General features: G+C 36.7%; 9 protein-coding genes, 3 long non-coding RNA genes and 1 pseudogene across 13 annotated transcripts; 5 read left to right on the top strand and 8 right to left on the bottom strand.

Annotated features, from left to right (window-relative positions):
- The first annotated feature begins 12,300 nt into the window (after nt 1-12,300).
- LOC113292804 lies at nt 12,301-16,516 on the top strand. 2 transcript variants are annotated; one of them, XR_003331879.1, is made up of 3 exons: nt 12,301-12,759; nt 13,957-14,015; nt 14,581-16,516. It is a non-coding gene; the product is annotated as an uncharacterized LOC113292804 (long non-coding RNA). The 2 variants fall into 2 exon arrangements; XR_003331883.1 differs by having other exon boundaries at nt 14,575-16,516.
- Nucleotides 16,517-20,000: 3,484 nt separating this feature from the next.
- LOC113330788 lies at nt 20,001-23,277 on the top strand. The gene is made up of 3 exons (XR_003350503.1): nt 20,001-20,269; nt 21,466-21,524; nt 23,224-23,277. It is a non-coding gene; the product is annotated as an uncharacterized LOC113330788 (long non-coding RNA).
- A 6,486-nt stretch (nt 23,278-29,763) lies between these two features.
- On the top strand, nt 29,764-32,262 carry LOC113292796. Its single transcript, XM_026541652.1, has 3 exons — nt 29,764-30,070; nt 30,207-30,588; nt 31,811-32,262. The coding sequence occupies exons 1-2, from the start codon at nt 29,903-29,905 to the stop codon at nt 30,576-30,578; spliced, it is 540 nt and encodes a 179-aa protein (XP_026397437.1). The 5' UTR covers nt 29,764-29,902; the 3' UTR covers nt 30,579-30,588; nt 31,811-32,262.
- A 2,610-nt stretch (nt 32,263-34,872) lies between these two features.
- Nucleotides 34,873-36,202, top strand: LOC113346645 (annotated as a pseudogene).
- Nucleotides 36,203-52,112: 15,910 nt separating this feature from the next.
- LOC113292787 lies at nt 52,113-54,034 on the bottom strand. Its single transcript, XR_003331870.1, has 2 exons — nt 53,157-54,034; nt 52,113-53,077 (listed from the first exon to the last, which is right to left on the bottom strand). It is a non-coding gene; the product is annotated as an uncharacterized LOC113292787 (long non-coding RNA).
- Nucleotides 54,035-71,532: 17,498 nt separating this feature from the next.
- On the bottom strand, nt 71,533-79,787 carry LOC113292777 (kinesin-like protein KIN-4A). The gene is made up of 23 exons (XM_026541641.1): nt 79,466-79,787; nt 78,952-79,098; nt 78,695-78,844; nt 78,135-78,337; nt 77,671-77,840; nt 77,462-77,586; nt 76,895-76,931; nt 76,697-76,788; nt 76,449-76,562; nt 76,218-76,331; nt 76,023-76,116; nt 75,691-75,806; nt 75,508-75,579; nt 75,321-75,401; nt 74,796-74,867; nt 74,012-74,105; nt 73,906-73,937; nt 73,737-73,810; nt 73,543-73,638; nt 73,199-73,420; nt 72,954-73,113; nt 72,488-72,640; nt 71,533-72,403 (listed from the first exon to the last, which is right to left on the bottom strand). Exons 1-23 carry the CDS (start codon nt 79,580-79,582, stop codon nt 72,143-72,145), a joined length of 2,796 nt encoding a protein of 931 aa, XP_026397426.1. The 5' UTR covers nt 79,583-79,787; the 3' UTR covers nt 71,533-72,142.
- Nucleotides 79,788-112,330: 32,543 nt separating this feature from the next.
- On the top strand, nt 112,331-114,945 carry LOC113292767 (SUMO-conjugating enzyme SCE1-like). Its single transcript, XM_026541632.1, has 5 exons — nt 112,331-112,528; nt 112,644-112,727; nt 114,097-114,249; nt 114,357-114,470; nt 114,563-114,945. The coding sequence occupies exons 1-5, from the start codon at nt 112,460-112,462 to the stop codon at nt 114,626-114,628; spliced, it is 486 nt and encodes a 161-aa protein (XP_026397417.1). The 5' UTR covers nt 112,331-112,459; the 3' UTR covers nt 114,629-114,945.
- Nucleotides 114,946-115,757: 812 nt separating this feature from the next.
- LOC113292745 (scopoletin glucosyltransferase-like) lies at nt 115,758-117,504 on the bottom strand. Its single transcript, XM_026541617.1, has one exon. It carries the CDS (start codon nt 117,371-117,373, stop codon nt 115,898-115,900), a length of 1,476 nt encoding a protein of 491 aa, XP_026397402.1. The 5' UTR covers nt 117,374-117,504; the 3' UTR covers nt 115,758-115,897.
- Nucleotides 117,505-117,551: 47 nt separating this feature from the next.
- LOC113292756 (scopoletin glucosyltransferase-like) lies at nt 117,552-119,247 on the bottom strand. The gene has a single exon (XM_026541626.1). It carries the CDS (start codon nt 119,053-119,055, stop codon nt 117,589-117,591), a length of 1,467 nt encoding a protein of 488 aa, XP_026397411.1. The 5' UTR covers nt 119,056-119,247; the 3' UTR covers nt 117,552-117,588.
- A 1,116-nt stretch (nt 119,248-120,363) lies between these two features.
- Nucleotides 120,364-120,949, bottom strand: LOC113330781 (UDP-glycosyltransferase 73C1-like). Its single transcript, XM_026577592.1, has one exon. It carries the CDS (start codon nt 120,934-120,936, stop codon nt 120,397-120,399), a length of 540 nt encoding a protein of 179 aa, XP_026433377.1. The 5' UTR covers nt 120,937-120,949; the 3' UTR covers nt 120,364-120,396.
- A 9,071-nt stretch (nt 120,950-130,020) lies between these two features.
- LOC113346637 (scopoletin glucosyltransferase-like) lies at nt 130,021-131,628 on the bottom strand. The gene is made up of 2 exons (XM_026590113.1): nt 131,035-131,628; nt 130,021-130,989 (listed from the first exon to the last, which is right to left on the bottom strand). The coding sequence occupies exons 1-2, from the start codon at nt 131,389-131,391 to the stop codon at nt 130,027-130,029; spliced, it is 1,320 nt and encodes a 439-aa protein (XP_026445898.1). The 5' UTR covers nt 131,392-131,628; the 3' UTR covers nt 130,021-130,026.
- Nucleotides 131,629-131,824: 196 nt separating this feature from the next.
- Nucleotides 131,825-133,622, bottom strand: LOC113292736 (scopoletin glucosyltransferase-like). The gene has a single exon (XM_026541608.1). It carries the CDS (start codon nt 133,427-133,429, stop codon nt 131,960-131,962), a length of 1,470 nt encoding a protein of 489 aa, XP_026397393.1. The 5' UTR covers nt 133,430-133,622; the 3' UTR covers nt 131,825-131,959.
- A 427-nt stretch (nt 133,623-134,049) lies between these two features.
- Nucleotides 134,050-135,507, bottom strand: LOC113346631 (scopoletin glucosyltransferase-like). Its single transcript, XM_026590100.1, has one exon. It carries the CDS (start codon nt 135,505-135,507, stop codon nt 134,050-134,052), a length of 1,458 nt encoding a protein of 485 aa, XP_026445885.1.
- Between the last annotated feature and the right edge of the window lie 8,672 nt (nt 135,508-144,179).

Below are 144,179 nucleotides of genomic sequence, written 5' to 3'. Positions count from 1 at the left end.
TTGTTGAGCTGATGAATGGTGCAATGAAGAGAGATATCTGAAGGCACAAGAACACAGAACTTGAAAAGAAAAGTGATGAAGAATGGTTTAAGATAATGTCTGATTAGTTTATTTTATATTTGAAGTCCTTTTTATTAGGTACGATGGAACTGTTTTTACTTCTAGGTTGTCCTAGTTATGGCTATATAATTTTCATTGTTTTAATAAGAAAAGTAAATGAAAATTAGCACGTTTAAAAGAGTGCATCACCTAGATACCAATCACTAAAACAACATGGTAGTAAATGATTTTTGATTCTTGTAATCAGTTCACATGAAACATGCCAGTAGAACTTACAATTAATAAACATAAGAAAACTAAGGAATTCCTTTTCAAAGGGTAATTCCCAAATTCAATTACAGAAGACCTACTTTCCGAAATTTAAGGTTTAATATCATGTCTGAGAAAAACTAATTTACCCTGAGGATGAAAATATGACTAAAACCAATCTACTAATGATGCCGCCTAAACTATTTCAAACAAGCATAACAAGGTAAGCAATGTCAGCGACCAAAATCACTCCAATTCTAAGCCTTGGGACAATGTTTGCTGTTAGCATAATGCCCTGTCTGGTGACACCTTGAACAAGCTCTTTTCTTTCTAGGTTTTTCAATGACAGGCTTTTTCCTCTTGATGCTCCGACGACCAACTTCCGGTGTAGTTTTTGGAGGAAGCACCACCCGTTCTGCCACCTCCGCTGGGACATCCCAAGTTTCTGGGCTCAGCACACCATAGATTTTAGGTTCATACATATATCTCCAAACCGATGTTTTATAATATTCCCCACAAAGGCCTTCTTCTTTTATCTTATATGTCTCACACACTGCAAGTACGTGGGGACACAGAAGATACTGATAATCAAACACTTCGCACGTGCAAGACCTTCGGTCAAGATAGACGGTGTGCTGCTTTTCATAGTCACCCTCGTCCACTTCATATTCGTCCCCATCGACATGGCAAGCCACAAACCTTTTTTACACAACCCACCGTTCTTTGATTATATCCCGTGCATGTTGACTCAAAGGATCTTGCCGATCACGAGCTAGTTGTCTACGTTCGCAGAACCATTCCATAAGGAACCTGCGAATGTAATCGACTAAATGGTAGATTGGAAGACCTTTAACATCAACTATTCTTGAATTGAAAGTTTCACAGGCGTTTGTAGTCATGAGAGTAAAACGACCTATTCTAGCCTCACCCTGGCCCACATTTCCGGTCCAAGATCCACTACAGATTTTAAAGCAGCGGGGCTCACTAAACCTAGGTCTCTCATAGAAAGTTCATACTCATCATTGCTAAACGATTTTGCAGCTCTTGTAAATGCCACCGAAGCCGCGGCGCTGTGGTAGGTCTGTTTGATATTTTCTGCAAGGTCAAACATTACAGGACTGACCTATAAGTACAACATGAAGCATGCATATATATATATATATATATGTCTGAAATGTATCATACAACAGGGTGGACAACAAAACTTGTTTGGACTGTACATATATATGTGGCCGCTATTGGACATATTTCTAAGAGATTAAGGGGCATGATGCAAATAGAGAATAGATTTTAGTGGTTCACGATAAATATTTAGTAACTAGCAAAAAAAGAAGACAAAAACTCAAAAATATTTCATACATCGTTTTATCCCAAGGACACTCTTTCTTCCTTCCTGTTCTTGAGCACTCAACAACTCCCAATCTAATTTGATGGTGATTGAAATCACTCTAAAAATATCATATATTATCATCATTTATATAGCATATAGGTAATTAAAATCATGAACTATTTTCTATTAGTTGTTAATACTCTCAATTTTTATCAATTTGTTATACTACTTTTGATAGATTTGTTGCTTGCTGCTGATGCTGTCTCATGCTACTTTAGAAAACCAATTCTGAAATCCTAATGATGTCGTCATTTTGAGTCTACCAATCATGCAGTTAAACATATACTTTTTGTGTGAATCCTTTTAAAATTTAATGTCCATGGTAACTATCTTCAAGTGTCCTATCATGGTTTACTTGATGAACAATTAAAACTAGTTGAACTTCAAGTACGCAAAAATATTTTACTTGATGCAAATATAACACTTCTTTCTCAGATGGAAGAGTTGCATTTGCAGGTAATGTACAAGGGATTTAGTTTAGTTTCCCATGTAGTATCTGATAGGTTGGGATTAGTGAACTATATGGCATGTCAGTGCTTTGAAAATATAGAATTTTGAAGTGTTAAATCATCCCTATTTGATGTCAAATTACGCTGTGGATATGCAATACAAAGCCCCATCAGACTAAACGATCAATGAGAACGAGACACTCTAATGGGGAAACAATTTTTCTCAGGCTTCGGGGCAGCAAAAACTCAGGGTCGGCCCTGGTACTACTGTCATGGACCTGAATGTTGTACCAAGTACATTATATGCAGTATGATGCTATTGTCATTGACTTCATAACTCTATCTAGATACGCACATATAAAGACCTACAGTCTGATAAGTTACACTAAACACAAATCAAGTTTAACGTTGTATCCATTCAGATAACTAACATCAAATTTATTTAAACACAAAACTCGTGTGTTTATAGTATATAAACTCTTGTTAAATACCTGAAATATGGTGGATGCAGTATACTTGATTAGCACAAGGAAATGCCAACCTTATGGCTCTACCGATCGATGGGTGCCTGTCTGTTGCCACAACAACATCTTCATTCATAGAATACTTATCGCCAAGTAATCCGACTAACTTTCTCATAAACCATGCCCAAGATTCATTATTCTCTGAATCAACAACAGCAAAAGCAATAGGATAGATCGACTCGTCGGGATCCATTCCAACGGCTGACAATAGAACTCCTTGGCGTGGCCCTGTAAGATGTGTACCATCAACCGCAAATGCGGGTCTGAAACAGTTTTTGAATCCTTCAATACATACTCCAAAAGCAAAGAAATAATATAGAAAAGAATCATCCGAATCAGTTACAATCTCGCTAACAGTACCCTTGTTACGAGCACCAAGCATGTGACTATAACCGAAGAGGTGTTGGTACGATTCATCGGGGATACCTTTGATCAGCTCAATACCATGCTTGCAAGCGCTGTATCCCTGCTGGTAATTGATAACCACTCCATAATCCATTTTTATGTCCTTAACCAGTTGTTTGGGCATAAAGGACGCATCTAGTTCTTTGAATTTGTGCTTGAAAAGCTCTGCAATTCCAGTAGCGGCCTCTTTGGTTCTTAATTCAGGGTCAGTCCTTTTGTTGCTTTCACAAGTATGCACATCGTTTGCAACTGTGAGTTTCCACCACCCACAAGAATCTAAGGGAACTGCTCGCAGACGCCACTCGCATGTCTTGTCTTTGTATTTGGCAATAAACCTCTGGATGTCGGATTTAAAAGTTATGTCCTTAAAGTTTCTTTCTACTTTGGCTATTGCAAGTATAATTAAGTTTCAGCTCCCCCTTGCTTTTGAAAGTGTTACCCACACGTAGATCATTGTACTTCATATCCTTTGGGGGTTTAGGAATATCCAGAACCGGCGCTGGAGTTGTTGGCGCATCATGAAGACAGCGGAGTTTCTTGGCTGATGGAGTCATTACTGGTTCAAGACATCTCCTAGCCTTTGGACCACTAGTACTCGCTGAAAAATAAAACATTCAACATTAGTGTGACTATTTGGACAGGAAAAACATAATACAAAAGTACAATAATAAGAGGGACAAATAAACGTACCTTTAACACCACCATCTCCCTTGATGGTTTCATTCTTGGACTGATAATCCTCACTGGAACTCGACGTGAGATTGTTAAGAGGGGTCAAGGGAGTGTGGGGAAGCATCTTGGATCCGCTGTAATCTCCAGTAGTTGTTTTGGGAGTTGCGGGAGGAATATCTACTTTTACTTCTTCTCCATATTTGATTGTGTAAAAGCTTGGGACTCCACATGTCTGGCCAACATAAAAATTCAACATTTCTTCACTAACAATCTTAATCCTTTGCTTAAATGAGGTTCCCGGGACATCTATGAGGCCATACACATCAAAACAAGGTTTGTGCACGCAACCTAAACACATCCATTGCTCTCTTCTTCACATCCTCAAAAGTGTACTTATAAAGTACCCCCGCAAGATGTGTCATACCTTTGTAGTCATCATTACCTTCTTTGTGCACCCATTCACCATTGTAGTGGATGAGAACAACTTTGCTTCTCATTATAGTGACGACAATTTAGGATTCTAAAAGCAACTGCATTTCACAAAACATACTATCAGTTATATACAATATAAACTTCTTAAGCAAATATTAAATTACCAACCAATTCCTAAATTAACATTGAAATCACACAACTTAACCCTTGATTACAAATGTTGATGATCTACTAGATCGCATGCCTATTTCAACCAACTATTTTCCTATATCCTAACCATAAAAAAATTTATCCGCAGTTAACACATCCTAAATAAATAGAGGCCAAAATTAAGATCATCATGTATCATAAACCCTACATAAATTAAGTAACCAAACCACAAAATTAAAGATAACCCATACCTTATTTCACTGTAAACTATATAAATAAACATGGATTTAAATCCCCAATGTACATATTTAAAAACCCTAACTTTGAGTTTGTAATTGAAATTAAACAAAATTTAATATCAAATTTTAAAGAGCTAGAAGTTAAGCTCACCTATTGAACACCGTATATAGCTCCTTCCTTCTCTATCTCAGTTGGATGGTTAGTAAAATATAAAACCCTAGCTTTCATGGTGTAGCAGCTGCCATAATATGAACACCATAAAAAGGACAAGAAATATATAAGATGGTGAAAGAAGAACAAAAATAGAATAATAAGAAGAGGTGTCCCTAATAGAGCAGTAGAACCTCAAGAAGATGAAAGAGCAGGAAGAAGAAGAACTGTGAGCAAATGAGGGTAAAGAATTATTAAAAGGTGCCGCACAAATTAACCAATAGAAAGTTGCCGCCCAAGTTAACCAATAGAAAAGCACCGCTTATATTGACCAATGACAGAAGGCTTTTATAATATTATACTTAAAAGAATTATATTTAAATAAAACACATCTGACAACGGAGGTGTTTAGGTGGTCGAGTTGAGAAAGGTCCTTAGCGTAGGGTCCCGACATAGAAGGCAAAGGTCCAGACCCTGGTAAAAAGGTTCCCACTTCCTTCATCCTACCTGTCACCTACATGGCGCCTAGGTGGTCAAGTTAGAAAGGTCCTTAGTCTGAAGCGACATGGTCCAGGCCCTAAACGCCGAGGGTCTGGACCCATGAAATCTTATTTAATTCCATTAACAAGATTATTTTATTATTAAACCCAAGATCCAGTAAAGGGTCTAGTAACGGGTCCTGGACCATGACAATAAAATATTAACAAAAATTATCTTATTTTAATATTTTTATTTCTATTAGAAGACTAAAGTGGGGTCCAAAAAGGTGTAGTTCAGATTCCAGACCCTCTTTAAAGGACCCCTAATACTTAAATACCATTAAAAAAAATTATTTCTAAATTTTCAATTCAAAGAATAAGATTTTTTTTATTTATGTAAAGGGTCCGGTAAAGGGTCCTGACCCTTTTTTCAGGACCTTTGCACTGAAAACGACACAAAAAAAACACTTATTTTAAGTTTTGAAAGTTGGAAGTAATATTAAACAACTAAAGATCTTCTACTATCAGGGGCATAAATGTCATATAGTGGCATTTTTGGTAAGTTTGGGGTTAGGGTGACACTTTTGGAAACTCAATTCCAAGAGTGGCATTTTCACCAATTCAGCCGTTAGTTTTCACAAGCCTGCTTTGAGAACGCCTTTGTGTACGCCGGCGTCGACGACCAATTAGTCGTGAACCCTGTAAGTTTACAAAGATGATACAAAGATTAAGAACCGAAAACAAATACAAAACATAAATTTTTATGTTTTTCTTAGCTCAAACGAAATCTCAGGGGGGAAACTAAACAGTAAAAAACTTGTTTTGAATTTTGCGTTATTTCTCAGAGGAGTAACAAATCATTTACAAAACGCCCAATATTGTCATAAACATTGTGCTGCAAAGAAAAGGAATTCACACACAGGATTGAGATTACTTACCAAACCAAGTGGAGAAAGAAACACCATTCTTCTTTTCTACAACTACTTCAGATCTTGATCCTACTGTTAAACTACAAAATTAAATATGAGAATGATCTAGATCCTACTGTGAAATTATAAAATTAAGTGTGATTCGCGGGTATACAGAGGAGCTAGGGTTTGACTCGGCTGCTGACAGGGGTACCAAGCTGCCTGGGGGTATCACTCCACGGAATGGCCCACGGAAAAAGAAAAAAAAAAACCGAAAATTACATAGATAGGAAAGGTCGGGAATGGACCACGACACCCCTCTCACACTATGCACTCTTTTGGATTTTTTTTTCCGGTCAATCAATCATTTTCTTCCCATCATTCAAAGGTAATTGCTTTGTCTTATCCTCCTTCCGCTCCAAATTGATTATTTTGTTTTAAATTTTGTTCGACAAATAAATGAACTATCTCACTAATTAAGGGGATATTTCTAAAACTACCATTTTAATTGGTTATTATTACTAAAAAAAATATGTATAATTTGTTGTAGAGAGTCGGGAAGGAAAAGAGGAAAGTGATTTTCCTAATGTAGCCACGACACCCCTTCGGATAGTATTTTCCACGCGCATGTGACATCGGTGGATGATCCACCTAGTTTGACTCGGCTGCTGAAAGGGGTACCAAACTGCTTGGGAGAGTATCATTCCACGGAATTGTTAGAACCACGGAAAAAAAGAACGCAAAATTACACCGAGAGAGATTGAACAAACCCAATACTGCGTTCTCAGCATTGAGATAGGGAAGGTCAGGAATGGGCCCCGCCATCCTCTCACACGGTGCATTCTTGGATTTTTTTTCCGGTCAATCAATCATTTTCATCCCATCATTCAAAGGAAATTGCTTTGTCTTATACTCCTTCCATCCCAAATTAATTGAGCTATTTGGTTTTAAATTTTGTCCCACAAATAAATGAGCTATCCCACTAATCAAGGGGATATTCTAAAACTACCCTTTTAATTGATTATTGTTACTATAAGAAATATGTATAATTTGATATTCATATTTATATTCGTTATGTGGGTGTTTTAAAATGCTTTTAAATGGTATAAAGTTTACGAAAAGTCGTGGTATAGTTTAAGAGATAAATCATTTTTAAGTTTTACGAGTTATTATCCATAAGGGTATTTATAATTGTAAAAATACTTAAACATACTCCCATTTTCTTCTTGCCTTAATAATTGTGCAAATTACAAACAGCTCAATTAATTTGGGACAAAGGGAGTATAAAATTTGTTACACCCCGAATAAACTGGTATCCCCTGTTAATGTTAGGCATAATCTAGATTAGCCTTAGCCTTTAAGGACACTATGGTTACTCTTTTCCCATCCCTATCCGTTAGATGTGGAGAAAAATCTAAAAAATCATCTACAACGATCTCTTGTATCTCTACTTAGAAGGATATCTATTCCCTATATTTAAAAGCGGATCAGAACTGATCCACTTTGTAAGGAAGAGAAATGGCACGGATACTCAGTTTCCGTTTAAAAACCGCTTTACGGAAACTCAGTTTCCGTGTGATTTTCAACGGATACTGAGTATCCATTTGGGAACTTTTAGTTTTACTCTTGTTTTTCACTTTTAGCTCTTTTATTTCTACTAAAACTCTTTATTTTCTATTATATCTCCATTTTTTTCTCTTCAATTTTTTTTACCCATAAATAATAATTATCTAAACTCGTGAAAATAAGATTTAGGGAAAAAAACGAAAACTTACTATTCAACAGAAACTGAGGTATGAAAACAGACCACAGTGAGGTTGCCTTGTGACCCATACTCCTCCCCCATATCTAAGATATAGGGAAGGAATAACCCCTACCCAGGGGCGGAACTACAGCCAGGTGAAGCCTGGCTTGAGCCATCCCCAAAATCCCAAATAACCATTTTTTTTCACTACCTATTTCGGTTGAGGTGTTGAATTAGGTCTAATCTAATACGCTTGAGCCAGGTGTCTACAAATGGCCCAGCCACAAAGCCACCCCTACACCAAATTTCCAGTTCCGCCACTGCCCCTACCATAGTGCTTGGCCTAAGGAGGCATGTTAATCGAGTACGAGAAAAAAGTAATTTTTGCATGTTGCTGGTGGTGATGTGTACGAGACAACAGAAGATGTAGAACTCAATGGAAAAAGAAAGTATTTGCAGACTAAAATTGTTAAATTAAGTATACAACTTCAAGAATATTGATTCAGAATGCCGATTACCGAATTAGGATCAAATTGACTTTGATGGAAGAAAATAATTTTCCCTCTGCGTGAGACAAATTGTGAAGAGCTTGTGAACAGAAAAATATATGCCTCGAATCTAGAGGTATACATGTGTTAAATCAAGATTAACGAGTAACATTAATTATAGATCGATGACTAGAAGTAATTTGAATGATCGTTCTGTTTTGTGTAGGGGTCAGTCGATATGACCGCGTAGCACCGAAAATAGATTGGTTTATTAAATACCTCTATCGTCCAGAACTGTTGGATAACTCAGGTTCGGTTTGGTTCGATTTTTTTAATCTCGGTTCGGGTGGTTTGGTCGGGTGGATCGGGTTCATGTGCAGCGCTATTCAAAAATACAGGCCAGTTCAGTTCAGGGTTGATACTTTTTTCCCTAATTAAATTGATCAAATTTGTACTCTTAATTACCTGGCATTGATTACAGTTTTGATACATTATAGCATATATGTTTGCAGCAAATAAATTGTCTTTGCCTATAAATTAATAGACATTTCCTTAAAGTTAACCAGTCGATATATGTAGTTGTAGTTGTTAAATTGAGTTGTGTTCTTGAATCTCTATTCTCTTACTTTGGTATACATTTAAGTTAGCAATTTTAGGATGGGCTTCTTATCACTTTGAAATTCAATATGGTGTCCGCTAAGTTCCATTGCCCGCTGGAAAGCTGCCTCGGCTCCGTTCTACTGTAAGAGCTTTATGCAATTTCATTCTGAGGATTCTCCCCCCAGGCTTTTATACATGTTCTTGTGTCATCAATAAAAGTCATTCCTAAAACTGAGTCACAAATATTAGGTAAAATGGAAAATGATATATTAATTCTTAGCCTCATGAACCCATGATATATGTTATAAGAAAGATTTGTTATTTTAAGATTGATATCATTAAGAGAATCACAATAAGAAGTTTGAGACAAATCATAGTTGATATTGTTCGCATGAACTAGATGACTGCTTCAGGAGTGAAGGGACGACCAAAGTAGGGGGCTAGTTTTTGTGACGCAATTTGTAACATCTTTTGCAACAATTTTTGTGGCAGTTATTTATTAACATTTATAAGCATAATATTTGTGTAATACTTATATTGTAACACTTTTGTAACATTATTTTATAACAGTTTATGTAATACCAACATCAGCTTTCGATCGGGTGGCTGAACTTTGTTCGTAATTAACGGCCAGGATTAAAATTGGAATCGTAGGTGACGTTTTTTTTTGCCATTTTTGGGACGACATTCCCGTCAATCGATTCGACTTTCGATCGTTTGATTGTGCCTAACTGTGGTCGAGGATTATGGCCTTCCAATTGTCGACCCAATTTCGGGGAAAACACCAATTGCCTTCTAATTTTGGTGATGAAAATCTTTAAAAAAAAACGTTGAAAAGGACTACATTTTGGCTCCCCTAGTGAATATATGTATTTCATTACTCTATTAGCAGTGACCCAACTGTTTTGGTCTTTGATGCTAATTGCTTTATTACATCGGGTTTTCCAAATATATCATGAGATGGTGCTACACAGTCATGTCCATGCCATATGTTCCCCATCTCTGAATTTTGACTTGTCGAGACTTTTTAACCATTCATGACAGGTCGTAACATTTTGCTTCATATAATTCATATTAAAATTTAGATGATTCCAAACCTGAGCTGCAAAGTTATAATCTGGAAATATGTGAGTTAGAGATTCATTATGAGAGTGACACTTTACATGTTTTGTTTATGTTTGATAGAATCGTGCCATTTTTTTCGCTGTTATGAAGAGTGGTATGTGCCATTTTCCACATGAAAATCTTGATTGAGGGCGAGACTCTTATTTTCCAGATTGAGGTCAACATGGTTGTAGTATTGGCGTTATTGTGTAACTTGTTATAAAGGGATTTCACAGTGAGTTTCCCATCATGAGAGAGGTTCTGTATGGCTTTATCCTCCTTGTCCTTTTAGGGAGTCTGAATTTGTTTGATAGTCTATGATTGTGGTATGAAAGCATAAGACAAGCTTAGACAGATTCCATTTTTTTCCCTTAATTATAAGGCCACTTATCTTATTTAGGTATTATGTTCCCATATTTGGTTTTAGATGAGGTGGTTTCTTATCTTTGATCCGATAATCATACTAAATATCTATTTTGTCTCCTTTTCTTATAATCCATAAATAATTTTCCCGAACTTGTCCTATTCCATTTTTGATTTTTTCCAAATCCAATTATTAGTTTTCTTAGGTTTGGTATTGTTAGAGCATTGCTCGGTCGAACTCGCATGCGCTGCTATCTCAAGCATGTGTTGTCAATGTTAGTGATCAAAATTGTAAGTCTTGATTTCTAGCCTACATAGCTAAAGGTATCGGACTAGGATAGAAAGTGTAGTTGAGCTCAAGAACTCCATGGAAATCATCATACAAGACGAAGGACTATTCAAGGAACTGGTGGATCTTCATCGACTAAAAGGGATGTGAAGACTTGAACTTATCTGTCACTCAAAATTCTATCTATTCTATCTCATACTTTTTGAGACAAAGTCGTTTTGATATATAGACTTTCATTATGCACATTTGTTATTTCGAGCCGAGTTTATCTTGCTTATTTATTTCTCGAAATATTTGTTGGTAAGCTTTCGCTTTACCCGAATTCATCTTTTCCTAGTGACGAAAGTCATGTTATGTTTCAATCACTTTGAAAATTTCTCTGACGAAAAATGGTCTGTGAATAACGGCTATATCCGTCCTCTGAGAATGTTTCAATGATTGAAATGAGAGTTTAGATTACATTATCATTGGTAGATATAAGCATTGTTGTGAAAACACATATATGTATAAGTCCTTATTCCTTGAACCAAAGTTTGCGAACTTTGTTGATCAAGAGAAATGGAAGTGGCGTGAGCCAAGTCCGCGAATTGGCGGAAGTTCTCGACCCGAGAATTTCTGCTGGAGTTTGTGAACTTCTTCCATGAGCTTAAGTCCGCGAACTTGAGCAGGTTATATCTAAAACCGGTTGTTCTTGAACTCATGTTTATTTAAACTAAGGAATGCTTTTGCAAACCGTGGCTATAAAGTTCATGAACCGATTCGAGTGAATCAAACCGTTTTTTGCTTCGACTGTGTCTTGTATAATTACATAAGATCTAAGAAATTGAACAACTCTCTAACTAGTTCATTTGAGTCATTCGAACTAGTTATGGTGAAGAAGAATATGGTTGATATGAAAGTAATCATATAGCTAACCATTTGGTTAACTATTGTTGAACCAACAAATGTTAATGTTTGGGAACGGTTCGTAAACCCAAAATTGGACATTTCATTTTGTGTGTAACAAGCTAAGTTTTCGATCCAACGGTTGAGAAATATTAGCTTGAATCTAATCAGGTTTTCATCTAACGGTGAATATTGAATGCTTTGTTACCAAGCTAACATTGATTGCAAACCCTGATTTGAAAACTATATAAGGGAGAACTCTAACAACTGGGAAACCTAATCCCCACACCTTACGTGTGATACTAGTTGCATAGCTAGAGTCGATTCTCCTTTAACCTTTGGTTTCTTCTTCTAAACCAGGTTAACGACTTAAAGACTTCATTGGGATTGTGAAGCCAGACCGATACTACTTTTCTTGTAGTTGTGTAATCTGATCTTACATCTTCTATCGTTACGAGTACGAGTGTAATAATTGGCTCGAGATTTTATATCTCCGATAGGCAAGATATAAAAGTAATCACAAACACTTCGTCTCATCATTTGTGATTCCACGATATCTTTTTCCGCTGCATCGATTAAGATTATTGTGAGGTGATCAATAATACTGTAGCGATCCTGTGATTTGTCCTTCTTTTATTAATTATTTAGGCTTGATTAGTGTTAATCGTGATGCTGTTATTTTAATTCCAGAGACCAACCATGCGGTTGGATATGCTTTGTTTGGTAATAATATGTTTTTTTTAGGATGTTAAAGGTCTGTTCTGGTGTGCTTGTATTTGATTGTGCAAATCTAGCTTAGTGACGTGTTAGAACTTCTGTTTTTCTGAATTTCCTTAGCTTAGTCGACACTAGTTAATGGATACGTGACGATCTCTCTTCTTGACACAGTGTTCATTTGTATTTCGTTGGGGGTATGTTTGGAAATGAATTTTGGTGAAATTCTTAAGGCTTATCCGTTTGAGAGTTTAGTATTTGGACACTGTAAGAGAACACAGACGGGAATCGACAGGAGCTTCTAGTAAAAAGAAATTCAACTAAAGGTCTAGAAAAATTCGTACCCAATTCTGATTCATCTTGAGTGTTTGAAGGTGATGAGTTTCATGTTCTAATATGCTATTTCCGTGGAGATTTTGAAGTAAATGAAAAGGGTTTCCTTTGTTCTTGAGTTTTGATTGAAGGTATGATTTCAACCTTAATTCTTCCTGCAACGATAAATTGATCATACTTTATTTTAACTCCAGTGAACCAATCACCCTACTGTTATAAATCTTGTTGTCTAATCGAGCATGAAGAACTTAGGGTTTCATTAGGTTTTGATCTCAACTATGCCTGTTATTAAAGCATGATAGGAACTCGAAATAGAGGAGATTAGTGAATTTTAAGAATCTGTGTAATGCCAGAATCATAGGGTTTTCTTTTGAAAATATTTTTGTGTTACTTTGCTTCTTAATCTCGGTCTGTGGATTCATGTTAGGGACAGAACTATGTTGGAACCTAGAATTAGGTATGTTTTGGCCTTGAATCACTGTAAATGTCAGATTTCACAAGAAAAGTATGTGAATTGAAACAAACCACATCATATCAGAAAGTTCATATTTTGTCCCATGACTTCGGCCTGATTCTAGGGTACTCTAGGGATTGAACTGAATTAGGGTTCTTCTCATGAAATTCAGTACTTTGAAAGACGAATCTATTGTGATGATTAAGTGTTCTGCCCTGACTTATTTAATGCAAGTTACGCCTAGTTCGGTATTTGTTGTTTAACATTCTTGGCCAACTCTATTTCAGTGATCTTGACAATTATTCCTCTTAAACTAGCCTAAGATTCTACTGATAAGAATTAGCTCATCTTTTGGAACAAGAAATCCAGCATGACAATCGATATTTCTGATAGAACTTTACATTTTGAAGTATATCAACGTGTATAGCAATTGTCCGCCACTCCTGACAGTTCTTTTTCTCAAGAATTTTGACAACTTACGACTTGAACTAGTAACTACTATTCTGCAGAGACTTATTTTGCTTGAATTGGAGTTGAGTTGATTAAGTTATGATGATTTTAGTGTTTTTTATGAAATCTGGATTATCCTTGTGGCTGCGGTGAGTAGGAAACTTCATGAACGTTTATAGATATGTTAGAGATCGTTTTAGTTCATGACGTTTTAACGAAAATTATAGAGGAGATTGTTATCTTTCCGAAGAGCTTTTGGGTGTTTATTGTGGATCAAAGATGAGTGTTTTATGCTTTCCGAAACTTAGACCCTCGTGCTGTTTACAAGGGTTTTCTGTATGGCTAGGTCAGTTATGTTTTTGTCATGTGAGTCAAGTTTAGTGAGGTTGTTCTACTTTTCTAACTTAACTTCTGTTCGATCAAGGTGTCCCTGGATTCTGTACGCGGATTACGAAGATTGAGGTTTGAGTAGCTGGAGTTGAGGTGGGAATTTACATTGCTCTTTTGTAACCATTAATGCCTTTTACAAAACTATGTTTATGTGCTTAATCAAACTCATGCACTGTTAGACTTTTGATTCTTTAAAATTTTGTTGATTCTTTTAACCTTTTCGTTACTTGGAAAGGACCTGAAATGTACTTGCTTGCCTTTTGAGTGTTATGGGAAATAAGAATTTCCTTCTATGGTATTTAGGATACTGCTCCTTCTGTTATACCTAGCTTTTATGCATATATTGGTCGGCAGTTTGCGAGTTCGGAATTGTCGACATCCATACGTACGATTAGGTGTGGATTTGCGAGTTCGGAATTGCATAACCATATTATACATTGTTTGAGGAAGGAGTAGGTCCGTATACATGATTGTTTTGTGTGCTTTTGCCTTCTTGTAATGTTTGAAGTATATGTTGTCTATTTTCAGTGAGTTAAATGTGCTTTCAACATTTGGTAAATTTGCATTGTTTTGAAATTCAACTTTAATGATTCCATTTGAGAAGTGTAAATATCCATTGAGCTGTTGGGCTCACTCTTTCAATCTCTTTTAGTGGCAGGTAACTGTGATGTAAGTGGTGTCGATTTGGGCGAAGGAGAATTTAACGTTTGGGTCGATTAGTTGTCTTAACTTATGTCCTTGAGAGATCATTGCGGGTCTCAGTAGTACTGTGCAGTCTAATATCTTTCTGAAGGTGTATTTTCTTGAGTTTTTTTGATTGTAAGTAAGGCTCTACTTTCTGTATGTATATATTGTATATCACCAGAACAACACACTTATATATTAGATGGTTATGTATATTATGAATACCCTAGTTTGTATCCTTGTTTTGACTTGGAAGTTTTATTCTCAGTTGAGATAGTTTTGATTTTGGAATCCCAAGTACTGATTTAGGAAAAGGGGCGCTACAAAGTTGGTATCAGAGCCCATTAGTAGATCTTATATGGGCGCTTCGTAAAAGCTAGAATTAAAAGACATCAAGAATAAAATTCTTACTAAATGTGGTAATTGATATTTGTTGTGGTTTGTGAGTAGTGTGCTTATAATATGTCTTGTAAAGTTTAGATATTAAGATTTATATTCTTGTTGCGGCGGCAGAGAATGGCAGATAATAATGAAAATCAGAGTTTGGAGGGCGGAAATGGTCAGCATATTGAGAGTAGTAATCTGGATATATTAATGAAGTCTATGGCAGAGATGAGGCAACATCAACTGTTATTGGAAGAAAGGCTTGGGATTTTGCATCCACGACACAACTCAGGGAGTGCAGGTCAGACTTCGAACCAAGGGGATCTGATTACGCCAGCACGGAATCAAAATCAACTAGGACAGTTACTTCCACAGTATGTAAAGCTCGCTCTAGAGGAATTCAATGGCAGCCCACCAAATCCCGGGAAGGCGGAAGAATGGTTGCAACATGCAGAACATGTTTTAGAACATGTAACCGATGATAGACATATGTGGGTCAAGTTGGCTACCTACAGATTTCGAGGACCAGCACGAGATTGGAGAAAGGCAGTAATGAAAGCGGATGGGGAAGTAATGACCTGGAATAGGTTCAAAGATTTGTTCACGGACAAGTATGTACCTGATGCGGCAAGAGATAGAAAATTTCGTAAGTTTATGTTTTTAACGAAGGGGGTATGTCTGTTAGCGCTTATAATGATAAATTTATAAGGTTGTCGCGTTATGGAGAAGAGTTAATAGCCACTGATGAGGCTAAAGCGAAGAAATTTATTAGAGGATTGGATCCCGAGATGCGGAAACAACTTTCATGTTTACGAATCAGGACTTATGAGGATGCTTTGAATCGATCTCTAGATTATGAAAAAGAGATGGAAGATCAACTTGCAACACGAGTTAGAGAAAGGCCGTAACAATTTTCAGCAAGACAAGGTCCAGCTAAACGGCCAATGTTTTCTGCTCCTAATCAGACTTTTGGAAGACCACCAGTAAGACCATGGACAACAGGATCAACATCAGCACCACCTGCAACACGTCCACCTTCAGTTAGACCTCAAGGGAGATGGATACGTTTCCAGCAAGTACGTCCGGACGCACCAACAAGTTCTGGTACGAATTCCTTTCAGTGTCATGGCGGTGAATGTGGTCATTTTAAGAGGGATTACCAAAAGAACCCACCAACAGGGTTAACTCAACAAGGAGAAATTTATGCAATGGAGCCAGTAATGACTACTAATCAAGAAGAATCAGAAGAGAGTCAAGTATTGTATACATTGGTGGAAGGGGTTGACTCGGCGACCGATCAGGTGGTTGAAAGTAAGATGTTATTATTCAATCACTTAGTGCATGTGCTGATTGACACTGGTTCTACTCAATCATTTATTAACCTAAGCATAGCAACTGAATTGGGGTTAGACATGTTATGTAATAATAATACTTTAGCTTTAGCTACGCCATTAGGGAGAAAAACTTTTCCTTTTCGGGTTTGCAAGAATTGTTTGATGATGGTTAATGATCAGGAATTAACTGCAGACTTGATAGTGTTAGAAATGTGTGGTTTTGATGTCATACTAGGTATGGATTGGTTAGCTAAATATCATGCTAGTGTGGATTGTTTTACAAAAGTAATTACATTTCTTTTGCCTGGTAAATCTCCGTTTGTGTTTGAGGGTTCCATAAAGCCACAGAGTTTGTTTCAGAAACTGAAAAAGGCTAGTGGTGAAAATGGGTTTGGTTTGCTTGCTTGTGTCACTGAGGATACGGTGACATTAGAGTCAATACCTGTAGTACGTGAATTTAAAGATGTGTTTCCGGATGTTTTGCCTGGGTTACCACAAAAAAAAGTTATAGATTTTAGTATTGATCTACTGCCTGGAACATCTCCAATCTCGAAAAATCCTTATTGTATGGCTCCTTATGAAAAGAATGAGTTAAAGGCACAGATAGAAGAGTTATTGAGCTTAGGATTTATTCAACCTAGTTTTTCTCCATGGGGTGCTCCTGTTTTGTTTGTGAAAAAGAAAGATAATACATTTAGGCTATGTGTTGATTATAGAGAGTTGAATAAAGTCACCATTAAGAATAAGTATCCACTTCCAAGGATAGATAATTTGTTTGATTAGTTGAAAGATGCCAATTTTTTTACTAAGATTGACCTTAGAACAGTGTATCATCAGATGAGAATCAAGGAAGGTGATATTCCAAAAACAACATTTAGGACAGCGTTAGGGCACTATGAATATCTTGTCATGCCTTTTGGGTTGTCTAGCGCACCAGCTGCTTTCATGGATTTGATGCATAGGATACTCTGGCCATATTTGAATGTATGTGTGATTGTATTCATAGATGATATTCTGATTTATTCAAAGACTCGTGAAGATCATGAATTACACTTACGGAATGTTCTTCAAACTTTGCGTTAAAAGCAGCTTTATGCGAAGTTCAGTAAATGTGAGTTTTGGTTGAATGAAGTTAAGTTTCTTGGTCACGTGGTAGGGGGGGGGGGGGGGGGGGGGGGGGGGGGGATTGCAATAGATCCTTCAAAGGTTGATAGTGTTTTGAATTGAAGCAACCAAGGACAGTTTCAGAAGTCCGAAGTTTCTTGGGGTTGGCAGGTTATTATCGTCGGTTTGTGCAGGGATTCTCCAAGATTGCATCACCGTTGAGTCGATTAACACATAAAGGGGTTAGATTCGAATGGTCAACCGAGTGTGAATCTGCATTTCAAGAACTGAAGAATCGTTTAACTTCATCGCCAGTATTAACAGTACCAACTCCAGGGGTAGTTTACGATGTGTACACAGATGCTTCTACTATCGGGCTTGGGTGTGTGTTAATGCAGAACAGAAAGGTTATCGCTTATGCTTCCAGGAAATTAAAGGTCCATGAAAAGAATTACCCAACGCACGATTTAGAGTTGGCAGCGGTTGTGTTTGCTTTGAAGATATGGAGATACTAATTATGGGGGAAAATTCAACTTATATTCAGATCATAAGAGTTTACACTACCTGTTTTCTCAGAAGGAGTTGAACATGAGGCAAAGACGCTGGACAGAGTACATGAAAGACTATGAATATACTTTATTGTATCATCCGGGTAAGGCAAATGTGGTGGTTGACGCTCTTAGTCGTAAGAAAGAGGGGATTCTAGCACAACTGATGATTAAGGAATGGTTGTTGTTGGAGGAAGTTGCGGATTATACATTCCAAGAATCAGAAAATGATAGTATTCGCGAAGGGTTCTTAGCTCAAATGTCTGTGCAGCCTACTTTGATTCAAGGATATCCACGGCTCAAGTTGAGAGCCAAGACTTTGTTAGATACCTAGACATGGCTAATGACAAAGACAACACGGATTGGAAGCTGCATTCTGATGAGACTCTTCTTTCCAGGGATCGTTTATGGGTGCCTAAGAAGACAGGGTTAGAACTGAGGAGTGAAATTTTGAATGAAGCGCATCGATCTCATTACACTATTCACCCAGGTGGCACTAAAATGTACAGAAACCTACAAAGAAATTTTTGGTGGCCCGGAATGAAGAAGTCTATCGCTGAGTTTGTGAAGAAATGTTTGACCTGTCAACAAGTAAAAGCTGAAAACAAGTTACCAGGGGGTCTTCTTCAACCCTTAGCTATTCCAGAATGGAAGTGGGAACATGTTACGATGGATTTTGTTACTGGGTTTCCTAGAACTAGTGATGGAATGGATTCTTATGGGTTGTGGTGGACAGATTAACGAAGACGGCTCATTTTGTACCGGTCAAGACTACTTACTCAGTAGACAAGCTAGCACAGACATATGTTTCCGAGATTGTTCGTTTGCACGGTGTTCCGCTATCCATCATATCAGACAGAGGTGCTCAATTTACATCTGATTTGTGGAAGAGTCTTCATAAAGCATTTGGTACTAATGTTACTCTCAGTTCAGCTTTTCATCCACAGTCAGATGGGCAGTCGGAACTGGTCATTAGAATACTTGAGGATATGCTCAGGGCATGCGTATTGGAGTTTCAAGGTAGCTGGAAGGGTCATTTGCCGTTAGCTGAGTTTGCATGCAACAATAGTTATCAGGCCGGTATTGGTATGGCACCGTTTGAGGCATTCTATGGGCGACCGTGTAGATCACCAATTTGTTGGACAGAGGTTGGAGACAGTTTATTGACTGGGCCAACAATAATTGCGGAGACCACAGAGAATATTAGAATCATTAAAGAACATCTTCGGGCAGCTCAGAGTAGACAGAAAAGTTGTGCAGACCATAGACAACGTCCACTACAATTTGAAGTTGGGAAATTTGTACTGTTACGAGTATCTCCAAAGAAGGGTGTTACTAGATTTGGTTTAAAAGGAAAACTCACACCAAGGTTTATTGGTCCATTTCAGATTGTTGAGAAGATTGGCGAAGTAGCATAAAGACTTGCATTACCAGCGAACATGGGGTACGAGTCCGATTCCTCTCATGTTTTGGATTGGAAATATCTGCCATTAGAGGATAATGGTTCATATAAGGAAGGGCCGATAGAGATTCTGGACCATCAGGAGAAGGTTTTGAGAAACAAAATCATTTCATTGGTGAAAGTGCGTTGGATTCATCACAATATAGAAGAGTCTACTTGGGAAAAAGAATCTGATATGCGATTTCAATATCCAGAATTATTCGCTTGAGGTATGTGAAGCTCTTTTCGAGGACGAAAAGTTCTGTTAGGTGGGGTGATTGTAGCGATCATGTGATTTGTCCTTCTTTTATTAATTATTTAGGCTTGATTAGTGTCAATCGTGATGCTGTTATTTTAATTCCAGAGACCAACCATGCGGTTGGATATGCTTTGTTTGGTAATAGTATGCTTTTTTTAGGATGTTAAAGGTCTGTTCTGGTGTGCTTGTATTTGATTGTGCATATCTAGCTTAGTGACGTGTTAGAACTTCTGTTTTTCTGAATTTCCTTAGCTTAGTCAACACTAGTTAATGGATACGTGGCGAACTCTCTTCTTGACACAGTGTTTATTTGTATTTCGTTGGGGGTATGTTTGGAAATGAATTTTGGTGAAACTCTTAAGGCTTATCTGTTTGAGAGTTTAGTATTTGGACACTGTAAGAGAACACAGACGGGAATCGACGAGAGCTTATAGTAAAAAGAAATTCAACTAAAGGTCTAGAAAAATTCTTACCCAATTATGATTCATCTTGAGTGTTTGAAGGTGATGAGTTTCATGTTCTAATCTGTTATTTCCGTGGAGATTTTGAAGTAAATGAAAGGGGTTTCCTTTGTTCTTGAGTTTTGATTGAAGGTATGATTTCAACCTTAATTCTTCCTGCAACGATAAATTGATCATACTTTATTTTATCTCCAGTGAACCAATAACCCTACTGTTATAAATCTTGTTGTCTAATCGAGCATGAAGAACTTAGGGTTTCATTAGGTTTTGGTCTCAACTATGCCTGTTATTGAAGCATGATAGGAATTCGAAATAGAAGAGATTAGTGAATTTTAAGAATCTGTGTAACGCCAGAATCATAGGGTTTTCTTTTGAAAATATTTTTGTATTACTTTGCTTCTTAATCTCGGTCTGTGGATTCATGTTAGGGACAGAACTCTGCTGGAACCTAGAACTAGGTATTTTTTGGCCTTGAATCACTATAAATGTCAGATTTCACAAGAAAAGTATGTGAATTGAAACAAACCACATCATATCAGAAAGTTCATATTTTGTCCTATGACTTCGGCCTGATTCTAGGGTACTCCAGGGATTGAACTGAATTAGGGTTCTTCTCATGAAATTCAGTACTTTGAAAGACGAATCTATTGTGATGATTAAGTGTTCTTCCCTGACTTACGTAATGCAAGTTACGCCTAGTTCGGTATTTGCTGTTTAACATTCTTGGTCAACTCTATTTCAGTGATCTTGACAATAATTCCTCTTAAACTAGCCTAAGATTCTACTGATAAGAATTAGCTCATCTTTTGGAACAAGAACTCCAGCATGAAAATCGATATTGCTGATAGAACTTTACATTTTGAAGTATATCAACTTGTATAGCAATTGTCTGCCACTCCTGACAGTTCTTTTTCTCAACAATTTTGGCAACTTACGACTTGAACTATTAACTACTATTCTACAGAGACTTATTTTGCTTGAATTGGAGTTGAATTGATTAAGTTATGATGATTTTAGTGTTTTTTATGAAATCTGGATTATCCTTGTGGCTGTGGTGAGTAGGCAACTTCATGAACGTTTATAGATATGTTAGAGATCGTTTTAGTTCATGACTTTTAACGAAAATTATATAGGAGATTGTTATCTTTCTGAAGAGATTTTGAGTGTTTATTATGGATCAAAGATGAGTGTTTTATGCTTTCCGAAACTTAGACCCTCGTGCTGTTTACAAGGGTTTTCTGTATGGCTAGGTCAGTTATGTTTTTGTCATGTGAGTCAAGTTCAGTGAGGTTGTTCTACTTTTCTAACTTAACTTATGTTCGATCAAGGTGTCCCTGGATTCTGTAGGCGGATTACGAAGATTGAGGTTTGAGTAGCTGGAGTTGAGGTGGGAATTTATATTGCTCTTTTGTAACCATTAGTGCCTTTTACAAAACTATGTTTATGTGTTTAATCAAACTCATGCATTGTTAGACTTTAGATTCTTTACAATTTTGTTGATTCTTTTAACCTTTTTGTTACTTGGAAAGGACCTGAAATGTACTTGCTTGCCTTATGAGTGTTATGGGAAATACGAATTTCCTTCTATGGTATTTAGGATTGTGCTCCTTCTGTTATACCTAGCTTTTATGCATATATTGGTCGGCAGTTTGCGAGTTCAGAATTTTCGACATCCATACGTACGATTAGGCGTGGATTTGCGATTTCGGAATTGCATAACCATATTATACATTATTTGAGTAAGGAGTAGGTCCGTATACATGATTGTTTTGTGTGCTTTTGCCTTCTTGTAATGTTTGAAGTATATGCTGTCTATTTTCAGTGAGTTAAATGTGCTTTCAACATTTGGTAAATTTGCATTGTTTTGAATATCAACTTTATTGATTCCATTTGAGAAGTGTAAGTATCCACTGAGCTGTTGAGCTCACTCTTTCCATCTCTTTTAGTGGAAGGTAACTGTGATATAAGTGGTGTCGATTTGGGCGAAGGAGAATTTAACGTTTGGGTCTATTAGTTGTCTTAACTTATGTCCTTGAGAGATCATTGCGGATCTCAGTAGTACTGTGCAGTCTAATATCTTTCTGAAGGTGTATTTTCTTGAGTTTTTTTGATTGTAAGTAAGGCTCTACTTTCTGTATGTATATATTGTGTATCACCAGAACAACACACTTGTAAATTAGATGGTTATGTATATTATGAATAGCCTAGTTTGTATCCTTGTTTTGACTTGGAAGTTTTATTCTCAGATGAGATAGTTTTGATTTTGGAATCCTAAGTACTGATTTAGGAAAAGGGGCGCTACAAATACTAGGCTGTTCTTCGGGAATATAAGACCGGTTTATTGATTGGTTCCTGTTCACCTTGATTTATCAAAATACAGAACAAAACTCGTAGTTATATTCGTGGGAGACGGATTTATCTATTACCGTAGACTTTTCTGTGTGATACAGATTTGTTTATTAAAGTCTTCGACTTTGGGTCGTAGCAACTCTTAGTTGTGGGTGAGATCAGCTAAGGGAATCAAGTACGTAGAATCCTGCTGGGATCGGAGGCGTAGGAGCATAACCGTACCTTGGATCAGTGTGAGATTGATTGGGGCTCAACTACAGTCCAGGCCGAAGTTAATTTGGAGTAGGCTAGTGTCTGTAGCGGCTTAATACAGTGTGTGTTCAATCTAGACTAGGTCCCGGGTTTTTCTGCATTTGCGGTTTCCTCGTTAACAAAATTCTGGTGTCTGTGTTATTTCTTTTCCGCATTATATTTTGTTATATAATTGAAATATCACAGGTTGTGCGTTGTTCAATCAATTAGAATATTCGACCTTTTGGTTGTTGATTTAAAATGATCGACACTTGGATATTGGTCTTTGGTACCATCCAAGTTATCTCTCTTTGATAAAGACTCGCAGATTTATATTTGCTTGAGTAAAGATCAAATCGAGAGATTGATATATAAACTCTTTGATATACTTTTATCTAGATTGAGTGTAACTGTCTAGTTGATTTTCTAGAAAGTATATTGGTGTTTGTCTATACAGATTGCTAATTGAATTGTTGGGTGTGGTTGTTGTACCCCCGCTTTTTCAGGTATCTAAGTACACTATATCTTTGTTTGGGCAGTATTATCTTTTAAGATTGAGGTACGTACATAAATTGTTTGGTTTCTCTTCCAGTCTCCAACCTAGTTTAGTGACCAACTTGATCTATAGACTTACATCTTTTCACCACCAAAAGTCACAATGTCCTATGTTTATTTCTTTATAAACTTTTTTTGAAAGTCTAAAACGGTTCATTTGGTATACTCATGGTTGAAGTTACCGTTTTTTTATCAAAGATGTTATTATAGTCATGCTTAGGTTTTTCTTCTGTCATCTTACGAGTCTGTTTTTCATGCTTTTAACTATTGGTTCAAAAATTTGAACTTTGGACCTGTTGGTGAAAAGTGGTGAACATAGATATTTATCATCAAGAGGAATGGCTTTAATTTGAAGAATATATTGGATTTCTTTCTTAATGACAGGATCCAATTTTTTACTAAAAAAGACACCTAATTTGATAAAATTTCTTAATTGACCCGAGGATTTACCTAAGTCATTGAACATGAGTATCAAATTGTGGCGCGTATGGGTATTAGCTTCACAAAAGAGAAGACAACCATCTGCAAAAAGCAGATGTGCCACATAGGGGGTATGTTTGGTTATCTTATAGTTTTTTATCGTGATAATATTTTTGGAATGAATGATGGTACAAGATATAGTTTACATACATAGGGGACAAGGTATCCTTTGTCTAAGTCTTATAGTAGGTTTAAAGAATCCACAAGGATAACCATTCAACATGATAGCTATGTTGGTGTTAGATATACATTGGTGTATGGTGTTACACCAATTTTCCGAGAAGCCCATTTGTTTCATTATTTTAAGAAAAAATATCAATTCTACTCTATCAAAAGCTTAAGATATGTCTACTTCGATTCCCATAAGTCTTTCTTTCTCATGTTATGAATTATCTCATGTGCTACTACAATATTTTCATATATTTGCCTTCCTGGATTGAAGGCAGATTGGTATGGAGTGACTATTTTTCTCAATAATGGTTTCATCTTATTAGTTATTATCTTGGATATCACCTTATAAGAAGTGTTGCGGGGGGCAATGGGTCGAAATTCAACAACAGTAGTAGTGGGGTTCAAAGTCTTAGGTATAAGAGATATAACGCTATAATTCATACTATCTTTTAGCATGTAGCCAGTCCTAAAAAAAGTTTGTATCATGTTTAGAAAGTCCCCACTTATATTTTTTCAGTTTTTTTGAAGGAAGTTTGGTGGAAAACTATCAGGGCCTGGGCTTTTGTTCATAGCAAACATGGTATTTTTGATTTCATTGTATAGTTTCTAGGAATTTGTTTTCTACATCAGTAATGCATATTGGTATAAGTTTTATTAAGTTTTCATAAATTATTGGTTGGAAAATAATTGCTATGTGTTTGAAATATTGGGTTAGGGAGTTAGATATTTTTGTCTCCGTACCAACCCATCTGTCACTAGCATCCTTAATAGAGCCTATTTTATTACTCTTGTATCTTCGTTTGGTATTATCATGAAAGTATCGAGTATTTCTGTCTCATAGAACTATATGTTGTTATTTACTTTTTATCTCCCATAAATCCTCATTTACTCTATACGATTCAGCTAGCATCCTAGTGAGTTTAATGGTTTCTCTAGCTCTGATGTGAGATGCAAGGTTTCTGCTGGCTTCATCAAGTTCCATCTTTGTGTTTTTAATGTTGGTATTGGTGTTTCCGTATACTTCGAGTATACTTAACATCAACTAATCTCTTAGTAAAACAGAAAGCTGGAGATTCTGAAATATTAATGTTCTATGAGTTTTCTATTATGTGTTTGCGTTGGGATGGTCTGTTAGGGACCAAACAACTTGAAAGGTTTAGCACCGTCCTTCCGTTGAGTATGGTTATTTGGACTAACAGGGACATGATCAGAAAGTAAAGGGGGAAGATGAGTTAAGTTGCAGCAAGGAAAGATGTTTAACTACTCATTATTAGCTAGTGTTCTGTATAGACGTTGCGCGGAAAAATCATGATCCCTTCTTTTGTTATTCCAGTTGAAATGATATCGTGTGAATCCCATATCGTGTAAACCTAAGTTGTTAATCATATCCGGGAAGGTGTCTATTTCAGCTTGATTAAATAAGAATCTACTTTATTTTTCATATTCATGAAGAACTATGTTGCAATCAGCAATAACTATCCATGACTCATTAATATTATGGGCTATATCTCTAATCATTTTTCAAGAATCGTACTTACGATGTCTATATGGGTTCCCATAGAAATATGAGATGGTTCAATGCGAATTGATAGTATGGTCAAATATTTTAGCATTTGTTTGGTTATGATTGTAATTTAGGATTTTCAGGTCTACATTTTATTTCCAGACTAGGATAAGTTCTCATATACCTCTAGGGGGAACGATCAAATAATTCTGGAGATTTATTTTCTTTAAAAAGAATTCCACATTTGTGTTTGTTGATTAGTTTCTGATATGATAATTATGTTAAGGTTTTCCACATTTAACAAGTCATTTAAACGAATGTAAGTTTCTGGCTTATTTTGGCTTCCTAGCCCCCTGGCAATTCCTAGAAATAGTCTTAATAAATTGTAGAAAATAAGAAGCTTATGCGTAAGAAGGTTTTTTTTTTTTTTTGCTCGATAATAAAATTTCATTGATAACAAAAAGAATTCCAACTTACAAAAGAGGATATCATAAATGATCATAAACCAAATAAAAGAAACGAAACTACATCTTTTTTATGTGCTAACTAAATCTATAATAAACCTGGTTCTCATTTTCCTATTGTACTAAGAAAAATGGTCTGGAATTGTATATAAGATGCTCCCTCTTTGCTAGGCTTGATCTTTTCTTGGCCAGTGTATCAGCTGAGAAGTTGACTTCCCTATAACTGTGACAAAAACTCAACCCATCAACACTTCTACAAATTTTGTGCCATCTAGTTGCAGCAAACCATGGGACTTTAAGAGATTTAAAAGCCTCGATAGAAGAGTTTGAGTTTGATCTGAAAATCAGGTAAGTGAATCCTCTGTTTATGGCATATATTCTCATGCACACATTATAGCCAGAACTTCAGCATAATAATTTGTTATTCCCAATCCTCTAGCTATCACACATTCTCCATTGTTATATCTGGCAATAAAACCATATCCAACATCACATGGATTTCTCTGTGGCAGTTTGAAGAAGATTTCTTGAATTTTAGATGTCTAATATTTCTGCACTTTAACCCAAAGTGTTTTAAAATTTGCAAATCATATGCAGTGTTCCACATTTGAGTTTCCATTCAGACTTCAAAGTTTGTTGTAAACTTCTGTATTCTCTCTTGGGTAAGAAGGTTCTTCTATGTTGTCTCTTTTATGTATGAATGGTTTGTAAAAAAAATAAATTCTGAATAGTAGTAGCAATATTTAACCAAGTTACTCAATAGTATGAAATCATCCGAATTGATGTCTTTGTATATCGGCTTAATTATTAAATACTCGACATATTAGAATAAGTCCATAATTGAGCAATCTCATCGGACGCTCGTCGATCCAAATTATCAGAACATCATTATATATTGCCTCAACTGGTAAAATGAAACACCACAATTCATCAGACTCGACTTCTGTGCATTATCATGTCCCAGCAGACACCTTATGCTCAATTCATGTGAGTCTCAGAGCACACCACATTCATCTATTATGCTCGACTCATCAAGGCTAAGACTCATGGTCTAGCCAAGTCAACAGCTGACCAACTAAATACACATCTGCCTTGCAGACTCCACATTCTTGAGACATCAATCATGTCACATGGGGGGATATTCACTAGGGTTTTGGTATGGCGGCCTACAGCTAGTGTGCACATCCACGATGAGAAATGTGAGTAAGTTGTGCGAGCAATTGAAGGGTTTAGCAAAATAGTGGATGGACAATCAACCAATTCTCCCACGCACATGGAACTGGTTTAACCACGATTTCCCACTTTTTCACTCCTCTGAACCGTCACATGGATCAATGTGTTTACTATTTTTGCAATATAAATAAGTTCATCAATCCATGATTGAAAAACATAACTCAATCTATCAGAACTTATCTTATCTGAACTCAACAGTTCACAAAATTTGCAGAAGTCCCCAACACATCCACAATCCTTCAATCATGATTGATCTCACACACTTCTCAGCTTCCCTCCTACATATCGACCCTCATTCCTCTTTGTGACCGAGTTGACTCTGGAACGACCATTATCTTGGTTTAGGACGGAGTCTTACAGATTGATCTCTCGAACTCAAAGCACTCCCGTGCAGTGCATATATTAAAGGTTTAAGCAATTTTCTCAATTGAGGATCCTCATGTTGCACAACCCTCCACTTTCCTCAAAAACCAGCAAATCGTTTTCACCCGTCAACAGATTGGCGACCATAGTGGGAGATAAATCTCTCAGTTGCAATCCCAATTCGTCAAAGATGGTCGATCTTAGGTCAAGCTGAGTCATAAATCTTAACCCTAACTCGAACAATGCTAACAGAAGCAACAATGATGGTACTCCAATCACTCTATTGATAAGCACCTAAATGCTACATTTTATACCCATATTTATCTTAACCCTAACTCGATAGTTTGGCTAGTAACACTATTATAGTGCTTTTGTAGAAAGTACAAGTAAATTCAATCATTCGGAAAAATAATAGCTAAATGGAGGCACTTGCAACACAAAACACTGCAGTTGGGAGAAAGAATTTAACATGGGCAGCATGTCTTTGTTAATACCAACTTGAGCCATCTCAGGCCCAAGAGTTGCTTCATTTTGCCAAGGGCGTCGAACCCATTAAAGAGCTAAGAGAATAGTGGGCGACGTGGCAACTGTCACACCACGTTTCACTGTGGTACGCTTTAAGAACATTATATCATGTTCTATGTCAAGGAAGACGAAATTTCATTTCGTATCAAACCAAGGAGTGTTCTGAGCAGCTGATCCTATTCTTCATGATTCTGATGGGGAATGCTTGCAGACACCAATCAGGTCATGTTAGATAGAAGAGGTGGTGGTGTTGATGCCGTGAACACATGAAGTGGAGATGCGGGAAGTGGTTGTCTCGATTCCTGACGAGTTTATGTATGATTACGAATGCAGGGAAGGAGATGTGTTTGGGTCAGAAGAACACATCAAACTCACTTACACCAACACAAATTTACACCCAATAGCTGTTTGAATAAAGTATCGAAAGAGTTCTCATCTACATCACCGTGACATTCTCCAGAGATAAAGTTGGTGTTGGTTTGATGTGAAGGAGAAGACGAATCTGAGAAGGTGGTATGGCAGTGATAGATGGAGTCAGTGATGTTGATTGAATGAACTTTTTTTTTTATACTTAATGAAAAATTAAATTAGATTAAGGGTTAGGTTTGGTGGAGAGATAGAATAGAGAGATTTTTTTTTTATAAATTTATTTTGAAAACCTAGATTTTGAATTTCTCAAACAAAATGAATGATTTCAGTGGCAAATGGTAGAGAAACCATATTTTACAGATAACCCATGATGGAGATCCTGTTATGGTTGATCTATTAATTAGCTCCAATGTCAATTTCAGGGCAATTTACGGTTGAAATTAACCAAAGGAACCAACCAACCATAAAAGACATAAAAGCCAACCGTAAACGCCAACCGTAGATGCCATTTACGGTTGGAATTAACCATAAAAGCCAACCGTAGATGCCATTTACGGTTAGTATCTGATGAACATCCAACCGTAACTAGTTAAAATTGGGAAACCCAATCATAAACTAGTTACGGTTGGATTGTTCTCTTACGAGACGAACCGTAAATAGGTTACGGTTCGTTTTCCGATGGCTAGTATCCAACCGTAGCTACTTACAGCTGGTAACATTCAAGTCAAAGCCAACCGTAATCAAACTCAAAAACTTAACTTATTTTTACTCAGGAATTTTTACGGTTGGTACTGTTAAAATCGAAACCAACCGTAAATAATTTTACGGTTACAAAAATGAACCGCAACTGGATATTCCAAATATATTATAGGATTTACGGTCGGTAGTTCTTCAGTAACCAACTGTAACACCTTCAGAAATCAAGTTTACGGTTGGTAATGGAAGAATAACCAACCGTAACTTAAAGAACACTGATTTTGATTTCGTTTTTTTAATGATTAGGTTTGAATAGATATGAAGGTAATTTAGTCCTTTTGAAAATGGAAGGATAATCTAAACCTTTAACATGACATTAGGACACCCCATAATCAATTTGGTAGACATTATTATCATGGTTCAGCCCCTTCAATGGAATCATCGACCCTTCACAAAAACCATCAAGAAACTTTATTGCTTCAAAAAAAAAAAAAAATGAAGATACTTTATTCAAAATAAAGTGGGTACATTTATTCAATCTCCACTGGTGGTTACTTTTGGAAGAAAAAAATTTAAAAATTAGTGGGTTGAACTTGGATCAAACAAGACATATCTCACGTCCATGGGCTCTTAAAATCCAGGTTTGCCAATTCGGGTCTCCATCCATCACTTCTCCAAGGAATGTCCTAGAAAAATCTAGGGTTGCAGGTAATAATAACAACTCAAGGAAATGCAGACACAAAACAAAAACAGATACACCAAAGAAGAAAAAGAAGTGACTGAAAAACAAATTTTCTAGGGTTCGAGAATCTTGATTTACACAACATGGAAACATCATCTTGTGATATGGAGATGGACACGGCAATGGAAATGGAGAATTCATCAAACACAACAAAAATGACCAATCAGAACAACATTCAAGATAGTAGAACCTTACTATCAATGGCTCGACAGCTTATTTCTGAAGGCAGAGCTTCTCTTGCTCTTCAAGCGGTAATTTTTGGTTATTAACTCATGATTTTTTTTTATTTTTTTTTATGAGTGTAGATTTTGATTAAAAGTTGTTTTAGGGTTTGTCTTGTTTTAGGATTTCGATTGTTGGTATTTAAAGATTGCTTCATTGAATTAGGTGGTTACAGCAGTGAAGTCAGAAGGAGGTGATCAAGCTGTATTCAATACATTGCATCGTGCTCGTGAGTTGTACAGAAACAAGTTGCAAGCAAATTCTGCCGCAGATCAACTGGCTTCATTGTTTGCTGAGTGTGTAATTGCTGAAGCAAATCCGTTGGGAGCTGCATCACCAGCGTCTTACACTGGGCAAAGAGCTCTGATTATTACACCAGATGCTAATGGGGACTCCATACTTGCAAAAAGTGGCAGAAAGCAAATTATGTTGGATGCATTTTCTGATGGAAGCAGCTTTATCTGTTTACAGTGTGGGGGGCTTGTGAGTAACAATCGCAAGGATGAACACCTTGCGTACTGGTGTTGCAAAATTTGACTGCCTTCAGGTACATTGTTTTAAGTGCTTGCTCTTCATATAATGTAAATGTTACTAGTAGTCAGTCTAAGATGACAAGAGTGAAGTTTGTATCTTTTGAGCAAAAATGATAAGTGTCCTGCTTCAAATGTAGAACTGTATCCCAAGTGTTGTTTGGCGGAGGTTTTGATAAACCTTGCATTTTGCAGATACATTAATGTCGGGTAAGAAGAGTAGAGTCATAGTCCCTAATGTGTCACTGGTTATTTACAGTTTGTTACATATGTCAGGAGGCCTGTGTTCTAAATATGGTATTTTATATATAAAGATCAGATATTATAACAATGTTTCAGCATCTGTTCGACTCATGCGTATTATGTAGTATTTTGAATGGCATTTTGTTGCTTAAATGAGTATGCACATGGTGATAACTAGAAATCTGAGTCGAATCAATATGAAGTTGGTCAGGGCACTTTGTGTTCCCTGCAAAACATTTTGTGTTAGACGAATCACAGAAATTGGTGACTCCAAGATGGTTGTAAAGATACCTTTCTGGGAGTATTTGAATTAGCTACCTCTCAATCTCTAATTCAGATTATTTTTAGGCATAGTTATAGGGAAATTAACTTTGCATCTGATTTTGGCTAGCAAGGAAGTTTGTTTTGCGGAGAGGAATTTGGTTCGAGGCCTAGCTTTTTTGCATAGATTAGAATCTCCTGACATTTCTTACTTTAGATTTGCCTAAGTTGCAATGGGACCTTTCTGGTTCGTTGCCTTGGGGCTTGTTTTGGCTGTTTGTAGTTCCTTTTTGTCTAATAAAATTCGTTTTGCCAAGAAGAAAAAAAGTTAGCTTGAGAGATAATACCTATCAGAGAATTCGTTCATCACTACTAAACTTAGTGTTTCCATAGATAAATTTTGTTCTTCAGTTTGAGGAATAGTTTTCACTGTTAGAGTTTATTAGTGGAAAATTCTTACATTTTGATGAAACAGCTGAATAACAGACCCTTCAGGGTTGAGCTATGCCATGGCCAAACACCACAGAAACGTTATTAGTAGAAATTTACCAACTAGATTCCTTTTCTTTTTAATGGGCAATTTCATTCATTGTATGCCATTAAGTTGTATGTGTTTGTAACTGCTAAGTGCTACTTACAATTTTTGGTGTAATTTATCAACGGTGTTTATTATATCACTTGTACTTGAGAACTTAGGTAACAAATTTTGATAAAAGCTTCTTCTTGATGAAACAGAAGAAACAATTGAAGCCTCATAGTAAGCAAAGGGCTATACGGATCAGCAACGAGCTCGTATTACACAGACAAGTAATATCTACTGCTAGCTTCGTCGCTAATCCATATACGCTCTTTGGTTACTTACCCTACCAGTGCTGATAACAAAAAAGACCAATAGTACCATAAAGATTAAAGATTTAAATAGGTGAGTGGGAGTTGGAGGAAAGAATTCCCAGCAATTGAGCTAGCACACGCAATTCTGGGCGGATATGAAATTCCCACCAGGCAATAAAACTCTTCCACATAAGTAAGGCGAAGTTGACGATTGGGATTGAGAAGGAGAAGCCTCACACAAGGCAACACTGACCTCTCTGAGAAGAAATTTAATTGTATGGTGTTTTATTTGATAATTTTTGACTCTTAATGTCACCCATGAATAGTTCTTTTCAATTGACACTATTATTACTCTACTCTTGCCTAGTATGTAGTATTTCAAATGGCATTTTCCCATAGTCTGAGTGGAATCAATATGAATTTGGTCAGGCCATCTTGTGTTAGATGGATCACAGAAATTGATGACAGGATGGTTAAAAAGAATCCATTCTGGAAATGTTTGAGTTAGCTTGAGAGTAATACCCAATTACAGTATGCTGACTTTGGTTGAACGCACTTTATTATTTGGTTTTTTTAAGATGAACTGAACGAAAATTGCTAGTTGATTTTCGCCGTGTTTATCAAAATATATCTGGGTGGAACATGCGACTTCAGTGTAAATCACTTATATTTGTGAGTCTATGTATATGGTAGTGTTTTGTATCAGGCTCCTACTGCGGGAAGCAGTCTGGTTTAATGTCTTTTGTTCTGGTTGTAGTTAGTGGTTCAGTATCCTTCGTTTCTATTGATTGTACCCCAAGATTTTGTGCAACTATTTGATGATTGTAATCCAGAAGTTCAGTGAAACCTAGTATTTTAATGAACATGCAGGCATGAGACATGATCTATGCCATGCCGTTGCCAAGCTTGGTGGGCGTGGACTTGTAAGTTGCAATTCCGTAGGGAGACAAAGTGGTTTATTGACTTGTCAACGTGATCCCGGGAAAACTCTCATAAGATTATGTAGTGAGATCAGGATTGGACTAACAACCCAAGTCGTTGTAGTATAGTGGTAAGTATTCCCGCCTGTCACCCGGGTTCGATCCCCGGCAACGGCGTTTTTTCATTTTTGATTTTCATGCAGTTCAGAAGTAAGTGATTTTAGTCCCTCATCGCCCAAAATCAAGCAAGTGTAGCTGATCATATACCTTAAGAAACGCAGCATATATCCCATTACTATTCTTCCTTCCTTCTATACCAAATTTTGTTGTCCACACCACAGTGGTAAGTGGAAGAATGACTGAGGAGATCACTTTTGTGTTTCCATGGAACAAATCACTTTCGTACAAGTACGCCACTTCGACTATAATCATCAACATCTTTGGAATTGTTTTGCTTTTGACAAGTACTAGTCCCAAAGAAACACAAACCAAATGGGAGTTACATGAGCATCCAAGATATCAAGTTTTTCGACAAAGAATAAACTGTACCGTACTGTTAATTACTGAAATAGTTTGGACGAGATGTGTCATTTTTTTTTTCAAAGGCTCTGGTGCTGCTAAGATTCTTTATCTCTGATTAATCTTTGAAGGAATCATGAATCATGCAGTTAACATATTAGGCTTTTGTTGTCTTTAGTTTAGCTCCCATTTGACATATTTTGTGTTCAGGGTTTAAAAATGACTAGCTTTGCGTTTGGGTCCAAGTCGAACAATTAACGGATATTAATCCGTTGATCGTTATTTATTTATCAAAACTAGTGACAAAACCCCTAGGTGAACAAACTAGTGATAAGAAAAAACCGGTCATATTATTTCTACCAAATAAAAACCGTTTCAAATAAAATTGGGACAAAAACCCCAAGCCAAATAATAATGTGTAAATTTAGTTTTTGTTACTTTTAAAAAAGCCAAACATACCCTTCGACCTTTTCTTCTTCTTCTCTGATTTCTTCTTTCTTCCGTCTCCTTCTCCCACCATCATCATCACCAGCAGCAACAATGGAACTGCACGAGAAGAACAACGCTGATTCAAGAGGTGAAGAATTCGAGAGACGTTACCACCACCCTCCTCCGCCTCCTTCAATTCCTTAACCATCGACACCATTACCACCACCACCCCAACCTTAATTAAAACCCTAACCATAGTTTCATTTTCAAATTCAGAAGAAAACACAGGTGGATCTGGTGATGTTTTGATATTTCTGTAAGATTAGATGAATAAATTGTTGAAATTAGGGTTGCGATTGTAACTTCAATTGAAGAACAAGAAGAACAGGGATGGGTTGGTGACGAATTGATGATTGAGATCGATTTTCAAGGAAGAGATGACGGAGTGGTGATGTCAAATTTGATAACCTAATTTGTCTCATCGGCGATAGCGGTAAGAAATCACAAATTTCTTGTAATTTTTTGTTAAATTTTTTTCAAATTTGTTGGTGGAATTAGTCTGTGAGGAATCTAATTTGATGATCTTTTTTTGGTCGAAGACTTTATGATTTTTGAACTAATTTTTCATTTGAAGTTTGACAAGGATCTGTATATTATTGAATGTGTACATGGATCTGTACATGGATCTGTACTGAAATTTTTCTGAATCAAATTTGGTTGGTTACATTTAATCCAAGGATTAGATGTGGATACAGAGGAGAATGAAAATTTTAAGGTGGAAGCATTTATTTGAAATGGTAGATAACATTATAATCAAGGAACCAAATGTGAAATTGAAATGGAAATGCTAATTTTACAAAACTAGGATGAGTCTTTTGGTTGTTGTTTGATGGTGGTAGTGATTGGTTGAGATGATTCTGCGGTGGATTGAGTTGTCGATCGACAAGAAGAGATGTTGAAATGAAATGGGTTTTGTGGTGTTGGGTTTTAATAGATTTGATTGTTTGTTTTCTTCTTAGGTTATGACTGAGATGGATTTGTTGATGGCAGTGGTGACTGTAAGCTAAACTGAACTGCAGGTGATGGATTAGGATGCATATGGAACTGGGTAATAAGTCTGTTCATAATCATGGCGGCAGTGGCGACGGAGGTGGTGGTGAGATAGCAAATATGAAATTGGTGGTAAGACATAAAGATCTTGCTCAAATTGTTGCTTGTATCAAATACTATCTTGAGAAAGCTGTTGTTGCTGGTGAGCCTGTCTCTAATCTGCTTGAAATTAGTCGTGCCCATCTAAATGAAAAGTTTGTAGTTTTGTTTTTGAATGAAAATTAAGTTTATTTGGGTTTAGGATTGATTGGGGTTTCACATTTTGACTGACCAGAAACTGTCTTTTGACAAATTTGAGTTCAAGCTAGATATCAAAACCTCTTTTGGATATTTAGTATCAATTGGATACCGGCGCGCTTGTGGAACAAGGTCCTAAGAGTCACTTTTCCACATTGGAGCAACTCTTGGCATGGGAGAAGAAGCTACACCATGAAGTTAAGGTATGCAGAATTGTACTGCTTGTTTGTGACACAAAATTGAGAACCACTAGACTAGGATATTGAACATTGAATTCATTATAAATTGGAAATTTGACCTTTGATAATTCAGATTTTAATTTGCTTGTGAAGCCATTAGGTGTCTTGTTGAGTTTCAATGTAACGTGGAGCATTAGTCTTAGTCTTAATGATTGCTTATATGTGTTATATGTTGCTTGATTTTTAGGCTCTTGAAGGGGAAAATATTGAGCATGAGAAGAAGTTATCAACATTGCAATCTTTGGAATATAGGGGAATTGGAGAAGCTAAATTGGACAAGACAAAAAGCATCTGTAAAGAAGCTGCAGTCAATGATTTTGGTAACATCACAGCTGTGTCCACTACTTCATATGTTATCGTCCAAGTTAGGGACACTGAGCTTATTCAACTAGTTGAATATGCCACGGGTAACTCAATTCTCCTTGTTCAATTTTTTCTTTAATCTACATGCTGCCAGTGTCAGGAAGTGCTTGCATCTTAATTGTTTAGTGTTTGTAGCCTATCCAACCTTGAAATTAAATAAATCTCATGCTTAAGAATTTCATTTGTCACAATATGCATGACTTTCGCCCGATTATACTCTCCTAGGTGTCCTGATATCTTTGTTCTTGTTTGGTTATCAACTCTGTATATGTTGACCTACGTTCGTAGCTAGTAAAATGCGATGTAATCAACAATGGATGTTTGATTTGTGTTGATAGTCACAAAACTCATATCAGAGACTTCGAACTTGTCTACAGCTTGTTCATTAACCATGTGCTAAGTAATAAGAAATTGCTTATTTATGTCATAAAAGTATGAAATGCAGGTTCATGTACATGTGGAGGTCAATGAATCAATAACATGCAGGTTCATGTACATGTGCAGTTGAATTATGACGAAACCAATTATGGTTTCATCTTATTTATGATGAACCAATTTGGTTTCATCATTTATGATGAAACCAAAATTGGTTCCATCTATCAATGAACATGTATAATATCTCTTATAATTTTTCTTACAGTTGAAATGGGAAGCAATTGCAGGTGGTGAATTGGATTGTGGAGCTGAGTAGAGTCAGCTAGGAGATGTTGCTGCTGCGCTGCTTTCAGATTGGCAGTGTGCAAGTGTAGTTGCTGGTATTGTTGATATGGTTATTGCAGTGATGGGTTTGATATGGTTATTGCAGTGACAGGGTCTTGTGACGAGTTTCATTTGATGCTGCTAGTAAGCTCCGGTTGCAGCTGAAGTTAATATTATAGAGAAGGTGGTACTGGTGTTGGCTTTGAGTTGGTTCTCTATGAAGAATGGTTTGAGCTGATGCTTGAGAATGGTTTTTAAGTACAGTTGCAGGTTGAGAGTGTAGAGAAGAACTGAGATGCCTATGTTGGTGGTGATTATGAACTGCAGCTGGTGATAATCAGAATCCATGGAGGAACTGGTGTTGCTCTGGTTGAATTAATATGATATTGCAGGTCCAGTTGAAGATCAAACTGAGCCTGAGATGGAGCATTTGTGGTGTTCAGGTATGAGCTTGAACTGAAATGGAAGGCAGTAATGCAGTGGGTATGGGATTTGAAGTGAATTTGTAGTTGCAGGTGCAATGAAGTGCTGCAATACAATGAGGAATTTCCTGTAAACCTAGATGGAAAGATATACCAGGTGAAGCTGAGTAATGGGTCTTGAGACATAACTGGTGGTATTGTGTTGAAGCGCAGAAACCAATTATGGTTTCATCTTATTTATGATGAAACCAAAATCGGTTTCATCGTATTTCAACAATGTATTTCTATCCATGAAGATGTATAATACCTCTTAAAAAATTTCTTGCCGGTGATTTCTCACGAAACCAAGATGAAACCAAAATCGGTTTCATCGTATTTATGATGAAACCAAAATCGGTTTCATCTATTTATGATGAAACCAAAATGGTTTCATCGTATTTTTGGGAGGTGGTGGTGGGCGGTCGTGGTGCTGGTTTTGGTCGGCGGTGGTCGACAGTGGTGGTGCTGGATGGTAGGGTGGCTGGTATTGGTGGTGCAATTACGTAGTATCGGTGGTGGTGGTGGTCGGAGGTGGTGGCGGTGGTGGTCGACAATGGTGGTGCTGGATGGTAGGGTGGCTGGCAGTGGTGGTGCAATTGCGCAGTATCGGTGGCGGCGGCGGCGGCGGAGCGGGAGCGTGGTGGTCGGTGGCGGAGGTGGTGGTCGGTGCGGCGGCGGTGGTCGGTGGTGGCGGCGAGTGGTCGGTGGTGGCGGCGGTGGTCGTGGGCGGTGGTGGTCAGTGGTGGCGTGCGGCGGCGGTCGGCGGCGGTGGTGGTCAGTGGCGGCGGCGGAGGTGGCGGCGGTGGTCGGTGGCGGTGGTCGGAGGTGGTGGCGGTGGTCGGAAGTGGTGGCGGTGGTTATCGGTGGCGGCGGTGCTTATTGGTGGTTGTTTATTTCTTGTTGTGGGTGATAATATAATAAGAATTAAAGTGCGGTTGATTTTTGTTTTTGTTGGGGTGATTTAAAGTAGAAGAGTAATATAGACAGTTTATATTAAATGGGGTTTTTGTGAACAATTTGTTTTGTTGGAGTTTTTGTATATGGATAGTGAAACCTTTGGGGTTATAACTCGCGGACCGTTTATTTATTTATTCATTTTATTAACTCATAACTGAACCGGATAGTGTTTGGGCCCCTGTCGTGAGAGATAAATATTTCCCAGGCCATAACCCGTTACATTATGCTGATGAGAACCAAAGATCATGGGCTTGGAAAGGAATATGTAGAGGTCTGGGACATGTGAGACATCACTATTATTGGGAGATTGGTGATGGGAGTAAAATCTCGTTTTGGGGAGATATTTGAATTCCAGGTTGGAGTCATTCCCCTGCATCTAGACTTGTATCCATTTAGATGAAGATTGTTGATGAAGATTGGAAACGTTGGAATATAGATATCTTGAATGCTTTGTTTCACAGTTCAGCTGCAGATGATATTTGCAGAATTAGAATACCAGGATAGGGTGGGGATACTCTGAGATGGCAACCTCCTAAAAATGAATTATTCTATGTAAAGACTGCCAATAGAGCTTTAGATAATGCTAATCATGTGAAAGGCAATAACGTCAATGGTGTAGTTTTTACTTGGAAACTTTCGGGTGAAAAACTTAGAGCGTAAAATTGAGTTAATTAATATTTGGGTCGTAGATTTTGGTATATGTTAGTGTTTGGGTCCTAAGTTTGTCCGTTATAGTGTTTGGATCGTTGACCCTGTCAGTCAATCCGGTCAAGTGGTCAAACTGTTACCTCCGTTAGTTTACTAATTAAAAGACGTTTCTCTTCAAAGGTTCAGTTAGACCTCAACCTTACAAAGGAATTTATTCTTTCTTTCCCTCTTTTTCTCGAATCTATACTCAAAATTTTGTACAACAGACATCTAATTTTTTCGAGTGAATAGAGATCTATACATGTACTTTATCTTTTTATACTTAAGATAGTTTATGAACTTCCATTACTAAAACAAGCCTCATCTTATTCGCATCTGAATTCTAACTAAAACTACTACACTGAAACAGAGATTAAGATGGGGTTTTGAATCTGTGTGATAGATAAGGAAAGTTGGTTTTATCTTAAACACAAGTTTTAAGCAACTTACAAGAAGTGTTGTAGCTGAAGATTTCATGGATGATTGGCTGAGATGAAGTCATTAAAATCCCTAATTGATTTGAATTAATGAGTCATATACGGAGTCTGAATTAGTTGAGCATGGGTTCTTTGAGTATTGATTGAATATATGATCTTTTTTGATTATTTTTTTTTTGAAGAATGACGATGATGATGATCAGGAATTTTTGAGCTCGGTTAATTAAGATTTAACAAACTAAAATTAACCATAACTAACAGTTGGACCAAAAATGTTAGTTGACTTAGTTGACTAACGGGGTCAACGACCCATACACTATAACGGACAAACTTAGGACCCAAATGCTAAGGAGTACAAAAACTCACGACCCAAACACTAATTAACTCCGTAAAATTCTACATTTTATATGGAAATGTGTGAATAATTTTTTATCTGGTAGAGTTAGGTTAGCAAGGTTTGTTTCTGATATTCTTGATACCTGTCCATTGTATAATAATAATGTTGAGAACATGGATTATATGCTCTTTGATTGTTATGTTTCTAGAACTATTTGGAACACGGTGAATGCTAATTATGCAGGAATGTTGAATGGTAAAACATGGGTAGTAAGTTTGTATCAAAGTTCCAATTATAATTCAAATTTCATAACTGAAATGACAACGTTGTCATGATTTATAATGTGGTATATCTAGGAATTTGTGCGATATAATTTTGATAATGCTCAGGTGAACATAGACATCAGTGTCAGGCTTATTCAACAATCTAGAAAAGGTTAGTGTAGTGGAAACAATGTTTATGCAGCAGGGAGTACTAGCACTCTTTCGCAAAACAGATTACATACTCCTTGAGCTTCACCTACAACAACTTTTCCAAGGATTGATTTCGATGTTTCATTTTGTAAGGAGACAAATCTAATGAGAACTTTTTTGTGGTTTTTGATGCTGTATGGGTTTGTAGGGGTTGGATGCCGAAAAATCAAAGGCCTTGGATGCTTTAGAGGTCATCAGATGGGCTAAGGATCACCATCTAAATAACATCCATCCATAGGGAGATTGTTTAAATGTAATAAATGCCATCAACGATAATATAAGATTTGTCGAGTGGTCTACAAACAATATTATTATTGATTGTGTTGAGATGCTTAAGTCATTTAATCGTATGTCGTTATGTACCTAGGGAGACTAATGAGGTGGATGATTTGTTAGCCAAAGAAGCCGGGAACAACTAAAACTCAATGTTTTAGTTTCAATCTCTGCCTAGTTGGGTTGAAGTTCTCGTACATGAGAAATTTGATTTAATCATTTAAAATCAATTTTTAAAAATTCTTTCTTTCTTATTAAAATAAATAAAATTTATTTAACTAATGTGTTAGTGGTTGTAAGAAACATCATGAGGACTTGACTACAGTTTTATCAATTTTGTTAAGCATTTTATCATAAAACTTCTGCTCATCTCTAAACATAACTACTGTAAAACTGTCAGTCAGTAACATATCTATGTAGGGTCTGGAAAAAAAAACAATTTTTCTTCAATTGTTTTTCCTTCGATTTTGAAAAACATACCACTGTAAGCTAAGGTTGTATAATTTTTCCATGAATTTATAATTTGATTTGAAAAACACTGTAATTAAGTTCGACTAGTATAAGATTTTTCATAAATATCAAATATTTGTAGAGTATACGGATGGTATCCTAGTAGCATATTTTGTTAAATAGAACTTCTAAGGCCGCCATTTGTATATTCACTGCTTAGTTTTGTCCTCCAACCCCCCCCCCCCCCCCCAAAAAAAAAAAAAAAAAACCTTGCTCCGTCAATGTTTTTAATAAACCATATATATCAGTAACGTTGAACCTCAAGATAACCCGGGATGATTACCAAATATTGTTAAACATCCCAGCCGTCGTTTAAAGTGTTCTTTGGGTCAAAAAGATTTTAGTAGTTGAAGATACGTCGATCTCATACCTTCACAATGTCAGATCAACGTCCTCGATTATGGAACACGATCTTGATTATTACTCTGTGTTATGATCTCCGATCAGGTTTCCAGTGACATAATAGTATGGTTTCCAGATTATATTCTAAGTCGGTTGTGGTTAATGGCGGTTTAGAAGAGAATCAGAGAGACAAGAGAGAGAGAGAGAGTTATCTGAAGTTTATTTTCTATTATCAGAATGAACTCGTTTACATCATCAGCCTTTCTGGCTATTTATACATGATATGAACACGACAATTATATGAAGACAACTAAGCACTTCACAGCTTGGACTTGATAGTTTCCCGCCATGTGCTTGTACAACCTGAGATAGCTTTCCAGGTCTACCCTCACCTGACAGCATCGGAGCTTCGCATCTGGACTCAGGTCTTCCGCGCCTAACTCCGTGTCTCTGTCTTGTTTGGTCGTCTAAGGCTCGGTTCTAGGACATCTGGATTAGGTATTCGATGTCTGACCTTGATTCTTATTCCATATGTCAGCTATATTACTCTACAACTGTCAGTTTTTGGGTAGATGCTATATTTTGTTATTTCCAGTACGCTGGTGGGAGATAAAATATTATTTTTAAGTTTTTATTGATTACTTAATTGATTAAAAACTAATAATATAGTTATCTCAATTGATCAAACTTGTTTATTTTATGGTCATTCTCTTCTGATATAAGACCACTCAAGTTTTTTTGAAGATTGACCAAAGCAGATCTAAGTGGTTCTAAATTTGCATATAGAATTGTTGATCAATCAACGCTAACAGACTCTGTTTTGTGTTGATCACTAGAGGAATCAAGTTGTTTATAACGATTACTTTGAAGATTGGATTTGAAGATTGAATACTTTTCTTTTTGGTTCTGTCTTATCGAAAGATCGAACAAACTTTCCAGTGACATTAAGTTGCTTGGATAAAGCTTGCTCACTGAGAAGTTTATGATAATCATTGTCTTGGTTTTATCTTTGACCAAAGAAGTTTATTGATACAAACGGAAGATCCTGTAATAATCTAAAGATTGATTTGGGTGATCGATAAGTAAGTTGGCCACTGAAACATATTTAGTTCATTACTTTTTCGGGTTACGATCCAAAGGAGTGGAGAGCGCAAGTCTTCATAGCGATGGAACAACTCGAGATAGTGGATTTAGTCTTGGGATTCACGTGCATAGACCAGGTTGGTTGTAGGCACATGGATATTAAAGGAACTAAGTAACAAATGAGTGTTTACCTGGTCTTAATTATAAGAAGTTAAAGTGGTAGTCAATTTGTATAGGGGCATAATTATGTGAGTATTCAAAATTGCACTAGGTCCCGAGGTTTTTCTTCCATCCATTTTTCCTCATTAAAAAAATCTTGTTTGTCATGCCATTACTTTATTATCCGCATTATAACTATTACCAGAGTTATGTTTAAGTAATTGCACTTGCACATTAATAAACTTGGCAACGATCAAATAGTTAGTTACTTCAAACTCTGACTAGTTACTAAGTACACCTTGTTGAAATAAACTTTTGTTTGTTATTCTTTCGGTAAGGTTATACAAGGTGTGTTTGCATAAGTTGACATCGAAAAGATTATGGTGTACTCAGTATCTATGTTGTAAAAGGCGAGCACCTTTGGCCCACTAACCGCAGGTCCAGCGCTCGAGGAATTCGATTTTCTACTACTTCCCACACCAGCGCCTTAGGCGAGCGAGTATGGCGCCTCGCTGAATTTGTAAGCGCTAGACAGCCTAGACTAAACTCCAAAGGCATTTTACAGAGAAATATTTTCTCCTGTATCTTCTCTTCTTTCGGATATTAATGGTAACTATGTATATATTCTCTTAATCAAAGATACTGCAGACATTTTATATCTCATTAGTTATCAAATATTCAATAAAAACGTAATTGGAGAGATTTTATAGCTAATTAGTTTTCAGATATTCGATCACTTAACTGGGGAGATTCTTTAGCTAATTAGTTGTCAATATTCAATTAAATCTTAATTGCATAGATTTTATAGTAAAGCAATCAAAGATATGTGACCATATATTGTGCTTTATCTCTGGAGCAAATTGAGTTTTTAGTTTCCTTTCTTTGTTTGTAAATTTTGAATTTCCTTTATATTGTATTTACTACCTCGGATATCACGGCTGTAATTATGTAAAGAATATATATATATATATAGTTATATTCTTTTGTTTTGGTCTTCTCATCGATTGAAAAACCAGAAAAATTATCTTCTCCAACTTAACAATGTACATATATTCTCAATCAAAGAATATCCATGATATACCCCATGAATATTTACAGGAATTCTCACAAATCACATGGGAGTATAATGCAGTATAAGAAGACTGTAAGCAAAAGAGGAAGAAGACCCGCTGATGATGAGAGTTGGGATAGCTAGGATTATGGAATAGACGTACAACCACAAGGAATTACAAGAAGTGGATTATGAAAATAGGATTATGAGCATTGCAACCAAAATAGGATTATGATAAGTTGTATTCGTGGTCATCTAGGGCGCCTGGGCGCCCGGCGACAGGCTCGGCGCCTCGCCTAGCGCCTAACACAACATAGCTCAGTATCCTCGTCATTTCAGATACATATACATGAGTGCACATTCTTCTTTGTAATTCAAGGAAAACTTCCCACATGCTTACTTGAATCAATATGTATTGCGAAGTTTAGTTTACTTGCGTATCAAAGTAACTCTTAAACATAGAAACTAGTTCACGAACTCAACTTTGATTGTAAAGCTACCTATCCTTGTTCTGCATACTAGAATCTAAATCTCACACGTCGTGTCCTAATTGCGGATAGATTTCTCCTCTATAACCCTAGGTTTTCTCGAGAAACATAAAAAGGTTACGAATTTTTGAAGTCTTCACTACTAAGGGTCTCGTGAAGCCATATCAGACTATCTTTTACCCGATAGTTCTTGATATCTGGTATTTTATCTTGATCATCGTAGTCCTTGTCTATCCTAAGGTTCAACTTTTCAGTTATACGGTCATTCAAGAACTATCGATCGGGAAATAAGATTGACAGAAATTACGAAGTTTTATTCGTCTTAGACTTTGTAATTACAAAATATTTAAATCCGGCATAGGTTAATCTTGTGAGTATGAATTGATTAGGCATCTCTATAACCTTTCGAAGAGAGTAAGTTAACCTAATTGTCGAGGTTTGCTTGATATATTATTTATCCTTAAATATCCCTCATAAGAAAACCAATTTCTATTAACTTGATTTAATATCTTTCTGAAGGAAATCTATAGGCTATCTGTTATAGACAGAACAGTTAAAGTCTTCACTACAGCTGACACAACTCCTAGGCATGTAAAGGACGTCAGCTAGGGGAATCAAGTGGGTAGGTTATTACAAGATCCAAGAGATGTAAGGACCAAGACCTAAACTGAATTGAACGGAGGGTCGAATCTGTCTCAACTACATTTTAGTCCGAAATCTGATAGTGGGCTAGTGTTTGTAGCGGTTTAATATAGTGAGGCATTCAAATTGGACGAGGTCCTGTGGTTTTCCTACATGATTTTATTTTCCTCATTAACAAAATTTCTAGTGTGTTATGTTTTTTTTCCGCATTATATCGTTTACCTTTATAATTGAATTACCATAAGTGGTACGTTAATCTACTAGATAGCTTTCAGCTCAAAATGTATAGAATCTACATGTATTATTATTATAAATTTGTGTCTTGAAATATAAATTACAATACTTGACCTTTTTGGAATTTGGTTCATGTACAACTCGAGCACATACTAGGCTGACCTTGTTTTATAATCAATTATGAATACCTTTTCTGTTGATTTATACATAACAATTGTACAAGGAATTGTCCATACAGGTTCATGAATGAAAGAGTTGGTGGTTTACTTTGTACCTTCTCCTTTTAAATTGGTATCAGAGAAGCCAAGCACCATAAATACCTAATAGGTCTTTGTTTGAAGCAATCCAAACCTGGTGACAATAAGTATAAGTATAGTTTTCTCATGATTTAATTACGCCAAGTGCTTACGTTTTACCACCAAGGATGATTCCTCCGAAACCAAAGGTAAAGAAATTATAACATTGTTTCTAATATTTTCCCGTACTTCGGCTCGAGGAACACTGTGCACTTAGATGATTCTGATTCTGAACTAGAAAAGGTACCATTTAGAAATTATAAAGACCTTTCTAAGGTTTTTGTATCATCAAGTTTGTGAGATGAACAATCTTTGTAAAATGCTTAATGTGTTGGTGATCTCAACAAATCTCTTGATAGAGAAAATTCTCTTTATAAAACTCTTGAATCATGCTGCCTCAAAATTGACAATTTTGTTCAAGAATTGAAGCATCTAGGGAGAATGTTCTCACTCTTGAGGACAATGTCATAAAATGGGTTGCTCGAGAAAACAACTTATAGAGGATCATTCCTCAAGACTGGATAAAATCCATAGTTAGAAAAGAAAGGTTTAATCGGATCTCAACCTGGAAAACGAGCAATGCTATCTTCTTGAAAAGAAGTATACAAAGTTGAAGGATGAACTTAAATTATTATCCGATAAACGCATTGATACGGTGCCATATAAAATATATGGTAATAATAAAATCTCATATTCTTAAACTAATAAAAGGTGTCGAAATTCACCTCATACATCAGTACCTGAGAGAGCTATGAATCATAATCATCACAAGGGTAATGTTTGAGGCAATACCAAGATTTGTTCTCATTGTAGTAACAAGGGTCACCTTGCAATACAATGCTTTCACCAAAAAAAAAACGTGTTGATAATCTTCAAAATTTATTTTCTTTTTCAATCAAAGAAGTAAAAAACTCGTCAACATCTACATGTTCTGATGTAAATCCCAGATATACCACTGACTGAGAATCTTATAGGAAAATATCTGAGCCTAGTCACCTCGAATATTTCATAAGAAGGGTAACTTCCATAGTAAAATGTTCAATTGGAAGAAAAAAACATTTTTAGCAGCGGAACCTCCTTGACGAAAAGAGTTCATCTCGTTGCGTTATTTCCTTATGGATATGGACTCCAAACTGTTTTTATCTTTTCAAAATAATAAGCAACTCGGAAGATCCTAACTATTATTCTCTTCAAAATGCTTCACAGTAAAAGAAAATTCTTGACAACGTCAACAATTTCAGAAGAAATGGAAAATTGCGGAAAGGCACTTCAAATAGTAGTGTGGGAAGCATAACATATAATTCCAAGATGTTTATTCAATATCAAACGAGCGGTAAAGGAAGGAACGACAAAAGAGTTAAAAAATAGTTATTTACCATAATGAAAATAACCTTGTTGTGTCCTCTGGTGACACTTGTGGTGAGTTTTATACTCATCCCATCACTACCTAAGTGTAGTAATGAGTGCATCCTCAAATAATAAACTGAGAATATGTGGATCAAAATTTTGATTTATTTCTGATACCAAGGTCACTCAAGTTTAAAAGTTTTCATTATATATCTTTTTATGATTTGAATTATATATTTTGCTATATGACCTGGTGAGATCCTACTTTTCTCTACAAACACAATTTTTTTCAAGAAGATAATAATTGTCACCTCTAATTGTTGAGCCTCTTGCTCCAAACAGATGCATCCTTCTTCAACAGGTAATTACCTAACCAATTGCTTGAACATGTTTCATGACTATAAAAATCCCTATGTAATTGTCATAATGTCCTCTATGAACCTCTAATTATGGGTCATATATCTGACTTGGTGCTACCACGTAGTGATTCCAAAATGTAATGACTCGATGTAGGAATCAACTTTTTTTATGATCTCCAGTAAAAGTTTCCCTGCCTATCTGACACCTATGTGACACAGGAGAACAAGATCCATGGGAATTTCTGCCTAACAATCTAATAAAAATGCATGCGCTTATATATTTTGTATAAATCATAATGTTGATATTTAAATTTTGGGAGAGGATAAATTGTTTTGGGAAACATCTGTCATTTACGTAAACATCCCTTCATAATCTTGATAAACGTATGTCCTTACAGGGAAATTATTGTTTGATTTCCTTTTTGTTTCTCTTTTCTTTCTTGAATATGAGAAACAATATAAGTTCAGTATCTTCTCTTCTAGTTTCCACATTCGCAGATGAGTCATTCCAAACGATCTGATGAAACCATCATTCTTGATGAGGAAGATGAATTCAAGGAAGAACAAGTTTTTGGTTCCATGCAATGAACTTATTTCAAAAAATATCAATGAGTGTCAAGGAAAATAATTCATGGTATACTGAAACTGTGAAGAATCTGGTTCAATAAGCATGGTATACTGAAACTGTTCAAGAATCTGGTTCAATGAGTTTCTAAATTTCTATACTTTCTCCTCTAGTTCTCTCAAGGTCACTCACTTTTTCTCTTTGTTTGGTGTTAGGCGACATGGCAAAACACGCGGCATGGATAAGCATGAAGCACATCAAAGAAAGCGATATGAGTGAAACACAATACTTGGTATATGTTTCACAAAAAATCAATATATGTTTCACAAAATTCTTTATTCTAGATAATTTTGGACTACGCTATTTTAATTTGTTAGGTTACCTTATTACTATGGCGTCGATACATAATTTTTGAAAATATAAATATGTGACATTTATGGCGTTTAATTAATAGTGAAATAAATAATGATAAAATCGTTATCATGCAAAATCATATATTGGCTTATAAGAATAAAATCCAACCATATTATGCAATATGTAAGAAATAATGATTATGCTTATTAAATTTGTTAACTATCTTTAAAATTCAGTAAATTATTCGATGTGAAAATATGTGAAAATATATTTTACTACAAAAAACATAAAACAAGTGTGTGGCACGTCATAACACAATACAATACAATTATTCGTTTAATGTGCTCGTGTGTTACATTGTGTTTAACAAATACTACGAAAAAATACGCCTTCAATTCCTGGCACAACACAACATTGACAATGCGATAGGCATGTTTCTTTGTGTGTTGTGTTAGGAGAACATGACACGTTATATACTTTTAGGTTTAGATCATCAGATAACACTAATGTAGTAATATATAGTCTTTAGAATAAAGATGAAAGTAAAAGAAATATCAATGTAAGAAAGGTAAATAAAAAAGTCAGTAAACCTAAGGACATTTCTTTTGTGATACATCATGGTTGCGAAATATTATTAGAAGTAATGAAAAAAAATTATTTTATATTTTATAAAGAGAATGATCTTTATCATGAAGTTGTACCATAAAAATTAGTCCACTGGCGTTCTATGATTACTATTTTTATTTTACTAATGATAAGGGAAATAGAATCCTCAAATATCAGTTTTGTCATCTTAACCACACTAGAGTCAGAGAGAGTGGACTTCAGTTTTCTCCAGTTAACTTGATATGCCCTTCGTATCCACATACACTTCATATTAGTTGTGATGATTCTTTCAGACCAGGCGTCTATGGCGGCTGTGCCGTAGTCGTACGCACGAGTGATATGGTATGTGATCACTGATAGGTGTTGTAAAACACCGTAATATCTATCTATTGTTTATGCTTTCTTTGCGAGTTTTCTTGTAAATTATGTGTCTTATGTTTGCTTTTGAGTGTTTAGGTACTTTGGAGTCATTCTGAGCAAAAGAAGAAGAAAGCGTCCATTTGGAACATAAAGAGCAAAAATGTCAATTCTCATGTGCAACTGCCATTGAAGACGGAGCCGAACCAAGCAAATGATATGATACAACCACAACCACTACAACTTAGTCTAGAGAACCAAGAGGCAGACCTTAGTGGCCCTTAACTAATGAGTGGGTGTCTAAGGACATTATTTGGTTGACCCTTATCTACTTCATCAGGGTGGCTATATCCACTAGCCTTATTCCTACACTAAACCTAAAATTCAGAGAGAAACTCATCATTTTCTGTTCTTCACTTACTCCACCTAGGGCTGCACAACGGGTAGGGTGGGTAGGATATGACCTATACCCGCCACCCTACCCGTTTACAGGCGGTTAAGAAAAATTTTACCCTCCACCCTACCCGCCATTAAACGGGTAAGATCCTACCCAACCCATTCTCTGGCGGGTCGGGTAGGGTAGGGTGGCGGGTATAACCGTTTTTATCAGGATACGACCATATAATTTGGAAACAAAAAGACAAGAAAGAAAAAAAGGTACAGCGTGATCGGAATTCAATCTCCCAAGTGTTGTTGTTCTTCTGTCAATCCCATTGAAAAGCAATCATGGAAGAAGCAGAAGCAATCATTGAAAACGCAGAAGTAAAATTCAACGAACGAGATTATTCTGGGGCGGTATGGTTAGCTGAGATGGCTCAAGAAACATTTCCTAACCTCCACGGTATACAACAGTATATGGCGGCTTATATGGTTCAGGTCGCTGCTTATGAAAGCGAAATAAAAACTATTGTTGCTAGTAGAACTAATGATCCTAATACTCCATGGAATCATAAGTTTTGCGAGGTCAGTATACCAGATTGGTACGAGGTGTTGGATATCTTGGATGGCGATGTCGATTGCGTTGATTCAGATATGATAAAGAAACAATACAAGAGAATGGCATTGTTACTTCATCCTGATAAAAACAGCTCGGTTGCTGCTGAGAGTGCGTATGCTGGTAGAGATCAATAGTATAAATAGGCGGGTATGCTGGTAGGGTAGGATAATTTCGAGCTTTACCCGCCACCCTATCCGTTTACTGGCGGTTAAGAAAATCTTTACCCGTCACCCCACCCGCCAAATAGTGGATAGGATAGGATACGGTTAAAAAACTGACGGGTAGGGTAAGTTGGCGGGTATGGGTAGGGTATGTGCACCCCTAACTCCACCTGAACGAGAGAGTTACGGCGGTTCAGAAATTGAGAAGAATCTGTTGTTGCCAAAGTTAGGGTTCTCTGCTGCAGATTGAGAATGAAATGAAGATTAAATAGGTTTGTGATGGAATTCAGAGCTAGGTCAGAAATTGATGAAGAATTTGAGTTCAAAGAAGAAATCAGGGAAGGAGGATGATGATATGGCTGAGTGCTAGCTAAAGGTTGCTGCAATGGGTTTTGAGAATTAGTTATGGGTTGTGAATGGAATGATTCAGAGTTCAAAAGACGAGTTGCGGATGAACTAGAGACGGGTTTGATTCTGATTTCAAGATGGATGTGAATTGATTAGGGTTTTGGTTAATGGCTGTGTATAGGAATGATGAGTACTCCGGGATTAATGGTTGAATCTGAAATTGGAAGGGATTGAGTTTGAGTCTTGAAGAACAGTGAAGAAAATCGAAGTTTCTGCCCTTGATTTGTAGAAGATGGAATCGAATTAACGGGGGTTCTGAAGAAATGGTGGTCGCTGTTCAACCAAGGAAATGAAGAAATTGGCTCAAATCTGTAGTGGGTTTTGAACATCAAGAGCAACAAGATGTGTTTGCTATTGATATTCATGGGTTTATGTTTGATTATGAAGATGAGTCTATTTTTTGAGCTGAGATGGTTGGGATTGCAGGTGCAGTGCAGAGAATGTAGATAAGAAATGGAAGCTGACATTGAGAAGTAGATGAGTTGTAGCAGGCGAAGCTCAAGTCTTGTGAGCTTAGTTGCGATGGGAAATGATGTTTATAAAGCTGCAGTTCAGGTTCTGGAGGTGTAGAAATGGAGAATGAGGGTCTGGTGGTATTGAGGCAGAGAGGAGAAACGAAGGAGATTGGTGGTGTTGGTAACAGTTCGCAGGGTGGCTTGAGATTGAGCTGTTCTTGCAGAGATTTCAGTCAAGCAGGTTCTGGTGCAGCTGCAGTCGAGATCAGATGGGAAGCAATGATGCTGTGATGCGGAGGAGATCTAATTGGTGTTTGAACTCAGGTGAAGTCAGGGAGGGAATGTACCTGCAAAGGATAAATGGAATGGCAAAGGAGCTGGTGCTGCTGTGTTATGAAGCAGCTGATAGTTGAGCTGAAGTTGGTGTTACAGGTGCCAGCGGGGCAGTGAGCTACAAATGGTGCTAGTGCAACTAGCAGCTAAAACTGATGCTGTTGGTGCTACAGGAAAGAACTGAAATGTGTAGATGAATGTTAGGTGTTGAAACTGTGCAGAGAAGAATGGCCGGAATCGACTGGGAACTGATCAGAAACAGTCAAAACTCTTCTAGGATCGGTTATGACCGAGTTGACTCAGTGATCCAGAGATAGCTTGGTTGGACGTGGACCTACTTCCACTGGGCTTCACTCATGGGCTGTTTGAGTCACTGATTTTTGGCAGGGGAAACTTAGGGGAGACCCAAAAAAAATATTCTTATTGTCATGTCCACAATTAATTTTAGGTACCGTGACACCTAATATTATTTCCGTGACACCCATAATTATTTGAAATTATTAAATATGTCTGGATGACGGATTATGCATCTGCATGACGGGTATGCATCAGGGGTATAATTGGCAACGCAATTTGGACATAACATATTTAAAAATCCGCGCCTCAGAATTTTACAAATTTTATATCGTTGGAAATCTTTTTAAGAGAGCTACGCAACGAGTACAAACAAGAATATCAAATTTTTGTTTTTCACGAAAAAATCGGAGGTGATCATCATTTTAGGATAAATTTTCGAAAATTTGATACATAACCATTATGCAGCCACCAAAAAAGATGCATAACACATTCTGCAGACGCATAACGAATTATGCAACGATTTTCTCCACTGCATAACAAATTATGCATCTGCATAACAAAGTTATGCATCTATAACAAGTTATGTAACAATTATTTTGGTTGATTTTAGTGCATACAGAAAAAATTGATGCATAATGCATTATGCAGTCATATTTCGGATGCATAATAGGTTAAGCATCAATTTTCTCGATGCATAAAAGATTATGCAATAATTTTCTCGATGCATAATGCATTATGCAGCCATATTTTCGGACGCATAACAGGTTATGCATCAATTTTCACGACTGCATAACATTTTATGCAGATATTATTATTGGTGCATGACAAATATGCAGTCTTTGTTGGTTTCGATAGAGACAAAAAAGTTGCTGCATAACATGCTATGCAACCGTTTTTTGGACTGCATAACAAGTTATGCAACAAATTTTGTAGATGCATAATAGGTTATGCATCCATTTACGCGACTGCATAACAGGTAATGCACGTTTTCTCGACTGCATGACAGGTTATACAGATATTATTGAGGAGCATGAAAAGTTATGCAATCCATTACTACCAGCTTTCACATACTTCAATGCAACACCCGAACCATTGCATCACCACCTGAACAACCTAAGAATAACATTCCGAATAACCTAAGAATAACATAAAAGTTCGGGGTGGAAGGATCAGGCAGCCACATGTTGCAAGGAAATGCACTAAGAATAACATTCTGCATCTGGATGCAGCTCGGCGGAATGACATCGCAGAAGCTAAAATGATAATTGCAGAGGAACTCCGGAAAACCATGAAGAAGCACCGACAGAACGCGCAATGTGTCTTTATAGAGGAAGTGAACAGGATCTCCAAGCTGAGATTTTCCAGCATTCTCAAGTACGGCTCCATGAACTTGAACAAATCTACAAGCAAGCGTTGGACATAGGGTGACGTCTACTGAGAATTTCCATAAAGTAATTTTGGAATAAAACTCCTGTGACTCACCAGCTCCAGCCAGGCGTAACTAAAACCAGGAACTTTCAGAGGCTGCAATGCGTGGCAGGCATTTGCAAATGCTGTCAAAATCTGAAAGTTGGCACCCTCACGCACAGGGTCAGGAGAACCAAGATCTAGAAGCCAGTTCATAAACAATCTGAAATATGGCCTCGGATTAAATGTTATCTTTCTCTCATCAGCATCTTTTTGAATAGCTCTCACAGTAGCCAACAAAATCTTGGGGAGGAGAAACAATTTATTTGATCCCTGACCCACTGGAGAGGATCAAAACCACGAGTTTGGCATACATATCAATAGCAACAAATGACAGAGCTGGGACTTGCTGAGGCGATTGCAGCGACAATGAGCCTGGAGTAAACAACTCCGTGGACAAGCAGTGTGTTATTGATAGAAACAACTGGAAGCAGCAACACAAACTTCCTGCAAGGGCAACTTCATCTTCTTTCGAATCCAGTACTGCCACCAACAACATCTCTTATTAATCCTGCCTATCTGAACCATAAAAGCATTGAAATCAACATTAGATGTCATTTCTCCTTGAATTTGAAATCAAATCCAACCAGATTCTAACCTGAATCAGATGCATCTCTAACCCATCTCTGCCAACCAACACCATTTTTAGTCGAACCCACTATCGGTCCTCATGAATCATTTGTTCCATGTAATCTTCTCAACCACCAGCTGCTCAAACCATGGCATCAGTTCTTCTTGAGACTACATCTTCTTATTTTGGGAGAGTGTCTTGAATTCCATCTGCCGAGAGTATCTTAAATTCCATCTGCCGAGTAATAACGAAGAAAACGCCATCTCCATTAGTATCTAAACCCAAACCAATTTCAGTTCAAATGAACCCCCAATTGTTGTTGTCAATCACTGCAATTATCTCCATTTCTTCCCTATCAGTTCTCCTTATTTCAGGGAGTAGCAATACCTTCCTTCCCCGAGTCTTCTCGCTGAAATCAACGGAAGCAGTCAGCTCCATCATCAAATCAAAGATAACCAATTAAGCAAGCACCCATTTCAGCAATCGAGAGCACCAAATCAAGTACAAGAACCTCACAGTTCAAATTTAACATAAACCCATGTAAACAAACTCATCAATCGAGTCTTCTTTCTCTCAAGAACAAGTCCAGTTGACATATAAACACCACTAATCACTTCCTTCTCTTCACTTTTATAAATCGAATCCGAGACACCCATCAGTCCTTGACTTGAGTTCTAATTCACTTCAAACCCTTTCTTAATCCTTCAAAATCTTTAATAACGATTGAATCTTCAGATTCAACTTTGATAAAAAAAAAAATTATCGATTATTCTTCGTCGATATACTGGAAATCAAAGATTAAGATGGTGATGAAGCTGTCTATATCAAGAGAAGAACATAGATATGAGATCTCAGATGAATCAGGGTGATTTTAGGTTAGTTTGGAAAGAAGAAAAACGAAAATAAAATTTCTCAAAATTATGGGTCTGTGCATAATATTATCACCGAGAATGGGTGCGTGCCTGAAGATTTCTGGACGTGGGTTTCACAGTGGGAAAAATCTGAAAAATGGGTTTGTCTGTAGGTTTCACTTTTGGCAGACGGGTGTGTCAGACCTAAATCAGGTGAACATAAGATATAAAAGGGAGACCTCTTGTCTATTTCAGGGATATCTCCATGAGGGAGACTTCTACTCGCTTTCTAGGGTTTCACATGATAGATTCTTCTAAACTCTTTGTGATGATTTCCAAAAACCCAATTAGTTGATTTATTTTTATTGGTTGAAGATGTAGTTGGATTTTGCAACCAAGTTATGATTTTTATGAATTAGTTTTCTCTCAATATTATCGTTTGATTTCTACTGCATATAATAATTACATGATTGATGTATTGCAATATGATTGTATGTTTGTTTGGTTGAGTCTAGAATTGATTGAACTCACATCCATATCTATAGCTAATTTAGGGTTCATCATCGAGCGATAACCCCGAATACAAGAGCATGATATGATTACGGTTTGTAGTGATACACTCTTGTCATCATATGTAGAAATTGACATTTGTCCGAATTGTCATGCGCAATGTATGACAATTGCATTGATTAGCCTATTTCTTAAACTTAATGCTCCTAGGAATTGAACTTAATTAGCGCAAGGCGTTAGGTTATTCTTTAGGTAGAATTCACATACGCAGCTCTAATGTGTGTGTTGATGACTTAGGAAATTTACGGAGTATTCTTGCAATAAGGTATTCTTTGGCTTTTGATGATAACGAGATTAAATACGAATTCTAATCATACATTCAAAACTTGTTTGCTAATGAAGATGAAACCTTTATCCAATATTTTCTCATCCTTGATTTGCGTGCTTTATTGTTTTGTTTGCTTTTATTTTACTTTTAGTTTATATAAAAATCAGAAAACCCCCATTGTTTTATATAGGAAACCATAACATATTGACAACCTAGTTCTCTCTTGGGGAACGATCCTTTCTTACCCTTGCTATATTATTTATTTTGAGTTGTGAGAAAGTAATATTATTTTTGACGCATACGACAGCAATCAAATTTTGGCGTCGATGCCGGGGAGGCAGCGGTTGTCACTTGTTTTTGGTTTCTTATTTTTTGTTTTTAGTTTTGTTTTAGTTCTTATTTTCTGGTTTTAACATAGTTTTGAGAACTCTTGTTTCAGCTACCAATTTATATGGACGGAGCATATTGGAACAATGGGTACGGTTATCAACCTCAACAAAATTATGACAACTATCACCCTTGCGGGGAATACAATCACAACCAATCCTTTGGTTATGGTCAATATTCCACGTACCCTTTGAGTTATTCTCATACATACCAACCTTCTTAAGGTAGGTATGTAAGTGAGCAACCACAAGGAGGGGAGAATAGTTGTGCTCCTATTCATATTTCTTCTAGTTTGGTAGATGAGATGCAACAATTTATGGACAGCATGGAGTCAGTTTGTAGACAACCGAGCATGGAACCAATTTCATCGACCGAATGTGCTCATAATATGTTTGGCTCAATTTCTGATCGTAGTTATGATCATTCACCAATTCAAAGGGAAGATAATTGGCCTAACAATACTGAAGTAAGTGATTCTACTTTTTCCTTGTCGAACGAGCTTTTACAACAAATGGAACACTATTTTCAAAATTTGGATGGATCACTCCAAGAGCTTCAAAAAGGTGTTTCCATTTTAAGACAAGGCATTGAAGAATACAAAGAGGACATGCAAAATTCTGCGAAAGACCAATCTTTGGGAAGTGGTAGCCAATCTTATGTTGACTATGATAGTGACGATGACTATGCAAATACATCGCTTGAACCAATTGATGGTGACATCCCTGAGGAGTGTACAATAGAATCTTTTTGCGATCAAGGTGAAGATGAAAAGGAATATGATGACACTAGTGTAGCTTACTCGAGCATTGATCTTTATAACGATCAAGAACCTATTCAAAAGGTAGAGCTTGAGGATGATGCAATGACTGTTCTAAAAAATTTCCTTATGGTGAGACTTGAATCCGCAGTAGAGTATGTTCCTTACAACAAAGAGGAGCGTGTTGAGAATGTGACCGGTATGACCAATATTGTGGAAGACCCAATTGATCTTGTAAAGGATTGTAATGATGATGTTAATGCCGAGACTTTAGTTAAGGTAGAAACAGATGAAGAATGGTTTCAAGGTTTGATAGAGGACCATGATATACAAGAGGTGAATAATTCATTTGAGTTTTTCAAGGATGAAGAAGATTCTATAATACAAGAGATTGTGCAAGGTTTGTCTAACCCGTTGCCTATTGTTTCTTCTCCTTTACCTATTATTGGTTTGAATGTATGTGCTTAGAGAGTATTGTTGAATGACTTTGTTTCTCGATTTCCGCCATTAGAGATACTTGATTCTCAAACTATGCAGGTTTTGGAACAAGAAACCGTGGAAGTACCCGACTTCTATATTCTTTACACACTTCCAAGTGTGGACAAGAATAAGTGTGGGGGAAACTTTTATTAGTTGATAGCTTCACTTATGCTTTATATTACTAATATTTGTGTGAAGCTAGTGTTTGCAAAACAGGTGCTATGGGTGGATCCCAAACTTTTCTGATTATTGGTGTATGGAGAATTCGTCTTGCAAGTCGGGCTGACGACTTTAAACCAAGCGCTAAATGGGAGGCAACCCACTGGTTTTGTGTATCTATCTCTATCTTTTTATTTTTCAAGTCTTTTATCTTTATTTTCTTATTTTGGACATTTGCATATCAAAACTCCACCTTTTAGAGATTTTTGAACAATTTAGAATAAACACTAGCCTTTCTAAGTAGATGGAATTTTTTCTCGACGATGAGGTATATATATTGGCTGAGTTGAGATTAGATGCCAACTAAATAACTTGTTTAGTGTTTATCCTCTATTGTTCAGAGATAGCTATGAGTTAGAGTATGACTTTTTATTATGCATTTTATTTTCTTATTGTGTATTTATATCATGTTATGCATTTCCCACCTTGAATTTCTTTGGACGATTCAATTTATATTGAGGACAATGTAAAGTTTAGGTGTGGGGGAGTGTTCTCATATAGAGATTTTAGCCTTGTTAGTTTTGCCTTGTGTTTTTAAGACAAAAAAAAAGTAGAAAAACTAAAAAGATGATAAACTCCTAAGTCTAGAAACTTGTGCCTTACACTAATGGAAACATCGTGGTTGTAGGAGTTGAGGAACCCATTAGTGGAGTCTATTCATATGAAAACGAACCAAATATAAAATAACATGTTAGTTGTCACCATATCTCGGAGTCGTCACCATATCACGTGCTATTTTTATTTTTCCATATTTATCTATTGTTTCTATAAGTGATTTGGTGGGGCACCAGCATCGAATTGTTATCGCTGCTAGGATGAAATAGAGTGATTGAGTTACTACAAAAAAAAAAAGACCGACCAATTGACCAAAAGGAATAAATATGATACTTGGATAAAGCAATATGTGTGTGTTCTCCCTGTCTCCGTCGCCTAAGCAAGCGTGGAGTGCAGGATCCAAGGGAACTATCATGTAATCTGCTGACAAGAAACATGCGCTTGGATCCACAAGATCCAATCATGATGTCTATGAAAAAAAAAATTATTATTGTGTTGAATAAAATCGATCACTGGTTCCCTTGTATATGCCAGTGAATTGATCTAGAATTAAGTTTGTCGACCGCTGGTTCCCTTGTATATGCCATTCGTGTTGATATTAGAATTCAGACTAGTAGCTCAATCCAATAGGACTTTTAGGTTTGTTTTGGCAGTGACCTTCAGACAGATATGGGAAACACCGTTCACCTTAATCAACAGTCCGCCACCATCTACTTTCTATATCCATCTTCTTAATCTTTTCATGTGATTGATTAGATTCCGAGTATTGTGGTTGTGTTCAACTTTCTGATAAAGCTATATTACTAATTTATGAATTGGATTTGAAAGTGGCTACTTCCTCCTGTAATCGTTGATAGTATGCCAATTACAAAATGTTTAGTGTCATTTTTTAAACTTTTCACAGGTAGCTGGATTTTGGAAGTAAAGGTTTTGTAGGTACACCTCTTGTAAACCTTCACGAGACTATAACTCGTCCACTAGGGACACCTAGGGGTTCAAAGGCCTGTTATTCATGCTAAGAGTAACCGTATCCTCAGCGACACTGAGTTGTATGTATGTTTAGGATTTGTTTTGTTTGATTTGCTCGAGGACTAGCAAAGTCTAAGTGTGGGGGAATTTGATAGGTGTTGTAAAACACCGTAATATCTAGCTATTGTTTATGCTTTCTTCGCGAGTTTTCTTGTAAATTATGTGTCTTATGTTTGCTTTTGAGTGTTTAGGTACTTTGGAGTCATTCTGAACAAAAAAAGAAGAAAGCGTCCATTTGGAGCATAAAGAGCAAAAGCGTCAATTCTCATGTGCAACTGCCATTGAAGGCGGAGCCGAACCAAGCAAATGATATGATACAACTACAACCACTACAGCTTAGTCTAGAGAAGCAAGAGGCAGACCTTAGTGGCCCTTAACTAATGAGTGGGTGTCTAAGGACATTATTTGGTTGACCCTTATCTACTTCATCAGGGTGGCTATATCCACTAGCCTTATTCCTACACTAAACCTAAAATTCAGAGAGAAATTCATCATTGTCTGTTCTTCACTTACTCCACCTGAACGAGAGAGTTACGGCGGCACCATGAAATGTGTATCATGAATGGCAGATGGGTTCTGGGTTTGAAGTTTAGATGTTTGAATAGATTGAGAAGAATCTGTTGTTGCCAAAGTTAGGGTTCTCTGCTGCAGATTGAGAATGAAATGAAGATTAAAAAGGTTTGTGATGGAATTCAGAGCTAGGTCAGAAATTGATGAAGAATTTGAGTTCAAAGAAGAAATCAGGGAAGGAGGATGATGATATGGCTGAGTGTTAACTAAAGGTTGTTGCAATGGGTTTTGAGAATCAGTTATGGGTTGTGAATGGAATGATTCAGAGTTCAAAAGACGAGTTGCGGATGAATTAGAGACGGGTTTGATTCTGATTTCAAGATGGATGTGAATTGATTAGGGTTTTGGTTAATGGCTGTGTATAGGAATGATGAGTACTCCGGGATTAATGGTTGAATCTGAAATTGGCAGGGATTGAGTTTGAGTCTTGAAGAACAGTGAAGAAAATCGAAGTTTCTGGCCTTGATTTGTAGAAGATGGAATCGAATTAACGGGAGTTCTGAAGAAATGGTGGTCGCTGTTCAACCAAGGAAATGAAGAAATTGGCTCAAATCTGTAGTGGGTTTTGAACAGCAAGAGCAACAAGATGTGTTTGCTATTGATATTCATGGGTTTATGTTTGATTATGAAGATGAGTCTATTTGTTGAGCTGAGATGGTTGGGATTGTAGGTGCAGTGCAGAGAATATAGAGAAGAAATGGAAGCTGACATTGAGAAGCAGATGAGTTGTAGCAGGCGAAGCTCAAGTCTTGTGAGCTTAGTTGCGATGGGAAATGATGTTTATGAAGCTGCAGTTCAGGTTCTGGAGATGTAGAAATGGAGAATGAGGGTCTGGTGGTATTGAGGGAGAGAGGAGAAACGAAGGAGAGTGGTGGTGTTGGTAACAGTTCGCAGGGTGGCTTGAGATTGAGTTGTTCTTGCAGAGATTTCAGTCAAGCAGGTTCTGGTGCAGCTGCAGTCGAGATCAGATGGGAAGCAATGATGTTGTGATGCGGAGGAGATCTAATTGGTGTTTGAACTCAGGTGAAGTCAGAGAGGGAATGTAGCTGCAAAGGATAAATGGAATGGCAAAGTAGCTGGTGCTGCTGTGTTATGAAGCAGCTGATAGTTGAGCTGAAGTTGGTGTTACAGGTGCCAGCGGGACAATGAGCTACAAATGGTGCTAGTGCAACTAGCAGCTAAAACTGATGTTGTTTGGTGCTACAGGAAAGAACTGAAATGTGTCGATGAATGTTAGGTGTTGAAACCGAGATCTCCCCGACAATGTAGTCAATATCGGATACCGGTTTGTCTCGGCTGAGGACCGGTACACTGGTACAACATTGTATCGGGGAGATCTCGGTTTCAAATATCGGGGAGATATCGGTTCTAAATTTATATCTATAATTTATATTGTTTCACACAAAATTATACAACATTAAAATGCATCAATTTTAGAAAAACAAACAAGTTCATTCAAAACATAAGAGTCGTCTTATGAAGTTCAAATTGGAAAAATGGGAGAATTCACAGTTGGTTTGATAGTTTCATACAGAAAGAACACACATAAATTGATTAGATCTAACAAGAATGGAACTATCAATTAAGATGGAGAAACTAATTTGTTAATGATGAAAACCATTTTATCAAGATGTATCAAGATTTAACAAATAATTCATCAAAGAATAATTAGATACAAATCACAGCAAAAGAAGAAATTAACTATCAAAACCCTAACCTCTTGTTAACAGATCGACCATCAATTGAATCTCGCCATTGACATTAAGAAGAAGAAAAAAACGGATGCCAAGAAGGGTTTCTGAAGATTTTTCTGCCAAAAATTTCGATGAGATTTAGGGATTTTATCCTTCCCTTCACTTAAAATTCCTAAATTGACCTGACGTTCACAAAACAATTCCGAAACTGTCCCATATCGGGAAAACCGGACTGTATCGTTTCGTACATATCGGCCGATATTATCGGCTAAATATCGTACCGCGATATTTGTGTTTTCGTTTCGCTCTAACACCGGTACACGAAATTCCGCCGATATTTCGGCCGGTACAAGCGAAATTGACTACATAGCTCCCCGATACAATGTTGTACCAGTGTACCGGTCCTCAGCCGAGACAAACCGGTATCCGATATTGACTACATTGGTTGAAACTGTGCAGAGAAGAATGGTCAGAATCGGCTGGGAACTGATCAGAAACAGTCAAAACTCGTCTGGGATCGGTTACGACCGAGTTGACTCAGTGATCCAGAGATAGCTTGGTTGGACGTGGACCTGCTTCCACTGGGCTTCACTCATGGGCTGTTTGAGTCGCTAATTTTTGGCAGACGGGTGTGTGAGACCTAAATCAGGTGAACAGAAGATATAAAAGGGAGACCTCTTGTCTATTTCACGGATATCTCCATGAGGGAGACTTCTACTTGCTTTCTAGGGTTTCACATGATAGATTCTTCTAAACTCTTTGTGATGATTTCCAAAAACCCAAGTAGTTGATTTATTTTTATTGGTTGAAGATGTAGTTGGATTTTGCAACCAAGTTATGATTTGTATGAATTAGTTTTCTCTCAATATTATCGTTTGATTTCTACTGCATATAATAATTGCATGATTGATGTATTGCAATATGATTGAATGTTTGTTTTGTTGAGTCTAGAATTGATTGAACTCACATCCATATCTATAGCTAATTTAGGGTTCATCATCGAGCGATAACCCCGAATACAAGAGCATGATATGATTACGGTTTGTAGTGATACACTCTTGTAATCATATGTAGAAATTGACATTTGTTCGAGTTGTCATGCGCAATGTATGACAATTGCATTGATTAGCCTATTTCTTAAACTTAATGCGCCTAGGAATTGAACTTATTAGCGCAAGGCGTTAGGTTATTCTTTAGGTAGAATTCACATACGCAGCTCTAATGTGTGTGTTGATAACTTAGGAAATTTACGGAGTATTCTTGCAATAAGGTATTCTTTTGCTTTTGATGATAACGAGATTAAATATGAATTCTAATCTTACATTCAAAACTTATTTGCTAATGAAGATGAAACCTTTATCCAATATTTTCTCATCCTTGATTTGCGTGCTTTATTGTTTTGTTTGCTTTTATCACTTTTAGTTTATATAAAAATCAGAAAACCCCCATTGTTTTATGTAGGAAACCATAACATATTGACAACCTAGTCCTCTTTGTGGGAACGATCATTTCTTACCCTTGCTATATTATTTATTTTGAGTTGTGAGAAAGTAATATTATTATTGACGCATACGACAGCGATCAATCACCTATCCTTTGGAAGATCAGCGAGGCCGAGAGATAGCCAATTCCACGAGTACGAAGCCGTCGCTCATTTGGTCAACACGGGAATAACTATGCTTTTAAGGGAAGGTAAAGATCCAGATGAGGTGGACACTTCATTAATCACATCAGATGGTCATAGTGCTATTTTGTGGATAAATAAGTATAAAGCCAACCCGACAGAGGATGGTAAATGTATTGAAAGTAAAGATGAGGACCTATAGAATTTGTTTATATACATCACGGATGTCATTGATAGATATCCTCTTCTTTTTCACTTTCAACATTCACTCAGAGAAGCAAATTTGGTTGCGGATTACCTCGCAAGAAAAAAACATACTCCCCAAACTGAAAACGGAGAGGAAAATGTATGGAAAAATATCCATAGCAGCCAGGGGAAAGAGGATAATTCTGACCATGTGACCGACTTTCTGTACAAGATGGATAAATCACGAACTCGTATCCTTACCGATATTTGATACATTGGTCTGATACGAGCGACACAGCCGATATAATCATACTCATGTGTCGTCGATATTTTACGTATCGTCTTTGTTAAAGCCGATACACGATGAATTACTATATTTTCGACCAGTAAGACCGATATTAACTACATAATTGAGGATTGATATGTATATAAAGTTTATATCTCTATCTCTTCCCAATCAGAAAGTCTAGACAATGGAGTCCGTGAACCTGATTTTTAAGAAGAGTACTTAGAACGATCCCAGAAATCAATATCAAAGATAAATCTAGTCGTATCCAAATATTCAGATTCGAACTCTGCCAAGTGTGAAACTTGTTATCTATCTTTCAAGATTCAAATGCTACAAGAAACAAGTTTCGTAATCGATCTTAATTATATGAACATATATACTAGATTGAATAGTACTACTTGTGTAAATCCTATTATAAAGATAAACAATATAATGTGGAAAAGGAAAATCACAAGACACCGGAAGTTTTGTTAACGAGGAAACCGCAATAGTAGAAAAACCCCTAGACCTCGTCTAGATTTGAACACCAAACTGTATTAAGTCGCAACATACACTGTCCTCTATCATACTTCGGACAAGAATGTAGTTGAGACATAGTGCACCCTCTAAGCGATTCATTTACACTCGCGCTCCTTACGTCTCTTGAACCTCGCAAAGCTCTACGCGATTGATTCTCTTACCTAACGTCCTTTACAGCCTAAGAGTTGCTTTAGCATAAGTGAAGACTTTTGATACAAATCTGCTTCTGACAGGTAAGCATATTTGATTTCCCTTTACATCAAAGATCAAGGCTTGGAAATCTGTTTGCAATAGACAAAGCTAGCAAACCTCACAATCTGGAACATTTACACTCAGTTAGCTGAGAAGTCTGGATTCTTAACCACCTCTCAAGAAAAATCATGAACTAAACAATTAAGAATAACTTTTAGATATCTATCTTCAGGAATCACAAAGTTTGGGACAAAGAGAACTTTGTGATTTCTATTTATCTTTCCTAAAAAGGTTTACGTAAATCTTGATAATAGAAAAACAAGATCATGATATACGAACTGTCAAGGTAAAGATAGTCGTACTTGGCTTCGCGAACCCCCAAGTGAAGTCTTTAAGTCGTAAACCCAATTATGTTTCTCAGAGGATACCTAGTTCAATAAAGGACGACTCTAGCAATCAACTAGGACACAAAGTGTTAGGGATTGCATTTCCCAGTCGAAAGAGCATCTCTATTTATATATGTTTGAGACTGAGGGTTGCTTAGAATTCAAGCTAAGATAACTTGATATTCAAGCAAACACTTTCTCTGTTTAGATGAAACTCTAATTAGGGTTTCAAGAAAGCATATGAGAAGTTAGTCTTGAAATCACATAGAAGAATATACACAGTGGTCCGATTACGGAACCGTGTATAATGACCGTTCTTCTGAATATATGCCTTATGAACTAAAGCAATATGATATTCATTCAAACACTTAAGAATTTAATCATGATCCACATACACAATGTGTTTTAGTGATCAATGATTTCTTAGAGGTGTTTATGAGAGTCTTAGCAATGCTAAACATATTTTAAAAAATAAGTCTTTGAGCAGGGCCAGCTGTTATGCGGCTCGTAAATTCAGATAACAACAGTTTGTGAACCGGATTTGCCAACCGTTAGACTATCACCAAACTCAGATCACCATTGTTCGTGACCGGATTGGTGAACTGTCCCCTTCTAAACTATAAGGTTTACGAACTGGTTCGCCAACCTACCCTGAGCCGAAATAACAGAAGTTCTGAATTTCTCTCTTTGATGTTTGAAACATTCCTAAATGATAAAATCATTGCTTGGGTAATTTTTAAATGATCCACAAAATTAATTCTTGAACAATAAATTGTTTTAAATTAATATTTTTAAGGACTTTTGGACATCCAATGCTTAAATCATATTTCGAGATGTTTAAAAGACAAGCTTGACTGAAAATTTATTCTTTGCAATAAATCTACTGAAGTCATACAAAATAGTCTCAAATAGATAGAATGGTAAAGCTTGTGTCTAAATAGAATTGTTCAGTCTTCACATACCTCGTTGATGAAGTTCTCCAAATGTTTTCGTCGATCTTCAGTTTTCGAGGGTGATGTCTGATACCCAACTACCAACTTCTATACCTAGTCCGAGACTTGACTTAGTAGACTAGAAATCAAGATATATTTTTGTTCATCTAACATTGATAACAACTTGAGATAGCAAAATTTGTAGGTTCAACCTACCATTGCTTTAACAAACTTCATGAACAACAAATAATTATAATTTGAAATCTAAACTCTCTAGGGAGGAAGAAAATGGAATTTGTTCGAACTGTTGACATAGAAGTAATTTTTCTTACTCGTGAACGTAATCAACATGCTCTCAAAAAGATTAAAGATATTGAAGGAACGATTAATGATGGAATTGTCAAAATATTTGAAGATGTTGCTGAGATATAACCTCTCTGGTTTGTGTTCTTAGTTTACCCCTTTTAAGGATTTATTCTTATTGTTTCAAGGAGGAAAAAATAGAATTTTGAAGTAGTTTATTAATGTTTTTATCTTACATTACTACTTAATATTTATTGTCAATCAATTATTGAAGTTTGTTTAATTAAATTTTATTTTGATGACGATTGCAATACTTGATATTTATTTCTTTGTGCATTGCATGTTTTTCATGAGATTGTTCTTTGTTTTGTCATAGTTTTGTGACTAGAACTTATTCTCATGATTTCTCTCAAGTTATGCATTTTACTCGTTGTGTTTGTAACTAGCTTAAAGGGGAGTAACTTCTAAGAACATTTGCAATACTTAATTTTTCATGATTACTCTTTGAATATATTTCAGAGATTTTACAAGATGGTTCTTTTTTTTTCTTTTTTTTTTTACAAGATGGTTCTTAGTCAATCATTTGTCTCTCATTCATAACTGGCAGGGAATAACATATAATGATTTTAAATCATACGGTCGCACATGGTTAGGATAAAATAAGATCTATGTGAATCATATCACAAAAATTATACTCTTTATTCTTTGTTCATAAATGACTAAGAAAAGAAAATTTTTGTTGATGATTATTCTTCTCTTAGGAATAATGTTTAATTTGTTTTAATATATTTAATATGATTTTCTTTTGTAATCTTATACTAGTGTCTTAATAGATAATCAAATGTAAGAAAAAAAGATATAATATAAGTTTGAAGTCTAATTAGATAAGTTTGGATTACATATACACAAAATTAGGCATATATTTGAGTAGTAATTACCTGACAGGTGCCTACCGAATATACAGGATTAGAGACTGAAAGTTAATAGTTGCTGAACGGTTTTATCCGCGAGGCATTAAAATTGCTAACTGATCCATATTAGGGCTCGGGACCGGAACATATTCGACTAATTCCGGAAAATCGGGTGCCCACTGGCATCCCAATTTTTAGGGCAGTGTATCATTAAAAGCACTTAATTTAAGTTAAAGGCACTCAACACAGTGGGAGTCTCTTTTAAAACCTAGTGCACCACACATAACAACCTTATTATTCATTCTTTCACCCCAGCGTGAGAAAATTCCCCCCTAATCAACCAAAAGCTTTTAAGTTTTGGGTGTGATTTAGAGATATATGAGCAGGAAAGATCTTCCGACGAAGGAAACGACAATGGTTAAAGGTCATGAAGGTGAAGTACTTCCCGGTAGGTTTAATGGTAATGGAAATTATTGTCTAAGCTGTGGTAAAGATCAAACAATTAGTTGTGGTGCAAATTGTTTTTATTCAGTTACGTTCCAGAGACAAGATCCAGGCTATTTTAAATCAGCCTTCAGTGTGAGGTAAGAAGATATCTATGTTAATAATATTTTATGTATAACTTCTTTATCTGGTGAAGTTTTGGATGGGGACATGCCCATTGCTAAGGAAGGTATTGAGTTTTACTCAAAATTATTTGATGAGGATGGTTCTTTTATCTCTGATGTTAGTGGTATTGACACTTTATAATTTTCTTCTATTGTTAATATTGCTACTTCTGAGAGCCTGATCACTGATGTTACAAGAGATGAGGTTGTTTTAGCCCTATATATCTTCTATAGGATCGAATAAAACTCCTGAGTCGGATGGTTATTCAAGTCACTTATTTAAAGTGTGTTGGTCAATTATGGGTGATGATTTTATAACTGCTATTCAAAATTTCTTTTCTAAGTCTAGAATTTTAAAAGAGATAAATAACTTGTTGCAATGTGATATATAAGTGCATTACTAAAATTATATCCCTAAGAATGAAGAAGGTGCTTCAAGATTTAATCAGTGCTAACCAGTCAGCTTTTGTCTCTGGCAGAGCCATTCAAGAAAACATCACGGTAGATCATGAAGTGGTGAGAAACTATCATAAAAGCTCAGGTACTCCTAGATGTTCTCTTAAAATTGATCTTAAAAAGGCCTATGATACTGTAAATTGGAAGGTAGTTTTAAGTACTATGAAGAAAATGGGGTTTCCAGATAAGTTTTTAAATCGAATTTTTTTGTGTGTGCCCACTGCAAATTACTCAATTCTTATTAATTGAGCTCCTTATGGGTTTTTTTGGTGCCAGAAGAGGTTTGAGACAAGGTTTCCCTCTTTCCCTTATCTCTTTGTTGTAGTTATGGAGATTTTCAATAGTTATCTTCAACATCAAGTTTCCCAAGGCTCTTATGGTTTTCATCCAAGATGCTCCTTAACTAAACTAACACATTTATGCTTTGCTGATGATATTTTGGTATTCTTTAAAGGCTCCGTGGCTGCTGCTTCTACCGTCAAAAGGTGTCTGGATGCTTTCAGTTGTTGTTCTGGGCTTGAGGTAAATAAGCAAAAAACTTCCCTGTATGCTTCTGCAGTGGATTTTTCTGTGCTTACTAGTATCACTACTTGTCTGGAATGTACTTCAGATAATCTCCCTATTAGGTACCTTGGATTTCCTCTTCTCTCTACTAGATTATCTTATGCTGATTGTAGACTTAGAATTATTAAAGTTGTTCTTACTGGCATGATCCAATTTTGGTTCTCTTGTTTTATTCTTCCTCAAAGAGCTATAAAGGAATTAACAAGTATATTTAAGAGATTTTTGTGGTCTAGTTATGACTTGGGGAAAAAGCATAATCTTATTAATCAATCCACTGGCTTATTATCTTATGAGGAGGGAGGATTAGGAGTTAAAAAACTATCTGTCTCCAACACAACTTCCAATTTGAGACATATCGGAACTTGGTTACTGATAGACACTCTGTTTGGACTGAGTGGATACATAAAAATCTTATAAAAAATAAGGATTTTTGGAAGTTGAAGACTCCTCAAGATTCTCCTTGGTGTTGGAGGATAATTTTGGATCAAAAAGATATTTCCAAAGCTCAAATTGGATATATTATTGGTAATGGGTCTCAAACTTTGTTTCTGCTTGATCGTTGGCATCCTAGTGGAAAGCTAATTGAATGGATTGACCCTGCAATTATTGTTCAATACTTCCCAAATGAAAATACTCTTGTTTCTGACTTTATTGTGATTGGTCTTTTCCTGCTCCTAATTCTGAGCTTGCTGCTGAAACTTTTCTCAAGATTGCTTCTGTTGATTTTAGTTCTCAGCATGAGGATTTGATTATCTTTAGGCCTAATTTAAAGGGTGTTTTTGTTAGGAAGTGACCAAATGCAACCTATCTTTTGAATATTTGCAACACTTAGTTTAGAAACAAATTGATTATGAACCCAAGCTATGTGGGTAATTAATACCCCTGTTAGACTTGTTTAGGCCACCGCCATCCTCTAGGACTTATGTATATTTTCTATTTTTTCTGAAACAAAATTTACTGTTTCCTGCGATCACAAGAAAATGTTTTAAGGGAGGTGATGAAATCTTGATTGGCAAAAATTCAAACTACCAGAATAAGAAAGCTCCACCGGTAGGTCTAATCATTATGGAAAACATATGAACCATTGTCATGTCTCTATCTAAAATAAACGTGTTTGACGGGATCTCAACTACGGATGACAAAAATACCAATAACAATGGGATCAAGGTCCGGCCTAAGAAATGGATCGTAAGAATGGGGTCAGTAAATTAAACTGATTAGATTATACCAGCGATAGACTATGATACTATCCAAATCTCGATAATTGATGGTTGATTAATTAAATTGTTTCTTAGATAACCATTATGATAAACTTTGAATGATATGGTTTTGTCGTTTGGAAAATCGATGATTGGAGTTTCTTTTTTGTGTGATACAATCAATTCAGTTTTGAATCAAGAGCTAGAAAATTGGTTTTGGATTTTGTTTTCCTGTAAAATTTGATTCGATAACGAAGGAAAAATGATAAGGTTGGGTTTTGTTCACCTACGTAAAATTGGTTTACAAACATTTAAATTTCTGTGAGTGGGTTGTATTTAACTCAAGTGTGGGTTGCATTTAGTCATTTCCTTTTGTTATGAAAGATACTTATAAAGTCATATTTGTTCATTATGCTCCTGTTTTATGGCATTCTCTGGTTTGGTTCAAGCTGCATATTCATAGACATTCCTTCATAGCTTGGTTAGCTCTTTATGACATATTGAAGACTAGAGACAAACTTTTAAAGTGGGGAGTCACTGACAATGACAAGTGTGTGTTATGTGAAACAGGAAGAGAATCTGTTGCTCATCTCTTTCATGATTGCCCTTTCTCAACCCTGATCTGGAGTGGTTTACTGTTAAAATTGGGTTTCTCTAGAGGCTCTACTCAGACTTGGGAGATTGAAATACAATGGTGCCTTACTTATTTCTCTGGGTATGATCTGATTAGTTCTATAAATAAATTGGCTTTCACTGGTTTCATTTACCAGATTTGAAGAGAGAGAAACAACAGAATATTTGCTGCTACTAAGAAGTCTGCTTTACAAGTTAGCTTAACTATCATTCAAGATATTCAGCTCAAGCTAAGTGCTCATGTCAGAACTTGCAGTGATATTCCAGAGAATAGATACTTTATGATGAATTGGAATGTTGACTATATTTTTACCCCTAAGATTTGGAAGCCATGCTGATGGAATGGTCCTGCTGATGATGAGGTTATGATAAATTCTGATGCGTCTTTAAAAGAAAATTCTGCTGGTTTTGGGGCTCTTCTCGGAACTAGAAGTGGTGCAATAGTGGATTGTGCTTATGGAGGAAGTCATCCTATTTCAGTTGCAACTCATGAACTACAGGGAGTTGAGCTAGGTTTGAGGTTAGGTATTAAGAATAACTTATACAAGATTCATGTTAGCATTGACTCAATGGTTATATTTCTCCCTCTTAAGAAAATAGATCCTAAGCCACCTTGGAATTTACTCTATATCTGAAGAAGGGTTTGCTCTCTGCTGGGGAGATTTGAGAGGGTTAATTTTAGTCATTGCTACAGAGAAACTAACAGGGCATCTGATCTTCTTGCTAACATTCATCCTAGCTGCAAGTTCATTAGACTATAAGCCAGACAGTTCAGTTCTGAGTTTCAGACTATTCTTTTGGAAGATAGTAGTAGGAAAGTGTACTTTAGATGAAGGTTTCTGCGCTGTTTTTGTCTCTTTTTTTTTCTTTTTTTGCTTTCTGTTTTCGTGTAAATGTTTTTGTTATGGGCTTTAGCCCAGCTGATTGTACTAAAAAAACAAAAAAAGATATCTATGTTTTTTGTTCCCTGCAAACAAGCCTAGTTATGATAGCATATGCTATATCATTTATTGAAATGCAAGACAACTTCCCTGGACCACAATTATGCCTCTCATTCTCACTAGAGAGGAAGAAAGATGTATAAAAACAAACTTTAAAAGCTAAATGAAGTTTAGCATGGCCTGCCGAAGCATACATCTATTGCCGAACACCAGTTTCTCAGAAGAAGGCAACACCATGAAGAGCCGTTAGTCCAGACCGACGCATTGCGTTAAGTCGTTGTTGAGCAACAATTGGTGGTTGTGCAAGGGGATGGTTGCCCAACAACTGACTGATAAGAAAATAAACTCTCTCCCATCCTGTTTCCCCATGATAATACCGGGTCTGAGCGAGAATTTGCCGTGCTCGAAGCCGTAATAGCAACGACCCGTTGGAAATGGTGTTGCACATCCTCGTTAACTGGCGAGAGGATGGAAGATAGAAACTGAATGGCAATGCAAGTGGACATAGATTGAGCAAGTTAAGTAGAGGTTGCTGAACCATAACAATCAAAGGTACCACCATTTCTTCTTCGGTTCTTCTACCGCATTCAACTTCTCGATCTCTTCTTCAAGTTATGTTTACAGTTTCGTAATATTTGCTTCCTGTTGTGTTATTTGGTTGCCACCAGCAAGTAGTATTAACCAAGTGAGCTAACTATCATTCTTCCATTATGTGTCTACAATAGGCTTGTTGGTAGAATTAGCAATTTGTCAAACTCGTAAAAGGGACAACCGAAAAGAAATCTAAACTTAAATTAAATTTAATCTGTGTTAAAGAAATGAAACATTTCTCTTTTTAAAGTACGTCAAGCTGGAGAGAAAAAAAATCTTTTTTAATTAAATTAGTACGAAACAACCAAAAAAATCTTTTCCCGTCAATTTGGACTATGCTAAGAGTCCCAACCCTTTTGACCTATCGTTCCAACTTAGGCGCACAATGCACGTGCAATTACTTAGAAAATAAAATGAGAAGAGTAGTCTGCTAGCATTTCTGTAGGAAGAAGAATGGATGACATCTTGTGGGGTTTGGTTTTGTATCTCTTACAGGGTAATGACCTGACTTGAACAGTTACAGCCAGAGATTTCGAGAGCGTGTTGCAACAAAAATGGGTTTTTTCAGGACCAGCCATTATATATGCAATGAAGCTTAATTGATGATCTCTCCCTAGATAACACTTCCGGAAGATGCAGTAAAATACCCCAACTTGGGTTCAGATCGTTTCGACATGATAAAAACTGTATTTTTACAAAACTTAAGTAATGACACACACAAAGTAACAAAAACAGGAGAAAATATTACAAAATTACAGAGGACCCTTTATAATAACAGTCCATGTCACCCCTGGACGAAGTAATATTGAAGGAGGAATAACAAATGGAAAATGTTTCCACCAATCCTCACCGTTGACTGAACTAACAGCCAACAATGGTACTACTATACAACATGCTTGAATCCCCCAGACCCAAGATTACAAGCTCTAACCAACACGATTTTCACTAATCACAACTAGCACTGTGGAAAAACACATGGCATCCCACTTTTTAACAGGCCTGCACACAATGTAAACGCTATGGTTTATGCACGCATGGAAGATCACTTCCTACCTTAAAACGTCTGACGTAAATTTAACTAAGTAGGGTTAATAATGTCTAAATGGGACTATCGAAGTTGAGGTTAAAATAATTATGCCAAGGTTCCAACATATAGACAGCTTGCATACACTAATATCCCGCTTTCGGGTGCATTGGGACAACTGTGGGTGTTAGAGTTGAAAAAGCAGCAGGCAAAAATTTCTAGACAATATCAAATAATATTTGTCAGGCCTCTGCCAACCAACAAGGATCCTCTCATCACTGTTCCTGAACCATTCTGGGAGTATCTATGGCTTCTATCACTTCCATTTGAACTGTACTAGATATATTTTGCCAGGGCCTATGCTGACCGAAAACAATTGTCTCATCACTGTGCCTGATCCATTCTGAGAGTCTCCATGGCTTCTGCCACTTCCATTTGAACTGTACTAGCCATTGATGGTGACTTCTCTTCCATCTTCCAGACTGTCCTGCTAGGGATGGCTTCTTCCCTGTTGATGAATGTCCTGCTTGCATCATCTGCACCACAACACATCCTATTTCTCACTTGATCTATCAGAAAATTATCAACAACCAAATACAACACGAGGTCAGGAAATTAACCTTCCGTTGATGATCCAGTAAGGCTCCTGATTGTGTCAGTGTGCCATCGGCAGTACATGCTGTAGACTTGAGCTGCTTCTGTGCAGGCAGTGACATAGGAGAAAACTGACAACTCATGCCATCGGCAAAGTTCTTTGCATTACCATTTAAGCTCTGTTTATTGCAGATCTAACATGTTAGCATAACAATTAAATTGAAAGGCTATCAAAAAAAAAAAAAAAAGAAAAAGAAAAAAGGAAACACGGAACATTTTAGTATTTAAGCCTGAGAGCACCAAAACCCAAGCTAGCATACGAAAGGTAAGAACTAGAAATCCAGAGTTGATCCACAATGTATAATATTGTGGGTCATATCTTAATACTCCAAAGTCCAAATTAAAGAACGTAGCTGGATTTGGCCTAAACTTTCGTTGCTAGTCTTTAGAATGTAAGATAAAGCAGATCACATAGTGAAAAGATAATCTCACAGGAGATGATGCGCAGGCAATGGCAACAGTTTGTTCTCTCAGTTTTTGCTGCTTCTCGGTTGCTTTCCGTCGTGCTTCACTCTGTCCCAGTAGACCAACAAGCTCATTCAATTGCTCTTTCATCTCTTTGATATCATCTTCCTTCTCCCACAACAGGCACCTGACCAAAAAACAGAACGTTGGTCTCAAGATTTGAATTGCACATAATTAGTGAGGAACTGCTACATCCATGTTACGAACAGCACCTTGCATCTGCAGCGGCATTAAACATGTGTTGTAACAAATTCTTTGCATCTGCCATTGTACGTATCTGATTCCAACGTCCACGGCTGTTTAAGACACGATCACGCTCTTCAGCCGCTGAAAGTTGTGCTGCCATCGCAACAAGGGTATTTGAAGATAAGCTCAGCATATTTTCAAGAGATTCAATTCTTGCCGCTCTTGCATTTGGTGAGATAGAGGCTAATCTGGAAACAAGAAAGAACCTACTTGAGATGATGCGCAACCACTGTACAACTAAGAAAGACATTGTTCTGCTCTCGAAGTTTTAAAAACAACTGCAGCAAAATGAATTGTATCACATAAATACCTAGAATATCTCTTTCCATGAGGGGGACTAAGCCCCCTTGAAGCCAAGTCATCCACTTCTTTTAATATGGCTAATTCTTCAGCAAATGTAGCTCGTCTGAGAACCAAATTATAATTTCATTCAGAGAAAACATATAGCATGGAACTCCCGTTATATTTCAAAAAGTACGAAAGCAGATTTGATCTGATACATACACTTGGCTTTGTCTCTCGTATTCAACACGAACTTCATGCACATTCACCGTTACTTCTAATTCATGATTAAGCCACTGCTGTCGAGAATTTTCAATGTCTTAAATTTACATGGTTCTGAAGGTACAAGCAGATAAAGATGTGAAAGTTTAAGAAGAACAAATAAAAGTACCTGACTGAATGGTGCATTTCCATTGGCAGAGACTGGAAAAATTACAATAGATCAGACAACCAGATATACTAGAGAAAATAAATATAGCGCAAAGAAATGGATGTACCAGTGGTGTCACGCATTGAAGGTGTGCGAGCTTCTAGCAGCCCTTTTAGCCTCTTGGTAGCAATTGTGGCTTCTTCCATCTTTCTCTGGAGTACCTGCAAGGCGAAATTTTCACCTCATGATTACCATCCGCCATTTTTACTTTTAAAATCATATTAGCTATTGAATATACAAAACTGAAGCATCCTGACTTACTGGACTTATGATTGGGTTTCTGGTAAGGTGCATTGTTTTTGCTAAGTAATGTCATACCTACATATAATTACTTGGAGATTATAGTACGGAAGAATTGGATGGAATACCATCTTCCCATGACCAATTCATGCAAAACCAGGTTCTACTAAAGAAAGCAAAGAGTCGTGACCAATCAGTCGCAATGACACGGAGCTAGCTAATCTTAAACACAGGGGGATCTGACAACTATCTGCATGTGTCAACCAAAATGAGATCGTACATGTTTATATTAGTTTTCCCTAGAAATTAGTGTGTTGTCCATATTGATTGAGAGTACGAGCTTAATAATCTATTGTATACACTTTGACTGTGAAGAAGTTTTTGGAAATGGCAGGCATGTTGACTCTCTTTACTTCATCAAAACAAAAACAAAAAAAATACTTGCGACAAATTGGTACAGTCATTAACATTGATCAGGGATAGAAGCAGCCTAATTGCCTTTACCATGTCTGCCCTTTAAAATAAGCATTTCATTTTTTTCGAATTTGCTTAGCAGTATAATCTGAAGAATGAAATACACTTACAACAGAAAAGAAAGAAAAAAACATTACCATCTTCTGGCGCTGATTCAGAGCTTGCAGTTTATGTCGCTCATTCTCGTTTCTCCTTCCCTCCTTCCGCAACTGTGGAAGTAAATGCAATTAAACTCTAGATGTAAGGAAATAAATGACATCAAAAAATCTGGAAAAACTCAGTAATGTAGAAAGATATGAAGAACAAACGAGCAGCTATAAATTCACCAAATAAACATAGTATCATAGAAAAACTAGATTGTTGAATAATATATCTTCAAACATAATTAATGCTCGAAAATAAAATCTGAACAATAGGATGAAGAAAAACACAAAATGAGTTCATGGGATAAACCAGAAAGGGTTTTTTAATAGCACATAGGCTAAGCTGTATCCCAGTTGATCTGCTTGGAGAACTAATGTCAACATCTATCATTATACATGGTGCTCATAGTCACCCGATCCATGTGTCAAGAAAGATATGCATCATGGAGTCCCCTTGGTGCACCAAAATTCTCCTGAATGCATGTAATATAAAACTAAAGAAATTATGTGAAGGAAAACCTGTACGAGTTCCTTCTCTCGAGCAGCTTTCCACTGTTGAAATTGTTCTGCCTCTTGTTTTATCTTGTGTTGCAGTTGGACCTGCAGTTAACGTAACTATTAGTTGAACATGCCTTCTAACTTACATAATGACGCTAAAAATGCTCATGACAATGAAAAGATAGCTGACGGACAATGTAACACAAACCTTCTGAGCTTTAATAGATTGTATTTCTTCCTGCACACCCATGCTTCTAGCTGGCTCCGCCACTGTCTCTGACTGCACAATGAAAAAGCATAACATTTGATATCATGGAAGTTTTCTCTCCAATTATGAAATCATATAAACAAGAACTTATGCATAATATTTGAGAAATACAGCAAAGCATACCTCTTTCTGCTCCAAAAGTTTGTTTAGCTCATTTAACTCTTTCTCCATAGCTTTTTGAAGAAGTGAATGCTCTAATTCTTTTGCAACCTCCTCATCAGCTTCTTTTGAATTCGTACCTAATAAATGTGGTCATTGCATCCTCAGAAATTAATAAATAAACATATATTCACCCTTGAAGAAACTTTCAACAGAAACCGGTAAAGGTAAGGCAACAAAAGAAAGCAAATATATGGTGACCCTCATATGATGCCACAGAGCACATAGTTATAGCTTCCTCAACCTGATGAAATTATTTGGTTTTAGCCAATTATAAACCAAGAGAAGTGGCATACATGTCAGGGTATCACCCATTTGATAATCAAAGGAATCCATCTTCTGCAAGCCCCTTTTTAGCCCTTCACTTTTCGTAGGATAGTTAACGCCTCCCTGAGGTAGAAGGAGATACTTAGCATTCACATACAAACTAAAACCAGCTGGTAAGCAACTTATAGATCAAATGGGCAAGTAGAAGAGTCTCATTGGCATACCTCAGATTTGTTTTCACTTTTCTCCACAGCACTACATGTTTTTCGGTGTTCATGGAGTTCCCTGGAGAGATCCTCATTAGTAGCCTCAAGACAAGTGATTCGTTCCTTGAGATCCTACTTAACCATAAGCATTGAAAGAATAAGAAATGTTACCATATCATTACTAGGGGTTGCTTCTTGAATCAAGTTTGAATTGCATATAACAGAAACAGATATATCCAAATCAAATACCTGCATTTCATTTAATGAAGGACCTCCTTTTCGAGCATAGAGCAGTTCTGCTTGCAGGTACTCTAGCTGTTGACGCATCTTTTGCATTTCATTAGATATTGAATCTCTGTTTACCTGTGCAACATGATATGAGATAGTAGTAAAGTTGCCTACCTCCATGAGGGTCAGAATTCAGAAACAAATTTTATAACACACAATGAATATATGAGGATTAGTTAAAACCAAACCAAGTAGCAGTAAATTCTTACAATGGGTTTATTCTTGATATTGCGAGCACGATTGGCGTATTTCAGGGTGTTGAGAGTTTCCTCCACATTAATGTCAGCTGGACTGATGCAAGCTGAAGAGAAAGAAATTAAGGAAGAACATACAGTGAGCATTAAAAGAGATAGAGCAACCAAATAGCATATTAAAAAATCAAACATTATTAAGCAAAAGATTCCAACCTATCATAACGGTTCTGCTGTTTCCACCAAGTGAATCCTGCCAAGCATTGATAAGTGTACTTAGATAGTCTATTTGAAAAAGTATTATGCATCCTTTTCACATTTACAGAACAATCTTGAAATTTTAAACTTGTCTGAGAAGCATCCATAAGTGTACTTAGATAGTCTATTCGAAAAAGTATTATCCATCCTTTTCACATTTTCAGAACAATCTTGAAATTTAAACTTGTCCGACAAATATTTATATTTTACAAAACAGACTAAATGCCACCCTCATCTGAGACAAATCTATTTCACGACTTGGCAATTACACACATAAGATGACTGTGATGCTACAGAAGATACCAGATATTCTACCTTCAAATCCTATGTGCAGGTGAATCTCCTTTCAGTTATTGGTCCAAAATTTTTGTTGGTAGATATAACCAGGATTGTTTATGCATATGGCATTACAGTATATTGACATACCAATCAGAGCAAGAAATTGGGATGAGATTACAGTAACACATAGTAACAGACTATAGCATATGCAGATTGATAATCTTAATAGTTTAAACTAAACCGAACCTGCAAAAGCCGAGTTAGCTTGCTGTCCCGATAAGGAACATGTGCGCCATCTTTCCGCTTCTTTTCGTCCCCAAGGGCACTGATCACGTTACCAAGTGCAAGAAGTCCCCTGTTAATGTGAACTCCTATTTAACAAATCAAAAAAGAAATTCCGTTAGATCGTTGTTATGTCCTAGTAACACTTGTGAACAGTTTAAGTAATACACTACCTTCCTTGAAACGAACACCATCTGAACCTGTCCTTTTAGCTCGTTCTGATCCAGCAAGATCTACCAGATGGAGCTTCGCACATAAAAATTCTCCATTCATGTATTCTTTCGCGCTGCTATCCGGCCTACGCATCTGTTCCAATGTGATTGTGAAGATGGCATGTGATCGACTATCATGAACAAGTAAAGAAAAGGTGGAACATCGTTACAGTCAAGAAGTATCCAGTGGGTAAAGAAATCAACAAGAGCAAGAGTTATCTTCAGTCCAGCAAGTTAAAATAAGATAGGTTATTTATTTCTCAGCTTTGGAACTGATGAAGAAAAGAATACCAAAAGTTGAGAAAGTTGTTCATGAAGTTACTCCAAAGACTAAGATCTTTCAGTTAGCAAATTGCTGTCATTTGATTGATCTTCAATCTTTTGCTGTGTAGAAGAAAGACAAGAAGAAACTAAGAGCAAATAACCTGGATTGGTTGTTCATGTTTGTGCTCCCTGTTGCTCGGTTTAATGATCCTTGTTCCAGGCATGCAGCCATTTCTTTTAGTGTATGAACTCCAACTTCAGTTGATCCCGCTAAATTTATAACTCCAGTGGATGTCTCCCGAATTTGTATCGGTTGTTTTACAGGACTGTTGTCCAGCAAATCTCTCACTTCTTCTTTCAAAATCTTCACATTAAAACAAGTTAATTACTTAATGTGGTCAGATTAAGAGAGCAGGAAAGAAATTAGTTGAATAGAAAACTTGGCACGAGAGGTCGCAACCACAAGAATCTTGTACAACATGATCTAATAACCACTTGACCAATATTTCAAGCCAGGCACTAATTAAAATGCCAATAGAAATTATGTTTCACGCAAGGCAAGAAATGAGCAACAGTAGTCATTCCAGTTACAAATAATCGCTCCATTAACCAATCTTTGAATTGGTAATAGCTTCAACTGACTCTCCAACTAGAATGGCTAATAGATTCAGCATATGAGCTCACAGTTCACTGGTAAAGAAAGAAAAAGGAGGATAGAAACCTCAATGAAGGAAACATGTAACTGAAACTCAATTTCATGCTTCGACGTTTCGATCTTGCTAAAGAGTGCATTCATGACTTGAGGAATCAATCCAGTATCAGAACCATCTTTGAAGCCAGTACCCATTGTGTATGTCTTCCCAGACCCTGTCTGCATAAAATTGAAATGTCAAATTAGGAAACATAAACACCGAAACATCAATTGTTCACACACACTTTTGTTTGCATTCGGGTGAAAGTATTATAGATCTTCTTTACCTGACCATAAGCAAGAACTGTTGCATTATATCCTTGAAACAAACCATCTACAAGTGGAGCAACACATTCTTCAAACATAACTGATGATGGTGAACCTTTATTGCCATACACATGATCGAATGTGAACGAATGTGAACTGACTTGTACCTGAATCATATTCACAGTCAACGTCGATTATCCACCGATCACGCAAGTAAAAGCATAAGCTTAATAAATTCTAAACTCTATTAAGCCAAACCACAAACAGATAAAATGCCAATAATTCCCAATATAAAAAGAAGAAAAAAAAATCTTCATTTCATAAATATAAACCAGTTCCCAATAAAATTTCCTGACATCATTTACAATGTGATCTGCGGATATCTTACCCAGAGCCTGGAATCCAGATCTCTTAATTAACTTATCAAATTATTAATTTAACCCAAACATATTGAACAAAAAAAAAAAATTCTTCACATTTTTGGAGTGAAAACACAAATGTGGAATCAGAAACAAACAATCACAATCACAGTACCTGAGGTTTTCCAGGAACAACAGCAACACAATCTTGACAACCTTGAGAACATTCATCACCTATTAATGGTCTAATATGAACAGCAACTTTTACTGAACAATCTTCAGAGCCTTCCATATTACATACACTACTGCCAATGCCAGGAGATTGAATAGAGAGAGAGATAGAGAGAGAGAAAGGGAGAAAAAATGGAGAGAGGTATTGATTGGTTTATGAGAATAGAGTCATTGTTGTCTGAAAATAAACATTGGGAGAGATTTCTGGGAAGAAGAAGAAGAAGAAGAATATAGATAGGGAGAATGAATAATGGAGAGAGTGTGTGTGGAGGTGCTTAAAAAATAACGGCTGGAAAAAGAAAAGAAATTAGATTAGGTAAAGTAACTAAAGAGAAAGAAAGAGATGAGACAAGGATGATTAGTTTAGTTTAAGGGTAGCATGTGTCATTTTCTTTAACTCAATTTACTGCTGGATATATCAGTGGCACTGTCTTATCTGCTACTGCTCATGCCCCTACCGTTGTGACTGTTGGTCATGATTTAAATAATGTAATGTACTTGTGAAAATACCTGGCTTGGTTTCGACAATGTTGACCTATTTTACCCTTGTTTTTACAACTTAATTCCTTCGCTCTCTTCTCCTGCCGGTGGCCATGTTATTTTATTATCAGTCATTTTAGTATAGTAGTAAAATTATTGAGTGATGGTACTAATGACTAAAATTCGAAATTTGTTAGCATCAAATACTTCATCGATAAAACTAAAAAAGAAAAAGTTAGCTCAAAGTTTTTGAGTTTGTAAGCGGATATCTTTTTCATAAGGGTGATAAAATTGTTCAAATAGTATCTGAATTCAAAATAATTGATATCCCTTAGTTTTGTGATGTAACCTAAATTTAGTTTTGCGAGTGAGCAAAAGTTAATGATAATTACACAGAGGGGTGGTAGAACATAAAGCAGCCTTAGCATCCGTAAAGACATGGAGACAATGAATTGAATTCCATCAAAATGGAAAATACAAGCTCAAATTAATGGTCTGTTGGAGGAAGTTGGACGTTGGACACCACAGATATAATTAACCACTGTTTTAGAAACATTAATATATACAACCACAGAGTAATTAACCTGGCTTTCATTCACATGTAGTATCAGCAGAAAGAAAGTACCAAGTGAGCTTTTGTCCCTATTAAACAAAGTGCAAACTGAGTTCTTGTACTTACAAAACTGTGCAGGTAAGAGTATAATCCAAGTATGCTAACTGAATTTTTATCCTTGCGAACAAAGTGAGATTAGTTGGTTATTAAAAATGATGTATAAATTGAAAATTGTTGTTGGTGATTACTGTAAACTAAAGTGAGATTAGTTAGTTAGTTACTGATTAAATAAAATAGGCTAATTAGAAAGACACTTTAAACATTTGATTTAAATTCTAAATAAACAAAGACGTACGATTGACTCATAATGCACCAATGAAGTAGTGCACATGATCCAGGAATCTACTAGCAAGGACGGGCGGGTGCATCGCTTTTGTTTTACGTATAGTTGCTGATTCATGGCTCCCATTTGCAATCACCGCTTATTCTGGTACGGAAACAAAATAACTAAAATATTAGGCTTAGCCACCAAGGGAGGTTGTTGTCCAAATGTTAGATTTCACTTCAAGAATGTCACTTGGTTAGCAATAGTAAATATGTTAGAATTCAGGGTCGTGAATAAGAAGGGAACGCCAGCGAAGATGTGGTTGGTTGGTGCGTCAAAGACACCACCGGCCCACCTCCCGTCCACCACCGGAGGTTTGAAAAGGAAAACCTACGCAAAGTCCACAACATCAAGCAGTCGAGTAGGCCCCGCTGGACACATGGTTTGGAGTATGATTTGATTCTTTAGACCCACGTGGTCCTGGTGACGACAGTCAAAGTGGGTTCTGAGTTAACATATGTTTCCTGCCAGCAAATTCTACTTAACTGCCTCTGTCTCTATCCGAGAACGAGATGTACTGCACATTCTATTCTTGGTCGGAATTTAATTCATCTTTGACTTTGTCAAAACAACTACCAAATGGATAAACTGAAAACTGGGATGAGTAGTTATCGTATGTTTTCGATCATGATTCAGTTCTGGTTCCCTTTTAGATAGACGCATGACAATCTTTAAGCCCTAATTTGGGAAATAATAATCCTGATTTGAAATTATGAACCACCAATGCTTCAAATGACATTTGGTTGGTGTAACGAACGTACCAGGCTCAGTATCTTTTCTTTACATGGGTCAGCCTTTCGTGGGAAGATAAAAAGCAAAACAAACTTGGTGTTGATAGTTTTGAGCATAGTTGCTCCATCTATCCTAATTTAGGAGATGAAAAATACAAGCTGGAAGATAACCCAATAGTTACAGGTAGTTGTTGCATTAGTAGAAGCATCAGCTGATGCAATTGCTGCCTGGTTTGCAGATTTACTAACCGAAGAGTAAATAAATTTTTTAATGAAATAAAAATATTCAAAAGATAATGAATATTGTCTTCTCAGAGAGTTTTAGCTTGCCAATCCATACTACTTTGAAGCCCTGAGATGAGCCTAATTAGGTTGTTGTTGTTAGCTTTAATGTTGATGGTGAAAGCTTGAAGTTGTAACCCTCATTTTCACACCTCAATTGCCGTTAACACCTCTCGAACATCCCTATCCAGCGTCGTGAATCTCATAATTCTTACTTCCCTGCAATAACCAAAAGTGTTTTTAGCTAGAATCATTGTTGTTTCCATTAGTTTATTTGACTGGTTCCATTCGGTAGCTATGTTGATTTTGGCGGTTCCTGAATCTGGACAGTTCCAGTGCTTCATTTGAGTTGGTGTCGTTTGTAACTGTGAGTTATTCCTTTTGCTTTGATGGGCTTGCCAATTCTCCCTCCAGAACAATTCAGCTCTTGCATGTGTGTTGGGGGTTTGGATTGACTCCTCTAAACATCTTATCACGTCTCGCTAGCCAGATGTGCATGGACCCAATTCACTGTCACAACCAACTGGATTGGTGCTCCAACTTAAGATCTATTGTTGCAAAGACAAGTTAGGGATGCCAAGCACAAAAGGGTTTGCAGAAGAGGCAAACCAAACACTTCTAGCAAAAGGACATTCCATAAAAATATCCTTCGGAGTTTCATTGGGTTGAGAACAAAAGGAGCATGTGTTTGGAATGTAGACATACTTAGAGAGTTTATCAGCTACATGGACCATATTATGCATGCATTTGAATGCATAAAGTTACTTTTGGGGCAATTTCTAGAAAGACGAGGATACCCAAATACACCATGATCTTTTTGTTTCAAACTATAAGTCTTCTACCGAATGTAATCGTCTATGGACAAAGTCGAGACAATATGACAATTCGGTTCACACTTCGTGTGATCGTCTATAGATACGAGATCGAGATAATACGACAACAAGATAACTTGTGTGATAGACTATGGATACAAGATCGAGATAATGCAACAACAAAATGTGTTACTTGATAATATGTTCGGTAATAACCAAACTCTGTAGGATCACTATCAAGTATTACAGAGTTAACGTACTTGTGTATTTTACTTAATTATAATCAATTATAATGCGGAAATCAAAGTAAAAGATACAGCAAGATTTTGTTAACGAGGAAACCGCAAATGCAGAAAAACCACGGGACCTAGTCCAGTTTTGAGTACTCTCAGAATTAAGCCGATATACAAAATCTAATACCAACTTCGTATAGTTGAGACCAAGCATATTACCCCTAGCTACTCAGTTCCCTCTGTATCCTTGCGCCTTCGACTTAAAAAGTCATGCACGTGAATAACAAGTCCTTTGGATCGTAGTCCAAACAACAAAGGAAGAATCTGTTTGGTAACCACTCTAATCAATCTTCCTACAAGATATAGATGAGTCGTTGACAAAGGCTCTTCCGTTTAATCTAATAAACTCATTTTTCTAGTTAGATCAATCTAACTTTAACTACCGAAATACTCAAGTATAGATTCACATTCAATCAATATAGATCTCAAAGAGAAATATAGAGAATGTCTATCTCATGCAACTAATCAATCACATCTATCAAAGATAAACCGATTCTAGTTGGATCCCAACCGATCAAGGTTTGTGCACTAAATCCACAAGATACGAAAACTAATAAGAATTCTTCTTCGTCTTCAAATCTTCTTTTATATTTAAAACCTACACAACACCACTTGAATATTTTGTGACCAACCACACACATAACAATGTTTGTTAACAATAAGTTATCACAAGATGTCTTTAGATCTAACAACAGTACTAAAGATCTCGTCGATACTTTGATTTAGTCTGAGTGAATCTCATATCAAAAGAGAATATTCTCAAGAATAAACAAACTAGGTGCAATAAAAGTTTCAACAACCGTTAGTCAACCAAATCAAATCTAAAACTAATAACACTTCAATTATCTAATTTCCCACCAATGGTACTCGTAGAGCTTCTTGATCCCACAAAAGTCTTTAAACGAGCGGTCGTAAGATATTTCACCTAATTAGGATACTTTCGTCTCTGAATAGACGGCTCCACCAGAAACAACAAGAAAATGAATTTGCCTGGCTCTTAGGATAGTTTGCTAGAAATGCTAAATTAGGTATTTATAGACCAAGGATGTTTGAACACCAAGGAATTTCCAAAACCGAAAATATTCTCAAGATATGCAATGAATGGAAAAATTCGGTTTTCATAATTCCAATAAATGTTGGTACAATATTTCCAAAATCTCTCGATAGAAAATCTCCAATTAGTAAATGCACATTACTAATTTTTTATTCTCTAGAGCTATGAATTAATTGCTGGTAATTAAAGCATATAAAATCAAAAACCTTAATTAAAAGATTCTTAATTTATTTTGGCACAGGATCACCTTGAGTACCAAGGAATATCTTTGAACAATAAATGATAAGAGTTATTGCTCGTGTTCAAAGTATGTTGACATATTTTCATCGCAAATCCTTATTTCATATTTACATGGATTTGATTCTTGGAATCGGTAATACCACACTTCCAAACAAGTTTAAAATTGGTTTGCCAGTATTCCAAGACTACTATGTGATTGGTTATACCAAATAACAATGGTTAGTTGTGTTTGGTACTTCCAAGTCACATACATGGGTTCGGATCGGTTATACCAATCACTAGGATCGGTTATACCTAAATGTGGTATCTGCTTGTGATCGGTCACACCAGTCACTAGGATTGAATACACCAATTACAAGGATCGGTCACACAACACTTATAATTGGTCACACCAATTACAAGGATCGGTCATACCATCTCATGGTGATTACTTAGGATCGGTTACACCAATTACCAGGACCGGTCATACCAAATCATAAGTCTAGGCATTGTGATCGGTTATACCAAGATACATAATCTGAGTTAAGATTGGTTCTACCAACTCACACATATTGGTCATCCAAAGATATGCAATGAATAACAATACCAATGATCCTATTGATTTCCCATTCGATTCACAAAACAAGTTCATGAGTGTACTTCCTTTGAACCAATGTATAACATTATTTCCTAGGATGAAATCTTCACCATAACCCATACACATAATCATAACACTATATACAAGATTATGTCGATGTCATATCTACGAAGTTGAAAAGATAAGTGTTATACTTTGTAGTCTAATTCCTTAATACTATGATCATATTACTATGATCATGTCACATCACTAGAGTATAATATACAATATATACAGTATATACAACTTCACAGTTATGTTTTCAATATAGCACGACTTGAAAGATACGTTAGGAATGAAACAAGTTCAAGTCAGTATTACTAACCTCAGGTGGAAGGATTATATCGTCGTTGTAACTCGTTACTTCTTCATATTCTTCAGGTCTTCAGAATAATACTTGTATGTCTCAACATTCCAATACTTTCTAGTCTAATCTAAATGAAGAGCGACTCTAAATGAATTTGATACTAAAATATGACAACTAAACTTGACATACCAACGCTTGGTGAGTTCAACCCAGCTATGCTCTAACAGTATCCCTCTTTGTAAATTTTAGTGACAAAACTCTTATTACATATGGAGCTAAACAATCAGTATTCCAAGTTTCAACAACACAATAACCTGCATGTATTCAATCAATAAATATCGTTATTGACATTTGAATAAAAAAACCTTTTACTCCCCATAAAGGGAAGCTGGGTAAATATTCAATCCGAACATCTTTGTTATTCCCCTTTTGTAGTCTTAATACTAGACAACGATATGATATATTTCTCCCCCTTAGTCAATGTTTTACTCTTTCGTAGATATAACGCTTAAGCACAATTGTCCTTTCCTAATGATTAAAAATCACTTGTTTACTCCATATATTTCTCCGCATTGTTGTCACAAATGACAAAAGTTCGAGCAAATAAAGGACAAACGGAAAGGATCTTACAAATCTAAAAGACGTGTACAACCTATAAGAGTTCAGCACGAAGGTTTCACATACCATTTTAAATAACCAATATTAAAAACTAAACTACAAAGTAATTTAGTTTCAATATGTTATCAAGGAAACAATTGCCCGAAGAAATTTTCCCTATAATCCAACAATTCGACTAAGACACCCAATTCCCTTGTTGGACCGATTGTGTATCTACAATCACCATCAAAATAAAAATCAGAATTAACTTTATTTTTCTCATCAGGCTCTAATTATTCAGACAATAACTTAGACCTTTCCCTTTAGACAAGACAAACACTAAGTTAGTTAACTAGTTTTTCTTTTCAAGGCATTCGATTAGACTTGAATAACCGAATCCTCCAATTGATAAGTCTAACTAAGATCAGAATTAACTTAGTTTCTCTTATCCGGAATCAATTAGACTAAACAAATGATCTCGTATTTTTGTTAAGCCACAAACAGTAGATACAAACCAAAATAAATTGACTTTCACAATTATTTTCTTAACCGGAAGCAATTGAACAAATATAAACATTACAACATCGCAATTCCACCGAATTTTATTAAGCAAAAACACTTGATACCCAACAATATAGAAGATACCAAACAATAAGCCTAATTAAGCAAAAGCAAAATATATGCAATATAAACAGGATTTTCTTAAACAGGAAAATGATTAATTAACAAATTCTTTACCTCAATTTCTGCAGCCACTTCTCCCCAGAAAGATATATCATTAAGCGCAAGTTCAAATAATAACTCTCCCCCAGTGTGTTGTCATCCTCTAGCAAGAAAAAAAAAATAACAAAAAAAGCAACCTTTACGAGAGAAAGGTTGAATCGGTTTTAACTAATGCGTGCCAACAGCTGAAGTTAAAAACCGAAACACATATGTTATGCTAAACACAACTCATGTAAACATAAATTGATTTAACATATTGTGACTTTTCACATATACGTTTCAATCGGAACACCTTATGATCCTTTGATAAAACCTACCAACATGGCTAGAACTTAATCCCTCTAAATCAAAAAGGCACAAAAATCATAAGGGTTTCACCATATGAGATCGAATACTAAGGTTAATGAATACTGAAATCAGATATCTAATAAACCGAAAACACATATCAAAAATATAGACATTCATTCATAGGCTATGTAATCGGAAACTATCACACAAAAATTATAAAATAACAATTTCGTTCATAGAAAATAATTGATAGTTTTATTCAAAATAGACCTTATACAAAGATATCGAGATAAATCAATACATCGATGTCTATTTTCGAAACATAGACTGAATTAAAGATCAAATCTCTCCATGATGTTGAAATCTCATTTGCTTGATAGGAATAATTCTCTGAATTCCTTGAAGAGATCCTTGACCAAAGAATAATTCTTCAACCTTGAGTAAGTTAGGTTCTCATTCGTTTAATCTTTTCAGAAGTAATTCTTGTTGCTTGACAAGATGAGCTTGAACTAGTAGAGAATTCTCAAGAGAACGCTTCAACATCATAACCTCTAATTTTGTTTTTGCACAAGTTCGTGCCATTTTGTCAAACTCTTTCTCATAATCGGTCATGGAATATCAAAGATTGATATGATTGCAAGAGGTGGTTCCGTTTCCATTGGAGTTATAGAACCCGGAAAGATCACAAGTCATTTTTTCAGCATACCTTTCTGAAACTCTTGCAGAGAGATTTGCATGGTAATCTATATTGTATATAATTCTTGTTATGAGAGGAAGAGACAAAGATTACCGAAACTTATATACCAATAGTTTCCAAAGGCTGGGCCACCGACCATGGAAATAAAAAATATTCTCCTTTAATATAGAAGAACTGAAATTTTTAAATAATAAAGATTTTAAGAAAGTGCCTTCCTGTGAATATTTCCATAGATCTCGCAAATTTTTGACTATTGTGTTATATACACTGAACTCATCAAACAAAAGTCTGAGCACTTCATAAGTCAGTGTATATAATCAATATACTAAGTATCTAGTCGAGACAGACTATTCTCTTCAACAGTTGTAGAGAATCTTCCTTTATCTGTTCTCTTAGGAATCTTATTCCTCTTATAAGACAGACCAAACTTATCAAAGAAATGACTATCATCAAGATATGTAGGTATTACCTTATGTATTGATGAACTGGAGAATTTTCCATATTCCTTTTTGTTTGGTAACATTGTCTTCTTTGGTACCCATTTCCATGAGTTGCTAGTCTTTAGATCCTCTTTCCCCTTATGATGTACTACTCTTTGAGATCTCTTTTGAGGATTCTTGTGAGAACTCTTTGATCAAAGAAAATCAGCTTTCGAAAAAGGTCTCATGTTACAACCTTGACTAGAATTTGTATTCTCAGAGCTTGAACAAGATGATTTTTGACAATCTCTTACAACATGACCTTTAATTCCACAATGAAAACATCGTCTGTAATGATGTTTATAATGTTGTGAAAAACTCTGATGTGAGTAGTTCATCTTAGGATTACCAGAGAATACATACGCTCTTTTATAAGATGAAAAATTCTTTCGAGAGCCTTCGATGTCATCATCTTTCTTTTCGCGGGAAAGATCAAATCAAATTTTACGGATTTATCTGCGGAGGACATAACCAGTTGATTTTTTGACATCAAGGAATGCTTTTCATCTTTTAGCCTTTTGACACATTCAGAAACTGTATTTATCTCAAAATCATATGAGATTTTTAAGGCATTTTATTTGTCTGTTGTTGTGTTTCTTAAGATCCCAATCATCTTTTCTTGATCTATGCTTTTACTTAGTTTCTCTTCCAAGGATTGGATCTTTGAAGAAGATGTAATCTTGAGAGAATCTAAATCAGCTTTCAGGGTAGTTAGATCAATAATGAGTTGATCATTTTCATCTTTCATGCGACACAAGTCTTCTAGAATCTTTCCTTATCTTCCTAATGCAAGGATACGAGATCGAGACAATACGATAACAAGATCGACACAATACAACAACAAAGTGTGTTACTTGATTATATGTTTGGTAATAACCAAACTCTATAGGATCACTATCAAGTATTATAGAGTTAACGTACTTGTGTATTTTACTTAATTATAACAATTATAATGCGGAAATCAAAGTAAAAGACACAACAAAATTTTGTTAATGAAGAAACCCCAAAGCAGAAAAACCCCGAGACTTAGTCCAGTTTTGAATACTCTCAGAATTAAGCTGCTATACAAAATCTAATATCAACTTCGTATAGTTGAGACCAAGCAGACTACCCCTAGCTACTTAGTTCCCTCAGTATCCCTGCGCCTTCGACTTCTAGAGTCACGCACGTGAATATCAAGTCCTTTCGATCGTATAACAAACAACAAAGGAAGAATCTGTTTGGTAACCACTCTAATCAGTCTTGCTACAAGATATAGATGAGTCGTTGACAAAGACTCTTCCATTTAATCTAATAAACTCCTCCTTATGGTTATATCGATCTAACTTTAACTACTGAAACAATCAACTAAATATTCACACTCAATCAATATAGATCTCAATGAGAAATATAGAGAATGCCGATCTCACGCAACTAATGATAGACACATTTTTGTGTTTAATTTGATCTCAATATTATATATTGTTGGCACTCGAGTTTGTACTAATTTTGGTGTTTTATGTGTTTGTAGGCACCTTTGAAAAATAAACATTTTTTGGAAAATCCGGCTCGAAAAGTTGGTAAAAGCCCCGGAGGACACGTGTTATTCGGACTCTCACCGTTGGATAAGGGGCACCTAAATTACTAAGGGGCACCCCATGTCAACCCAAAAGGCATCTGCTATTCGTACCCCAGTACAGGATTAGGGGAGGTCATCTTCTCCATTTGAATTTTGTTTTTGGCGGGAAAATGGAGAACACTTCTGCAGATTTTTGATCGAATTGTTGAACGTGTTCTAGGGAGATTCAATGGCTGATTTTTGGTAGATAGTTGTGATATGGCCTATTAAACACATTGTGGGCGTTTGGTTCGACCAGAATTGGCTAGAATCATCTAAACAATTCACGGGTTGAAAACAGGGCAGTTCGTGTATATCACGGGTTTCACGTGATTTGGAGAAGATTCAACGTGTTTTGTGCGTGCATGGAAGACCCTCACAGCCTGTTGGAGCGTGAAGGAGTTAAATATGGTAATTTGGAGGCTTGAAAACGCGTGAGAAGATGAAACATGAAAGAAAATATTCCCAGAAATATTTTCTTTACTGCCGAGTTAAAGAGAATTATATGGAGTGAATGAGCGAGATTCAATGGGTCTGTTGGCTATAAATAGGTTGCTGGGGTTAAGTAGAAAGGGTGTCGAGAGTTTGGGGTCGATAGGAGAGCTCAGGAGCGAGAAATCAAGAGTTGATGAAACTCTGTTTCTGCTGCTGCTGATGATGAAGAACACCAAGAACACGAAGAACAGACTCGCAGGGACAGTCGTTTATCAATAGTGAAACAGACTCACATGCGTGGGTCGCAGGTGGGGGTCTTAGAGCTACAGTAACAATAGCACTTCTTCTGTGTCGTTTATTATGGACGCTTTCTGTGGGTCGCACATTCACTGTTTTATTATTTCATCTCCATTTTCATCCTTGTAAACACCCTTTGAGCAATAAAAATGAATTTTGAGCGTGTTTTCAATATGCGGAGCTAGAACCCATCATTGGGACGACGAAGGAAGCTGTTTTTCACCCATGTGGTAATTCTATTTAATTTCTTTATAACTATTTGCACTATTACAATTGATTTATGATTTTCTTGATTATTTGTGATTTCGTTTGATGTCGCATGCTTAGTCTTAGGTACTTTTGATGCGTCATGCTTGTGATTTACATATAATTCTTTATAAAATCTACCTTGGCAAAGATTTAGAGTCGATGTTTGTTATTTTATGAGCTTTAATTGTCCGGAATCAAATATTGAACTGCATGAATGTGAGAATTGGTGGAATCCCGAGTGCCGGTAACTCTCTTCATCTTGTTAATATTTTTGTATATATAATTTTATTAAATCTTTAAATTTAATCTTCACAGGTCCGAGAGTTTGAACCTCATTACTACAACATCATCAAAAATCATTATCATTTTGGCGTCGCCGACGCGGATTTGTGTTTAGGTAGAATTTTTAGGTTTTTATTATTTTTTATTATTCCATTTGTTCTTTTTACGTCTCTCTGGTTGTGTCTTTGTATTACAGGTTTGAAGTTGGATACTAAAGACCTTGGAATCAAAGCTTAAAGCTAAAAGAGAAGGAAAAAAGACAGCAAAAAAATAAAGAAAAAAGAGAGAAAAAAAAAGAGAGAATTATTTTTTTAAAATTTTTTATTTTTTTTAAGAGACTTTCCATCTTTTTTTTGTAATTATTATTATTTATTTATTTTTGTATTTCTTTTCATTGGACTGGACTTTGGATAATTTATTTTAATTTTAAACCCTACGGAAGGGTTATATAAAAGAAAAATTAAATATAAACTGTTTGCAGGGAAGGACGATGATTACAATATCGTCTCGGCCCCTCGGGTTCGCACACTGACACCGGAGTCAGTGGCCCGAGTCGACTACAGCGGTTCTTCGCCCGTCTGGTACGGGAGGTAAACTTCTAAACACCCGCGAATCTCCTGTCAGCGGGTTTACTGTCTGCCTTAAGGTGATTATATGTTGAGGATTGAACCGACTGCTTTAATTTCCTAGTAAAGGGCAAGAACTGGCCATATAAGATAAGGGTTCGGATTTCATCACCGTTCCCTTCTTGCCCGCCTTAGGTAAACGAAACCTAACGCGAACCCAAGCTTAAAATTTGATTAGAACGAGACCGATAGGGTAACGAGCTTGGTAGGAAAATCTTTCGAAAAATATTGGTTACTCTTTTAAGCATACTTCAAAGTTCTTGATGGTTTCTGTAAGTTGAATGCGTGACTGCGCCGCCTTGTAATACCGGTGAGGCTTTGGGTATCAAAGCTCCACTGAGCTTCCCTCGCCTCGATTCAACTTACATTAGCTCGGATTGATTCCAGAGGGGTGTGCTCAAATTGTAACGAATTCCTTTTCGAAGGAATAGAAGCTGGTCTAGAAAACAATCTAAGTGGAGCCATCATGATTTTTGTTTGCTAGATTCTATAGGTTTGATTTGGTCGAGTCAGCCTTGTTTGTGATTGTGTAGAATTCCCTTGCAATTAAGAATGTCGAACTGGTATGATAGAAGCCAATACAATGAGTATCGACCTGAATTTGAATATGGACATCATCCTTTTTATAACCATGTTGGGAATAGTGGTTGGGAACGCCATCCTTTGGAAGGATATGGGTCATACCCTGGTGAGCCCAATTACTATCCACACATGCATCAGTCTTACGAGCAAGAAGATTATAGTACTAGTTCTTCGTCTCTAGAGGATACAATCAAACTATTGAAAAGTAGTCCTTTTTATGATCCCTCTGTTCCTATTCCTCCTTTAGAAGAGTCCCTCGGGGAGTTAGCTGAGTCGACGCGTAAGTTAGCTGAGATGAATAGTGTAATTATAGACGAAAGAACTACAATAATTAGTGAACTTTCTATATAGGAATCCCTCGAGCGGATAGCTAAGACGAACGAAAGAATTGCTCGAAATTACTTGAATTGCCAATATAGTGTATCCAATAATACCCTTGAGAATGAAGATAGTTATTTACATAATCAAGATAACAAGGTTAGAATTGGTAGCACTACTTGTTTTGATGAGGTTCAATCATCTTCGTACTATTATGATGAGGATAGTAGTAATGAAGAATCTGAAATGTGTAGGCATAGTGATCAGGAATCTATTAATTCAATTGAGCTTTATAATGATTCTATTATTTCAAGTTCAAATCCAAATAATTTTTATGATTATTCACCTATTCAAAAGGACGAGGATTTGATTAGGGATACCACCGTTTTAGACGATGTAGTTTTTTCTTTTGATTACGAAGCCGATAATGCTTTAGAGGAACGGGTTTATTCCGAAAATGCTGTTTTAGAGTCTAGCGACTTAGAAACAATAGTCTTAGACAAAGAAAATGAACTCGTAGAGCTATTAAATATGAGTGAGGATGCGTCACTTGAGTATAACCTCGAAGAAGCAATTGACTATTTTCAGGATTCCAATGATCTAGAAATTAAGGAAATTGTAGCTAGTCTATCTAGAGATACCCAAAAATCTAAGTTTGGGGGTGATTATCATTCTCCTTGTGCCATACCTTTAGCTCTTACAGAGATCCCTCATTTTGGACTTGATATCTCTGCCTCGACCATTTTACAAGATTACCTTCATACTCGTTTTCCCGAACCTAATGATGTCCAGGAAGAAGTTCAGTCGTTAGAAACCCGTCCTCTGGTTGATGTGGTTTGCCCAGGATATGATACCCATATTGACTTTGTTTTCCCACCAAATAGTTTTCTTCCAAATGTGGGAACGTTTATATTTCAAACGTGTCGAATATTAAGTTGTGAGACTAAACCTAAATGCTTTAGGAAATTAAAATCGACACATTTGCTTAAGAGTGACCACTACTCTCATTGTGGTCAATTTTGTAAGTCAAATCTTATTGACTTAGAGGATCCTCAGTTATTTAGGTTATTATTGTGCGCTTCTAACATCATATTTGAGTTTTTCCAGACTCTAGGACCTAATGATTCGGATCCCACCTATGAAAAAATGCAACCAATGAAAATATTTTATTTAGACCCTTTCTTAGAACCTGAACCTGAACCACAATTATATATAAATATCTTAATCAGGATACTAGATAAGGGCATGCTATCCTTATTCATTTTCTTGGATTATTGTAGTTTCCTTTGGTCAGCTCTTTTTGGTTTTGAAGACCCACAGTTATTTCGGCTGTTACTTTTTGATTCTATGAGGTGACTAATTCCTTCCAATGTCTGGCTGAAGACTTTAAACTTAGCACTTCTTGGGAGGTAACCCAATCTCATGCGACACGGTAATATCCTTCCTTTAACTCTTTTGCCTCAAATGGTAACAGTTTCTCCTTGTTCATATGCTTTTAATTTTATATTTAGAACATTGAGGACAATGTTAGATTTAAGTTTGGGGGTATGGGAGAAACTTTTTAGTTGCACTTTTGAAACTTCTAGCATCACATGGTATCCGGTTAGCTAAGTTTACATACTGTTTCTCACCGAAAAGATAGAAATTGGAATGCTAGAGATAACAACTTATTGAGACATTAGAGAAAAAGACATTGAGATCCTTGAAATTCAGGAGAGAACTTGTTCCTTTTAGAGGGTAACCGTGATGGACCTAACCATACATGATGGAAAGGCAAGTAGGTCAGGGAAATGCCAGAAAGACAAAGCAACCTCACAATGTAGTCTTAGTTACTGGATTGCGACTCTCTCTCAGTAGAAACTTATCATCATCAACAAGCGGAGCGACATCAAAATCTATGAAGAAAGTTGAAGACGTTTTAGGTTTAGAAGCAACAATAGAAGAGAATAATTCAAAAATCAAAGTTGAAGTTATAAGAGCAAATGATATAAGTTGTTAGAATCCATGATACCAAGACATCAAAAGTTGCGAAGATCCAAGTTTTGAAAGTCCTTCTCTCATGGCCATGTAAAATTTTGTCTTGTAATTTTTTGTTTTCAAAAAAAAAAATGAAAAATGAAAAATGAAAAAATAAAAAATAAAAAAAAATGAAACATCATTACGTTCTTTTTGTTCAATAAGGCCATAGGGAAGAAGAAATTTATAAGTCAAGCAAGAAATCGAAGAGAAGAGTTAATTGTCAAGGTTCTATGAGGTTCGAGAGTTTATCATCAACAGTTGAAGACCGAAGAAGGCGTTGTTTCTACTGAGCACTGTGAGAGAGTCTAAGAAAGATGCATTTTGGTTGCTTTGTTAGTCTGCTTTCAATCTGGCACAAAATATTTCTAGCACTGGTTTAACTCATCACACGTAATTAGTCCAGCTGTGTAGCAGATGTCCCTCTCATTTTTATCTCTCTCCTAATCTTATCCAGCTGTAAAGCAGCTGATGCATCTTACAATGTTTATCTAGATGTGTAGCGGATATCTCTTTATCTAGCAGTGGTGTGGATGTGTCTCCCCTTTTCTCCAGTCATCTTTAGAGCTGACACCTTTAATTTCTCTGGCATTCTACTTACTTGGAGATAGGTTGAGAATATGTATGTCCTCATAGCTCTTTGGATACTTGTGACCAATTAGGAGTAAAGGTTTTGTGGGTACACCTCTGGTAAACCCTCCGGAGACAACACTCCGCCGCTAGGGCCACCTAGCGGTTTAACGGCCTGCTGCACGTGCTAAGTGTAGTCTTTTTATCTTTTCAAAAATAAATTTTGCTCGAGGACTAGCAAATAATAAGTTTGGGGGTATTTGATAGACACATTTTTGTGTTTAATTTGATCTCAAAATTATATATTGTTGGCACTCGAGTTTGTACTAATTTTGGTGTTTTATGTGTTTGTAGGCACCTTTGGAAAATAAACATTTTTTGGAAAATTCGGCTCGAAAAGTTGGTAAAAACCCCGGAGGACACGTGTTATTCGGACTCTCACCGTTGGATAAGGGGCACCTCAATTACTAAGGGGCACCCCAGGTCAACCCAAAAGGCATCTGGTATTCGCACCCCAGTACAAGATTAGGGGGAGGTCATCTTCTCCATTTGAATTTCGTTTTTGGCGGGAAAATGGAGAACACTTCTGCAGATTTTTGATCGAATTGTTGAACGTGTTCTAGGGAGATTCAATGGCTGATTTTTGGTAGATAGTTGTGATATGGCCTATTAAACACACTGTGGACGTTTGGTTCGACCAGAATTGGCTAGAATTAACTAAACAATTCACGGGTTGAAAACAGGGCAGTTCGTGTATATCACGGGTTTCACGTGATTTGGAGAAGATTCAACGTGTTTTGTGCGTGCATGGAAGACCCTCACAGCCTGTTGGAGCATGAAGGAGTTAAATATGGTAATTTTGAGGCTTGAAAACGCGTGAGAAGATGAAACAGGAAAGAAAATATTCCCAGAAATATTTTCTTTACTGTCGAGTTAAAGAGAATTATATGGAGTGAATGAGCGAGATTCGATGGGTCTGTTCGCTATAAATAGGTTGTTGGGGTTGAGTAGAAAGGGCGTCGAGAGTTTGGGGTTGATAGGAGAGCTCAGGAGCGAGAAATCAAGAGTTGATGAAACTCTGTCTGCTGCTGATGATGATGAAGAACACCAAGAACACGAAGAACAGACTCGCAGGGACAGTCGTTTATCAACAGTGAAACAGACTCACAGGCGTGGGTCGCAGGTGGGGGTCTTAGAGCTACAGTAACAATAGCACTTCTTTTGTGTCGTTTATTATGGACGCTTTCTGTGGGTCGCACATTCACTGTTTTATTATTTCATCTCCATTTTCATCCTTGTAAACACTCTTTGAGCAATAAAAATGAATTTTGAGCGTGTTTTCAATATGCGGAGCTAGAACCCATCACTGGGACGATGGAGGAAGCTGTTTTTCACCCATGTGGTAATTATATTTAATTTCTTTATGACTATTTGCACTATTACAATTGATTTATGATTTTTCTTGATTATTTGTGATTTCGTTTGATGTCGCATGCTTAGTCTTAGGTACTTTTGATGCGTCATGCTTGTGATTTACATATAATTCTTTATAAAATCTACCTTGGCAAAGATTTGGAGTCGATGTTTGTTATTTTATGAGCTTTAATTGTCCGGAATCAAATATTGAACTGCATGAATGTGAGAATTGGTGGAATCCCGAGTGCCGGTAACTCTCTTCATCTTGTTAATATTTTTGTATATATAATTTTATTAAATATTTAAATTTAATCTTCACAAGTCCGAGAGTTTGAACCTCATTACTACAACATCATCAAAAATCTTTATCAACTAATTAATTAGATCTATCAAAGATAAATTGATTCTAGTTGGATCCCAGCCGATCAAGGTTTGTGCACTAAATCCACAAGATATGACAACTAATAAGAATTCTTCCCCGTCTTCAAATCTTCTTTTATCTTCAAAACCTGCACAATACCACTTGAATCTCTTGTGATCAATCAGCACAGAACGGAGTCTGTTAACAATGGGTTAACACAAGATGTCTTTATATCTAACAACAGTTACAAAGATCCCCTCGATACTTTGATCTAGTCTGAGTGAATCTCATATCAAAAGAGAATATTCTCAAGAATAAACAAACTAGGTGCTCAAAGTTTCAACTACTATGTGATTGGTTATACCAAATCACAATGGTTAGTTGTAATCGGTCCTTCCAAGTCACATACATGGGTTCAGATCGGTTATACCAATCACTAGGATTGGTTATACCTAATATCTGCTTGTGATCGGTCACACCAGTCACTAGGATCGGTTACACCAATTACAAGGATCGGTCACACAACACTTATAGTCGGTCACACCAATTACTAGGATCGGTCACACCAATTACAAGGATCAGTCATACCATCTCATGGTGATTACTTAGGATCGGTTACACCAATTACCAGGACCGGTCATACCAAATCATAAGTCTAAGCATTGTGATCGTTTATACCAATATACATAACCTGAGTTAAGATTGGTTCTGCCAACTCACATATATTGGTCATCCAAAGACATGCAATGAATAACAAGACCAATAATCCTATTGATTTCCCTTTCGATTCACAAAACAAGTTCATGAATGTACTTCCTTTAAACAAATGTAAAACATTGTTTCCTAGGATGAAATCTTCACCATAACCCATACACATAATCATAACACTAGATACAAGATTATGTCGATGTCATATCTACGAAGTTCAAAATATAAGCGTTATACTTTGTAATTTAATTCCTTAATACTATGATCATAGTATTATGAACATGTCACATCACTAGAGTATAAAATAAAATATATATAGCTTCGTGGTTATGTTTTCAATATAGCACGACTTGAAATATACGTTAAGAATGAAACAAGTTCAAGTCAGTATTACTAACATCAAGTGGAAGGATGATGTCGTCGTTGTAGTTCGTTAGTTTTTCACATTCTTTAGGTCTTTAGAGTAATACTTGTATGTATCAACATTCCTAGACTTTCTAGTCTAACCTAAACGAAGTTGACTCTAGTATATAATCAAGCGACTCCAAATGAGTTTTGATACTAAAATATGACAACCAAACTTGACATACCAACGCTTGGTGAGTTCAACCGAGCTATGCTCTAACAATGATACTCCAAATTTTATTCCAGGGAGAGTTTGTAATAGTCTCAAATTTTTTGATGCTATGATAGAGAGAGGTTGTAGTGAATTTTCCATTCGGTTTTAGTTTATACTTGATAGTATCATTTTTATTAAGACGAATGAGGATTTGACAGATCGTATAAACAGTATTTTTTTCAAATATTGAGTGAAGAACGTTAACATTCCAAGACTGGTTTTCTACGTCTATAAGGTGACTAACCAGGAAAATGTTATTCGGCAGTCGAGTATTTCTAAATTCTAGAGTTCCAAGGTACCATTTGTCCTCTGTTATGTGTATAGATTGGCCATTGCCTATTTCCCAGATGCAGTTGGGTTTAATTATCTCAAGCCTCTGTTGAATGCAAAACCAAATCCAAGGTCCCGTGGTGCTGATGTTCGGGTCAAGAGGATGCCTACATTTACTATAGTGGCTGGATGTCAGAGTTTGAGCCCAGACCGGGTTGTCTAGAATATTTCAATCAAGCCTTCCTAGTTGCACTAAATTGTTTGCTTCTAAGTCTCTAAATCCTAGCCCTCCTAGGGATGTCGGGATATTGAGGTCTATCCAGGCTTTTAAAAAGCAACATTTTTTACCATCCTTCTTTCCCCACCAGAAATTTCTCAGTAGTGTTAATTTTCTGCACCTTCAAACTTTTTATTATCATTTGTCCAAATTTGTTAGGAAACTTATTACTAAAGAAAATTCATGACTTATGAAAATTTATCATTTGACCCATAGCTAGGCTAAAGGTATTGATGATATTTAGAACACTTTGAACATCAATAAGAGATGCTTTCGAAAAAATGATGCAGTCATCGGCAAAAAGTAAATGGGCGATAAGAATGTTGTTTTGAGCTACTTTGATTCCTAGGATTCGTCACTCTGCCGCTCTATTCCTTAAGAGCCTAGTTACTCCTTTCGTACATAGGCGGAAAAGATAAGGAGATATTGGGTCTCTTTGTCTAATACCCCTAGTGGGCTTAAAGAATTTCTAAGGGGATCCATTACAAAGAACTGCGATAGAGGGGGTACTGATGCATTGGTGAATCAGTGAGCACTAAGACTCACTGAATCCAAGCCTCTGCATAAGTTCCATCAGATACTCCCAATTAACCCTATAAAAATCTTTACTCATATATAGTTTTATTCCCATTAGACCCCCCCTTACCTTTAAATTTTTTCATTTTATAAACAACTTCCTGTGCTATTACTATGTTGTCGGTGATTTTCCGATTCTACATAAAAGCATATTGAAAAGGGGAGATAACTCTGTAAAGGGTTGGTCTGAGTCTATTTTCCAAGATGTTGGAGATTATTTTGTAGGTTGTATTGCACAGGCTGATAGGTCGAAAGTCAGTTGGAGAAGAGGGATTAGAAATTTTAATGATAAGGGTTAGGAAGGTGGAATCAAGGAGATAACCAGTACGAAAAAATTGTTGCACCATAATAATAACATCCTCTTTCACAGTGAACCATTGGTAAACAAAGAATTTAATGTTTAACCCATCTGGGCCAGGAGATTTTGCAGTTGCTAGAGCCTTGACTACTCCAGTAATTTCAGAATGTGATGGGATGGATGTTAAAGTTTGATTCTTAGCAGCCGAAACTTCAGACTGAAATAGATCAGTAACTGGATGGAAATTAAGGCTTGGGGTTTCAATAACAATTTTTTTAAAATGTTGGGTAAGAATTGCAGACATTTCTTGCGGGTATTGTGGATGGAACCATCCAAATCAGAGAGAGTCGAGATTCTATTCTTCATATGTCTATCGAGAGTACAAGAGTGAAAAAATTTGGTGTTCCTATCTCCAAACTTGAGATTGTTTTCCTTACAATTTTTTTTCCAAAGTTGGTCCTCCTGGTTAAACAGAATTTCTAGGTCTTTCGTTTTCCTTTGGATGAGATCATCTTTGGTCCCATCAAGATTGGAGTTGTGAATCAAATTTATTGTATCTAAATAATTTCTTATATTTGTTTGAATTTTGCTAAAAACTTCTTTATTCCATTTCGAAAGGTCGAGATTTTAAAAGATGGAGATTTAACCATTGGCTGGTTCCAACACCTTTGAATGATTTCTAGAGCTTCAAAAAATTTCAACCGAAGGCTAAAGAATTTATAGGGGATAGGGTTGGAAGTTGCAATATGTTTGCAGTTAAGGAAAATAGGGGAATGGTCCGAGCCTATTGGAGGAATGTGGGTAAGAGTAACGTTGTGGTTTTCTGCCAAGAAACCAGAGTTAGCAAGCGATCTATCTAGCCTAACTTGCATCCTAGAAGGGGAAGCCTGTTTTTTAGACCAGGTAAAAATTGGTCAAATAAAACCAAGATCTACCAGTCCACAACTTTCTATGATGGAAATGATGTTCATAATAGAATCTTGATGGAAAGGATTCCCACCAGATTTCTCCGCAGTTGACAAAGTAACATTTAGGTCCCCAATGATGAGCCATGGAGCATCAATATGATCAGCTAATTATTCTATGTTGATCTAATCTTTTACCCTCTCATGTGTTTTGGGGTTACCATACAAGAAAGTGACTAAGGTTTCATTATGAGAAGCATCAATATTATTAATAGAAATGTATACCATCCTAGAAGTTTTGAGGAGAACATGGACATGTATATTTTCATTCCAAGCTAATCCTAACCACCCGAGAGACCTATAGGTGGAACTAAGGTGAAGTTACTGAAACCACAAGCTTTCAGAGTTTTAGAAACTCTATCATCCTTGCAACGAGTTTCAGAGAGGAAAGGAAGTTCGGCTTCGTAGAAATGCATATTTTATTCAGATGGGAGGAGGTCGTGGGATTGGCAATTCCAAGAAAGAATATTCATAGGAATGACGCGAGAATAGAAAAAAGATAAGAAAAAATTAAACTACCTTGTCTTTAAGAAAAAAAACAAAAACCAAAAACCAAAAACCTAGTCTTACTAAGTCTTTAATATACACCGAAACTAAAGCAAAAACCTTCTAAATTCTAAGGCTAAATAGTAACTAGAGCAAACCTCTTAAAATCTAAGGAATGACAGAGGTGAAACAAAACAAAAGAAAAGCAAAGGAGAGAGTTAATTAAAGGCAAACTCCCAGAAGATATAGAGATCAGACCTACTAGAGTGAAAAGCTAGAGGGAGGATTCAACCTAAGAGTACTACTAAAGATATACAACTAACTTCTATCCATCCAGTTAAAAGTGCGCAAGTTATTAAAATGCAAAAGAAAGAACCGAAACAGTATCCTAAGTATTCTAAACAAAATTAGCATTCAAATTATTAAAGTTAAAATGGAAGAACTGCAAGCCTAAGTATTCTAAGTCATGTATCCTAAGCATCCAAAACTAGTTGTTTTAGAAAGCTAGGTTTACACAAGAAACAACACAAGCTACATAAAGGGAAAAGTTGGAAATTTATCTTTATGTTCTGAAAATTTAGAAATCCAATTGAAATTAGGGGTAGTCTTAGGAATTAGGTTATTGCAGTTTTATACCCTTATGATCCAATTTCACCCTAATTTCAAGGTTTTCCTTAATTTTATATTTGTTATCTAGTATCTCTAAATTTCCCTAATGTAAGACTTAACCTAGCTAAAGTTCTAGAGTGCATAAATCCAAGTCTATACCCAGTTGAAATATGCAAGAGATTGTTTGATTGTGAAGATGCAATTTAGATAGGTAGAACGATAGATTGATAAAAAACTAATTGTAAGCAAGAGAGAAATTAAATTTCGTAAAGTTATCAGAGGGATACCATGGAATCCATATCCTGTTTTGATTGGTTCTTCAGTGATGCAAAGGTCGGTTCCATTCCTATCTTTCTAAGAAAAGCTCTTGATCATCTTTTAGATTTGACCCGTACTGATCAAGATAGGCAGAGCAGAAGGGGGAGAGTTTGAGTTTTTTTTGGAACAATCCAACTTAATTTCATCTATTACCATACGGAAGGAGGCTTTAGGGATAGCGGCTCGGGTCGGTATACATGTCAGATCCAACTTAGGGAAAGGGCCGTTCCTAATAACAAGCCCACCAGACCGGATCTTTGAGGATGAATTTTCACCAAGCTCATAACATTGTTTTTTTAACGGTGAGAAAGAGGGGCTAGAAATATAACCCGAATCAAAGACTCTTTTTCCTATCACAGAGGGAAAAGCGGAAGCATCAAAGAAGGAAGAAGCACTAGAGCAGAACATAAAGAGCTCTCCATCTAGGACAAGATTTAAATAGATCTCAGTGCTAGATATAATTACAGTGTTGTGGTCAGAGAGACTCTCGAAGAATTCCACTATCTGACTAGGTTCTACATGACAATCGTACCAACTACCTGAAGCTTCCTCGGACACAAGTGACTCAAGCCTACGATCATAAATATCATCAAGCTCACCATTGTGCAGAATAGAACAATGACCAATTCGGTGAGCAAAGCAGAAACAAAAAATGCATAAACGATAACGGAGGTTGTCAAACCCAAAGTTAATAGTTTTTTTAAGTGAACCTCCAACTGAGACGATAACCTGCTTAACAAGGGGTTTTTCTATGTTGATTATTACTTTTATTCTAACTGTACCATCCTCAAGGGTGATACAATTTTCTGGTATCTTACATAAAATTGTCCCTAACTTAGAAGCTATTTGGGATACTACTGTATCGTTTTGCATATCAGACAAAATACCATGAATAGAGAACCAAGTAGTAATATAACAAAAGTCACAACAAGGGATACAGACAGAAGGGAACCAGGATGTGACACAGATTACATCACCATAAATGACCCAGTAATGAATCATAGTTACCCACGATTTTGAATCATGTTTCTCAAAACTAATCTTGAAGTAATTAAGACAGATGCATGAGATGATGAACTTATTTTTATTTCCCCACAAAAACTATAGAGCGTTACTAACATCTTGAAAAGAGTGGGATGGAGTTGTAAAAAGCCTAACTAAGATAAAATGTTTACCTTCCACAATAAAAAGTGGTTGTGACTTTGAAAGAGTAGATGAATGAGGTCCAAGAATAGATTTGGTGGAGTTAATGCTCTTTTTTTGCAAATTTGGTAAGCATACTAAGAAACCAGAGTAAAGATAAGACATATGAGGAAGGAATGAGAATGAGGATATGCAGAGAATAAAGGAAAGAACTTCTTACAAAGTAAATGCAGCGAGAATTAATTTAAAATAAGTTAGATAAGTCTCACAGAGAGGCCAAGAATATGTAAGACAACTGAAGAGGAGATAGGGTTCAAAGCAATTACCGGAGGTTTTAATAATTAGTGCAATAAATATTGATTAAACAAGAACAAAAGAACATAAAGCAATTTGTAGACTTAGTTTTGCTAATTAATTTAGAGGCAGAGTCATTAAATGAGAGGTGACCCTAAAGGTTTAGTTAAACCTGCCCCTCACTAAAATCCAAATTAGCCAGTAGCAGAGAGAAATAAATAAAAAGAAAAGTTCTATACCTATAATAATTCATTTAAGAAGGGGAGAAGTAGCTTAAAAAATATTAGCCAATGCGAGAGAAGATGAGACAATAAATGTGATGCCATATCTAATCTGAGAGTAAAGAAAGATCCAGCCATTACACAAACCAAGGAAAATCAGCGCCCATAACTTAAAAAGAGTGGCAATAAAGGCCAAAGATACGAATTTGGAAAAGAAATCCAGAATACAGTCTCCCATCAGAGAAAAACCCATAGATTAAGTAGGAAAAAGACTGGGTTCGTGACCACTCCCCGGCAGCGGCGCCAAAAACTTGGTAGGTTCGGAAACCTACAATAAAATACTGCAAGTGCACTGTGTCTCACTAGTAGAACAATGGCAAGTACAGGTCGTTCCCACGAGGAGTGTGAAAATACTACTTCTAACTAATACCAAGACCAAATAATCAAATAGATAATGTTTAATGAGTTTTCAGAAATTTGAAACAAAATGAAACAATAAATAATTTTAACGAAAAAACAGAATGATAGAAGGTTGTTAGGATTTTCGGTTTCCTCCAATTAATTATGCAAACTATACTAATCTTTAAAAATCTATTCCATGCATTTTCAAATATTGTTTCTCCGCTCTAGTTTTCTTCGCTTCATGAGTAGTGTTTCTAAAGCATTACCTATCTATCCTTGCATACCACGTCTAGGGATTTAACCGAAGCACGAAATATCAATTCAAAAGCATAAATAATCAAGAAAATCACATGAACAATAAAATACCAAGCTATATGAAGAAAAACTACTAGTCATTTATATCATTATTGAGCATATAAATGTAGAGTTTACACAATTAAATTGGTTTCTACTCAAACCCTAACATAACTCTAGCTAGCCATGGCTTTCTCAAAAACCATAAACAATTAAAATCAAACTTTAGCTAAAGATAAACGAAGAATCGAAAACAAAACTCCAAAATCCTTCTCCTGTTTCTCTTCCAGCTCTGTGGCCGGGCGCCCCTAGTATATTTTGAAACAACAGATAAATATAGCTCACAAATGAATTCACGTTTTTCTTCTTCGTCGCCACATCACCTCCCAATAGAAGTCTGCCACATGTCATGAAAATATAAATTCACCCAATGATGTTGTGCCGCGTGCCATAATATGACGAGACATTGTAAAGTATCACTGAATCTCCACTTTCCATAGTATACGAATTTCATTTAGAAAGCATGATATTTTCTTGCATGTGCTGGGTCCCACCTTAACTGTATTTGCAAAATGACGCCAGTTGGCTTCAAATATTCCTTTAGATTCTTTATATAAATATAGCAAGAGAACTTATATGTAAGGACAAGATATATTAATCTTTCCTTTTTCTTCATTTGCACGTGGTCATGGAGGTGATATTCTTCCATTCTTATGCTAACAATAATAAAGTCACTCTTGACCAATCTTAGGTGGCATTAGTGTGATGACATCGACTCGCTTCACCATTAAGTCTCACATTTTGATGTTTATTCGCTGGATGATCGAATTCACTTGTACTTTCTGCAAAAGCACTAAAATAGTGTCATTAGTCAAAATATTGAGTCCTAGCTAATATAAATATGGGTATAAAATGTAGCACTTTCGTGCTTATCAACACCCCCACACTTATATTTTGCTAGTCCTCGAGCAAAACAAAGAATTGACCCGCTATACTGCTGGTCATATCATAAGAGAGAGTTAGACCCGTTACACAGCTGGTCATAAAATGAAAATTTGACATACCACACCAAGACCCGCTACACAGCTGGTCATAACCCTAAAAATCAAAAACTTGGTAGGTTCGGAAACCTACAATAAAATACTGCAAGTGCACAGTGTCTCACTAGTAGAACAATGGCAAGTACAGGTCGTTCCCACGAGGAGTGTGAAAATACTACTTCTAACTAATACCAAGATCAAATAATCAAATAGATAATGTTTAATGAGTTTTCAGAAATTTGAAACAAAATGAAACAATAAATAATTTTAACGAAAAAACAGAATGATAGAAGGTTGTTAGGATTTTCGGTTTCCACCAATTAATTATGCAAACTATACTAATCTTTAAAAATCTATTCCATGCATTTTCAAATATTGTTTCTCCGCTCTAGTTTTCTTCGCTTCATGAGTAGTGATTCTAAAGCATTACCTATCTATCCTTGGATACCACGTCTAGGGATTTAACCGAAGCACGAAATATCAATTCAAAATCATAAATAATCAAGAAAATCACATGAACAATAAAATACCAAGCTATATGAAGAAAAACTACTAGTCATTTAAATCATTATTGAGCATATAAATGTAGAGTTTACACAATTAAATTGGTTTCTAATCAAACCCTAACATAACTCTAGCTAGCCATGGCTTTCTCAAAAACCATAAACATATTAAAATCAAACTTTAGCTAAAGATAAACGAAGAATCGAAAACAAAACTCCAAAATCCTTCTCCTGTTTCTCTTCCAGCTCTGTAGCCGGGCGCCCCTAGTATATTTTGAAACAACAGATAAATATAGCTCACAAATGAATTCACGTTTTTCTTCTTCGTCGCCACATCACCTCCCAATAGAAGTCTGCCACATGTCATGAAAATATAAATTCACCCAATGATGTTGTGCCGCGTGTCATAATATGACGAGACATTGTAAAGTATCACTGAATCTCCACTTTCCATAGTATATGAATTTCATTTAGACAGCATGATATTTTCTTGCATGTGCTGGGTCCCACCTTAACTGTATTTGCAAAATGACGCCAGTTGGCTTCAAATATTCCTTCAGATTCTTTATATAAATATAGCAAGAGAACTTATATGTAAGGACAAGATATATTAATCTTTCCTTTTTCTTCATTATCACGTGGTCATGGAGGTGATATTCTTCCATTCTTATGCTAACAATAATAAAGTCACTCTTGACCAATCTTTGGTGGCATTAGTGTGTTGACATCGACTCGCTTCACCATTAAGTCTCACATTTTGATGTTTATTCGCTGGATGATCGAATTCACTTGTACTTTCTGCAAAAGCACTAAAATAGTGTCATTAGTCAAAATATTGAGTCCTAGCTAATATAAATATGGGTATAAAATATAGCACTTTCGTGCTTATCATCATGTAATGTGGTGTTATGCTGGTATGAAAAGAATGTACGAACTATAAATAAATAAATGAAGCTGTTGAATTTTTAAAAGATAGTAGAAACTAGTTCGGATTAAAGTTTTTTTTTTCTTAATGAAATTCATGCATAACATAGACTTTCTCCCCTTCCAAGCAGATCCAAACACTAGCGAGAAGAAAAGAGAGATCAATAAATATTCTGGTTCTAAAAATGCTAATGGAGTTGTAGTAACTAGATCCAATTTACTTCCACACACCTGAAAGGATAAGGTATGCTAAAGGTCTATCATATCCAAAAAGCTACTATGTAAATCGAAAGTCTCCAACTACTTTGGTTTACCACAAATTCTCACTAAAAGTATTTTGTTTTTTAATCTAATTTCTATCTACTCAAGAATTGAGATCCAAAAAAACTGAAACAAAGGAGAGAAGGTTATCCAAGCAAATTGGAAAACTCGATGCAATCGATTAAAACCAGACCAGGGTAGTATAAACAAACCATTTATCACAAAAGCTAACACCGCTAAGAATTCGTGTTCTTTACTTACCATTAATTCAACAACACACTAACTATTGCAATTCTAAATACCAAACAATCAGAAAAAATAAGCAGAACAAGAAAGCAAACATATTTACTAGAATCAGAGATATCCCATTCAAGAAATTGAAGATAAAAGAAGAGAAGGTCAGAATTTGAAGAGTACTACTTCTAGAGATTGATATTTGGGTCTAAGAGAATCATTAGAGCTTTGAACGTGATGGACCGAGATGCTCTGGATGACCAATCAGTAGCAGGATCAGGATTCCATAGATGGATATTACTCCATTTTTGAGTTTGTAATGGCTAGTTTTTTAGGAGAGAGGGAGAAGCTGCTTTTCCCCAGTAAGAAACAGATTGGATTAGCCATTTTGTAAAATTATATCTTTAAGAATTTAATTTAACGATCTTTTTAATCGGAGTAATACTGAATTTATTGTATTTAGCATAATGACAATTATTGAAATAACAAATTTATACATTTGTTAATGTTATTTTTTATTTTTATCTAACAAATTTTTCGTTAATTAATTATGTAAGCCACTTTTATTAGAGGGAAAGCTGACTTTAGTGTAGCTTGTTTGACTTCAGATGGATTTAAAAATAAATTTCTTGGTATTGATGAAAAAATTGGATTTGGACTCTCTCTCAAGTTCTTGATTTGAACAATCCAAAATGTTCTAAACTAGAATAATGCATGTTCTAAGCTAAAGAATGCCGATGACAAAAAAAAGATGTGTCAATCGAGACAAGGAACCAACTGCAGAAAGGTGTTCATCCCAGATTTTTCCACAATATAAGTATGATTTATGGAGTTAACAAAATGGTGATGACTGATTAAGGCTTTTGAGGCACTAATTTATGATGTTTTTAATCGAGCAACCAAAAGTTTATACAAGTTAATCTAGTAAATTTAAGAAAAGTAAAGATGCTTTTTTCAATTTTGATCAACATACATCTTGGTGAAAAATACCTAGAAGCACCAATTAATAAACTAAAACTAAAAACTCAGGCTCATCTTTCTCTGCTCACTGTTGTCATTTAAAAAGAGTGAGTAGTTGGTTTGGTCATTTTCTGTCCTAGGCAGGAAGAATAACCTTGGTTAAAAATGTTGAGCAAGATATGCCAATATATCGGACGGCTAATTTTCTAATTCCTAAGAATCTGTCAAAAAATGGGAAGACACATCTTCTAGGTTTGAAAAATATCTGCAAAACAAAGAAAGAAGGGGGTTATGTTTCTGAAATAATGAAATAAATAATCTAGCAATGGTGGCAAAGAGTGTTTGGAGACTTATGGAGAATCCCAACTCTCTTTGAGTAACTGCCATAAAAGCAAAGTATTATCGTAAAATTGATACCCTACATAGTAAATGCCATACTACAACCTCTTGGGCATGAGAATGTATCTACAAAATTATTAAGGAGATAAAGCCATTTGACTCATTTGTTTGAAATACTTGGGCATGGAAATGTATCTACAAAACTTCACAGATCCTTGGTGTGACAACTAGATCCCAAACAAAGGAGTTGCCACTCTAAAGGACAATACAATTTCTGATACTAATCTCAAAGTGGCTGATCTAATTGATCACCAGACTAGAACTTGGGACTCATCCAAGCTAAACTTTGTCTTTGATTAATCTTATGTTGAAAAGATTGAAGATATCCCTTTGACTCTTCTTCTTTGTAGAGATACCAGGATATGAGAGAATGCTAAAGATGGTAAATTTTCTACTAAGATTGCATATCATTGTCTCTCCACAAGGGGAGACACTCTCAGTTTTGATCTGTTGACTAAATTATGTGTAAAAAACTACCTGCAAGGGTTAAACTCTTTGTATGAAAGGTTTTGAATGAAGCTCAACCTGTGAGATTAATCCTACACCAGATAATGCATATATCAGAATTCATCTGCCCTAGATGCAAATTGAAGGAAGAAACTATTATGCACTCATTAGTTTCTTGCTCACATTCGAACATAATATGGTTTCAAATAAGCATATGAAACCATCAATTTCAAGGTCTTACATTGGTCGAATGAGTTAAATATTTGTCGCAATTGAATCCTTATATGGATAACTCAAATAAAGCTGAATCGCTTTCGCTGATTTCCTGTATGATTTGGTCAGTCTGGACCAACGAAAACTCAATTGTTCATGATGGGAAGATTGAAGAACCAACATCCATTTGGCTAGAGCAAAATCAATGTTGCTGATGCAAAAAGACCAACCGTATCTCTTGAAAATATCTGCAATAACTTTTGTATCCGACCAATCTACTTGAATCCTCCTAGTGATTGGACTAAAACTAATTGTGACGAGGCTTGGAACATCTCCTCAGCAAAAATGTGGAGATTGGATTTCCTTTCAGAAATTTTAGGCACCATTTCCTTCTAGCAGAAACAGTTTATGATGTAAATTTTAGATAATCAAAATTAATGATTAAATGAAACCCAATTATATCTGCAAGCGCACAGGTCAATAGTAATATAGATAGCAAATGCGGTTCGTTCCCACATGGAGTGTGAAATACTCTACCAACTAATACCAGAAATTAAATAATCAACAAGATAATGTTTTAAGGATTTTTAGAAATTCAGAACAAAATGAAATGATAAATAATTTAAAGATAAACAAAACGAGTGTGGGTTATTAGGATTTTCGGTTTCCACCAATTAATTATGCAAACTCTACTAATCTTTAAAAGTATATTCCATACTTTTTTCAAATACTGTTTCTCCGCTATAGTTGTCTTCGCTTCATGAGTAGTGATTCTAAAGCATTACCTATCTATCCTTGCATACCACGTCTAGGGATTTAACCGAAGCACGCAGTATCAATTCAAAAGCATAAATAATCTAGAAAATCACATCAACAAAAGAATACCAATCCAAATGAAGAAAAACTACTAATCAATCAACTCATTATTAAGCATATAAATATAGAGTTTTCATAATAAAGTTGGGTTCTACTTAGACCCTAACATAGCTTTATCTAGCCATGGCTTTCACAAAAAACCATAAAAAAATTAAAATCAAATAGCTAAGCAAAAATGGACAAGAAAAACTCCAAAATCCTTCTCCTGTTTCTCTTCCCGCTCTGTGGCCGGGCGCCCCCCAGTATATTTTGAAACAACACATAAATATAGCTCACAAATGAATTCACGTTTTTCTTCTTCGTCGCCACATCACCTCCCAATAGAAGTCTGCCACATGTCATGAAAATATAAATTCACCCAATGATGTTGTGCCGCGTGTCATAATATGACGAGACATTGTAAAGTATCACCGAATCTCCACTTTCCATAGTATATGAATTTCATTTTGAAAGCATGATATTTTCTTGCATGTGCTGGGTCCCACCTTAACTGTATTTGCAAAATGACGTCAGTTGGCTTCAAATATTCCTTCAGATTCTTTATATAAATATAGCAAGAGAACTTATGTAAGGACAAGATATATTAATCTTTCCTTTTTCTTCATTTGCACGTGGTCATGGAGGTGATATTCTTCCATTCTTATGCTAACAATAATAAAGTCACTCTTGACCAATCTTAGGTGGAATTAGTGTGCTGACATCAACTCGCTTCACCATTAAGTCTCACATTTTGATGTTTATTCGCTGGATGATCGAATTCACTTGTACTTTCTGCAAAAGCACTAAAATAGTGTCATTAGTCAAAATATTGAGTCCTAGCTAATACAAATATGGGTATAAAATGTAGCACTTTCGTGCTAATCAGTTTACATCTCTCGTTTTTTTGCAGACGAGGCAGAAACTCGAGCTATAAGAGAAGCTTTGGGAACAATGTAGGCTAGAAAGGAACAAAAAATCGTGATTAAAAGTGAGGCAGAAGGAATAATCGAAAAGATCATAACTCATCCGCTGTTTGTCGATATTGAAAACCTAATCTCCAAACTTAGAAAAGTAGTATCTGTTTTTGTTAACCATACTGAAAACAAAGTTACCCATACTATAGCTCAACGAGCGAAAACAAGTCGATCTAGCATGGTCCGGCCCCATATGGCTTCTGCCATCTTTGAGTGGTAACCATGGACCACCACCTAGTTGCCTGTTTATTGGCTAGGCAGATTGGCTAATTTGCCAATGCCTACAGGAATTGGCCCCAAGTGCCTACACGGGTGGTCTAGCTCCTAGTTAGCAATTCAGGGCACGGGTTGTAGTTCGGGACGACATACGTACGGGAATTATACGGATTCAGATAGGTCAGATTCGGTCAAAAATCCGGTCAACGGTTCGTTGTTCGGACAGTAGTTCGGAACGGCATATGTACGTGCGTATTCGTTTTATAAATGTGAATTCAGTACTTAAAATTCGGGTTACATATATAATGAATTGATAAGTATTATGACCTTATTACGAGACTAATTTTATTCGTATATGATTTATAAGATGAAAAAAAACAGTTTATTGTGATTATTTAACAAGTAGTAAACAATTTAATCGCATAAATGAATTATAAATGAGTATATAGATTTTTAAACCAAAATCAACACATAAAACACTGGTTAAACAACTACCAATAGAAAATTTTAACTGGATAATTGTATTTAAATATAAAGTATATACGAAATCAAACAAAAACCAATTAACATAACTCTGATCAAAGAGTTGCCTATGGGAGTTCTAGTTCGGAAATATCATTCGGATTCGGTCAGTTCGGATACGTTCGCGAGGTCCATATAATCCGCGAACTAGGTTCGAAGTTCAAATAGTTCGAAAGTATCATTCGAATTCGGATAGTTCGGATATGTTCGCTTGATTCGCGAATGATTCGGAGAATTACTGACTAAGGTCTAGCTCTAGTGGTTAAACAAACACCGTGAGATCCAGACATGAAAAAAAAAGAAAAGAGGCAGGGTTATCCAAAACTATACGAAGCACCGATTAACAGGCGCACCTAGCGGGAAAAAGCGACGCCCTCATCTAGTGTCTCACGTGAGTGGGCACATATTAGCGTGATTCTCACGCACACACACCAATCGAATTGACTTTTTGTCCAATTTTATTATTATAATATATTGCCCATAGGGATCCTTCCGTTATATGACCTCTTGTTTTCCCCTGGTATTGTGAAGCACAGCGCCACAGCCCCATTTTCAGTTTCTTCACAAGAGTTTTCTTTCCTTAGAAAAAGAAGAGAGTTTAGGGTTTATAGATAGAGGAAGAAGATGTCTGGAGGTATAGCAAGAGGTCGATTAACAGAAGAACGAAAAGCTTGGCGAAAGAATCATCCTCATGTCCGTAGTCTCATCCTCCTCTCTCTCTCTCACATCGAATCAAATTGAACTTCACATTATTGGTTCTGGTTTTATGTTTGTTGATTTTATTTTTTCGTTGTTGTTGTTGTTTTAGGGTTTTGTTGCTAAACCAGAGACTGCTCCAGATGGTTCTGTTAATCTCATGACATGGCAGTGTACAATCCCTGGTAAACCTGGGGTAAGTCTTAATTTGTTATTTAATCTTCAAAATTTCATTTGATTTATGTTTTTTGGAATTATATTGTTTTGTAATTATTTTTAGGTTTTGAGATTCTTTGTGTGAGGATTTTGTCTCATTTATAAAGTTATGCCGTCAGTTTAAAATGCAATATGCAATTGAATTGTTAAGATGGAGATACTGAGAATATTAGATTATGTTTTTATTTTAAGTTCTTGTTTCTTTGAGTAATTGATTGTGTAAGTAAGTCTGGATTAGATAGATTTATGATGGGATGTTATTATGGTATGTATTATATTGTATTAATCTGGTTAATTAGGGAATCTACTTCTTTTGAGTTCGTTGTAATTGATATCTGTGTTTTATAGTTTCTTCTTCTTATTTATGCATGTTTACATTTTAAAACATCTTAGAGTTTGCAAGCACGGTAACAGATAAGCCTTCATGTCTTAATTTTAGTTATTTGAGGTGGGGTTAGATCTCACCTAGTTGCGGCGTGTGCCTTGAGTCCGATTAAGCATTATCGTTTCATCTAGTATTAGTGAACATTCTCTGAAGTATCTTTCCATTATTCATTAAGTCATTCCTGTATGATTTCAACTTTGTCGCTTAGCATGGAGTTCATGTTGCCAGATGCCTTCCGTTGATCTAATTTGTGGTGGAGTATATGATATTTTCTGCCTATGTGTAGTAATATTGATAAGCTGCAACTTGTAAGGAACCTTTCCATCTTTCTCAAGAGTTTGAAACTTAGAAATTGGGGATTCAAACTATCACAACCCACCACTGGCAAAAGAAACAGAATAACTATTAATACCAGATTGCATTTATGTCTCTTTGTCGATTTTCTGGTTATAATTTTCCGCACAGCAGTTGAATTGCTGTCATACTTCCACAGATTTCTCTTGTTGAGCTATGCACGTTAAGAGTTATAGGGTTAACTAGTTTATGCTTTTTTGCTGCATTACTTATCATCTAGGTGCCGTTTATTGTGGTTATTGTATTTAAGTCTATTTGCTTGCCGTGCCATATTAATTCTTATTGTGTTTTGTGATTCTATTTTGATGAATTGAATTATTTATGGTAAATGCTCGAAATATAAAGTATTTGTACAGCACAAGTTTGTTTCTCTTGTTGAGCTATGCACCATAACAGTTATAGGGTTGACTAATTTATGCTTTTGCTGCGTTACACACCATCTAGGTACCTTTTATTGTGGTTATCTTATTTAAGTGTATTTGCTTGCCGTGCCATTTTAATTCTTATAAAAAGTGATTTATTTATGGTAAATGCTTGAAATAAAAAGTATTTGCACAGCATAACTTTGTTTCTAGATAACTCAGCAGTGTTATTTGTATGAATGTTGCAGACTGACTGGGAAGGTGGCTATTTCCCACTTGCTCTCCACTTCAGTGAAGACTACCCTAGCAAGCCACCAAAATGCAAGTTCCCTCCAAATTTTTTCCACCCAAATGTCTACCCTTCTGGAACAGTGTGCCTATCCATACTTAACGAGGACAGCGTGAGTACCTGTCTGGTCTAAATGTTTGAAATGCAGTCATTTGAATATGGAGTTTATTACTTACAAAGACTTATTGTTTGCACATCTGTAATCATCCTTATTTGTAGGGTTGGAGACCAGCCATTACTGTGAAGCAAATTCTTGTCGGTATTCAAGATTTGCTGGACCAGCCTAATCCGGCTGATCCTGCTCAGACGGATGGATATCACCTCTTCATCCAGGTATTATGGCGCTTTAAAGTTCTAGTTTCTTGGGTACTCACCGTTGGTTGAAACTTCTGATACTAAATTGTAAGAGATTTCGATGTTTATAGGAACCTGCGGAGTACAAGAGAAGGGTTAAGCAGCAGGCCAAGCAATACCCAGCACTGCTAATGTGACACATGATATCCCGGTGGTACGCCTGTCCCTTACACCTCCTCTGTGTAGGTTGCATGGTTGTGCTGTCTCTGGTGGATATCACCTGTAGGGTAGATAGTGTGGCAAAAATTATGATACTATTGGACTAAGAACTCAAAAACAACTCCGCTTGTCAAGTGTCCATTTTGTGGAGATGTTCACTACTATAATCTAATTCTGTTGGTGGTTTGACTACATAACAATATATAATTATCTCTTGGTTTTCTCGGATTTCATGAGCAGCGTAAGAATGGGTTGTTATTCCGTTTATTCATAAAGATTGGGTTTTGTGCTACTTGTTATGCATGTTTTAAATTGAACATCCAGAATTTGTTCACATAAGTTATTATCACTAGCAATGCAGGTTAGCTGATAGTATTTCGGTTCCAAATGATGTTTAATTGGTTGCACAACATCCAGATGGAAAATTTAGTGTAATCTGTTCGATTTGTTGCTTGGTTCTGTTGTTGGTGCGTACTGTTACCGTTTTCTGAACAGAGAACAAGGCTTGCAACTTTTGTTGCAACTGTTGAGTTCTTTACAACTTGTAGGTTTCAGAGTCCATTAGTTAGCCTATTAGAATTGTCATAATGAGCTACTCTTAATTGTTTGGAAGATCTCCTTTCCAAAGTTGATTTTGCTGTGAAGTTTGGAAGATCAACTTTATGGTAGAATCTCTCTCTCTCTCCCTCTCTCTCTCTCTCTAGTGAAGCAAGTTACTTCCTGGAATGGGAAGTCATTACCGATCCTATGGAGCTCCAAGCTGAGTAGTGACTGCTCTGACATGGTAAGATGCAGTGCATAATGATAACACACTGTTTTGTTGTTCCATTGTGTTCATTAACATGCCCAAACTTTACGAGTTTTGAGCAACGATTGGTAGAATATCTGCTGTCTGTAGGTCGGTTCATTGTGAGATTTGTATCTTTTCATTAGTAGGTACATTGTTTTTTTGTATTGCCAAGAAAAGAAGTGTATTCATTTTACAGGTCTGGTACAAAGGTCCACCAAAAATTAGAATTCCGTGCTCTGTTAAGGCTTACGGACGAGAGAGATTCCAATTATCTAGGAGCCAGATGGTTGGAATTTTATTGAAGCTTCGAACTATAATTCATTCAACCAAGCCTCTGTTTTATTCTGCCCAAATGGAGGCCGAAGATCCCTACTTAAAAAGGATAAAGAACTTGTGATAGAGTGATTTATTGCTATTGATACAATACATAATCATTAGACAAGTTGAAAACCTGAGACTATGGAACTCTACGTCTTGTAGTTGATGCCTTAACCATCTCGAGCTGTTGAATCAAAGCAGTTAAATTTTCATAAGATGACCCACCTTCTTCCACGGCTACCTTGGCCTTCTCACCGAGCTCTTTCGCTCTCATTCTCATGTTTTTTCCTTCTTTTTCATCACCCATCAGTCGAGTGATCACATTGGCTATCTTCTCTTTCTTCACTTGTACATCTTCTGCATCTATCCAGTCATTCCACTTCTCAACTCCAACTGGAATTCCTATCTTCAACACCCGAGTAATGAAATTTTCATTGTGAAACTGCTCTGCAAACATAGGCCAAGTGATCATGGGGACCCCTGCACTCAAACCTTCAAGTATGGAGTTCCACCCACAATGAGTCATGAACCCTCCGACTGCTGGATGATCCAGTATGAGCACCTGTGGCGCCCATTCTCTAATTATCAGGCCCTTGCCCTCCATTCTATCTTCAAAACCTTCAGGTAAGAAGCTCTCTTCCTCTTCTTTCTTAATTGTTCTTACAACCCAAATGAAAGAAATTCCAGAATCCTCGAGACCAACTGCCATTTCAAGCAACTGCGCCTTACTGAATCTGGCCATACTCCCAAAACAGATGTAAAGAACAGAATTTGGTTTCTTGCTGTCAAGCCATCTCAAAACAACATGTTCATTGATAGCGGTTTTCTTCCCCCTTTGAACTTTATCTATGCTATCCCTGTTTCGCAGGGAGACAGGGCCAATTGCCCATGCTCTCTTGCCCAAAACTTTGTTGTAATGCATTGCATAAGCTGGCTCCAAGTCGTTGAAGCTATTCACCAAAATCCCATAGCTTCTTTGCTCTGCATCTCTAAATAGCTTCCGAACTTCAGTACGAAACCCATTTTCAGCTTTAAAATGCTCACTCAACTGCAGCCTGGTCATCTCTATCTTATCCGGGAGACCTGGTAATAAGAATGGCTCTCTATCTGATGTAATTCCCTCATAAGGTTTGTGACAGAATAAACTCTCCTCAACACACTGGGAGTAAAAGCTTGTTCCATGAAAGACAAATCGCGGAATACCATACTTGCTTGCAACTTCTGTGGCGAAAGGTATAAACATATCAGCTACAATGACATCTGGCCGGTGCTCTTCGATTAGCTGTTCCAAGGGTTCTTGGAGCATCTTCATCGCCACAAAGAGTTTAGGAACCATATCATGTGAAGTCATGTCATCGACACTTTCAACTCCTTCAGGTAAGCCAGCTTCCACAGCAGGGAATTTTATAACTTGAATATGAATATCTAGCCCAAGTGATCTTTCTCGATCTATAGAATTGGACAAGACGGATGCATTAAGGGGAGTTAAGATGATCGTGGTTTTAACACCACGAGCAGCAAACAGTTTAGCTATGTCTATTGTTGGAATCATATGACCGTAAGCCACAAACGGGAAAAAGAAAATGTGAAGTTGATGATCGAATTCAGAATCCATTTCTGAGTATGGATCGAGATTACAGGTTTGACTTTGATTCAGTGACAGTTTATTGGTGAAATAGTGAAGACACGAAAAATGCACTCCTATGACTGTGAACCACAAAAAGTATGTGGGGGAGATATATAGAGAGAGATGAGGTAGTCACTTGCGTCATGTTTATTGCCCCATTGTGTGCATTTAAGTTGGAATTCAGTTGAAGTTTCGGACAGTAATTACTGCCTGGTTAAATCAGACTTATTAACCATCTTGAGCTCATTAATCAAAGCAGTCAAATTTTCATAAGATGAGCCGCCTTCTTTCACAGTTTTCCTAGCCATTTTACTGAGCTCTTTGGCTCTTGTTCTCATGTTTTGTCCTTCTTCTCCATCACCCATCAGCCGGCTGACCACATTCGCTATCTCCTCCTTCCTGGCCTCTACATCTTCTGGTTCTATCCAGGAATTCCACTTCTCAACCCCAACTCGAATTCCTATCTTCAGCACCTGAGTGACAAAAATTTCGTTGTGAAACTGCTCTGCAAAAATAGGCCAAGTGATCATTGGGACCCCTGCACTCAAACCTTCAAGTATTGAGTTCCACCCACAATGAGTCATGAAACCTCCAACTGCTGGATGATCTAGTATCAGCACCTGTGGTGCCCAATCTCTAATTATTAGACCCTTGACCTCCATTCTCTCTTCGAAACCTGTAGGTAACCAACTCTCTTCTTCCTCTTCTTTCTTGATTGTTCTTACCACCCAAATGAAAGAGGTCCCGGAGTCCTCGAGACCCGCTGCTATTTCAAGCAACTGAGCCTTGCTGAACCTGGAGAGGCTTCCAAAGCAAATGTGAAGAACCGATTGTGGTTTCTTGCTGTCAAGCCAGTTCAAAATTAAATGTTCATCAATTGCTGTTTCCATCCCCCTTTGAACTTTATCTAAATTATCCTTGTTTCTCAGGGAAACAGGCCCAATAGACCATACTCTTTTCTCCATAACCTTTTCGTAATGAATTGCGTAGGCTGGCTCCAACTCGAAGAAGCTGTTCACCAAAATCCCATAACATTTTTCCTCTGCCTCTCTTATTTGCTCCCTAGCCACAGTAGGAGACGCATCTTCATCCTTAAATTTGTCGTGCAACTGTAACCTGGTCATCTCTATCTTGTCCGGGAGACCGGGCACCACAAAGGCTTCCCTATCTGAAATTATCCCCTCATGAGGTCTATGACATATTAAGCTCTGGTCAACGCACTGAGAGAAAAAACTTGTTCCATGAAAGACGAACCGAGGAACGCCATACTTGCTTGCTGCTTCTGTGGCAAACGGTAGAAGCACATCCGCAAAAATGAAATCTGGCTTGTGCTCTTCAATTAAACGCTCCAAGGCTTCTTGCAGCATCTTGATTGCCTGGGAGAGATTAGGAACCATATCAAGCGAAGTCAAGTCATTGACACTTTCAAATCCTTCAGGTAATCCAGCTTCTACAGCAGGGAATTTGATCACTTGAATATGAATATCCAATCCAAGTGATCTCTCGCGATGTATAGATTTGGAGAAGAAAGAAGCATTAAGAGGAGTTAGGATAATTGTGGTCTTAATACCTCGGGCAGCAAACAGTTTAGCTATATCTATAGTTGGTATCATATGACCATAAGCTATGAACGGGAAGAAGAAGATGTGAATTTGATGATCAGAATCCATTTTCGAACTCGAAATATCGATGTTGAGATTACACAATAACCGCCCTGTTTCACTGTATAGTTTTACTAGTGTTTGAAGATTTCTTGGTCAGAGTTGGTGAAAAACAAAGAAACTATAGTCATCTCTTATGTCATGCTTTTCATTTTGTAGTGATCTTTCACCCTCAGTAGCCAGTAATACAATAACTATTAGCATCTTTCACTATTTTTTCTCGTACAAAAATTGAATATTCTTATCCTATAAAAATTAGCTTATTACCTCGACAGTTTATACTTCTATTTTCCCTATTTATCTTTTCCAAACTTTCTACTCGAATCGTCAGTGCTCGAATGGTAGCATGAAGTATTCTTGTTTTCTCTTAATGCACCTCTGATCATTATTTAACACCGGAATTTCGTGTTGATTTATGTTGAGATTATTAGTCCCACATGGTTGGGTTATTTAAGATCATGCAGTTTATAATCTATTAGGGCCTCTCCATTCAAAATCAATTGTCTATGAGTGGAGAGGCCCATAGAATTATAAATCGCAGTTCGCAGGATCTTAATTGCCCAGACAATATGGGACTAATAGTCTCGACACGCCCGCTCACGTGTAGCCTCGTTGGGTCTAACACGTGGACAATTAAATCGGGTGACGCGGAGTAAAGACGCGGTCAAATGACTCGTCACAAATAGCCTGCTCTGATACCATGTTAAAGACTGCAGGCATCCAACTCAAAATCAATTGACAATGAGTGGAGAGGCCCTAATAGATTATAAACCGCATGATCTTAAATAACCCAACCATGTGGGACTAATAATATTAAATAACCCACGTATTAGACCCAACGAGGCTAGACGTGAGGGGGCGTGTTGAGACTATTAGTCCCATATTGTCTGGGCAATTAAGATCCTGCGATTTATAATTCTATGAGACTCTCCACTCATAGCCAATTGGTTTTGAGTTGGATGCCCGTATTCTAACAATTTATTTTCTAGTATTCGAGTATGTGTATGTTTCTTCTGATCACTAACTGTTTTACTTGAATGAAAAGACATTGAAATGAAAATGGATGAACAAAATAAAGAAAATTAATTTTGAGAAATCAAAGTAAAATGTACCCTCTATAAATACTAAATTTCAAGGCCAACAGTTTAAGAGTTATAATTTCATAGTTTTAGTATGATTTTCGATTTCATAGTTTGGGTATGAATTTTTACTTCATAAATTTTGTATGAAATGAAACATAAATATCTCGAGGAGGTTTCTAGGCTCAACTGTCGCTCGATCAAATATTACCAACAAAAGGTGCTTCAAAATCCATTTTTGAACTTGCCAATTTTGAGAACTAGCCATCTCTTAAGTCATGTTATATTTGTTTTTCAGTTCCTCGATTAAAGCTGTTAAATTTGTATAAGATGAGCCACCTTCTTTTACAGCGGTGAGAGCCATTTCACTGAGTCGCTTCACTCGATTTCTCATTTCCTCTCCATCACTGCTCATTAACTGTGTTACTGCTTTAACAATCTTCTCCTTCTTCACCGACACATTCTTCGCGTCTATCCAAAAATTCCACTTCTCAACTCCAACTTGAATTCCTATCCTTGCAACTTCTGTAACAAACTTCTGGTTATGGAATTGCTCTCCAAACACAGGCCAAGTGATCAATGGAACTCCTGCAGTAATGCCTTCAAGTACTGAGTTCCACCCGCAGTGAGTCATGAACCCACCAACTGCTGGATGGTCGAGGATTAGAACTTGGGGTGCCCAGCCAGTTATTATCAAACCCTTCTCTTTTATTCTATCTTCGAGTCCTTCAGGTAAAGGCATTTGTTTCTCATCATTCTCCAGTTTCCTGATAATCCAAACAAACGGAACTTCTGAATCTTCCAGACCCATTGCTATTTCCACCAACTGATCATTACAGATTCTAGAGACACTGCCAAAACAAATGTAAAGAACCGAATTTATTTTCTTTGAGTCGAGCTAGCTCAAAACGCAATGTTCGTCAACGGAGGAGTTCTTGCCTCTTTCGGCTTTATCAATAGCATCCTCATTTCGAAGCGAAACTGGGCCTATTTGCCATGCTTTTCTCCCCATGACTTTTGTATAATGATTGGCGTAAGCAGGTTCCAACTCGTAGAAGCTGTTAATGATAGCTTCATAGCTTTGCAGCTCTGACTCTCTAATCCGTTCCATCACTTCAGCAAACTCAGTAGAAGGAGATGATTTTTCGGGCAATTCTGACACGGTCATCTCAATCTTGTCAGGGAGACCCGGTACCAAAAAGTTCATCCTTTCATCGGTAATATCAGGTTGAAAAGATCTAAGGCTTTCAGAAACACACAGGGAAAACAAGCATGTTCCATGAAAGACAATTCTAGGAATTCCAAATTTACCAGCGGTCTCGACTGCCCACGGGATGAACATATCGGCAACAATTACATTTGGGCGAAGTTCATGTACGAGCTTCTCAAAAGGCAGTTGAAGCATCTGAACAGCCTTTCCGAAGTTAGAAATCAAATCAGGTGAAATGATGTCGTCAAGGTTTTCGGTTCCTTGGGATAATCCAGCTTCTTTTGCAGGGAAGGGGATCACTTGAATATCTATATCTAGACCAGATAATCGATCTCGGTCAATAACTTTTGATGAAGTCGAGGCATTACGAGGTGTGGTAATGATAGTGGCCTTTACACCACGAGCAGCAAAAAGTCTAGCTATTCTATAGTTGGGATCATGTGACCGTAAGCCATGAGAGGCAAAAAGAAGACATGAAGTTGATTATGCGTTTCAGAATTCATAATTCGGACTCCAATAATTGAAACGAAAACTGGATTTAGAGAGGGGTAAGAGACAGATCTTTGTTGCTAGAATTACTTGCAATGTTGCACACTAGGAAGTTTATAGGCTGTCCAATAATTGTGTTTAGCCCAATGGTCAATCCTACCAGTCAAACCCACCGCTGAGGTGGCATTGATAAGGGATTGACCAGTGGACTAAACATAATTATAGCTAGGCTGTCTTATATAAAAATTATTGTGACCCACAACAATAAAAAGAAAATGGAGGGAAATTTCCCGATGGTCCATTCTTTATTTTCATTGTTCCGTAGGATCTTGGCGGTGACAAGTTTCAAACTCAAATTATCAACATTTGTCCCGGCTTGGGCTCCATTCTTTTCCTCAGGTGAAGTCTTGTCATCGACACATTCAAATCCTTAAGGTAACCCAACTTCTAAAGCGGGAAATTGAAAAACTTGGAAATGAATATCTAGTCCAAATGATCTCTCTCGATCCACAGATTTGGAGAAGGCAGAAGCATTGAGAGGAGTTAGGATAATTGTGGCCTTAACACCACGAGCAGAGTGTGTATCCTGTAGTTGACCATCTCCGATTAATATTTTCGGTCCTGAAGTGACTGTTTTTTTGCCTTGTTCTTTTCATGCAGTTGTCCATTTCAGGTACTAATGCTTTCGAAAATTATTTCTTGCATTATTGGGTAACAACTAACATGCGGTTGTCATTAATTGACTTTCAGCGAGAAATGTTATGTGTATTGTGATTTTTTTAGCAAATTGTGTGCTCCAAACATCATGATCTTTTCCATCCGTAGAAAGTACGATAGAAACTATTGAAAGAGGTTATGTCGTTGGACACTCTCTCAGTTTTGATTTCATTGATTTGAATTCATGATTTTCGTTACATACTAGAACACACCATCTGTGTGTTTATAAACATTTGGATTTTGTTGACATGCTACTGCCAGTTACAACGTACACATGACCTGCTTCTGTCAGTTACAATACATCATACATTTCACACGCTTACAGGACTCAAAATACTCACACAGATTGCACCACAATGGACCATTGGCTAACACCCCCCGCAAGCCCAGAGTCCATGTAGGAGCAGAGACACTGAGCTTGGACCGCAAGAAGGAGAACCTAAAAGTAGATATCCCTTTAGTGAAAATATCTGCAATTTTCTTTCTGGTAGACATAAAATGTACCTCAAATGCCTTAGCAACAACTAGTTCACGCACAAAGTGAAAGACAATTTCTATATGCTTCATTCTGTTATGAAATATTGGATCGGAAGATAAGTAAGTAGCTCCCATATTGTCACACCACATAATTGGAGTTCTGGAGCTTCGAAATTGCAATTCAGATAGTAAGGATTGAATCCAGATCAACTCAGATGTAGCATCAGCGAATGCCCTGTATTCTGCCTTAGTGCTGGACCTAGAAACAGATTTTTGTTTCATAGAACACCAGGATATCAAATTAGGACCCAAAAATATGGCTAGGCCTCCAGTAGATCTTCTGTCATTGACATCACCAACCCAATCTGCATCCGAGTAAGCTTGGAGCTGCAAAGAAGAGGATTTCTTAGACTGTAAACCAAAAGAAATTGTGCCATGAAAATATCTGAGAATCCTCTTAACAGCTGTCCAATTGTCCATAGTAGGAGCTTGCATAAATTGACATGCTTTGTTAACAGCAAAAGCAATGTCTGGTCTTGTAATAGTTGCATATTGCAGAGCTCCAACAGTGCTTCTGTACAACACAACATCTTCAAAAGCTGGTGAAGAAGGATTGTGTGAATTACCAGCAAATGGAGTTGCATATGGTTTGGACCCACTCATTTTAGTTGTAGATAACAAGTTTGAAATGTATTGTTCTTGAGAAAGGAGAATACCATCTGAAGTATACTGTGCCTGAATGCACAAGAGAAATGTAATTCTCCTAAGTCTTTGATTGCAAACTCAGAACCCATTGCATGAATAAGAGTATCAACCGCTGAAGAAGAGCTGCCAGTAATTAAGATATCATCAACATAGATTAGGATATAAACTGTGTCAGTAGAAGTAACTCTGTAGAACAATGATGTATCAGTCTTTGAAGATTGAAATCCACAATGAAGCATAAATTTACTTAATCTATCATACCAAGCTCTGGGAGATTGTTTGAGTCCATACAGTGCTTTCTGCAGTTTGCACACATGACTAGGAAGTACCTTATCAGTATAGCCAGGAGGTTGAACCATAAAAACATCTTCAGAAAGGCATTTTTAACATCAAGTTGCCTAATATTCCAACCTTTGTATAACGAGATAGAAATAATCATTCTTAGTGTGGTTGGTTTAACAACTGGACTGAAGGTATCTTAATAGTCTATTCCTTCAACTTGGTTGTACCCCTTGGCAACCAATCTGTCTTTGTATCTGGCAATTGAGCCATCTGCATTTCTCTTAATCCTGAAAATCCATTTACAACCAATCACACTGCGAGAAGAACTGAGAGTAACAAGTTTACATGTGCCATTTTGAAGTAAAGCATTGATTTCTTCATCCATTGTTGCTCTCCATCTTGGATCCTTACAGGATTCAGTATAACAAGAAGAAGCCGTGATCTCTTCACACACTGTCCGAACTTCAGAAGAAAAAACTTTTGGTTTAGTAATGCCCATATTACCCCTTGTAGTCATGGAATGATCGTTGACTGTAACTACAAGAACTGCAGTTTGAGAAGTAACTTGAGCAGATGAGGATAACTCAGGAAATTGGTTCAAATCATGTAGTGAAATAGTGACATCATTTGATATTGCAGAAGTAGGAGAAACAACTGAAGTAGAAGGAGACTCAACACATACACTGGTTAATGTTGCATAAGTAGTGCTGGATTGCTGAAACAAATGTGCATATGGAAATTCCGAGTCATTGAACTTAACATCTCTAGATATGAAATCTTGTTTGTCAGATGATTAAAGCATCTATAACATTTGTGAAGGTGACTGTAGCCCAGAAAAATGCAAACTGATCTTGGCTGCAACTTGTGACTGTTAAATGGTCTCAAACATGGATAACAAGTACAACCAAATGTCTTCAAGAAAGTATAGTCTGGTTTCAGATGAAAAGACACTCTAATGGAGAAGCATTTTGTAAAATTGGTGTTGGTAGCCTATTGATGAGGAAGTTGGCAGTTTCAAAAGCATAGGACCAAAAAAACATGGGTAGACCAGCATGAGAAAGTAGTGCTAATCCTGTTTCTACAATATGCCTATGATTCCTCTCAGCTTTGCCATTTTAAGCATGAGCATGAGGACAAGAAACCCCATGTCCTATGCCACAAGAGTCCAGATAGGTAGATACATTCCTGTATTCACCACACAAATCTGACTGAACATACTTAATCTGTCTACTGAGTAGATTCTCCACATGAGTTTTAAACTTAATAAATGTTGACAATACTTCAGATTTGTAAGCCAAAGGATAGATTCAAGTAAATATGTTATAAGAGTCAATAAATGAAACATAATACTTGTATCCATTGATAGAACATAATGGTGATACCCATACATCAGAGTGAATGAGATCTAAAGGACCAAATACATCATTGTTTGTTCTAGATGGAAATGGTAAACTATGACTCTTAGCTAGTTGGCAGTCATGGAAAATAGTAGTGGATAAATGGTCATGAATGACATTTTCCACAGAAGCTAATACATGTTTCAAAGTGTGATAAGCTGGGTGCCCAAGTTTGTTATGCAAGTTGGAGGTAGTTGTGACAACAGAATGGAAAGCTTGTTTAAGTTGATCAGCAGTGAACTCCAAGTGATAAAGACCATCTTTAATAGGACCATGAAGAAGAATCTTGTGTGTAACTATATCCTTCATAAAGAATTCATTGGGGTAGAATTCAAAGAAACAATTATTTTCTTTGGTAAATTGATGCACATAAATCAAATTTTTTGTAATACAAGGCACATGAAGAACGTTGGACAAAACAAAAGTTGTATTGCCAGTTGTAAATTTAGAGGTACCAGTATGAGTTATGTGTAAACCTGAGCCATTGCCAACTCTCATTTTGATATGTTTCCTGGTACTTAGAATGCAAATTTAAGTTGGAAAATCATATGTTAAGTGATGTGTGGCACCAGAATCTGGAATCCAACCAGATTGAGAAGTAGAAGCTGAATCCTCATGATAAGCAACAAATGCTTCAGGTTCTGAACAGTAAAACTCCTCATAATCCTCACCATACCCATCATAATAAGTATTGTAAGCTTGAGCCACGTAATTATCAGAAGGAGCATATCTATATCTGCAGTCATTGGCTAAGTGATTTGCTTTCTTACAAATTTGACACCCAATGAAGTAGGTTGGTTTCATATTAGGTGGATAAAAATTGGAGTTATTGTTGTTGTTGAAACCTCTACCAAACCTTCCACCACCATTAGGATTTCTACCACCTCTAAATTCTCCTCTAAAATTAGATCGATTAGAATGATTGCCTCTAGAATTACTGTTATGATTGAAACTGCCTCTAGGAGGATATAAATTCCAGTAATTTGATGCAGGATTATAGTAATTAGATTGATCACATGGCTGATTGTAAGGTTGAGGATTATAATTATAAGAACCTGAGAATTGATTGCCAAAAGAAGGAGATGAAGAAACCTAATGTTGCTTAGTGGTATTCGCAGAAGAAGCAGTTAAATCAACATTAGACTTAGCATTCATCCTTGACTCCTCTGAAAGAAGTAATCCAAGAAATTCAGATGAAGTGATGAGGTTCCCATTCTTAAATTATAGAGTACAAATTGATGTTTTGAAAGAATTGAACCCTGCAGGTAAGCCTTGTAGGATACGAAAAACTAGATCCTCATTAGTGATTGGACGATTGATCTGTGCAAGTTGATGGGAGATAGATCTGGCTTTGTTGAAGTAGATTAACATCGGATCAGAACTCTTCTTAAGTGTAATGAGATCAGATTTTAATTACACGAGTCTTGATTTAGTGGTAGCATTATAATTGTGTTCCAATCGAGACCAAACTTCATGAGAAAAGGTGCAGTCAACAACATGAGAATGGATTTCTTCAGTCTAGCTATAAATAACCAAGAGAGGATGGCTTGATATTGATTTACCCAGTAAGCATACACAGGATTACGAACAAATTCGTTATATGGATCTTAATCTATGTAATTTGGAGCTTCAACAATTTTTGTTCCTTCAACAGATGTACGTCGGAAATACTTTGTTGGACAAGTAAAGGAACCATCGACAAACTTGAAGAGATCATAACTACGAAGAAGTGGTACAATCTGAAATTTCCATTGTGCATGGTGCAGTCTGTGTGAGTCTGTTGAGTCTTGTAAGCGTGTGAAATGTATGCGTGTTTTGGGATTAAAGCTGCAGTTATATTTTTATACGATGAACCTCCATCTTTTACAGCAGTGAAATCCATTTCACCGAGTTGCTTCACTCAATTTCTCATTTGCGTTGCTCCCTCTCCATCACTCATTAGATGAAATACTGCTTTAATAGTCTTCTCCTTCTTCACCGACGTATTTTTCATGCCTATTGAAAAATTCCACTTCTCAACTCCAACCTGAACTTCCTATCCCTGTAACATCTGTAACAAATGGTAGCATGAAATGCTTCTATTTCTTTCTTAAGTAAACTAATACCATGAGTTTCTAAACTTGATTTACTCGACAAATCTGCAGTAGATTTACTATTTAATGTATTGAGACTGGACACAGGAGTCTTTCGTGTGCCACGTTTGTACCAGGGTTTAGATGTAGCATCACTAATCAGGGTTTAGATAAATATTCTTGTTTTATCTTAATGCACCCCCTGGTCAATATTAAAACCGAAATTTTGACTTTTTTACTTGTACTATATTAAAAGATACAGTGATTCTGCACAGACCGTGTGTGCAGACCACGCCAAAACCGAATATCAATTTTCTCTCAAAATTTTCGTGGTGTGGTCCCAGTGGGCCGCGCGGAAGACAACAGGGGGTCCGGCTTTTTGTGAGAAATTTAAAACGGTTTTTTTTGTGGTGATTTTTTCCACGGTTCATACATCTTTTCTGTTTTAGACATTGAAATGAAAATTGATGAACAAAATAAAGAAATCAATCTCCCAAGAATAATTAATATGCAAAAAGAAAACTAAAATGTACCCTCTATAAATACTACTTTCCATGGCCACATTCATAGTTCTAATAAGAATTTGAATTTCATAGTTTGGGTATGAATTTTTACTTCATAAGTTTGGGGTGAACCGTATAATTGTCCCAAACCGTCTAGGTTATTCAACCTAGCATTTTTAGGGGTCACTCAAAAGGAATTAGGGGCCAACAATAAAATAAAATAGGGTCACCCAAACCTAAACTGAAGCTAGCCCGCCCTTATCTATAATTTTCGTAATGGAAAAATTGCGCTCAAATAATCGGTAGATAACTACACATTCGGTAGTTTAAGTTTAAGAAACAATCTCGGATTTCCCTCAATTAGAAGTCTGAATTTAAGTTTAAGAAACAATGTTAGAACTACCGATTATGGTAGTTTAAGTTTAAGAAACAAACTTGAAAATAAAAATTGAAAACTTGAGAATTCGAGGATTCTCAAACTTGAAAATGAAAATTAAAAACTTGAGAATTCTCGGATTTGCAATAGCAGGAACATAATCGGTAGATAAAAATCTATTTTACCTACCGATTATGGATGATGTTCTTAAGAAATGATGAACATCAACCAGAATCGGTAGATACAATTATTGTTATCTACAGATTATCCTTGATTCAAAATATTCATTTTTTTCTAAAAATTAAACATAATCGGTAGATAATGAACACAATTACTACCGATTATGGTAGTACCAAAATTCGAAAATTGAAGATTTTTTTCAAAAACTCATTTTGGGGCCAGTACATAATCGGAAGTTTAATTAACTTAAAATACTATTGAATATGGGTAATTTTCATTTCGAAATGCCACTATATAATCGGAAGTTAAGTTCACTTACCTTACTTCTGATTGTTATAATTCCAAAATTCGAAAAATCAAGGTTTTTCTTCAAAAACTCATTTCGGGGCCAGTATACATTCGGAAGTTAAATCTATCACCGATTATGATAGTACCAAAATTTGAAAATTAAATATATTCGGAGATTAAAGTAACATAATTTACTACCGATTGTGGTAGTACCAAAGTTAGAAAATTAAAGGATTTTGGCAAAATTTCATTCGTGAGTTAAACTTACTACCGATTATGATAGTACCAAAATTCGAAAATTGGAAAAATCTCATTTTTGGGACACTATATATTCGGAAATTAAATCAACACAATTTACTACCGATTATGGTAGAATCAAAATCAAGGAAAAAAAACAACTTCAAATAATTCTGCTAACAATAACTAAACTATGGAATTTATGTTTAATTTCCGACTATTGAAGGGCAATTTTATCATTACGAAAAAAGAATAAGGGGTGAACTCAATTTAGATTTGGATGACCCTATTTTGTTTTATTGTTGGCCCCTAATTCCTTTCGAGTGGCCTCTAAAAATGCAAGGTTATTTGATAAGAAACTGGTTTCCTGAAAAACCACTAGTTCAGTGTTTAATCAACCCGATTTTATTTGCTCGATCAATTATAACCAGCAAATTTGTGCACTTTGGGACATATGACCGTAAGCTATGAACGCGAAAAAGAAGACTTAAGCTGCTTCAAAATCCATTTTTGAATTTTGATAACATAGCCATCTCTTATGTCATGTAAAATTGTTTTTCTTAGTTAGTGAGTAATCAGTATAATATAATAACTATCTTTCTCTAATTTCTTTTAAAATCACTGGACTTGACGGTATTAGAGAACAAGATCTTCAGCTTGTCACTCATTGGTTTGTACTAGTTTGTATGCCGATTAATTGTCTAATCTCTGACTGAATTCCAAAAGGTACTTTACCTAACTACAGTTTTTTTCTTCTTCTTTTTTTCGGTCGTTCTCTTTATTGGGTAGCAATATCGCATGTTGTTGTCATAATTTGACTTCCAGTGAGAAATGCTATCTGTACCCAATATCATAACGTCCTATCTGTTTTAATTGAAACAACATGCTTTGTTTATTTGATAGGTGATACTGATACATGACATAGTTGACTAAAAACGTACTACTAGCCGGCCTGAGCATCAGTTAGCTTAAATATCAGTAATGGAAATATGATTTCGCGTCAATGTGGATGTCTTCATACGCGTTTTCAGTTCCTCGATTAAAGCTGTTAAATTTGTATAAGATGAGCCACCTTCTTTTACAGCAGTGAAAGCCATTTCACTGAGTCGCTTCACTCGATTTCTCATTTCCTCTCCATCACTGCTCATTAGCTGAGTTACTGCTTTAACAATTTCCTCCTTCTTGACTGACACATTTTTCGCGTCTACCCAAAAATTCCACTTCTCAACTCCAACTTGAATTCCTATCCTTGCAACTTCTGTAACAAATTTCTGGTTATGGAATTGTTCTCCAAACACAGGCCAAGTGATCAATGGAACTCCTGTACTAATCCCTTCAAGTATTGAGTTCCAACCACAGTGAGTCATGAACCCACCAACCGCTGGATGGTCGAGGATTAGAACTTGAGGTGCCCAGCCAGTTATTATCAAACCCTTCCCTTTTATTCTATCTTCAAATCCTTCGGGTAAAAGTACTTGTTTCTCATCATTCTCCAGTTTTCTTATAACCCAAACAAATGAAATTTCTGATTCTTCGAGACCGATTGCTATTTCCGCCAACTGATCATTACTGATTCTAGAGACACTGCCAAAACAAATATAAAGAACTGAATTTATCTTCTTAGAAGTGAGCCAACTCAAAACGCAATGTTCTTCAATGGAGGAGTTCTTGCCTCTTTGAGCTTTATCGACAGGATCCACATTTCGTAGCGAAACTGGGCCTATTTGCCATGCTTTTCTCCCCATGACTTTTGCATAATGGTTGGCGTAATTAGGTTCCAACTCGTAGAAGCTGTTAATGATAGCTCCGTAGCTCTGCATCTCTGACTCTCTAATTCTTTCCATCAGTTTAGCAAACTCAGCTGTAGCTGATGATTTTTCTGGCAATTCTGACATGCTCATCTCATTCTTGTCAGGGAGATCCGGCGCCAAAAAGCTCATCCTTTAGGCTTTCAGAAACACATCGGAAACTATTACATGTGGGCGAAGTTCTTGTGCAAGGTTCTCAAAAGGTAGTTGAAGCATCTGAACAGCCTTGTCGAAGTTAGAAATCAATTCAGGTGAAATGACGTCGTCAAGGTTTTCGGTTCCTTGGGGTAATCCGGCTTCTTTTGCAGGGAAGGGAATTACCCGGAAATCTATATCCAGACCAGATAATCGATCTCGGTCAATAACTTTTGATGAAGTGGAGGCGTTACGAGGTGTGGTAATGATAGTGGACTTCACACCACGAGCAGCGAAAAGTCTAGCTACATCTATAGTTGGGATCATATGACCGTAAGCCATGAGAGGCATAAAAAAGACATGAAGTTGATTATGTGTTTCAGAAATCATAATTAGTACTCCAATAATGAAAACGAAAACTTGATTTAGAGAGGGATAAGAGACGAAGTTTGTTGCTACAAGTATTTGCGATGTTGTGCACCAAGTCTATATAGTATATCATTATGGTCCATTTATTTTTTTATCGTTACAGCCGGATTTTGATGCTGACAAGTTTCGAACCCAAAATACTAGTAATTTTAGTATCATTATCACTCAAGTTTTCAAACTCAAATTCTCATCAGCCGTCCCAGCTTGGCTCCATTAGTTACTGTCAAGTAAGAAAATAATTATGGAAAGAGCTTTTTAGATTGTCTTTTACATCGTGTTCTTACTATTTGAAGTGTACTTATGTTAGGTCATGTCGTTGGAATCATTATCATGTTTATTTCAATATTTGTTGTCTGTTGACCGTCACCATTTCTAATTGTAGCCAATGGTAATGTGCTGGAAACATTGACAATATATACACATACTACTGCTAGTATTGTTCCTTTACCGGAAAATAGTTTAAAACGTTTCTAGATTGATTTAGGCATAGAAACACTGCATAATTAGCATCTAAAATGACATGTTTTTTCTATGTTGATGCCTTTTTAGAGATTTTCAACTCCTCGATCAGAGAAGTAAATTCGGTGTGAGATGACCCGCCATCTTCTACAGCTTTCCTAGCCATTTCACCTAGTTCTTTGGCTTTTCTTCTCATCTCTTTTGCTTCATTTCCATCACCCATCAACTGTTGAATTGCATTCTCTATCTTTTCTTTCTGCACTGATACTTCTGTTGTTTCTAACCATGGTTGCCATTTCCCAGCTCCAGCTGGAATTCCCGTCTTCAACACCTGAGTAACAAGTTTCTCGTTGTGGAATTGCTCTGCGAACAAAGGCCAAGTGATCATGGGAACTCCTGCACTCACACCTTCAAGCGTAGAGTTCCAACCACAATGTGTCATGAACCCTCCGACGGACGGATGATCTAGGATAAGCACTTGTGGTGCCCATTCTCTAATTATCATACCCTTCCCTTCCATTCTCTCTTCGTAGCCTTCGGGTAAAAATCTCTCCTCTTTGTTGTTCCCTGTTGTCCTTATAACCCATACAAATGAAACACTTGAATCTTCAAGAGCCATCGCTATTTCAAGTAATTGAGCATTGTTCATTCTTGAAATGCTCCCGAAACAAATGTAAAGAACTGAATTTGATTCCTTGGAGTCGAGCCAGTTTAGGACAAAATGCTCATCGACAGCAGATTGTTTTCCTCTTTGAGCTTTATCTACGGTGTTCCTATTCAGGAGAGAAACCGGGCCTATTTGCCATGCTCTTCTTCCCATAACATTCCTGTAGTGATCTGCATAAGCTGGCTCCAACTCATAAAAGCTGTTTACTAAAACTCCATAGCTCTTTATCTCTGACTCTCTTATTTTGACAATCATTTTAGTAAAGGGTGTATCCAATTTTAAGTGATCAGGCATCTGTAGCCCAGTCATCTCTATCTTGTCAGGGAGACCTGGAACCACAAAGGCTTCTGTATCAGAAGCAATGCCTTCGTAAGGTTTATAGAGATCCAGGCTATACTCAACACACTGAGAATACATATTTGTCCCATGGAACACAAAGCGAGGGATGCCGAATTTGCTTGCGCTCTCCGTCGTCCAATACAAGAACATATCAGCCACAATGATATCCGGGTGGAACTCCTCAAAGAGCTGCTCTAACGGTTCTTGGAGCATGTTGACAGCATTGAAGAAATTAGGAATCATTTCAGGTGCATCTATCTCGTTGACATTTTCGCATCCTTCAGGCAAACCGGCTTCCTCTGTAGGAAATCGAAGTATTTGAATATCGATATCCAGACCTGACAATCTATCTCGCTCTGCATTTTTAGTGAAGGTGGAAGAGTTTATAGGAGTTGTAATTATGGTAGCTTTAACACCTCGTGCAGCAAACATTCTTGCAACATCAAACATTGGAATCATATGCCCATAAGCCATGAGCGGAAAAAAGAAACCATGAAGCTGCTGAGGAGGAGGAGGTGGAGCTTCTGAACCCATTTTAGGATTTAGCAAAATTCTGAAGAAAAATAACTGATTTGAAGAGATTAGAGAATCGGTTCTAGAGTAGAGATGGATATGAGAATATGCTTTGTCAGTTGTCACAATGCTGTTGTTATTTATAACGAACTGAATAGTATTAGGCTGAATTATGCAAAAAGAAATGAGATAAGCCAAGTTAATTTGGCACCACAAAGGACTTAATGTCAGTGAGCATGTGGATACTTGTGAGCTACATGTCTTGGATGCTTGGAGTCATCCGCATTTCAATTTCATCCAGAAATGGTGAAGCCATCTCTTACGTCATATCTTTTTCGAACTGATCGAGTTAGTGGTGAGCATTTAAGGTACTAAGATACGTGCTCGTTACGAATTTTTCATTCATTTCCGAGTAAGTTCGTTATTAACTGGCTTCATACTTCTAGAAGCTTGACACCTTTTTGCTCGTTATACTTTTCTTTGGTTGAGATCTAACGTACGGTACTGTTTTTTCTTATCTTTTTCTTCTAGAATCATCATCCGTAAGGGTTAAGGACCATCACATTTCATTCAAAATTTCAAACCAATAGATGTCTACATCAGACAGTGAAATCTAATTCTTTGTAAACGTAAAAATGGTTTTACTTGTTATACATTTTCAATCCCTCAATCAAAGCAGTAAACTGGCAATAAGACGACCCATCTTCTCTTACAGCGCTTTTCGCCTTTTCGCCAAGTTCGGCCACTCGCTTTCGCATCTCCTTGTTTTCGTCTCCATCATCACTCATTAGCTGTGTGAGTGCCTTAGATATTTTCTCCTTCTTCACAGACACATCTGTCGTTTGAACCCAGTCTTTCCATTCCTCAGCGCCAACTTTGCTTCCAATTTTCAGCACTTCAGTGACAAATATCTCATTATAGAACTGTTCTGCAAACATAGGCCAAGTTATCATAGGAACACCTGCAGATATGCCTTCCAGAATAGAATTCCACCCACAGTGAGTCATGAATCCACCAACCGCTGGATGATCGAGGATTAGCACTTGCGGTGCCCATTCTCTAATTATCAATCCCTTCCCTTGCATTCGCTCTTCAAAGCCTTCTGGTAAGAAATTTTCCTCCCCGGCAGTAATTTTTCTCACAACCCAAATAAATGAGCATCTCGAATCTTCAAGACCGGTTGCTATTTCAGTCAACTGAGCGCTAGAGATTTTAGACATACTGCCGAAGGATACATAAATAACTGAGTTTGGTTGCTTGGAATCGAGCCAATCCAAAATGCTATGTTCTTCAATAGATAATGTGTTTCTCCCTTGGACATTGTCTAATGTGTCAGTGTTTCGAAGCGAAAGAGGACCGATTTGCCATGCTCTTATTCCCAGAACATTCTTGTAATGGTCGGCATATGCTGACTCCAGCTCGTAGAAGCTGTTCGCCAGAACTCCAAAGCTCTTCTTCTCCGATTCCCTGACTTTCTCCATCACTGCACTATACAACGAATTACCACCAATAATGTATTCGGGCACTTGAGATATGGTCATCTCGATCTTGTCAGGCAAACCTGGGACCAAAAAAGATTCTTTATCATTCACAATGCTCTCAAATGGTTTGTTACTCTTCAGGCTCGCGGCGACAGAATGAGAAAATATGTTTGTTCCATGAAAGATCAACCGAGGAATGCCAAATTTTGCGGCCGCCTCAGTCGTCCAAGGTAAAAACATATCTGCAACAATGAAATCTGGGTGATATTTTTCTAAGAGCTTCTCGAATGGCTGTTGGAGCATGGTAATAGCCAAAAAGAATTTAGGCAACATGTCAGGTGAAGTAATTTGGTCAACTCTTTCCATTCCTTCCGGCAACCCGACCTCAACTGCAGGGAATGGAATTGTCTGAATATTGATATCCAGACCAGATAATCTATCTTGATCGATAGTTTTTGAAAGGGTTATTGCGTTAAGAGGTGTGGTAATAATAGTAGCTTTAACACCACGAGAAGCGAATAGTTTTGCAATGTTGATCATTGGGATCATATGACCTTGAGCTGTGACAGGGAAAATGAAGACGTGAAGTTGATGCTGTTGGGAAATTTCAGATGCCATTATAGTTTGGACTTGAAATTAACTTTGGAAGTGAAGGAAAGGGAAAAGGGTATTATTGGTTGAGAGAGAAAAAGAGATTGAATAAGATAAGTGTTAAGGATCGAGCAAGAGAGAGGAGAGCATAAATGCGGAAGCATAAAAGACTACATTGATAATAATTCGGTGTATCAATTCTCATGGCTTAATAGCCTATTTATATTGTTCACAAACTTGACGACCACTCAAGGTACTTACCTAATAAAATCAAACCCTAAATAAAGCGTAGTTTCCTAACATAACACAAACTCTAAATAGAACTCTTCTAGAACTCTCTAGAACCGACACAACTTACTCCTAAATATAGACTCTCATATGTTATTTCCTAATACCCTCCCTCAAGATGGAGCATGTAGATCACGAATGCCCATCTTGGACAAAAGAAATTTAACTTCGGTTTTTTTTTTTTGTTTTTTTTTTTTTCAATGCTTTTGAAAAAAAAATCTTCAGATTGTAGTTTAAGGACGTTTCGGTCCTCTTGTAGTTTAAGGACGTTTCGGTCCCCTTCATAGTTTAAGGACATTACGCTTTCGGTCCCATTTTCGTAGTTTAAGGACATTTTTCGGTCCTCTTCGTAGTTTAAGGACGTTTCGGTCCCCTTCATAGTTTAAGGACATTACGCTTTCGGTCCCAATAGTAGTTTTAGAACATACAGGTTCCATCTTTTTAGTTTAAGGACATTGCGGTCCCATCTTCATAGTTTTAGAACATTTCGGTTCCATCTTCGTAGAATACTTCTTGTACTCTTGGTTTCTTGGTTTCTTCGATAGAATACTTTTTGTACTCTCTCGACAACTCATAGGATTTTAACCTATTATTGTTGTTCTTTTTCTCATCCTCTTGGTGATTGTTTTCTTTTTTTTTTTTTTTTTTTTTTCTTCACAACATGAATGTTGTTTCTTCTTCTCTTGTTCCAGTCACGCTATTTTTGCGAAACCTTCACACTTCTTTGTTCTTCAAGATTCTCTCACAATCTTGTCGTCTTTACAAAGTCTGCCACACTTTGTAGGATCTCTAAGTTTCTGCCACAAACTCTTCAACCACACTTCACTTCTTCCAACAGGTTGAACAACTTTCTGCAACACCTCTAACAGAAACTGTCACACTGTTTCACTGTTATAACACTTTTGTCATGCTTACTGTCACACTTTCTTTGTTACGCGTCTGTAACAATCTTCAGTAACCCTTAACTGTGACATCCTTTTGTCACGCAACTGTTCATCTGTAACAGTTCTCCTGAAACTGTTAACCTTTGTAACACCTATCACATACTGTTACTATATTCAAATAACACTTATTTTATTTTTTTTTCACGAGCATCTCCCTGTTTTCCAATTACAAAACTCTGAAAAATTGTTTCCTTTTTTTTTTTTTTTTTTTTTTTTTTTTTTTTTTTTTTTTTAAAATCGCTGAAACAATCACAACCCTAATTAACCACAGATTCAAGACCCATCTTCACAGTAGTAACACATCGTTCTTCTTCTGAGCCTTCCACCCCATTCTCATATCAACTTCCAAATTCAAAACCCAAATTCGGTTCAACACTCAGCAGCTTTAATTTCTTCTTAAATCAACTAGTAAACTCGTTTTCATCCCAATCTTCTTCTCGATTCACAGATCTCATCTCACCGAGCTTCAACAACAAATCTCAATTCTAATTCATCGTCGATTTCTTCTCTCTGTCTCAAGCAGCATATTGATATTGAGAATACTGCCATTGATGAGCTCATAATTATTTTCTACTTTGGACCTAGGACCAGCCCATTCTACTTTAAGGATGAGATTGGCATAACCATACCCATTAAAGCTTCGCAATAGCTTTATCACCATCTTCCTTGTGCAAAAAATTCACGAAACCAAATCCTCGGCTGTTACCTGTTTGATGATCAAAAAAGCACACGAGCACGTGTAACATGACCGAAACCGCTGAAAAGTTCTTTCAAATCCTCATCGCGAGCATCAATTGAGAGATTCGAAACCCTGATAGAATTCTGATCATCATCCCTTCGTTTAGTATCTGGTCTCGGCGGGACGTACTTCTTTCCCAGCTTGTTGTCAGAGTCAACAAACACTTCAGCAGCAGCACAACTACGAACCAATGCATCTTCTTCTCAGCTAACAATATCATCAGAACTTCGCACACAATTTTTTTTTTTTTTTTTTTTTTTTTTAATAATAAACCCTAAACCGAAAACTCTCTACCAAAACTTATGAAGATTCTTTAACTCTTTCTACCTCTCCTCTCTCCCTCTCACCTTGCTCTGATACCATGTTAAGGATCGAGCAAGAGAGAGGAGAGCATAAATGCGGAAGCATAAAAGACTACATTGATAATAATTCGGTGTATCAATTCTCATGGCTTAATAGCCTATTTATATTGTTCACAAACTTGACGACCACTCAAGGTACTTACCTAATAAAATCAAACCCTAAATAAAGCGTAGTTTCCTAACATAACACAAACTCTAAATAGAACTCTTCTAGAACTCTCTAGAACCGACACAACTTACTCCTAAATATAGACTCTCATATGTTATTTCCTAATAATAAGAGATGCTGCTTTGATACATAATTAAGCTCAGATACATAAATGGGGTAGAGCTGAGAAGGTTCATCTCACTGAGGCTGAGATCTTGTGCCGCTTTTGTTTAAGTTTAACTCGCTGGCATTCCCATATTTTATTGTTCTTTGAGAAATGGGGTATGATGCTACCTCATGCGTCATGGATAATAGAATTTGTGTGCACCGAATGTGGATACAAGATATCGCACAACTCATGTGGAACGTGTCGAGAGTATCTGGTAGCGCGACAAGGAAATATCAAGGGCGAAGTTCTAAGACCACTACGTCACCGCTGACGCATGCGATGACAGCATAAGAATCACGATGACATCATAAGAATCACGTGGAACGTGTGAAGGTAAGCGCGATGACTTTCATACGACAAGGCGATGATATCGCACGGAGATTCCCGAAATAAAAGACGAAATCAAGGGTTTTATTAGCTGTAAACCAATATGTGTATTAGTTGTCATCCAGTATGTATGTCTCCTATATAAGGGACGAGGGACCATTGTAAAAAAGAGAGATCTTTTAGTATGTGTGTATTATCTTTAAGAGAGAGAAAGTTATTTGTGCTCCAAGTTAGGGTTTGCGTTTATTCATACTTGTAACATCTTAGCTTTTCATAATAAGATTTCGACTTTATTACTACCATGTCCTAGAGTTTCCATTTATCATTACTTGGGTGTGGAGGAATAAGAGGATTGATCCTCAACCGTAAGCTTGTTTTTGAAAATGTTATGAGTATATCATTCCTGTGGTTCTTACATTTCAAAGATTTGTTTTCACAAAGTTATGTTTTATTTCCTAAATTTGGTTGCATTCTAGGAGTCTTAATATCTTAAAAGTTATAGATCTGGAAGTGGGTTAAAATTTTCCTGTGTTTTTCCCAAACACTTGAGGATATTTATCATTTCCAGAGTTGTTCTTCAAGTTTTAAAGGGTTTACTATTTGTCGTTTTGAAATAACATTTGAGGTACTAAGATGACGAGAATAGCGTCAAGAGCGGAGCATGTAATAGCTACAAGAAGGAGCAAAAGGGTTGCAAACTGGAGAAGGTAAAGAGAAGAAGTGGGCGAAAAATCTTCCACGGGCGAAAGACGTGCTTGAGTTCAACAAGAAACTAATACCTATGAAGAAGGAGTTGTCCAGACGACTCATACGGACACAACGGAAGAAGAAGGATATGTCCAGACGATTCGTGATGAAGGAAGAAACCCAGTTAATGAAGATAACATGACCATCGTGGAATTGAGAAGAAGGCTACTGGAAGAAAGACAAAGGGCGGGAGAAATAACTGAAGAAAAGGCAAACCTCATGCGACAAAGTGCTGCACTTATGGAAGAGAATAACAGACTTAATGAGGATAGATCGCAGGCTACAACACGCACAACCCGTGGAGGATCTGAATCAAGGATGAGTAGGAGCACATCAAGGAGAATTCGATCACATCGAAGAGAAGAAGATCGCACTCGCATTGAACATAAAGAGGATCGCCATTAACAACAACACAAACAAGATCACGTTGAACACCGACACCAAGAAAGGAGGGAGGAGAGACATCGTGATCACCATCATACTGAAAGAAGTGAAGAAATTTCCCAAGTACGAGACTTACCAAGGAACGACACTGAAAATGGAAGGCGACGTCGCAGAATGAATGATAGCGAAGAGCGAGAATTTCAAGAGGTATTAAGACAAAGCAGATAAGAGGAAAGAGCAAGACAAGATGATAATGGGAACTTAAATCATGCGATACTAAGAGAACTAGAAGATATGAGGGCGATAATGAATAACACGTGAAAATATGGAGGAAGAATGCAACTGGAAAAGACGATAGAGGATGCAGGGAAATCACCCTTTGTGCGAGAAATTCAATATGCTTGGGTACCTGTAAAGTGCACTTTACCAACATTTAATAGTATCTTTGATGGAACTGAGTGCGCAATACAACACGTCAAAGTGTATAATCTCTCATTATTACAATGGGAGCACAATGATGCAGTATTGTGTAAACATTTTCCAGCCAACTTGACAGGGGAAGCCTTAAAATGGTTTGATGGATTAACTACAGGAACAATTTCATCATTTGACCAGCTGCAGAGTACATTTCTTGAGGCTTACACGAGTAATTATTATTTGCGTCCAGGAATCGAGTCAGTCTTCAGCCTAAAGCAAAGGACAAATGAAAGTCTACGAAACCTAACAGCTTGATGGAGAACCATGAGCAGTGATTTGACAGGGCGAGTATCAGAGATTTGCTTTACACGCGAATATTCAGATTGAAAGACACTTTGCAAATGAAAGAGTTGAGAAAGTATCAAGAGGAGTACATCGCATTAGAGGAGAAACAAACGGAAATGGAGTCACTCCCTATTGCAACAAAGGATGGCACCTCAATACTTCTTCCGCGAACAACTAATGTGATAGCAAGCACTTAAAAGCTGAACAATAAAGACCCACAATTGAAAATCAACAAAAGCCGGTAGCTATGAACATCAGAGATGAGGAGATGCTTAAAAGAGAATACAAGAACAGACGTTATGGATGGAACAACCAAGGAGGAAGATATGGTAACCAAGGAGGAGGATATAATAACAACCAAAGGTTCGGAGCAAATACACAATTATTTGAGGATGTAGAGCTCCCAAGGTTAAATGCAACAATCGAAAAAATTTGGGAAGCGATTATAATAATGGAGGAGATTCCAGTGCCACCTAACTTGGGGGTAGAACCACCTCCAGGAAGGCGCAGCCATGAGTTGTGTGTTTATCACAGGTTTCATGGACACACAACAAATGATTGCAGAACTGTACGGAGGATAATATTGAAAATGATTGAGATGGGGAAGTTGAATCACTTTCTAGCTACAAATCAAGCATCTAAAACCTCAAAATGATTTTCTACCACCTCCACCTCCAGCACCAAAATAAACTCAAACTAATGAAAAATTAAAAGAGCAAACATATCTAATTGAGATATGAAGAGATGCAAGACGTTTACATTGCAATTCGATAATCCATTCATCAAGAAGTATTGAAGATTTTCATGACAATGTGCTGAGGAGGGTACACATGCGAGATTATGAGGGAAGGGAGATACAAAGTGTAGCAAAAATCTCGCCCTTAGAGGAATGGCGAAAGAGACATATATCATTCACCATAGAAGATGCTCTAAGAGATGGAAAATCGCATACAGATCCTTTGGTGATTAGCCTGGATATTGGACCGCATTCAAAGTGGGAGGAAGATGATGAGGAAGAAAAGAAAAAATTGGAAATAGACAAGATACTAGTCGACCTAGGGAGCTCAGTGGACATTTTATTCCACAATACTTTCAGGACGATGGGCTACAATGATTCAGAACTTATTCCGTCAACTTATAAGAAATACGGGTTTAATGGCACAGCTAACAAACCAAAAGGAGAAATTACTATGAATGTTCCTCTTGGAAGCGTGATAACGGAAGTAACCTTTTGTATGGTGGATGTTGAGTCACCATATATACGCTCTAATTGGTAGACCATGGATGCAAAGAATCAAGGGGGTGGCATCGAATTTCCATAAATGCATCAAGTTTCCCAAGCCAAACAACATTGGTGAAATCTGAGGAGACTAGGCAAAGGCTAAAACTTGCAATGAGATTGATGTGGACCAATAAGAAGGGCGATCTCAGAACAGAAAAAATCAGAAGAAGAAGGCGAGAGAAGAAATTAAAAAGAAAAGAAGAGTTGATGGTCAGCATGATTGGGGTAAAGGAGAGAAGCAAAGAAGAAGAAACTAAGAAAGAAGTTGAAGGGAGAATGTTTAATCTTGAAAATTATATAAAAGCTCAGCTCTTGCGCGAGAAATCAACAAAAAAGAAGGGATTACAAGATAGGGAAGAATCTGATTGGGATGGACTAAGCATTATCGAAAGATCAATGGAGATTGGGATATACGATTTAGCTGGAATTGAAGGGCGGACATTAGATAAAAAAATCACCCATCCATGGAGTTTGGTGTATCTTAAGAAATGTCATCCTTAAGCAAGAAAATGTAGTATGAATAAAAAGAAAAGAAGATTTCAGATATGTACTGATCAAAAATATTAATGAAAGGTGAATTTTTTTTTTTTTTAAATAATGAGCAACATGGCACTATAAGACCTCTTCAACAGGCTAATAAGACCCAAAAATACAAGTAGAAGAAAAAGGCAAACATAAGATCTTATACAAAAAGGGAAAAATAAGACCTCTACAACAGGCCAGTACGACCTCATTAGGAGGTTGCATAAGACCCAAATATATCTAAAACCTTTACTTAGGAAGGCTGGGTATCGCACATTACGCAATAGGCACAACTACGTAAGACCTTTCGCGCGTCAAGTTGGAAAAACCCTGGTAACAAAATCAGGGGAAAACATAAGACCTGTCTGTCAGAGGCTCCTGGGAAAACAACTCAGGGTAATAAATTATCCGGCAAGGGGTGTAAAAATACAACCAGGGTGCTGGGGTACACAGTTGAGTTAAGGGTGCCTGGGGAGTCTGGAGTCTTTCCGGCCATCCTTAGCAAGTCTTGGCTAAGATATACTCGGTCCCAAAGAAACCCCACTTAGGGTGCGAACTCACAAATCTGGATGGGAGGAACCCAACTGTTAGAGCGTTGCTCGGTCGAACTCGCATGCGTTGCTATCTCAAGCATGTTTGTCAATGTTAGTGATCAAAACTATAAGTCTTGATTTCTAGTCTAATATAGCTAAGGTCTCGGACTAGGATAAAAAGTGTAGTTGAGCTCAAGAACTCCATGGCAATCATCATACAAGACGAATGACTATTCAAGGAACCGGTGGATCTTCATCGACTAAAAGGTATGTGGATACTTGAGCTTATCTATCACTCAAAAGTCTATTTATCTCCTATCTTGAGACAAAAGTCGTTTTGCTATATAGACTTAGATTATACACATTTGCTATTTCGAGCCGAGTTTATCTCGCCTATCTATTTCTCGAAATATGTGTTGGTAAGCTTTCGCTTTAGCCAAGTTTATCTTTACCTAGTAACGAAAGTCATGACAATTTTCAATCACTTTGAGAATTGATTACTTTGACGAAAAATAGTTTGTGAATAACAACTATAGAATATCAACGTCCTCTAAGAATGTTTCAATGATTGAAATGAGAGTTTAGATTATATAACCATTGGAGGATATACGCATTGTTGTGGAAACACATAGTATAAGTCCTTATTCCTTGAACCGAAGTTTGCGAACTTTGTTGATCAAGAGAACCGGAATAGTGGAGTGAGCCAAGTCCGCGAACTGGCGGAAGTTCTCGACCCGAGAAATTCTGATGGAGTTTGTGAACTCCGTCCGGGAACTTAAGTCGGCGAACCCAGTCTGCGAACTTGAGTAGTTTATATCTAAAAACAATGTTTGTTAACTTATTCTTATATAAACTAAGGAATGGAAATTGCAAACCGTGGCTATATAGTTCATGAATCGATTCGAGTGAATCAATTCGTTTTTGCTTCAATTGTGTCTTGTGTAATTACATAAGATTTCCTTGCAATTGAACAACTCTCTAACTAGTTCATTTGAGTCACTTGAACTAGTTATGGTGAAGAAGAATATGGTTGATATAAAAGTGATCATATGGCTAACCATTTGGTTGACTATTGTTGAACCAACAAATGTACAAGTTTGGGTACGGTTACACAAGCCTAGAAACGTGCATTTCATTTGTGTGTAACAAGCTAGTTTTCGATCTAACGGTTGAAATATATTAGCTTGAATCTAATCAGGTTTTCATCTAACGGTGAATATTGAATGCTTTGTTACCAAGCTAACATTGATTGCAAACCTGATTTGAAAGACTATGTAAGGGAAAACTCTAGCAACTGGGAAACCTAATCCCCACACCTTCTGTGTGATACTAGTTGTGCTAAGCTAGAGTCGATTCTACTTTAACCTTTGGTTTCTTCCTAAACCAGGTTAAAGACTTAAAGACTTCATTGGGATTGTGAAGCCAGGCCGATATTACTTTCTTGTAGTTGTGTGATCTGATCTTGTTGTTTCTATCGTACGAGTACAATTGT

Source organism: Papaver somniferum, chromosome 1 (assembly GCF_003573695.1).
Source record: "Papaver somniferum cultivar HN1 chromosome 1, ASM357369v1, whole genome shotgun sequence".
Lineage (NCBI taxonomy): Eukaryota > Viridiplantae > Streptophyta > Magnoliopsida > Ranunculales > Papaveraceae > Papaver > Papaver somniferum.
The sequence above is the reverse complement of the archived record's forward strand: the minus strand, read 5'-3'. Positions and strand labels throughout refer to the sequence as shown.

Excerpts from the sequence above, each read along its gene's own strand:
- LOC113292796 (XM_026541652.1), top strand. The coding sequence starts at position 29,903 with ATGGAAACATCATCTTGTGATATGGAGATGGACACGGCAATGGAAATG. Across the intron at positions 30,071-30,206 it reads CTTCTCTTGCTCTTCAAGCG|GTGGTTACAGCAGTGAAGTC; the intron begins GTAATTTTTGGT and ends TCATTGAATTAG.
- LOC113292777 (XM_026541641.1), bottom strand. The coding sequence starts at position 79,582 with ATGGAAGGCTCTGAAGATTGTTCAGTAAAAGTTGCTGTTCATATTAGA. Across the intron at positions 78,338-78,694 it reads TACATGTTTCCTTCATTGAG|ATTTTGAAAGAAGAAGTGAG; the intron begins GTTTCTATCCTC and ends TTTAATGTGAAG. Across the intron at positions 73,938-74,011 it reads TTCAATGCGTGACACCACTG|TCTCTGCCAATGGAAATGCA; the intron begins GTACATCCATTT and ends TAATTTTTCCAG.
- LOC113292767 (XM_026541632.1), top strand. The coding sequence starts at position 112,460 with ATGTCTGGAGGTATAGCAAGAGGTCGATTAACAGAAGAACGAAAAGCT. Across the intron at positions 112,728-114,096 it reads CAATCCCTGGTAAACCTGGG|ACTGACTGGGAAGGTGGCTA; the intron begins GTAAGTCTTAAT and ends TGAATGTTGCAG. Across the intron at positions 114,471-114,562 it reads GATATCACCTCTTCATCCAG|GAACCTGCGGAGTACAAGAG; the intron begins GTATTATGGCGC and ends CGATGTTTATAG.
- LOC113292745 (XM_026541617.1), bottom strand. The coding sequence starts at position 117,373 with ATGGATTCTGAATTCGATCATCAACTTCACATTTTCTTTTTCCCGTTT.
- LOC113292756 (XM_026541626.1), bottom strand. The coding sequence starts at position 119,055 with ATGGATTCTGATCATCAAATTCACATCTTCTTCTTCCCGTTCATAGCT.
- LOC113330781 (XM_026577592.1), bottom strand. The coding sequence starts at position 120,936 with ATGGGTCTGGAAGATTCAGAAGTTCCGTTTGTTTGGATTATCAGGAAA.
- LOC113346637 (XM_026590113.1), bottom strand. The coding sequence starts at position 131,391 with ATGATTTCTGAAACACATAATCAACTTCATGTCTTTTTTATGCCTCTC. Across the intron at positions 130,990-131,034 it reads CACAAGAACTTCGCCCACAT|TTGGCGCCGGATCTCCCTGA; the intron begins GTAATAGTTTCC and ends AGGATGAGCTTT.
- LOC113292736 (XM_026541608.1), bottom strand. The coding sequence starts at position 133,429 with ATGGGTTCAGAAGCTCCACCTCCTCCTCCTCAGCAGCTTCATGGTTTC.
- LOC113346631 (XM_026590100.1), bottom strand. The coding sequence starts at position 135,507 with ATGGCATCTGAAATTTCCCAACAGCATCAACTTCACGTCTTCATTTTC.